The sequence below is a fragment of the Coregonus lavaretus genome, assembly GCF_964263955.1.
Source record: "Coregonus lavaretus genome assembly, chromosome: 12".
NCBI lineage: Eukaryota > Metazoa > Chordata > Actinopteri > Salmoniformes > Salmonidae > Coregonus > Coregonus lavaretus.
In genome coordinates this window covers 3,509,593-3,635,478 of record NC_139999.1, presented here as the reverse complement: position 1 = coordinate 3,635,478, position 125,886 = coordinate 3,509,593, and the positions used below count along the sequence as shown (strand labels likewise).

Here is a 125,886-nt window from a genome sequence, read left to right as displayed (position 1 = left end):
AGAGACAGACAGAGAGAGAGAGAGAGAGACAGAGAGACAGAGAGAGAGAGACAGAGAGAGAGAGAGAGAGAGACAGAGAGAGAGAGAGAGAGAGAGACAGAGAGAGAGAGAGAGACAGAGAGAGAGAGAGAGAGAGAGAGAGAGAGAGAGAGGCAGAGAGAGAGAGAGAGACAGAGAGACAGAGCTGGAGAGAGAGAGAGAGAGAGAGAGAGACAGAGAGAGAGACCATCCTTACCATTCGAGGATGTTGGATGGTAGGGGTTCAGCACAGATGTAAGGCACAGGGTCTTTCTTTATTCTGAGGTAGTCCTGTTTTAGTCTCTGGGTGGCTGTGGTCGGTGCTCTCTTATTCCCGTTGCTGTTCATCTGAGATTACAGACAGAGAGACAGACAGAAAGAGTTTGTTAGATAACATGCACCACACATATAGTTAATAACTACAGTATATCACCAATTATCTTTACAAAGATTAGACGGTGTTAATATGTTTTTCTTTACATTTTAGTCATGTAGCAGACGCTCTTATCCAGAGCGACTTACAGTTAGTGAGTGCACACATATTATTATTTTTTTCTTCTCATACTGGCCCCACTAGGTCAAGGACATACAAATACTAACTCACACCTTATCTTTGAGTGGGCGGCTTGGCAAGTTTCAAAGTTAATATTATGGATAATAAAATGTGTCAATATATAGCATGTGAAGAATTACGTCAGCTAAACAAAGGTAACTTCTCGAATGATGACGCACACACAGATCTAAGCGGTCACATAGTAAACAGCATGACTGATGGGAGTTAACAGGATTTCCTAGGTAGCTGAATTTCAGGTTACATTATATCAATCAGAGAGTTAATGCTCAGCGACAGCTGGTTATCCTGCTTACCAGGAAACAACGCAATTTAAGAGAAGTTAGCTACTTTGCTAGCTACCAAGGAAAGTAAACAAACCGGGGGGGGGGGTCTAGCTGTCTAATCCTGTAGCTAATGTTAGCTAGCTAGGTACACACATATCTCCATGGCTTGGTGGCTAACGTTAGCTCCGACGTGCTGTTCCAACACATAAACAGAACCAGCTAGCTAGCAAGCTTGCCAGGTTAGCTAGCTAATTTACGTGTTGGATAACCGTAAAACAACACTATTTACAGTGTCTATCAACGTACTGTAACGTTACTTGGCTCGCTGAAAAACCTTGATTATTCAGTTAGTAACGTTATACTTTGTGATACCTACATAGCCATATGTCAATGTACACAGGCTGCTTTCTACGTATCTAGCTAGCTAGCTAGGTAGCTGTCTGGATAAATTGACAGATCGGAAGAGACAACTAATGCTAACGTTAGACCATTGCATTGACAATGAATAGCTAGCATTAACTAGCTAGCTAGCCTCTTCTCAAAACAACGACAAAGGGAACATAAACTATTCGATTAGACATCTGTATAAACACCATAGAGAAAGCTTCCTCTTTAGAGAACCCGGTGAAGGTATTTCTTTGTGGAAATACCCGATGGTGAGCCGCGTTTATGTTCACAAATCCTAAATACGGGCTACGAAAACACCGACGTTTGGGGGGGGGCGCTTTGCTTCCGCTCTTCTTCTACTTCTATGGTATTTTGGCGGTTCGCAAACATACCTGAAAGGTGCATGCCGCCACCTACTGGGTGGGGTGAAAACCTGGGAACTTTAACGCAGAAAAACAAGGGAATTAGGGAAAGAAAAGAAAATAACACTCATATTGCACTTGTTCCTTGTTCCCTGTTCCTTGTTCCTTGCTACTTCGACCTCCTTTACCCTTACAGGCAATGTTCCCTCTAAACTGTGCACGGCAGTACACCTACTCCAGGACTGCCGCGCAAAAGAAATGCCAGGCTGCGCAGAGACGCAAGAGGTTGAGCTTCACTGAGTTCGACCCATTAGTTTCACTATATAGATCAATGTTTTTTTTCTGTGATCGAATCAACATTATATCAGAACCCTTTTCAATGCAACAAACCAAAACAAATCTAAACTGTACAAGATTGAGTCTGTGATGTTGTTGTAGGCAGAGCCATATTGGCTGGGGTAGCCCACAGCGGTCTTTCAATCGTCTGCTAGTGAATGTGCTTTTCAGATCAGAGCACAGAGCAGAGTGTGTACATCTGTTAATATTCTTCTCTAGTTAGTGAGTTATTAGCCCAGTTATAGATACAGTTGAAGTCGGAAGTTTACAGACAGCTTAGCCAAATACATTTAAACTCAGTGTTTCACAATTCCTGACATTTTAATCCTAGTAAAAATTCCCTGTCTTAGGTCAGTTAGGATCAAACACTTTATTTTAAGAATGTGAAATGTCAGAATAATAGTAGAGAGAATGATTTATTTCAGCTTTTATTTCTTTCATCACATTCCCAGTGGGTCAGAAGTTTACATACACTCAATTATTATTTGGTAGCATTGCCTTTCAATTGTTTAACTTGGGTCAAACGTTTCGGGTAGCCTTCCAGAAGCTTCCCACAATAAGTTGGGTGAATTTTGGCCCATTCCTCCTGACAGAGCTGGTGTAACTGAGTCAGGTTTGTAGGCCTACTTGCTCGCACACGCTTTTTCAGTTCTGCCCACACATTTTCTATAGGATTGAGGTCAGGGCTTTGTGATGGCCACTCCAATACCTTGACTGTTGTATTTGTCGCCGACGAAGATGGCGGCCTCGCGACTAGCTCTTAGGAAACTTTGCAGTATTTTGTTTTTTTATGTATAATTTTTTTACATTATTAGCTCAGAAAGTGTTTGGCATCATTACATACAGCCGGGAAAAACTATTGGATATCAGAGCGGCGGTAACTCACCAGCATTACGACCAGGAATACGACTTTCCCGAAGCAGATCCTTTGTTTGCTCTCCCCAGGGCAACTGAACTGATTCCAGCGGCTGACCCAAAACATCGCCGGCGGAGGAGAGGCACTCGGAGCGGCCTGCTGGTTCGACTTAGGAGGCACGCACACCACCCACCGCTTCCAAGTATACTACTCGCTAATGTTCAGTCTTTGGTTAACAAGATCAACGAACTCCGGGCAAGGATTTCTTTCCAGAGAGACATCAAGGCCTGTAACATATTCTGTTTCACGGAAACATGGCTCTCTTGGGATATTCTGTCGAAATCAGTCCAGCCAGATGGGTTCTCAGTTCATCGCGCAGACAGGAATAAATATCTCTCCGGGAAGAAGAAGGGCGGAGGTGTGTGTTTCATGATTAATGACTCATGGTGTAATTGAAGTAACATACAGGAACTCGAGTCCTTCTGTTCACCCGACCTAGAATATCTCACAATCAAAATGCCGACCATATTATCTCCCAAGATAATTTTATTCGGTTATAGTCACGGCCGTGTATATCCCCCCTCAAGCCGATACCACGACGGCCCTCAAAGAACTTCACCGGACCTTATGCAAACTGGAAACCACATATTCTGGGGCTGCATTTATTGTTGCCGGGGATTTTAACAAAGCAAATTTGAGGACTAGGCTGCCGAAGTTCTATCAACATATCGACTGTTGCACTCACGCTGCCAAAACCCTCGACCATTGCTATTCAAACTTCCGGGATGGTTATAAGGCCCTCCCCGCCCTCTTTTCGGCAAATCTGACCACGACTCCATTTTGCTTCTCCCTTCCTATAGGCAGACCCTCAAACAGGAAGTACCCGTGCTAAGGACTATTCAACACTGGTCTGACCAATCGGAATCCACGCTTCAAGATTGTTTTGATCAAACAGACTGGGATAAGTTCCGGGTAGCTTCCGAAAATAATTTAGACGTAAACACTGAAACAGTGACTGGGTTTATAAAGAAGTGTATAGGTGATGTTGTGCCCACTGTGACTATTAAAACCTACCCTAACCAGAAACCGTGGATAGATGGCAGCATTCGCGCAAATCTGAAAGCGGGAACCACCGCATTCAACCATGGCAAGGTGACTGGGAATATGGCAGAATACAAACAGTGTAGCTACTCACTCCGCAAGGCAATTAAACTGGCAAAACGTCAGTATAGAGACAAAGTGGAGTCGCAATTCAACGGCTCAGACACGAGACGTATGTGGCAGGGTCTACAGACAATCACGGACTACAAAAGGAAAACCAGCCATGTCGCCGACACCGTCGTCTCGCTTCCAGACAAGCTAAACACCTTCTTCGCCCGCTTTGAGGATAACACAGTGCCACCGACGAGGCCCATTACCAAGGACTGTGGCCTCTCCTTCTCTGTGGTTGACGTGATTAAGACATTTAAGCATGTTAACCCCCGCAAGGCTGCCGGCCCAGACGGCATCCCTAGCCGTGTCCTCAGAGCATGCGCAGACCAGCTGGCTGGTGTGTTTATGGACATATTCAATCTCTCCCTTTCCCAGTCTGCTGTTCCCACATGCTTCAAGATGGCCACCATTGTTCCTGTACCCAAGAAAGCAAAAGTAACTGAACTAAATGACTAATCGCCCTGTAGCACTCACCTCTGTCATCATGAAGTGCTTTGAGAGACTAGTCAAGGATCATATCACCTCTACCTTACCTGTCACCCTAGACCCACTTCAATTTGATTACCGCCCCAATAGATCCACAGACGATGCAATCGCCATCACAATGCACACTGCCCTATCCCATCTGGACAAGAGGAATACCTATGTAAGAATGCTGTTCATTGACTATAGCTCAGCATTCAACACCATAGTACCCTCCAAGCTCATCATTAAGCTCGAGGCTCTGGGTCTGAACCCCGCCCTCCAAGACACATACAGCACCTGATGTCACAGGAAGGCCAAAAAGATCATCAAGGACATCAACCACCCGAGCCACTGCCTGTTCACCCCGCTATTATCCAGAAGGCGAGGTCAGTACAGGTGCATCAAAGCTGGGACCGAGAGAATGAAAAACAGCTTCTATCTCAAGGCCATCAGACTGTTAAATAGCCACCACTAGCACATTAGAGGCTGCTGCTGCCTATTAAAATCACTGGCAACTTTAAGAAATGGAACACTAGTCACTTTAATAATGTTTACATATCTTGGACTACTCATCTCATATGTACAGTGGGGGGGGGAATTATTTAGTCAGCCACCAATTGTGCAAGTTCTCCCATTTAAAAAGACGAGAGAGGCCTGTAATTTTCATCATAGGTACACGTCAACTATGACAGACAAATGAAAAAAAAAAAAAAAAATCCAGAAAATCACATTGTAGGATTTTTCATGAATTTATTTGCAAATTATGGTGGAAAATAAGTATTTGGTCACCTACAAACAAGCAAGATTTCTGGCTCTCACAGACCTGTAACTTCTTCTTTAAGAGGCTCCTCTGTCCTCCACTCGTTACCTGTATTAATGGCACCTGTTTGAACTTGTTATCAGTATAAAAGACACCTGTCCACAACCTCAATCAGTCACACTCCAAACTCCACTATGGCCAAGACCAAAGAGCTGTCAAAGGACACCAGAAACAAAATTGTAGACCTGCACCAGGCTGGGAAGACTGAATCTGCAATAGGTAAGCAGCTTGGTTTGAAGAAATCAACTGTGGGAGCAATTATTAGGAAATGGAAGACATACAAGACCACTGATAATCTCCCTCGATCTGGGGCTCCACGCAAGATCTCACCCCGTGGGGTCAAAATGATCACACGGGGGGACCTAGTGAATGACATGCAGAGAGCTGGGACCAAAGTAACAAAGCCTACCATCAGTAACACACTACGCCGCCAGGGACTCAAATCCTGCAGTGCAAGACGTGTCCCCCTGCTTAAGCCAGTACATGTCCAGGCCCGTCTGAAGTTTGCTAGAGTGCATTTGGATGATCCAGAAGAGGATTGGGAGAATGTCATATGGTCAGATGAAACCAAAATAGAACTTTTTGGTAAAAACTCAACTCGTCGTGTTTGGAGGACAAAGAATGCTGAGTTGCATCCAAAGAACACCATACCTACTGTGAAGCATGGGGGTGGAAACATCATGCTTTGGGGCTGTTTTTCTGCAAAGGGACCAGGACGACTGATCCGTGTAAAGGAAAGAATGAATGGGGCCATGTATCGTGAGATTTTGAGTGAAAACCTCCTTCCATCAGCAAGGGCATTGTATATATTTTAGCTAAACAGGTGGCGCTCTGCCACACCTAACCTGAATGACGGATTGCCACTGTTCTGTGGTATTTTATATAAATAGTATTTCAAACCTCCAGGCTTGTATTAAGATGTCATCACAGATGTTGTTTCATGAAAATTATGTGAATCTGCAATGCATTCCCTTTTGTTTTAGTCTTACAGAGATATTCAGTTCTGGGAGCTTTCTCTACAAACAGGTCAGTGTTGTGTTGTGTTGCTTTAATTTCAAATGGTCCACATCTGGACCACGTAGGCTATCAAGCATATTAGAGGAATTCTAATCTAGGATCATGCTGTCCATGTTTTCTTATTCAGCACTCCTGATGTAATCCTAGTCACCAGCCACCTTGTTACTTGGGTGCTGTGCGCCACCTGGTGGAGAATGCCAGTAAATTATATCTATTGCTCCCGTGCTGCAGGTACGGAGGATGACATTGGCTCTGGTGGCAGTTGTCCAGGGGAAAGATGTCTGTCTCTGGGGTGAAGGAACTACTGTAGGCCCAGGACTCTCAGGCCTACCCAAAACAACCTCCCAGCAACCCCAGATAGACTCTTCCTCAACCAGGGTGGCGTACCACCGCTAAGTTAAGACTCATCCGCTCTGAGCTGTCTTCCTCTCTAGTTGGTCCTGCATACTGTGCTTCTGCTTGCTCGTTGCGGTCTAGGCCTGGTTCCCATAAAAGCTCCTTGTTACAACTGTTGATATTAAAAAGGGCTTTTATAATAAAAGCTCTCTTTTCTATTTGGCGTTTTCTGACATCTGTTGTTTTTGTCATCCATAGATTATACATTCAGGAAGACTCCCGCACAGAGTTAACTGAGTTTCCAATGGGAGACATAGTGGACGCACAGAGTTAACTGAGTTTCCACACGTGCGGACACAAATACACACACGCTCGCTCATACACACACACACACACACACACACACACGCTCGCTCATATACACACACACACATGCTCGCTCACACACACATACACTCGCTCATACACACACATTTAAATATGCATGATGATGAACACTAAGTATATATGAAACATGTATGTATAGTGTTTGAAAGCAGTTCTCCCCCGAGCTACACGGTGGCAGTTAATATTCTGTTGACATGACACAGTGAACCTGTAAAAAACACAGTGCAATAGTTTGGGGGATGGGTTTAGAGGTTATTAGTACAGGATTAGGTAGGAGGGTTACATTTTTCTTAATGTTTCTTTCTTTCTTCATTTAGTCTGTACGCTGTGATTGACTACACACTCCAATACAGTAGGTTGGCGGCATGCACCTTGTTTATTTGCAGACTGCCATAATACCATAGAAGAAGACAGTGCAGCCAGGTTGCTAGCTAACATTGGGCGCGTTCGAGCGGATCCCTATTGTCAAGTCAGTGACCATCGTTGTCCACGTCTGGTGACAGAGAGCGACTCTCCGTTTAGGCCGTTCTGTGTAAGAGGGGAATGAGACAACCTCAGAGTTACACACAAGGATACTTCATTGCCATACACACGCGCAACAGACATGGAATCGATGTGGGAAGGATGTGGTTTTCTGCACACAGTCCATCTCGCAAGTCCACTCAGATGAGTGAAGAGACACCGGCCTGCACAGTCAGATGAGTTGTCATGTTGTCCTGCCCCCTAACAACATGCCCCTTAGCAACCAATCTGGGCCCAGATTCGCACATGGTCAGAGAGAGTTTTGAAAAGCCGGTTTATGGTACCCCCTAGACTCTCAGGCTCTGGTCGTGGGGGATGGGGAATGGAGTGCAATGCTTGAAAGGGTTGTGAGATGCTGATAACAGTTATCAGTAACTGGGGATCGAACACACAACCTTCTGATCCAGAGTAATGGGATTACGCCCATTCACCATCCCCGTCCACAACGCCCTAGCACACTCACTAACTGTAAGTCGCTCTGGATAAGAGCGTCTACTAAATGACTAAAATGTTAAAATGTACTTGATGGTTATAGCTCTCACTGTTGCCCCCCTAGTGGCCGGTTGTGAAGGCATTTCCCAACGTCCTCAGGACATGAATAAACGCCCAATTTCGATGTCAATCTGGAAAGACCCGGCCGGTTGCAGGCCTCAGATTTTCACTTTATCACATATAGTCGTCGGGCAGTTGCGGATGGGTCATTAGCAATTGTGGGCGGGTGCGGGTGAAGAAACCGCTGACCCGCGCACCACTAGTACACACGTATGTTTTCAGTTTGCGAGTGTGTGTGTGTGAGTGTGAGTGTGTGATATGGAGGTTGGACATGAAGAACAACTTTTCTAAACAATGGCAACTTTTCTGCCATGATGCGCGGAGCCTTGCTGTTGGAAAAACCACATCAGGTTTCTATGGACACAGGTATATTCAACACGTCAGTGCATTTACATTTACGTCATTTAGCAGGCGCTCTTCTCCAGAGCGACTTACAACTTGGTGCATTCAACTTATAGGCAGGTTTCTATGGACCCAGGTATATTCAACAAAAGAAATGCCGCAAAAAATCATTGCGATGTGTAATGGAAACAGCATATATAGGATAAATGTTCTAAAGGTCAACAAAAACGTTATCCGTTCAACAGGGTTGGATTTTTATTTTTGTCAAACTTTCTTCATTTCGACAAATGATCGAAACTGTGTTTTTCAAATGAATGATTATTGCCGAATCATTTTGAAGGTCAGCAGGGCACGATGTCAACGCGTAACTATAAAGCTCCACTCCACATTTAATTCTATGACTACTACTGCTTGCAAAATCCCTTTTCAAACTATACAAATAATGTTTATTTGGAGGACAAGGATTATCCTGACTTTCAAGAATGCCTGAATTGCTTCACCTTGCTTTTCTGGTTGGCTGGATGCAAGTTGTACTATCCAATTTTTTCAGATCTACAGGACCTCGGTGATACGTTGGCACATGAGAATGATTAGAATATGGTAAATATTAGTCAATTATTGCATTCTATCCATGCTGGCTTTCGCAGGCTACCTGGGACATGTGTCAGGTGTCAGTGTGCAACAGTAAGACGGAGTACTGAGTAAATAACGAACTTTACTCGGAAAACAACAAAACTAATTTCCATGCAGGGAAATAAAACAGCGGTATATAACACCAAACATAGAACAATCACGCACAAAACCATGAGGGAAGCAGAGGGTTAAATAGGGAAATAATCATAACGTGATGGGAACCAGGTGTGTACAATCAAGACAAAACAAATGGAAAACAGAAACGTAGATCGGTGGCAGCCAGAAGGCCGGTGACGACGACCGCCGATAGCCGCCCGCACAAGGAGAGGCACCAACTTCGGCGGAAGTTGTGACAACATGAAACAGATAGGTGAGAGGGCATACAGACAAAAAAAAAATCACTGGACAAGTTAATGGAAACATAGATACTGTCTGATTTTTGGCTATCGCAGAAGCACCTCCCTGACTTAACTCCTCGACATTCGTCTACAGTCGGTTGCTTTCGCCTTACCACTCAAACGAGCCCCTTGACACACCAATTTAAAACGCTCATTTATGCCAGACGTAAAATTCAATGAAATTCAGCATCTGCTTTCCAGGCCTGTCTGCTCTCTGGTCAATTTATGGAACTGTCTGTCTAACAACACTTTGAAACAGTGGTGATATGTGAATACTTCCATACAGCCATTACACACTAGGTAGTGTAAAGCATAGCACAGACAATTTTCAACCAACCTTTACTTGGCGATACTTCCTCAATTCCCGGCTTGGAAGACAACACGTCTTCAAAACTTCCATGTCTAGTTGCAGCGGGTTTGTTAGAATTTTGAAAATGCTCCGTTATTATATAAAATAAATGTTTTGCTCCATGAAGTAATCAGAGAGAAAGAGGCGAAGCAAGAGGGTTTACTCCGCCCAAAGTCTGTCCACGAAAAATAAGACCACGAAGTGAAACATTTTTGTATGGAGGTCTACAGACGGATTGGCTGACAACGTCACAAAAAGTATGCACGCGCATTGATGTGGCCAGAAGGTGACATGTTGTGATTGTGAACGGTCAGATGGCTAGCAACAATGACAATAAGCTGCCATGTGGGGAATCTTAGGTGGCTCATTTCAGCTCATTGTATCTTGTTATTGATACCATGTATTGTTTTAAGTTTTTTTTTGACTGATGTCATGTCTATGCTAATATGGCAAAAAAAATTAGCTAGCTAGCTAACCAACAAATGTAACGATGTATTTGAGAGACAAGTGCTCATTGTGCTAGGATGGTCCCACCTGCTCTCGCTCCTCCCACCTGCCTTCTATCTATGAGGACATGTACACAGAATTGTCACCAGACGCAGCATCGCCAGGAGAAGTTCTGCCCCCATTCATTTTCAATGAGGGCATGCAGAGAAATGTGCGGGAAGGTGAGCGGCAAGAATCATTAGATCACTTGTTTTGGTACTGCCCATATGTAGCTTGTTTTGGTACTGCCCATACGTAGCTTGTTTTTGGTCGCAGGTTCAGGAATAGCTGAAAAATTGCAACTCTGCAAATAGCACTGCTGGGTGATTTGAAAAATCATAGTCAATCGATCAATAATATAATAATACTTTTAGCGAAGGTCTTTGATTTACAATCTGTAGAAACTATGAGAATAGAAAAGTTCAGAACTTTTGTGAAACATCACAGCACAGTGGGAAAATATATGGCAGCTAGAAATCAAAACTGGATGTTCTTCAGAGATAGATGGGAGGGGTTGAGGGTAGCTGAACGCTAGGACTAAAAACAAACTAATGTAAATTATACTGTCCGTGAAATGTATGTAGTATGTTGTGGGTTCGATTCCCACGGGGTCCAGTATGAAAAATGTATTCACTCACTAACTGTAAGTCGCTCTGGATAAGAGCATCTGCTAAATGACTAAAATGTAAAATGTAAAATGTATAAGCTGGAAGTGGAAGCCTAAGAATTGTTGTCCATTAGGTAGGGTTAGGGGAAAATAATAAAGGAAAATATATTTAAAATAACATTTATTTACAAACATATATTTACAAACATATATATATATATATATATACAGTGGGGGGAAAAAGTATTTAGTCAGCCACCAATTGTGCAAGTTCTCCCACTTAAAAAGATGAGAGAGGCCTGTAATTTTCATCATAGGTACACGTCAACTATGACAGACAAATTGAGAGAAAAAAAATCCAGAAAATCACATTGTAGGATTTTTTATGAATTTATTTGCAAATTATGGTGGAAAATAAGTATTTGGTCACCTACAAACAAGCAAGATTTCTGGCTCTCACAGACCTGTAACAACTTCTTTAAGAGGCTCCTCTGTCCTCCACTCGTTACCTGTATTAATGGCACTTGTTTGAACTTGTTATCAGTATAAAAGACACCTGTCCACAACCTCAAACAGTCACACTCCAAACTCCACTATGGCCAAGACCAAAGAGCTGTCAAAGGACACCAGAAACAAAATTGTAGACTTGCACCAGGCTGGGAAGACTGAATCTGCAATAGGTAAGCAACTTGGTTTGAAGAAATCAACTGTGGGAGCAATTATTAGGAAATGGAAGACATACAAGACCACTGATAATCTCCCTCGATCTGGGGCTCCACGCAAGATCTCACCCTGTGGGGTCAAAATGATCACAAGAACGGTGAGCAAAAATCCCAGAACCACACGGGGGGACCTAGTGAATGACCTGCAGAGAGCTGGGACCAAAGTAACAAAGCCTACCATCAGTAACACACTATGCCGCCAGGGACTCAAATCCTGCAGTGCCAGACGTGTCCCCCTGCTTAAGCCAGTACATGTCCAGGCCCGTCTGAAGTTTGCTAGAGTGCATTTGGATGATCCAGAAGAGGATTGGGAGAATGTCATATGGTCAGATGAAACCAAAATATAACTTCTTGGTAAAAACTCAACTCGTCGTGTTTGGAGGACAAAGAATGCTGAGTTGCATCCAAAGAACACCATACCTACTGTGAAGCATGGGGGTGGAAACATCATGCTTTGGGGCTGTTTTTCTGCAAAGGGACCAGGACGACTGATCCGTGTAAAGGAAAGAATGAATGGGGCCATGTATCGTGAGATTTTGAGTGAAAACCTCCTTCCATCAGCAAGGGCATTGAAGATAAAACGTGGCTGGGTCTTTCAGCATGACAATGATCCCAAACACACCGCCCGGGCAACGAAGGAGTGGCTTCGTAAGAAGCATTTCAAGGTCCTGGAGTGGCCTAGCCAGTCTCCAGATCTCAACCCCATAGAAAATCTTTGGAGGGAGTTGAAAGTCTGTGTTGCCCAGCGACAGCCCCAAAACATCACTGCTCTGGAGGAGATCTGCATGGAGGAATGGGCCAAAATACCAGCAACAGTGTGTGAAAACCTTGTGAAGACTTACAGAAAACGCTTGACCTGTGTCATTGCCAACAAAGGGTATATAACAAAGTATTGAGAAACTTTTGATATTGACCAAATACTTATTTTCCACCATAATTTGCAAATAAATTCATTAGAAATCCTACAATGTGATTTTTTGGAGAAAAAAAATCTCATTTTGTCTGTCATAGTTGACGTGTACCTATGATGAAAATTACAGGCCTCTCTCATCTTTTTACATTTACATTTACATTTTAGTCATTTAGCAGACGCTCTTATCCAGAGCGACTTACAGGCCCATCTAACCAGCCAGCCAGCCAGCAGGCCCATCTAACCAGCCAGCCAGCAGGCCCATCTAACCAGCCAGCCAGCCAGCAGGCCCATCTAACCAGCCAGCCAGCAGGCCCATCTAACCAGCCAGCCAGCCAGCAGGCCAATCTAACCAGCCAGCCAGCCAGCAGGCCAATCTAACCAGCCAGCCAGCCAGCAGGCCTATCTAATCAGCCAGCCGGCAGGCCCATTAAACCAGCCAGCCAGCCAGCAGGCCTATTAAACCAGCCCGCCAGCCAGCAGGTCTATCTAACCAGCCAGCCAGCTAGCAGGCCCATCTAACCAGCCAGCCAGCAGGCCTATCTAACCAGCCAGCAAGCCAGCAGGCCTATCTAACCAGCCAGCTAGCCAGCAGGCCTATCTAACCAGCCAGCCAGCCAGCAGGCCTATCTAACCAGCCAGCCAGCCAGCAGGCCTATCTAACCAGCCAGCCAGCCAGCCAGCAGGCCTATCTAACCAGCCAGCCAGCCGGCCTATCTAACCAGCCAGCCAGCCAGCAGGCCCATCTAACCAGCCAGCCAGCAGGCCAATCTAACCAGCCAGCCAGCAGGCCAATCTAACCAGCCAGCCAGCCAGCCAGCAGGCCAATCTAACGAGCCAGCCAGCCAGCCAGCAGGCCAATCTAACCAGCCAGCCAGTCAGCAGGCCAATCTAACCAGCCAGCCAGTCAGCAGGCCTATCTAACCAGCCAGCCAGCAGGCCCATCTAACCAGCCAGCCAGCAGGTCTATCTAACCAGCCAGCCAGCCGGCAGGCCCATTAAACCAACCAGCCAGCCAGCAGGCCTATCTAACTAGCCAGCCAGCCAGCAGGCCCATCTAACCAGCCAGCCAGCCAGCAGGTCTATCTAACCGGCCAGCCAGCCAGCCAGCAGGCCTATCTAACCAGCCAGCCGGCAGGCCCATTAAACCAACCAGCCAGCCAGCAGGTCTATCTAACCGGCCAGCCAGCCAGCCAGCAGGCCTATCTAACCAGCCAGCCGGCAGGCCCATTAAACCAACCAGCCAGCCAGCAGGCCCATCTAACCAGCCAGCCAGCCAGCAGGCCCATCTAACCAGCCAGCCAGCAGGCCTATCTAAACAACCAGCCAGCCAGACAGCAGGCCTATCTAACCAACCAGCCAGCCAGCCAGCAGGCCCATCTAACCAGCCAGCCAGCCAGCAGGCCTATCTAACCAGCCAGCCAGCAGGCCCATCTAACCAGCCAGCCAGCAGGCCCATCTAACCAGCCAGCCAGCAGGCCCATCTAACCAGCCAGCCAGCAGGCCCATCTAACCAGCCAGCCAGCAGGCCCATCTAACCAGCCAGCCAGCAGGCCCATCTAACCAGCCAGCCAGCAGGCCCATCTAACCAGCCAGCCAGCAGGCCCATCTAACCAGCCAGCCAGCAGGCCCATCTAGCCAGCCAGCCAGCAGGCCCATCTAACCAGCCAGCCAGCAGGCCCATCTAACCAGCCAGCCAGCAGGCCCATCTAACCAGCCAGCCAGCAGGCCCATCTAACCAGCCAGCCAGCAGGCCTATCTAACCAGCCAGCCAGCAGGCCCATCTAACCAGCCAGCCAGCAGGCCCATCTAACCAGCCAGCCAGCCAGCAGGCCCATCTAACCAGCCAGCCAGCCAGCAGGCCCATCTAACCAGCCAGCCAGCAGGCCTATATAAACAACCAGCCAGCCAGCCAGCAGGCCCATCTAACCAGCCAGCCAGCAGGCCCATCTAACCAGCCAGCCAGCAGGCCCATCTAGCCAGCCAGCCAGCAGGCCCATCTAACCAGCCAGCCAGCAGGCCCATCTAACCAGCCAGCCAGCAGGCCCATCTAACGAGCCAGCCAGCAGGCCCATCTAACCAGCCAGCCAGCAGGCCCATCTAACCAGCCAGCCAGCCAGCAGGCCCATCTAACCAGCCAGCCAGCCAGCAGGCCCATCTAACCAGCCAGCCAGCAGGCCCATCTAACCAGCCAGCCAGCAGGCCCATCTAACCAGCCAGCCAGCAGGCCCATCTAACCAGCCAGCCAGCAGGCCCATCTAACCAGCCAGCCAGCAGGCCCATCTAAACAACCAGCCAGCCAGCAGGCCCATCTAAACAACCAGCCAGCCAGCCAGCAGGCCCATCTAGCCAGCCAGCCAGCAGGCCCATCTAGCCAGCCAGAGAGTGATGAGGAGGTGGAGGCAAGAGCAGAGACGGAGAGTAAATAACGTCATTGTGTCAAAATCATTCTCAGCAAATAAACCAGGTAGAATGACGACGCTCCCCTCGCCCCATTATTTTCCCTTTTGACATGTTTTATTAGCCTACAAATGGCCATCTCCTTACTTACATGTACAGTACTGTACCTAGAATACAAGGGTTTGATTTGGACTAAACTATTATTTCAGATGTCAGAAAAATCTGGTAGAAAATCTGTCTGATGGTTAACCTCATATACATTATTTACTGGTATCATTTTCATTTGAGAACATATAGCTAGCTCATCAATATGCAAACGAGCATAATTTCAGGTGAACAAAACTAGTCCATAGCCGAGGTGGCCAACAGACTCCAACCTCGCTGCACTGATCCCTGATCTACTGGGGGAACAGACTTCAACCTCGATCCACTGATCCCTGATCTACTGGGGGAACAGACTTCAACCTCGATCCACTGATCCCTGATCTACTGGGGGAACAGACTTCAACCTCGATCCACTGATCCCTGATCTACTGGGGGAACAGACTTCAACCTCGATCCACTGATCCCTGATCTACTGGGGGAACAGACTTCAACCTCGATCCACTGATCCCTGATCTACAGGGGGAACAGACTTCAACCTCGATCCACTGATCCCTGATCTACTGGGGGAACAGACTTCAACCTCGATCCACTGATCCCTGATCTACTGGGGGAACAGACTTCAACCTCGATCCACTGATCCCTGATCTACTGGGGGAACAGACTTCAACCTCGATCCACTGATCCCTGATCTACTGGGGGAACAGACTCCAACCTCGATCCACTGATCCCTGATCTACTGGGGGAGCAGATTTCTATTCCAGCAATAATACACATTATAATCAACTCATTACGTTTGAATGAGGTGTGTTAATGCTGGGCTGGAACATAAACCTGCACACCCAGCATACCTCCAGGAGCAGGATTGGCCTGCTCCAGTTGTAATACATGTGTACATTGTGTGTGACTTTTAACTGTATTGTTGTATACAACATGTGCTAACATATGTCCACATACAACCCATGGCATACAAGGATGTGTCACGTTCGTTGTATAAAGGATCGGACCAAGGTGCAGCGTGGTATGCGTACATAGTCGTTTATTCTACTAAACACCGACAAAATAACAAATTCCAACAGAACGTGAAGTTCAAGAGGCCAAACATCAAACAAGCCAAACAACACAGAAAAAAGATCCCACAACTAAGGTAGGCAACATGGCTGCCTAAGTATGATCCCCAATCAGAGACGACGATCGACAGCTGCCTCTGATTGGGAACCACACCCGGCCAACATAGATATACAACATCTAGAATTCACACCCTGACCAAACCAACTAGAGAAAACAGGGTCAGGGCGTGACAGGATGTGCCAGCAGTCTCTTGGGTCGGACATTCACTGAGACCTCTTCATCTGCAGACAGGCTTTCACAGCTAGCCATATCTGAGGACAGGCAACACCACAAAGAATTATTACAATACAGCTATACAGTATGTAGTTGGCTAGCTAGCAACTCATTAGCCCAAACTCGACTAACTTGTCAGTATAATAGAACATCTTTGAAGTAATCCAACAATGTGTCAGCCAGAGGTCTTCACGGGTCCAACAGACCTGAAATTCCCAGATCCGACCCGGGACCGCCCGGGTCCTAAATTCTGACTTTTTGTCTCGGATCTGGGTCAGGTCTGAAATAATTGCCGTGGGTCTTGGGCATGTGCAATTCAAATGTATTTACCAACTGGACCCAATTGGACCCGTCCTCTGTTAATTAAATGTGTGAGGTGATGAGAACTGTGCGAGCGTATTATCTCTCAGCCAATTGCAAGTCAATAAAATGTCCAGCTGAAACTGGTTGAGATGAGTCAACTCACCTGCATCTGCTGCTGAGGAGAGAGAGAGAGAGAGAGTGAACAGAGCCTTGGCTACTGTTGATTGCAAAGATGGGGATATATAAAGGGTCAGTCAGTTCTATACCATATTAACAATGTGCAGGGATACTGGAGTGATGGAGGTAGATATGGATAGGGGTCAGGTGACTATATACAGGGTCAGTTCCAGTACCATATTAACAATGTGTAGGGATACTGGAGTGATGGAGGTAGATATGTATAGGGGTCAGGTGACTATATACAGGGTCAGTTCCAGTACCATATTAACAATGTGCAGGGATACTGGAGTGATGGAGGTAGATACAGTGGGGGAAAAAAGTATTTAGTCAGCCACCAATTGTGCAAGTTCTCCCACTTAAAAAGATGAGAGAGGCCTGTAATTTTCATCATAGGTACACGTCAACTATGACAGACAAATTGAGAAGAAAAAAAATCCAGAAAATCACATTGTAGGATTTTTAATGAATTTATTTGCAAATTATGGTGGAAAATAAGTATTTGGTCACCTACAAACAAGCAAGATTTCTGGCTCTCACAGACCTGTAACTTCTTCTTTAAGAGGCTCCTCTGTCCTCCACTCGTTACCTGTATTAATGGCACCTGTTTGAACTTGTTATCAGTATAAAAGATACCTGTCCACAACCTCAAACAGTCACACTCCAAACTCCACTATGGCCAAGACCAAAGAGCTGTCAAAGGACACCAGAAACAAAATTGTAGACCTGCACCAGGCTGGGAAGACTGAATCTGCAATAGGTAAGCAGCTTGGTTTGAATAAATCAACTGTGGGAGCAATTATTAGGAAATGGAAGACATACAAGACCACTGATAATCTCCCTCGATCTGGGGCTCCACGCAAGATCTCACCCCGTGGGGTCAAAATGATCACAAGAACGGTGAGCAAAAATCCCAGAACCACACGGGGGGACCTAGTGAATGACCTGCAGAGAGCTGGGACCAAAGTAACAAAGCCTACCATCAGTAACACACTACGCCGCCAGGGACTCAAATCCTGCAGTGCCAGACATGTCCCCCTGCTTAAGCCAGTACATGTCCATGTAAGGGATCGGGGGTTGGCTGGGTCTAGACAGAGTCTGACACTTCCCCGATCTACAGAGAGGGGGAGTCATCAGACTCGATCTGGTTCACCTGAGTTCTGAGCACACCTGTCAGTAATTAGTGTAGGATTTAAGGTGTGCTCAGAAGCTCAGTCGGTGCGAGGTATTGTTCCATTGTGACTTGCTAAGCGTTTTGTTCCGAGAGAGAGAGAGAGAGTTTGTTGTTTTTGATTACCCGTGTATCCGACCTGTGCCTTGTTGTTTGACTCCCCGTATTGCTTAATCCTCTGCTTGTCTACCCCAGTGATTACCGTTCTCTGATCCTGTGCCTGTGCCCTCGACCATGACTAAGCCCGCTCCCTTGGTACCTCTGCCTGTCTATGCCTGGCCCGGTTTTGACCACAGCCCGCCCGACCACGATTAAGCTATTCCCTTGTCTGTCCTCTAATAAAGCATCGCTATTCTGCGATTGGATCTTACCACTCTGTCCGAGTATTCATTACAGAATACCTCGCCTTTACCATGGATCCAGCGGAATTACAGAGGCGATGGGAGATACAGGAGAAACGGATGGATGAACTCCTGCAGCTACTCAACGCTGGTGCGGCTGAAGGCACCACCCCGAGCACGGTCAGTCCTCGTCCTGCACCTCCGATTTCTCTACCGACAAGGTACGACGGGGAACCTGGCAAATGTCAGGGGTTTCTACTCCAGACGTCCCTGTATATGTCGTATAATCGTACTATGTTTTCCGATGACCGTAGCAGGGTGGATTTCATGATTTCTCTGCTAACGGGAAGAGCACTGGATTGGGCTACTGCGCTTTGGGCAGCTGAGGTCCCCGAGTTGAATGCGGAAGTTCAGTTCAAGAGACTGTTCCAAGAGGTGTTCGACCACCCAGTATCTGGGCGTAGTGTGGGAGACCAACTATGCGAACTTCAGCAGGGCCGTCGCACAGTAGCCGACTACGCTTTGGAGTTCCGTACTATAGCAGCCGGTAGCGGATGGAGCGAGACTGCTTTGCTCACCGTTTTCCGAAGAGGGCTGCGCAAAGACGTACAGACTGAGTTGGCTTGTCGAGGAGATATCACTGCGCTACATGATTTTATCAAAATAGCCATCTCTATTGATAATCTGATAGTGCAACACAAGGTATCCACAGTCCGGGAGCCCTCGATCACTGGTCCTAAGGAATCTGAGGAGGAACCTATGCAACTGGGATGGTCACCTCTACAAGGTTCGGTGAGACAACAACGTCGGCAAGACGGACTATGCCTGTATTGTGGTCAGTCGGGTCATTTCGTTCGTCTATGTCCGGTACGACCAAACCGTACCCCAGGATATCGCCTCGGAACTGCCAAACCGGTGAGTGAGACTCAAGTTTTGAACATTACATCAAAACAAATGTATGTGCCAGTTACCTTATCTGTCGGAGAGAAAGTGCGCAGGTTGGAAGGACTTATTGATTCCGGAGCGGCTGCCAGCTTTCTGGATATGGGTCTCGCTGAGGAGTTGGGAGTTCAACTTATCCCAATTCAACCTCCCCTGCGAGTCAACGCGCTATACGGTGAGCCCATGGGCACTGGGTTCATTACGCACCGTACAGAGGTAATCAAATTACAAGTGGGCTCCATACACCATGAGAACATCATTTTTTTCGTCATCTCCGCTCCACGGGAGCCGCTAGTTCTCGGCCACCCCTGGCTCGTCACCCATGATCCGGTCATCTCCTGGAAATCTGGCGATATCACGGCTTGGAGTGAGGTATGTAGGGCAGAGTGCCTCAATTTACCGTGCAAAATGTCTACTGTGGAGGATGCGCAGGGTGCGGTGTCTACTGTTGTCCCTACAGAATACCAGGATTACGCGCAGGTGTTCTCCAAGGAGAGGGCCACCGTGTTACCACCTCATCGGGCCTGGGACTGCGGGATTGATCTGCTATCCGGGGCTACACCTCCTCGTGGAAGAATCTACCCGTTGTCACAGCCGGAACGAGAATCAATGAGCCAGTATATTGATGAGGCGCTACAGCAAGGGGCCATTCGCCCATCTACGTCTCCCGCCGCATCCAGTTTTTTCTTCGTGAAGAAAAAGGATGGCGGACTGCGTCCTTGTATAGACTATCGAGGGTTGAACGATATTACCATCAAAAATCGTTACCCCCTTCCTTTGATTCCAGCAGCCCTCGAACAGGTGGGAAAGGCCTCCATGTACAGTAAACTGGACCTCAGGAGTGCGTACAATCTGGTGCGTATTAGAGAGGGGGATGAATGGAAGACCGCCTTCATCACACATCGAGGACACTACGAATATTGTGTCATGCCCTATGGACTTACCAACGCGCCCTCAGTATTCCAGGCGTTCATGAATGACATTTTCAGGGACATGATTGATCGATTTGTTATAGTGTACATTGATGACATCCTAATATATTCTAACTCTCTGAGTGAACATGTGTCCCATGTACGACAGGTGCTGGATCGGCTCCTACAACATTCTCTGTTCGTGAAGGCAGAAAAGAGTGAATTCCATGTCACTACGATTTCCTTCCTTGGGGCCATACTCACTCCCGAAGGGGTTAAACTGGATGAATCCAAGGTGCAAGCGGTACAAGACTGGCCTCAACCCCAGACGGTGAAAGAGCTCCAGAGATTCTTAGGGTTTGCCAATTACTATAGACGGTTCGTGCGTAATTTCAGCACAACCGCAGCGCCCCTGTCGGCGATGACCAGCTACAAGGGTCGCGGTCTGAACTGGACGGAGGGGGCAGTGCGTGCGTTTGAGACGTTGAAACAACGCTTTACCACCGCTCCTATTCTATGTCAGCCGGACCCTACCTTACCGTTTATCGTGGAAGTGGACGCTTCGGAGGTTGGAGTTGGAGCCGTGTTATCCCAACGCCAAAGTGAGCCGCCTAAATCACGACCCTGTGCTTTCTTTTCAAGGAAGCTGAATTCTGCCGAGCAGAACTATGACGTGGGTAATCGGGAATTACTGGCGGTGAAGTTAGCACTGGAGGAGTGGAGACATTGGTTGGAGGGAGCAGAGCATCCCTTCCAAGTGCTCACGGACCACCGCAACCTGGAGTATCTTCACAGTGCCAAACGACTGAACTCCCGACAGGCAAGGTGGTCTTTATTCTTCAACCGTTTCCGATTCACTGTTTCTTATATCCCCGGGTCCAAGAATGGTAAGGCGGACGCGCTTTCCCGACGGTTCGAGCGCGCGGAAAGGCCCATGGAGCCAGAACCTATTCTCCCCATGAGTTGCCGTGCTGGTCCTGTGAGGTGGGCTATTGATGACACTATTCAGGAGAGCTTACAAGCGGAACCAGCCCCTCCAGAAACCCCGGTGTCTAAGGTGTTTGTGCCAGCCCCACTTCGACCTCAACTGATGGAATGGTGCCACACGTCGCTGGGATCTGGTCATCCCGGGATCACTCGAACTACACGACTCATCAGCCGCAAATACTGGTGGGATTCCCTCACAGATGACGTCAGAGACTATGTCTTATCCTGTCCCGTATGTGCTCAGTCCAAGGTACCTCGTGCACTACCGGAGGGTAAGCTGATGCCATTGCCAACTCCTCAACGACCCTGGTCGCACATTGCAATGGACTTTGTTACCGACCTACCAGAATCAGAGGGCCATACTGTAATTCTCGTGGTCATCGATCGTTTCTCCAAATTTAGTCCAAATTTGAGATTTTTGGTTCCAACCGCCGTGTCTTTGTGAGATGCGATGTGGGTGAACGGGATGATCTCCGCATGTGTAGATCCCACCGTAAAGCATGGAGGAGGAGGTGTTATGGTGTGGGGGTGCTTTGCTGGTGACACTGTCTGTGATTTATTTAGAATTCAAGGCACACTTAACCAGCATGGCTACCACAGCATTCTGCAGCGATTCGCCATCCCATCTGGTTTGGGCTTAGTGGGACTATAATTTGTTTTTCAACAGGACAATGGCCCAACACACCTCCAGGCTGTGTAAGGGCTATTTTACCAAGAAGGAGAGTGATGGAGTGCTGCATCAGATGACTTGGCCTCCACAATCCCCCGACCTCAAACCAATTGAGATGGTTTGGGATGAGTCGGATGGCAGAGTGAAGGAAAAGCAGCCAACAAGCGCTCAGCATATGTGGGAACTACTTCAAGACTGTTGGAAAAGCATTCCAGGTAAAGCTGGTTGAGAGAATGCCAAGAGTGTGCAAAGCTGTCATCAAGGCAAAGGGTGGCTATTTGAAGAATCTCAAATCTCAAATATTTTGATTTGTTTAACACTTTTTTGGTTACAACATGATTCCATATGTGTTTCGATGTCTTCACTATTATTCTTCAATGTAGAAAATAGTAAAAATAAAGAAAAACCCTTGAATGAGTAGGTGTGTCCTAACTTTTGACTGGTACTGTATATTTGAAGGAGCATTCCATGATCTGACATAATGATAGCCTACCTTTTGGGATTTACATTGGAGATATGCATTTTTTTCATGGTTCTTTCAAGTCGATTTGTAAGCATTTTTAACAAGCCTATCCGTGAACGGAGCCAAATGAGCCGGCACAACAAAAAGACTAGGAACTATTGTGAACCAATCATTTGGGTGTTTTTGTTTGACTCACACGAATGTGACCAAAGACATGACTGAAACAGAAAACAACTTTGCCTCGATTCACATATACACTGAACAAAAATATAAACGCAACATGTAAAGTGTTGGTCACATGGTTCATGAGCTGAAATAAAAGATCCCAGAAATGTTTCAAAAAGCTTATTTCTCTCAAATGTTGTGCACAAATTTGTTTACATCCCTGTTAGTGAACATTTCTCCTTTGCCAAGATAATCCATCCACCTGACAGGTGTGGCATATCAAGAAGCTGATTAAACAGCATGATCATTACACAGGTGCACCTTGTGCTGGGGACAATAAAAGGCCACTCTAAAATGTGCAGTTTTGTCACACAACACAATGCCACAGACATCTCAAGTTTTGAGGGAACGTGCAATTGGAATGCTGACTGCAGGAATGTCCATCAGAGCTGTTGCCAGGGAACCGGCCTCACAACCGCAGACCACATATTTCAATTGACTGATTTTCTTATATGAAGTGTAACTCAGTAATATTGTTGAAATTGTTGCATGTTGCGTTTATATTTTTGTTCAATATACATGAAAAAAAAAAAAATAATAATCCTTATCGTTCTTATCTCTCTGAGATATAGGACAGACACTTCAGAACAAATGTCCTTGAGATTTTTTTTGGGGGGGACCATCTGTTGTTCCATGTAGATGACTGCAGGAAATGTCCACCGGAGCTGTCGCCAGAGCACTGGTGTGGACAGGCATAAGCTACGGACAACGAACACAATTGCATTTTATCGATGGCAATTTGAATGCACAGAGATACCGTGACGAGATCCTGAGGCCCCATTGTCGTGCCATTCATCCGCCGCCATCACCTCATGTTTCAGCATGATAATGTACACGGCCCCATGTCGCAAGGATCTGTACACAATTCCTGGAAGCTGAAAATGTCCCAGTTCTTCCATGGCCTGCATACCCACGAGACATGTCACCCATTGAGCATGTTTGGGATGCTCTGCATCGACGTGTATGACAGCGTGTTCCAGTTCCCGCCAATATCCAGCAACAGATCTGTTTCCCAGTAATGTGAAAACCCTAGATTAGAGCCTAATGAATTTATTTTAATTGACTGATTTCCTGATATGAACTGTTACTCAGTAAAATCTATTAAATTGTTGAATGTTGCATTTATATTTTCAAGGTCAAGCAGCAGACATTGGGGACAACAAAGCTACAGACCGGCAGAGGGCGAAAACGACTCTCTACTGACCGGGATGACCGCCAACTCATTCGAATGTCACTCAACAATCATAGGATGACATCAAGTGACCTGCAAAAAGATTGGCAAACGGCAGCTGGGGTGAAGTGCACGGCGAGGACGGTTCGAAACAGGCTCCTAGAGGCAGGGCTGAAGTCGTGCAAAGCTAGAAAAAAGCCCTTCATCAATGAGAAGCAAAGAAGAGCCAGGCTGAGGTTTGCAAAAGACCATAAGGATTGGACCGTAGAGGACTGGAGTAAGGTCATCTTCTCTGATGAGTCCAATTTTCAGCTTTGCCCAACACCTGGTCGTCTAATGGTTAGACGGAGACCTGGAGAGGCCTACAAGCCACAGTGTCTCGCACCCACTGTGAAATTTGGTGGAGGATTGGTGATGATCTGTGGGTGCTTCAGCAAGGCTGGAATCGGGCAGATGTGTCTTTGTGAAGGACGCATGAATCAAGCCACGTACAAGGTTGCCCTGGAAGAAAACTTCCTTTTGCTCTGACATTGTTCCCCAACTCTGAGGATTGGTTTTTCCAGCAGGACAATGCGCCATGCCACACAGCCAGGTCAATCAAGGTGTGGATGGAGGACCACCAGATCAAGACCCTGTCATGGCCAGCCCAATCTCCAGACCTGAACCCCATTGAAAACTTCTGGAATGGGATCAAGAGGAAGATGGATGGTCACAAGCCATCAAACAAAGCCGAGCTGCTAGAATTTTTGCGCCAGGAGTGGCATAAAGTCCCCCAACATCAATGTGAAAGACTGGTGGAGAGCATGCCAAGACACATAAAAGCTGTGATTGAAAATCAGGGTTATTACACCAAATATTGATTTCTAAACTCTTCCTAAGTTAAAACATTACTATTGTGTTGTTTAAAAATGAACATGAACTTATTTTCTTTGCATTATTCGAGGTCTGACAACACTGCATCTTTTTTGTTATTTTGACCAGTTGTCATTTTCTGCAAATAAATGCTCTAAATGACAATATTTTTATTTGGAATTTGGGAGAAATGTTGTCGGTAGTTTATAGAATAAAACAAAAAATTTATTTTTTACGCAAACTTCATACCTATAAATAGTAAAACCAGAGAAACTGATCATTTTGCAGGGGTCTCTTACTTTTTTTCCAGAGCTGTATTTCAAAACATTAACATGTAGTGTGTGTGCATCTATCAGTTCCACATACATGTCAGTACATACACACAACGAGTAGGTCACATGGGGGAGAGGCGCTCTGCCGTGAGGTGTTGATTGATTTGTTTATTGAAACCATAATTCCGATCTGAGCCTTTTCTGTTGGAAAACGACATTAGCCTTACCACTCAAACTTCCAATAGTTTCACTTGTCAGACCAAGAAATAAAACGCATCAGGATGAAGTTGTCCCAGTTTACATGACGTCCCACTTTTTTCTGAATTCACCCTACCTGCAAAGGATGTGATGCAACGTAATGATCCTCATTTATGCCGAGATCATTTGGTGGAGCAGACCAATGAGAAGTCTCCACTTTCACCACCTGCTAGGAAGACAAGTTCTATCATTCCAAACATTCTCCAACGAACCTCCCCAGTTTGGTCGACCATTAACCAACTGGCGTCGGACACGAAACCATTTAGTTGGGTCGTTTCGCTTTCTGTGGATTGAAAGTCCCCCAGGATTGTTCTTCAGAGTTGTTATCGGCGGGAATATAATTCCAAAGTGGCGGCCGAAGGAAGGTGGTAAGTACGATGTAGCGACTAGGCTACTATCCTACTAGTTAGATGGTCAAACATTGTAGCAACCTTGAATGCATGCTTGTGTTGCGTGACAGTTGTTGGACTTGGATTACATTGTTTTACATCTGAAAGTAGATGGGGGGCAAACGTTTTCCGACGTTAAATGAATTGTGACTAATGATTTCATGATTGGGCGACTACACAGTAACAATATTTGTTTGTATAACTAAATAGAAGTTGAAGAAACTGCCAAAGTAAGTCTTACGCTTTATGTAGCCTACAAATTATTGCCACAAATGTATAAAATCTACCCTCCTGTGTTTATTAGTTACATGGTAATGACTCCATTCATATGATAGACGCGAACTGCCTTTAGCGCCTATTGATCTTCTTCCCGGGTAGTTCTCTAATCTAGGCGGAGTTGAATTTTGATAACTGGTAGCTGGGTTTGATAAGAAAAACATTTAGTCACAATCAGTCGATTCTTGTAAAAATGTCAATTCTGAAAACGTTTACCTGTAGTCCTCCACAGTGGCGACCCGTCATTAACGGCAGAGTCCCACCTGTTTTGAGTCCCACATTTTTAGCAAAATAATTTTTTGTTGTTGCCTGTTTTGCATGTTATTTTGGCATTAATTGATGTCACATATCAGTTTGCAAACAACGTAAAAATATAGAAAAACATATTTGAGTTAATAAAGCCGCATACAAACATAATCTATTTTTTGCTTTCTTAAAGCCACTCCAAAATGCAGGTGTTTAAGCCTGGCTCAGTGCTTTCTGTGGTGGAGGGGCAGCCAGGGGTTGGTAATGTTCTCTAGTTGCGCTGTGATTGGCTCAGTGTTCTGTCACTCATGGGGACACTAGTCACTGCCAAATCTAAGGGTAGACCTCGAAAATTCAAGACCCTTTGGTGCTGCCATAGATTTACATTAGAAGTGCCCATCCAAGAAGGCTCAAGGTCATTGGCCACAGATAAAATGACGTCAAGTCACGTTATATCTACAGTAGCTTTGATTGGACTGATCATGTCAACATCAAACTTAAAAAATCTTAGCTAGCAGTCATCATGAATCAAGTCGACAATCTACTGGCAAATCCTTTTTATTCCTTAAATATGAAGATAAATAATGAAAATAAATTATAGATAAAATGTATCGGTGCTCATCGGCCATTGTACATAAACATTACACAACAAGTTGGAAATCGCAAATTCAACAATGAGTGATTTGGAAGGAATCAGTGGCTAACTGCAAGCGTTGCAAAGCAGTAACTAGCCTGCTATTCAGTGGAGTGGGTGTGTGGTCCCATTTCTGGGTTTATGGTTCTCCTTTCCAAGCATATAATGATAAACATTCAACATTGGCCATGCTGTCAATCCAGCATGATTTCTGCCGCGCTCAAATCAACTGTTAACTCAGAACTGGGACATCTTACTTCAGTGAGTTCAAGACAACTGGGAAATCGGGAAAAAAACTAGCTCCAACTGGGGGATATAAAATATGTTTTGAACGGTCATCCAACTCAGAATTGTAAGTCGGGAACTCGGGCCTCTTTCTAGAGCTCCGACCTGAAGATCACTGACGTCATCATGATTCGACCTTGTTTTTTTCCCCGAGTTCCCAGTTGTCTTGAAAGCGCCATAAAGCCAGAGAATGCCAGACTTTGATGACAAAGTTTGATGACCAAATTTGCCCACGAAGGACTGCCGCGCCCCCTTCCTGTTCAAGTGAGCATAGCACAACAAGGTGAGTCCAAAAATGTCTTGTACGCTGCTGCATAAATGATGTAATATATCAGGGAGATATGTATACTGTAGCTAAGAAAGTAATACTAAGTGTATGTTGTGTAGTAAGCTGTTAGTAGCCCATGTGTCTCACCCTAATAATTTGGTATATTTTCCCCTCTTCATTTCGCGTACTGTTCTGACTTGGTGGTGCACATGTAGCCTATAGCCTGTTTTAGAGAAATGTAATCATCGAATATTGTAAGAGATTTCATTGTCTGCTTATATGCCCCCTTTATTTATCCTACGGTTCTGACTTGGTGTACAGGGAGAACACTGTAAGAACGGCCCATGTTCTGAATTCTGTCGCTGTACATTTCAAAAGTGCTGAACAAATAGTTACAGTGCATTCGGAAAGTATTCAGACCGCTTCACTTTTTCCACATTTTGTTACGTTACAGCCTTATTCTAAAATCGATTAAATATGGCAGAGTGGCCATGGTGTCGCAGGCTGAGATGTAGTCAATGAACAGCATTCTTACATAGGTATTCCTCTTGACCAGATGGGATAGGGCAGTGTGCAGTGCGATGGCGATTGCATCATCTGTGGCTCTATTGGGCCGGTATGCAAATTGAAGTGAGTCTAGGGTGTCAGGTAAGGTGGAGGTGATATGATCCTTAACTAACCTCTCAAAGCTCTTCATGGTGACAGAAGTGAGTGCAGTGGGGCGATAGTCATTCAACTGTCAACTGTGGGACCTTATATAGACAGGTGTGTGTGCCTTTCCAAATCATGTCCAATCAATTGAATTTACTACAGGTGGACTCCAATCAAGTTGTAGAAATATCTCAAGGATGATCAATTGAAACAGGATGCACCTGAGCTCAAGTTCGAGTCTCATAGCAAAGGGTCTAAATACTTATTTAAATAAGGTATTTAAAAAAATTTTATACATTTGCAAAAATGTCTAAAACCTGTTTTCGCTTTTTCATTATGGGGTATTGTTTGTAGGAGATGCCTGCCGTTTTACGCTGTAGACCACACTATTTACCAAGAGAGCTTTCTTCTATATTTTTCGTAGCTGTCTATTTAACACCACAACCAATGCTGGCATTAAGACCGCACTCAATGAGCTGTATAAGGCCATAAGCAAACAGGAAAATGCTCATCCAGAGGCAGCGCTCCTAGTGGCCGGGGACTTTAATGCAGGGAAACTTAAATATGTTTTACCTCATTTCTACCAGCATGTTAAATGTGCAACCAGAGGGAAAAAAACTCTAGACCACCTTTACTCCACACACAGAGACGCATACAAAGCTCTCCCTCACCCTCCATTTGGCAAATCTGACCATAATTATATCATCCTGATTCCTGCTTATAAGTAGAAACTAAAGCAGGAAGCACCAGTGACTCAGTTAATAAGGAAGTGGTCAGATGAAGCAGATGCTAAGCTATAGGACTGTTTTGCTAGCACAGACTGGAATATGTTCCGGGATTCTTCCGATGGCATTGAGGAGTACACCACATCAGTCACTGGGCTTCATCAATAAGTGCATCGATGATGTCGTCCCCACAGTGACCGTACGTACATACCCCAACCAGAAGCCATGGATTACAGGCAACATCCGCATTGAGCTAAAGGCTAGAGCTGCCGCTTTCAATGAGCGGGACTCTAACCCGGACGCTTATAAGAAATCCCGCTATGCCCTCCGACGAACCATCAAACAGGCAAAGAGTGTGTAAGACTTTTGTCAAAGACTCCAGCCACCCTAGTTATAGACTTATCTCTCTGCTATTGCACGGCAAGCGGTACCGGAGCGACAAGTCTAGGTCCAAAAGGCTTCTTAACAGCTTCTTCCCCCAAGCCATACGACTCCTGAACAGCTAATCATGGCTACCCGGACTATTTGCACTGTCCCCCCCCCCCCACCCTCTCTTTTACGCTGCTGCTATTCTGTTTATGATCTATGCATAGTCTCTTTAACTCTACCCACATCAGTCTTGGCTGATTTTCTTTTGATTTTCCCATGATGTCAAGCAAAGAGGCACTTAGTTTGAAGGTAGGCCTTGAAAAACATCCATAGGTACACCTCCAATTCACTCAAATGATGTCAATTAGCCCATCAGAAGCTTCTAAAGCCATGACATCATTTTCTGGAATTTCCAAGCTGTTTAAAGGCTCAGTCAACTTAGTGTATGTAAACTTCTGACCCACTGGAATCGTGATACAGTGAATTATAAGTGAAATAATCTGTCTGTAAACAATTGTTGGAAAAATTACTTGTGTCATGCACAAAGTAGATGTCCTAACCGACTTGCCAAAACTATAGTTTGTTAACAAGACATTTGTGGAGTGGTTGAAAAAACGAGTTTTAATGACTCCAACCTAAGTCTATGTAAACTTCCGACTTCAGCTGTATATAGATGTAGAGTTATAACCCAGTAGGCCGAAATTGTTACACATCAAACACTATTTGGTATTTTATTAGGATCCCCATTAGCTGTTGTGAAAGCAGCAGCTGCTCTTCCTGGGGTCCACACAAAACATGAAACATGACATAATACAGAACATTAATAGACAAGAACAGCTCAAGGACGCAGCCTACATATCAATACATACAGACAAAATATCTAGGTCAAATAGGGGAGAGGCGTTGTGCCGTGAGGTGTTGATTTATCTTTTTTTTTTTTTTTTTTAAATTACCAGGTTTGCTGTTCATTTGAGCAATATGAGATTGAGGAGAGTTTAATGCAATAATGGCTCTATAATACTGTTCGCTTTCTTGAATCTGTTCTGGATTTGGGGACTGTGAAAAGACCCCTGGTGGCATGTCTGGTGGGGTAAGTGTGTGTGTCAGAGCTGTGTGTAAGTTGACTATGCAAACCATTTTGAATTTTCAACACGTTAATGTTTCTTATAAAAATAAGTGATACAGTCTCTCTCCTCAACTCTTAGCCAAGAGAGACTGGCATGCATAGTATTTATATCAGCCCTCTGAATACAATGAAGAGCAAGATGTTCCGCTCTGTTCTATAATAATAATAATATAATATGCCATTTAGCAGACGCTTTTATCCAAAGCGACTTACAGTCATGTGTGCATACATTTTTATGTATGGGTGGTCCTGGGGATCGAACCCACTACCCTGGCGTTACAAGCGCCATGCTCTACCAATTGAGCTAACTAAGTATTTATTTGCAGCACTTGACCACATGACTGGACAATAATCAAGATAAGATAAAACTAGAGCCTGCAGGACTTGCTTTGTGGAGTGTGGTGTCAAAAAAGCAGAGCATCTCTTTATTAAGGACAGTCCTCTCCCCATCTTTAAAGCCATTGAATCTATATGTTTTGACCATGACAGTTTACAATCTAAGGTATCAAGGTAATTTAGTCTCCTCAACTTGTTCAACAGCCACACCATTCATTACCAGATTCAGCTGAGGTCTAGAATTTAGGGGATGATTTGTACCAAATACAATGCTTTTAGTTTTAGAGATGTTCAGGACCAGTTTATTACTGGCCACCCATTCCAAAACTGACAGCAACTATTTGTTAAGGGTTTCAGTGACTTCGTTAGCTGTGGTTGCTGATGTGTATATGGTTGAATCATCATTATACATGGACACACATGCTTTATTTATTGCCAGTGGCAGGTCATTGGTAAAAAAATAAAAGAGTAGAGGGCCTAGAGAGCTGCCCTGCGGTACACCACACCCTACATCAGGGTTCTTCAATCCTGGTCCTGGAGGGCCGAAACACTTCTGTTTTTTATTTCTACCTGGTAGTTAATTGCACTCACCTGGTGTCCCAGGTCTGAATTAGCCCCTGATTAGAAGGAGAGGATGAAAAACAGAGGTGTCTCGGCCCTCCAGGACCAGGATTGAAGAACCCTGCCCTACATGTTTGACATTAAAGAAGCTTCCATTAAAGAAAACCCTCTGATTTCTATTAGATAGTGCTAAATCCACGATATGGTAGAGGTTGAAAAGCCATAAAGAATATGTTTTCTCAACAACATGTTATGGTCAATAATATCAAAGGCTATACTGAAATCTAACAGTACAGCTCCCACAATCTTATTATTATCAATTTCTTTCAACCAATCATCAGTCATTTGTGTCAGTGCAATACATGTTGAGGGCCCTTCTCTATAAGTATGCTGACAGTCTGTCAATTTGTTGACCAAATACAATGCTATTTCTCTGTAAAACACAATTTCTTCCAACAGTTTGATACCTCCCCCATAAGCATTTCTGTCTCTTCTATAGATGTTATATTCTGGTATTGCTACTGCTGTATCATCAAATGAATTAACTACGTGAGTCTCAGAAATGGCTAATATATGAATGCTATCTGATGTTAGCAAGTTATTGATTTCATGAACCTTTATTTCTAAGGCTACATATATTAATATGGGCTATTTTCAGCCCTTTCCTGGGCAGCTTATCAGAGATAGACATAATATGGAAAAGAGCTAACAAAAGAAAGAGAACCCTCCCCCCATGTATTTAGTATCCATTAATCTGTGTGTGTGTGCGTGTGCGTGTGCGTGTGCGCGTGCGCGTGTGCGTTGCACGGTTAAATCTACGAATCCACTAGAATAAGCATGCAGCCAGTTTTAGTCCATAAAGACAGTCTGAATAAATCTGATCTTTCTTCTTCAGGTTGTTGTTGAGGATGGAGACGCCCTTGGATGTTCTGTCGAGAGCTGCGTCGTTAGTGCATGCGGATGATGAGAAACGTAAGTTTGGCTCTTTACAATATCAGGCAAGACCTGTTTTGGTTAGATAATAGCAACCGTTTGTGGGAAGTCCTTTTCATGTGTAGCTAGACAAACCAGATTACAATAAACTGCCATCAGGGTCGTGTACATTGAGGTCTACCCTGCCCTGACTCCCCAGCTCTGGCCCTGACTCCCTAGGTCTGGCCCTGACTCCCCGGCCCTAGCTCTGGCCCTGACTCCCTGGCCCTAGCTCTGGCCCTGACTCCCCAGCTCTGGCCCTGACTCCCCAGCTCTGGCCCTGACTCCCCAGCTCTGGCCCTGACTCCCCAGCTCTGGCCCTGACTCCCCAGCTCTGGCCCTGACTCCCCGGCTCTGGCCCTGACTCCCCGGCTCTAGCTCTGGCCCTGACTCCCCGGCTCTAGCTCTGGCCCTGACTCCCCGGCTCTAGCTCTGGCCCTGACTCCCCGGCTCTAGCTCTGGCCCTGACTCCCCGGCCCTAGCTCTGGCCCTGACTCCCCAGGTCTGGCCCTGACTCCCCAGGTCTGGCCCTGACTCCCCAGGTCTGGCCCTGACTCCCCAGGTCTGGCCCTGACTCCCCGGCTCTGGCCCTGACTCCCCGGCTCTGGCCCTGGCCCTGACTCCCCGGCCCTAGCTCTGGCCCTGACTCCCCGGCCCTAGCTCTGGCCCTGACTCCCCGGCCCTAGCTCTGGCCCTGACTCCCCGGCCCTAGCTCTGGCCCTGACTCCCCGGCCCTAGCTCTGGCCCTGACTCCCCGGCCCTAGCTCTGGCCCTGACTCCCCGGCCCTAGCTCTGGCCCTGACTCCCCGGCCCTAGCTCTGGCCCTGACTCCCCGGCCCTAGCTCTGGCCCTGACTCCCCGGCCCTAGCTCTGGCCCTGACTCCCCGGCCCTAGCTCTGGCCCTGACTCCCCGGCCCTAGCTCTGGCCCTGACTCCCCGGCCCTAGCTCTGGCCCTGACTCCCCGGCCCTAGCTCTGGCCCTGACTCCCCAGGTCTGGCCCTGACTCCCCAGGTCTGGCCCTGACTCCCCAGGTCTGGCCCTGACTCCCCAGCTCTAACTCTGGCCCTAGCTTGTAAAATAAATAAATGTGACTCTGGATGACAACATAATGATGTTTGTTTCCAACATTAGGGCTGTTTTCCTAAGGAAGTTAAATCCGCTTTGTGTTTTGTTTCCTTGCACAATAATAATGAATACCGCAATACTGGTGCCTCCTAGCCCTACCCTGGCCTTATCCCTACCCTTCCCCTACCCTGGCCTTATCCCTACCCTGGCCTTATCCCTACCCTTCCCCTACCCTGGCCTTATCCCTACCCTTCCCCTACCCTGGCCTTATCCCTACCCTGGCCTTATCCCTACCCTTCCCCTACCCTGGCCTTATCCCTACCCTGGCCTTATCCCTACCCTTCCCCTACCCTGGCCTTATCCCTACCCTGGCCTTATCCCTACCCTTCCCCTACCCTGGCCTTATCCCTACCCTTCCCCTACCCTGGCCTTATCCCTACCCTTCCCCTACCCTGGCCTTATCCCTACCCTTCCCCTACCCTGGCCTTATCCCTACCCTTCCCCTACCCTGGCCTTATCCCTACCCTTCCCCTACCCTGGCCTTATCCCTACCCTTCCCCTACCCTGGCCTTATCCCTACCCTTCCCCTACCCTGGCCTTATCCCTACCCTGGCCTTATCCCTACCCTTCCCCTACCCTGGCCTTATCCCTACCCTGGCCTTATCCCTACCCTTCCCCTACCCTGGCCTTATCCCTACCCTTCCCCTACCCTGGGTCCTAGATCAGCACTACTAACCTTGTCTTCAGTGGTAGTGTGTTTATCTGACAGCTCAGGCCTGGCATCATGTAGCTTGTATTCCATCCTGTGAGTGTCTGCCATGCTTCTCTCACTCTGACATAAAACTAATTATGTACAAAAAAATGTAAGGCCAAAACCTAAATGTGTTGGTTTTACTTTAACAATAAATATGCTTTTTATTTGATTCCATTGTCCTCCAAGAGTTGCTGAATCCCCCCTCTACTTCAGTTGGCTCCTCAGTTCGTACACCTTGTTTGGAGAGCGAGGTAGCGGCAGTGATCCCATCACTAATGTCCCCCTGCTCTCTACAATACCATGTTTCTCTCTGGGTCCATCACTATCATGTCCCCCTGCTCTCTACAATACAATGTTTCTCTCTAGGTCCATCACTAATGTCCCCCTGCTCTCTACAATACCATGTTTCTCTCTGGGTCCATCACTATCATGTCCCCCTGCTCTCTACAATACAATGTTTCTCTCTAGGTCCATCACTAATGTCCCCCTGCTCTCTACAATACCATGTTTCTCTCTGGGTCCATCACTATCATGTCCCCCTGCTCTCTACAATACCATGTTTCTCTCTGGGTCCGTCACTATCATGTCCCCCTGCTCTCTACAATACCATGTTTCTCTCTGGGTCCGTCACTAATGTCCCCCTGCTCTCTACAATACCATGTTTCTCTCTGGGTCCGTCACTAATGTCCCCCTGCTCTCTACAATACCATGTTTCTCTCTGGGTCCGTCACTAATGTCCCCCTGCTCTCTACAATACCATGTTTCTCTCTGGGTCCGTCACTATCATGTCCCCCTGCTCTCTACAATACCATGTTTCTCTCTGGGTCCATCACTATCATGTCCCCCTGCTCTCTACAATACCATGTTTCTCTCTGGGTCCATCACTATCATGTCCCCCTGCTCTCTACAATACCATGTTTCTCTCTGGGTCCGTCACTAATGTCCCCCTGCTCTCTACAATACCATGTTTCTCTCTGGGTCCGTCACTATCATGTCCCCCTGCTCTCTACAATACCATGTTTCTCTCTGGGTCCATCACTAATGTCCCCCTGCTCTCTACAATACCATGTTTCTCTCTGGGTCCGTCACTAATGTCCCCCTGCTCTCTACAATACCATGTTTCTCTCTGGGTCCGTCACTAATGTCCCCCTGCTCTCTACAATACCATGTTTCTCTCTGGGTCCATCACTAATGTCCCCCTGCTCTCTACAATACCATGTTTCTCTCTGGGTCCGTCACTAATGTCCCCCTGCTCTCTACAATACCATGTTTCTCTCTGGGTCCATCACTAATGTCCCCCTGCTCTCTACAATACCATGTTTCTCTCTGGGTCCATCACTAATGTCCCCCTGCTCTCTACAATACCATGTTTCTCTCTGGGTCCGTCACTAATGTCCCCCTGCTCTCTACAATACCATGTTTCTCTCTGGGTCCGTCACTATCATGTCCCCCTGCTCTCTACAATACCATGTTTCTCTCTGGGTCCGTCACTAATGTCCCCCTGCTCTCTACAATACCATGTTTCTCTCTGGGTCCATCACTAATGTCCCCCTGCTCTCTACAATACCATGTTTCTCTCTGGGTCCGTCACTAATGTCCCCCTGCTCTCTACAATACCATGTTTCTCTCTGGGTCCGTCACTAATATCCCCCTGCTCTCTACAATACCATGTTTCTCTCTGGGTCCGTCACTAATGTCCCCCTGCTCTCTACAATACCATGTTTCTCTCTGGGTCCGTCACTAATGTCCCCCTGCTCTCTACAATACCATGTTTCTCTCTGGGTCCATCACTAATGTCCCCCTGCTCTCTACAATACCATGTTTCTCTCTGGGTCCGTCACTATCATGTCCCCCTGCTCTCTACAATACCATGTTTCTCTCTGGGTCCGTCACTAATGTCCCCCTGCTCTCTACAATACCATGTTTCTCTCTGGGTCCGTCACTTATGTCCCCCTGCTCTCTACAATACCATGTTTCTCTCTGGGTCCATCACTATCATGTCCCCCTGCTCTCTACAATACCATGTTTCTCTCTGGGTCCATCACTAATGTCTCCCTGCTCTCTACAATACCATGTTTCTCTCTGGGTCCATCACTAATGTCCCCCTGCTCTCTACAATACCATGTTTCTCTCTGGGTCCATCACTAATGTCCCCCTGCTCTCTACAATACCATGTTTCTCTCTGGGTCCATCACTATCATGTCCCCCTGCTCTCTACAATACCATGTTTCTCTCTGGGTCCATCACTAATGTCCCCCTGCTCTCTACAATACCATGTTTCTCTCTGGGTCCATCACTAATGTCCCCCTGCTCTCTACAATACCATGTTTCTCTCTGGGTCCGTCACTAATGTCCCCCTGCTCTCTACAATACCATGTTTCTCTCTGGGTCCGTCACTAATGTCCCCCTGCTCTCTACAATGCCATGTTTCTCTCTGGGTCCATCACTAATGTCCCCCTGCTCTCTACAATACCATGTTTCTCTCTGGGTCCGTCACTAATGTCCCCCTGCTCTCTACAATACCATGTTTCTCTCTGGGTCCGTCACTATCATGTCCCCCTGCTCTCTACAATACCATGTTTCTCTCTGGGTCCATCACTAATGTCCCCCTGCTCTCTACAATACCATGTTTCTCTCTGGGTCCGTCACTAATGTCCCCCTGCTCTCTACAATACCATGTTTCTCTCTGGGTCCATCACTAATGTCCCCCTGCTCTCTACAATACCATGTTTCTCTCTGGGTCCGTCACTAATGTCCCCCTGCTCTCTACAATACCATGTTTCTCTCTGGGTCCATCACTAATGTCCCCCTGCTCTCTACAATACCATGTTTCTCTCTGGGTCCATCACTAATGTCCCCCTGCTCTCTACAATACCATGTTTCTCTCTGGGTCCGTCACTAATGTCCCCCTGCTCTCTACAATACCATGTTTCTCTCTGGGTCCGTCACTATCATGTCCCCCTGCTCTCTACAATACCATGTTTCTCTCTGGGTCCGTCACTAATGTCCCCCTGCTCTCTACAATACCATGTTTCTCTCTGGGTCCATCACTATCATGTCCCCCTGCTCTCTACAATACCATGTTTCTCTCTGGGTCCATCACTATCATGTCCCCCTGCTCTCTACAATACCATGTTTCTCTCTGGGTCCGTCACTAATGTCCCCCTGCTCTCTACAATACCATGTTTCTCTCTGGGTCCGTCACTAATGTCCCCCTGCTCTCTACAATACCATGTTTCTCTCTGGGTCCGTCACTAATGTCCCCCTGCTCTCTACAATGCCATGTTTCTCTCTGGGTCCATCACTAATGTCCCCCTGCTCTCTACAATACCATGTTTCTCTCTGGGTCCGTCACTAATGTCCCCCTGCTCTCTACAATACCATGTTTCTCTCTGGGTCCGTCACTATCATGTCCCCCTGCTCTCTACAATACCATGTTTCTCTCTGGGTCCATCACTAATGTCCCCCTGCTCTCTACAATACCATGTTTCTCTCTGGGTCCGTCACTAATGTCCCCCTGCTCTCTACAATACCATGTTTCTCTCTGGGTCCATCACTAATGTCCCCCTGCTCTCTACAATACCATGTTTCTCTCTGGGTCCGTCACTAATGTCCCCCTTCTCTCTACAATACCATGTTTCTCTCTGGGTCCGTCACTAATGTCCCCCTGCTCTCTACAATACCATGTTTCTCTCTGGGTCCGTCACTAATGTCCCCCTGCTCTCTACAATACCATGTTTCTCTCTGGGTCCGTCACTAATGTCCCCCTGCTTTCTACAATACCATGTTTCTCTCTGGGTCCGTCACTATCATGTCCCCCTGCTCTCTACAATACCATGTTTCTCTCTGGGTCCATCACTAATGTCCCCCTGCTCTCTACAATACCATGTTTCTCTCTGGGTCCGTCACTAATGTCCCCCTGCTCTCTACAATACCATGTTTCTCTCTGGGTCCGTCACTAATGTCCCCCTGCTCTCTACAATACCATGTTTCTCTCTGGGTCCATCACTATCATGTCCCCCTGCTCTCTACAATACCATGTTTCTCTCTGGGTCCGTCACTATCATGTCCCCCTGCTCTCTACAATACCATGTTTCTCTCTGGGTCCATCACTAATGTCCCCCTGCTCTCTACAATACCATGTTTCTCTCTGGGTCCATCACTAATGTCCCCCTGCTCTCTACAATACCATGTTTCTCTCTGGGTCCGTCACTAATGTCCCCCTGCTCTCTACAATACCATGTTTCTCTCTGGGTCCGTCACTAATGTCCCCCTGCTCTCTACAATACCATGTTTCTCTCTGGGTCCGTCACTAATGTCCCCCTGCTCTCTACAATACCATGTTTCTCTCTGGGTCCATCACTATCATGTCCCCCTGCTCTCTACAATACCATGTTTCTCTCTGGGTCCATCACTAATGTCCCCCTGCTCTCTACAATACCATGTTTCTCTCTGGGTCCGTCACTATCATGTCCCCCTGCTCTCTACAATACCATGTTTCTCTCTGGGTCCGTCACTAATGTCCCCCTGCTCTCTACAATACCATGTTTCTCTCTGGGTCCATCACTATCATGTCCCCCTGCTCTCTACAATACCATGTTTCTCTCTGGGTCCATCACTATCATGTCCCCCTGCTCTCTACAATACCATGTTTCTCTCTGGGTCCGTCACTAATGTCCCCCTGCTCTCTACAATACCATGTTTCTCTCTGGGTCCGTCACTAATGTCCCCCTGCTCTCTACAATACCATGTTTCTCTCTGGGTCCGTCACTAATGTCCCCCTGCTCTCTACAATGCCATGTTTCTCTCTGGGTCCGTCACTATCATGTCCCCCTGCTCTCTACAATACCATGTTTCTCTCTGGGTCCGTCACTAATGTCCCCCTGCTCTCTACAATACCATGTTTCTCTCTGGGTCCATCACTATCATGTCCCCCTGCACTCTACAATACAATGTTTCTCTCTAGGTCCATCACTAATGTCCCCCTGCTCTCTACAATACCATGTTTCTCTCTGGGTCCATCACTAATGTCCCCCTGCTCTCTACAATGCCATGTTTCTCTCTGGGTCCATCACTAATGTCCCCCTGCTCTCTACAATACCATGTTTCTCTCTGGGTCCATCACTAATGTCCCCCTGCTCTCTACAATACCATGTTTCTCTCTGGGTCCGTCACTAATGTCCCCCTGCTCTCTACAATGCCATGTTTCTCTCTGGGTCCATCACTATCATGTCCCCCTGCTCTCTACAATACCATGTTTCTCTCTGGGTCCGTCACTAATGTCCCCCTGCTCTCTACAATACCATGTTTCTCTCTGGGTCCGTCACTATCATGTCCCCCTGCTCTTTACAATACCATGTTTCTCTCTGGGTCCATCACTAATGTCCCCCTGCTCTCTACAATACCATGTTTCTCTCTGGGTCCATCACTAATGTCCCCCTGCTCTCTACAATACCATGTTTCTCTCTGGGTCCGTCACTAATGTCCCCCTGCTCTCTACAATGCCATGTTTCTCTCTGGGTCCGTCACTAATGTCCCCCTGCTCTCTACAATACCATGTTTCTCTCTGGGTCCGTCACTAATGTCCCCCTGCTCTCTACAATACCATGTTTCTCTCTGGGTCCGTCACTAATGTCCCCCTGCTCTCTACAATACCATGTTTCTCTCTGGGTCCGTCACTAATGTCCCCCTGCTCTCTACAATACCATGTTTCTCTCTGGGTCCGTCACGCTGGCCTTCTCATGTCCCCTGCTGGGTTTTAGTTTTTTCCCTTGGCTGATGTCACTTCCTGTCGATGTAGTGTGTGGCCTCTTTGTCCCAACACAATACAGATGACCTGTTTCCACAATAGACTCAGCCCCACGGCCTAACAACAGAGGCACTAGAAGATCCGCCCCCTTGTTTGCATTTATGACACTGTTGGAATGCTACAACATTCAGGAGAGGGAGGCTCCCAGGCTGAGTTACACTATACTACACTATACTACACTATACTACACTACAATATACTACACTATACTACACTATGCTACACTATACTACACCATGCTACACTATGCTACACTATACTACACTATACTACACTATACTACACTATACTACACTACAATATACTACACTATGCTACACTATACTGCACTATGCTACACTATACTACACTATGCTACACTATGATACACTATACTACACTATACTACACTATACTATACCATACTACACTATACTATACCATACTACACTATACTACACTATACTACACTATACTACACTATACTACACTATACTACACTATACTACACTATGCTACACTATGCTACACTATGCTACACTATACTACACTATACTATACCATACTACACTATACTACACTATACTACACTATACTACACTATACTACACTATGCTACACTATACTACACTATACTATACCATACTACACTATACTACACTATGATACACTATACTACACTGAACTTCTACACTACACTACACTACACTATACTACACTGAACTGCTACACTATACTACACTATACTACACTGAACTGCTACACTATACTACACTGCTACAGTACACTGATACGTTACACTATCTTATACTATACTACACAGCTATACTGCTTCACTATACTACACAGCTATACTGCTTCACTATACTACACAGCTATACTGCTTCACTATACTACACTGCTGTACTGCTTCACTATACTACACTGCTTCACTATACTACACAGCTGTACTGCTTCACTATACTACACAGCTGTACTGCTTCACTATACTACACAGCTGTACTGCTTCACTATACTACACAGCTATACTGCTTCACTATACTACACTGCTTCACTATACTACACTGCTTCACTATACTACACAGCTATACTGCTTCACTATACTACACTGCTGTACTGCTTCACTATACTACACTGCTTCACTATACTACACAGCTATACTGCTTCACTATACTACACTGCTGTACTGCTTCACTATACTACACTGCTATACTATGCTATACTGCGCTGCTACACTATACTGATCCGCTGTAGTCAGGCCTTCGGTGCTGTAGTGTTGTCAGAGACTGTTGTTGCCAGGCTTTTTGTCCTTTGTGTATGTTTTGTCACGGCTCCAGTTCTGTGACCTATAGTCTAAACAGTGTTGTCACACCTGGCTGTGTAAGATACTGAGGCATTTATCTCATCCTGGGTTTTTGTTTTTGGCTGTTAGATCCTCAACCTGTAGTGTTGTCAGACCCGGCTGAAGCGGGAGGTCTGCAGCCCTGTAGTGTTGTCAGACCCGGCTGAAGCGGGAGGTCTGTAGCCCTGTAGTGTTGTCAGACCCAGCTGAAGCGGGAGGTCTGTAGCCCTGTAGTGTTGTCAGACCCAGCTGAAGCGGGAGGTCTGTAGCCCTGTAGTGTTGTCAGACCCAGCTGAAGCGGGAGGTCTGTAGCCCTGTAGTGTTGTCAGACCCGGCTGAAGCGGGAGGTCTGTAGCCCTGTAGTGTTGTCAGACCTGGCTGAAGCGGGAGGTCTGCAGCCCTGTAGTGTTGTCAGACCTGGCTGAAGCGGGAGGTCTGTAGCCCTGTAGTGTTGTCAGACCCGGCTGAAGCGGGAGGTCTGTAGCCCTGTAGTGTTGTCAGACCTGGCTGAAGCGGGAGGTCTGTAGCCCTGTAGTGTTGTCAGACCTGGCTGAAGCGGGAGGTCTGTAGCCCTGTAGTGTTGTCAGACCCGGCTGAAGCGGGAGGTCTGTAGCCCTGTAGTGTTGTCAGACCCGGCTGAAGCGGGAGGTCTGTAGCCCTGTAGTGTTGTCAGACCCGGCTGAAGCGGGAGGTCTGCAGCCCTGTAGTGTTGTCAGACCCGGCTGAAGCGGGAGGTCTGCAGCCCTGTAGTGTTGTCAGACCCGGCTGAAGCGGGAGGTCTGTAGCCCTGTAGTGTTGTCAGACCTGGCTGAAGCGGGAGGTCTGTAGCCCTGTGGTGTTGTCAGACCCGGCTGAAGCGGGAGGTCTGTAGCCCTGTAGTGTTGTCAGACCAGGCTGAAGCGGGAGGTCTGTAGCCCTGTAGTGTTGTCAGACCAGGCTGAAGCGGGAGGTCTGTAGCCCTGTAGTGTTGTCAGACCTGGCTGAAGCGGGAGGTCTGTAGCCCTGTAGTGTTGTCAGACCCGGCTGAAGCGGGAGGTCTGCAGCCCTGTAGTGTTGTCAGACCCGGCTGAAGCGGGAGGTCTGTAGCCCTGTAGTGTTGTCAGACCTGGCTGAAGCGGGAGGTCTGTAGCCCTGTAGTGTTGTCAGACCTGGCTGAAGCGGGAGGTCTGCAGCCCTGTAGTGTTGTCAGACCTGGCTGAAGCGGGAGGTCTGTAGCCCTGTAGTGTTGTCAGACCCGGCTGAAGCGGGTTGCTCTTTGCAACCGCACAGCAAGCGATACTTGGTACTGGAACTCCCTGTATATAGACATGTCACTACCTCATACTTCCTGTATATAGACATGTCACTACCTCATACTTCCTGTATATAGACATGTCACTACCTCATACTTCCTGTATATAGACATGTCACTACCTCATACTTCCTGTATATAGACATGTCACTACCTCATACTTCCTGTATATAGACATGTCACTACCTCATACTTCCTGTATATAGACATGTCACTACCTCATACTTCCTGTATATAGACATGTCACTACCTCATACTTCCTGTATATAGACATGTCACTACCTCATACTTCCTGTATATAGACATGTCACTACCTCATACTTCCTGTATATATATAGACATGTCACTACCTCATACTTCCTGTATATAGACATGTCACTACCTCATACTCTCTGTATATAGACATGTCACTACCTCATACTTCCTGTATATAGACATGTCACTACCTCATACTTCCTGTATATAGACATGTCACTACCTCATACTTCCTGTATATAGACATGTCACTACCTCATACTTCCTGTATATAGACATGTCACTACCTCATACTCTCTGTATATAGACATGTCACTACCTCATACTTCCTGTATATAGACATGTCACTACCTCATGCTTATAGACATGTTACTACCTCATACTTCCTGTTTATAGACATGTCACTACCTCATACTTCCTGTATATAGACATGTCACTACCTCATACTCTCTGTATATAGACATGTCACTACATCATACTTCCTGTATATAGACATGTCACTACCTCATGCTTATAGACATGTTACTACCTCATACTTCCTGTATATAGACATGTCACTACCTCATACTTCCTGTATATAGACATGTCACTACCTCATACTTCCTGTATATAGACATGTCACTACCTCATACTCCCTGTATATAGACATGTTACTACCTCTTACTTCCTGTATATAGACATGTTACTAGCTCATACTACCTGTATATAGACATGTCACTACCTCATACTTCCTGTATATAGACATGTCACTACCTCATACTCTCTGTATATAGATATGTCACTACCTCATACTTCCTGTACATAGACATGTCACTACCTCATACTTCCTGTATATAGACATGTCACTACCTCATACTCTCTGTATATAGACATGTCACTACCTCATACTTCCTGTATATAGACATGTCACTACCTCATGCTTATAGACATGTTACTACCTCATACTTCCTGTATATAGACATGTCACTACCTCATACTTCCTGTATATAGACATGTCACTACCTCATACTCTCTGTATATAGACATGTCACTACCTCATACTTCCTGTATATAGACATGTCACTACCTCATGCTTATAGACATGTTACTACCTCATACTTCCTGTTTATAGACATGTCACTACCTCATACTTCCTGTATATAGACATGTCACTACCTCATACTCTCTGTATATAGACATGTCACTACCTCATACTTCCTGTATATAGACATGTCACTACCTCATGCTTATAGACATGTTACTACCTCATACTTCCTGTATATAGACATGTCACTACCTCATACTTCCTGTATATAGACATGTCACTACCTCATACTTCCTGTATATAGACATGTCACTACCTCATACTCCCTGTATATAGACATGTTACTACCTCTTACTTCCTGTATATAGACATGTTACTAGCTCATACTACCTGTATATAGACATGTCACTACCTCATACTTCCTGTATATAGACATGTCACTACCTCATACTCTCTGTATATAGATATGTCACTACCTCATACTTCCTGTATATAGACATGTCACTACCTCATACTTCCTGTATATAGACATGTCACTACCTCATACTCTCTGTATATAGATATGTCACTACCTCATACTTCCTGTATATAGACATGTCACTACCTCATGCTTATAGACATGTTACTACCTCATACTTCCTGTATGTAGACATGTCACTCATTATCCGTTGATCATTTTGTATTTATTCCTTGTGTCACTAATTCAGTTTTTTTATTAAATAGTTTATCTTAACTCTGCGTGGTTGGGAAGGTCCCGTAAGTCAGCATTTCACTGTTAGTCTACACCTGTTGTTTATGAAGCATGCAACAAATAAAATATGATTTTGATTTGTGTGTGTGCGCATGTGTTGTCGTGTGTCTGGTCGGGGGAGGGACTGACTGAGTAACAAACTCCGCTTGTATTTTGGTGAACCATACTTGAGTCTCCCACACAATCCAAACGATGCTGTTTTAGAATAATATATATTATATATATAAATATGCTCTGACTGAAATGCCAGTGGTTTTAACAAAAACGTGTTTATTTGATTTTAAACCAAGTGCTGTCCTTCCAAGAGTTGCTGTGTGTTGTTCATCTTTTTCCTGCTGTTGTTTCTCCGAGATGTAACTGGCACCCAGGTTCTTAGTCCCTCTATCCACCAGGTGTGACAGAGAGAGAGAGAGAGAGAGAGGGAGACGGGGCTAGCTACATCGCCCCACCCTGCAGTAGGAAATATCAGGTTGCCTTTCCACAACAATGCCTAGTCTGACACTGAAGTCTACAACCTCCTCTCCCCTCCCTCTCTCCCTCACAACTCTCCCCCCCCTCTCCCTCACAACTCTCCTCCCCCCTCCCACCTCCCCTAATTCAAACTAACACTAAAGACTTCAACCTCCCCCCCTCTCTCCCTCACAACTCTCCTCCCACCTCCCCTAATTCAAACTATCAACCACCCTCCTCCTCCCCCCTCTTAACTGTCCCTCACAACACCCCTCCTCTCCCACCTCCCCAAATCCAAACTAACACTGAAGACTTCAACCTCCCCCACACTGCTCTCTCTCCACTCCCTCTCCCCCCTCCCTCTCTCACCCCTTTTCTGTCCTCCCTCCCACCCCTCTTCCCGAACTAAGGAAAAGTCTGCTCATTGGTTATCTGAAGAGTCCATTGTGTCGTGTTCCACACGCTGTGCAGAATGTGGACCTCTCCAGCAGGCCAGCTGTAGAACAGGGTTCCCATTCAGACTGCTGGCTGCTTGGCCTATTGTCTTCTATGGCGGCTAGGGTTAGGAGATGACAACACACTGTCTGTGGGCCTGTAATTGGACTGGACCAGTCTCAGTCAGTTAGACAGACTAATCACTGTATGACAAGGAAGGCTGATTATATGGATTTGTCTGTCTGTAAGGGCAGAGAGAGAGAAACAAAAATTAGTAGCATACTTCAACATCAATAGTTTTTATGCGGATGCGAGATTGATATGATGATACTGTATATAAAATGGCACAGTGATTGTGAACTGTACTGTACAGTAATGTGATAATTGTAGTGTAGACACATTTCAGTTGAATGCATTCAGTTGTACAACTGACTAGGTATCCCCCTTTCCCAAACCGTGTATATTACTGTATTTCCGTTGTAGTGTAAACGGTGTAGGGTACTGTATGACCGTTGTAGCGTAAACTAAGTGCTTGGCCCTGCCTCCTCTGGTAGTGTAAACTAAGTGCTTGGCCCTGCCTCCTCTGGTAGTGTAAACTAAGTGCTTGGCCCTGCCTCCTCTGGTAGTGTAAACTAAGTGCTTGGCCCTGCCTCCTCTGGTAGTGTAAACTAAGTGCTTGGCCCTGCCTCCTCTGGTAGTGTAAACTAAGTGCTTGGCCCTGCCTCCTCTGGTAGTGTAAACTAAGTGCTTGGCCCTGCCTCCTCTGGTAGTGTAAACTAAGTGCTTGGCCCTGCCTCCTCTGGTAGTGTAAACTAAGTGCTTGGCCCTGCCTCCTCTGGTAGTGTAAACTAAGTGCTTGGCCCTGCCTCCTCTGGTAGTGTAAACTAAGTGCTTGGCCCTGCCTCCTCTGGTAGTGTAAACTAAGTGCTTGGCCCTGCCTCCTCTGGTAGTGTAAACTAAGTGCTTGGCCCTGCCTCCTCTGGTAGTGTAAACTAAGTGCTTGGCCCTGCCTCCTCTGGTAGTGTAAACTAAGTGCTTGGCCCTGCCTCCTCTGGTAGTGTAAACTAAGTGCTTGGCCCTGCCTCCTCTGGTAGTGTAAACTAAGTGCTTGGCCCTGCCTCCTCTGGTAGTGTAAACTAAGTGCTTGGCCCTGCCTCCTCTGGTAGTGTAAACTAAGTGCTTGGCCCTGCCTCCTCTGGTAGTGTAAACTAAGTGCTTGGCCCTGCCTCCTCTGGTAGTGTAAACTAAGTGCTTGGCCCTGCCTCCTCTGGTAGTGTAAACTAAGTGCTTGGCCCTGCCTCCTCTGGTAGTGTAAACTACACAGTGCTGTGTTCATGAAGCACTAATACAATCACAATGGCTGAGTCATGATGTGGACCTGTAGTGACATGCAGGCAGCACTGAATCTGGACTCATTATAATAAACTCACTACAGGGAGAGTTGGATTAAATGGCCCTTTTGTTCTGAGTTGAGTAACTACACTAGGGGTGATTTAACAGTTCTACAACATTCAGCTTGTGAATATCCACTATTAGTTTTGTTTTTATAAAGAAAAGCATGGGCCACAGACGTACACACGCACGTGCGCCCACACACACACACACACACACACAAACACAAACACATACGGTACATGAAAGCAGTTTTTACTAAATCCTTTCACTGCATAACTTGACATACTGTAGTATTACACACAACCACTATAGGACTGAAGGATCACTGAGAAGGATAGCTAATAGCTACAGATTCAGAAGGCGTGTTGGGAGGGGAGGCGTGTTGGGAGGGGAGGCGTGTTGGGAGGGGAGGCGTGTCGGGAAGGGAGGCGTGTCGGGAAGGGAGGCGTGTCAGCTACAGGGATGTAGCTCAGTTGGTAGAGCATGGCGTTTGCAACGCCAGGGTTGTGGGTTCGATTCCCACGGGGGTCCAGTATGAAAAATTAAAAAGATAATGTATGCACTCACTTAACTGTAAGTCGCTCTGGATAAGAGCGTCTGCTAAATGACTAAAATGTATATTTACATTTACATTTACGTCATTTAGCAGACGCTCTTATCCAGAGCGACTTACAGTTAGTGAATACCCCGTGGAAATCGAACCCACAACCCTGGCGTTGCAAACGCCATGCTCTATCAACTGAGCTACATCCCTGCCGGCCATTCCCTCCCCTACCCTGGATGACGCTGGGCCAATTGTGCGCCGCCCATGAGTCTCCCGGTCGCGGCCGGCTGCGACAGAGCCTGGATTCGAACCAGGATCTCTAGTGGCACAGCTAGCACTGCGATACAGTGCCTTAGACCACTGCGTCACTCAGGAGACCTCTGTCCCTCCGTGTCCATCTGTCCCTCCGTGTCCATCTGTCCCTCCGTGTCCCTCTCTCTCTGTCCCTCCGTGTCTCTCTCTGTCCCTCCTTGTCCCTCTCTCTCTGTCCCTCTGTGTCCCTCTCTCTGTCCCTCTGTGTCCCTCTCTCTCTGTCCCCCTGTGTCTCTCTCTGTGTCTCTCTCTCTGTCCCTCTGTGTCTCTCTCTCTCTGTCCCTCTGTGTCCCTCTCTCTCTGTCCCTCTGTGTCCCTCTCTCTCTGTCCCTCTCTCTCTGTCCCTCTGTGTCTCTCTCTCTCTGTCCCTCCTTGTCCCTCTCTCTCTGTCCCTCTGTGTCCCTCTCTCTCTGTCCCTCTGTGTCCCTCTCTCTCTGTCCCTCTGTGTCCCTCTCTCTCTGTCCCTCTGTGTCCCTCTCTCTCTGTCCCTCTGTGTCCCTCTCTCTCTGTCCCTCTCTCTCTGTCCCCCTGTGTCCCTCTCTCTCTGTCCCCCTGTGTCTCTCTCTCTGTCCCTCTGTGTCCCTCTCTCTCTGTCCCTCTCTCTCTGTCCCTCTGTGTCTCTCTCTCTCTGTCCCTCTGTGTCTCTCTCTCTCTGTCCCTCTGTCTCTCTCTCTCTGTCCCCCTGTGTCCCTCTCTCTCTGTCCCTCTGTGTCTCTCTCTCTGTCCCTCTCTCCCTGTCCCTCTGTGTCTCTCTCTCTGTCCCTCCTTGTCCCTCTCTCTCTGTCCCTCTCTCTCTGTCCCTCCGTGTCCCTCTCTCTCTGTCCCTCCGTGTCTCTCTCTGTCCCTCCTTGTCCCTCTCTCTCTGTCCCTCTGTGTCCCTCTCTCTCTGTCCCTCTGTGTCCCTCTCTCTCTGTCCCTCTGTGTCTCTCTCTGTCCCTCTGTGTCTCTCTCTCTCTGTCCCTCTCTCTCTGTCCCTCTCTGTCCCTCCTTGTCCCTCTCTCTCTGTCCCTCTGTGTCCCTCTCTCTCTGTCCCTCTGTGTCCCTCTCTCTCTGTCCCTCTGTGTCTCTCTATGTCCCTCTGTGTCTCTCTCTCTCTGTCCCTCTCTCTCTGTCCCTCTCTGTCCCTCCTTGTCCCTCTCTCTCTGTCCCTCCTTGTCCCTCTCTCTCTGTCCCTCCTTGTCCCTCTCTCTCTGTCCCTCTGTGTCCCTCTCTCTCTGTCCCTCTGTGTCCCTCTCTCTCTGTCCCTCTGTGTCCCTCTCTCTCTGTCCCTCTGTGTCCCTCTCTCTCTGTCCCTCTGTGTCCCTCTCTCTCTGTCCCTCTGTCCCTCCGTGTCCCCCTCTCTCTGTCCCTCTGTCCCTCCGTGTCCCTCTCTCTCTGTCCCTCCGTGTCCCCCTCTCTCTGTCCCTCCGTGTCCCTCTCTCTCTGTCCCTCCGTGTCCCCCTCTCTCTGTCCCTCTGTGTCCCTCTCTCTCTGTCCCTCTGTGTCTCTCTCTCTCTGTGTCCCTGTCCCTCTCTCTCTGTCCCTCTGTGTCTCTCTCTCTGTCCCTCTCTCTCTCTCCCTCCGTGTCTCTCTCTGTCCCTCCTTGTCTCTCTCTGTCCCTCCTTGTCCCTCTCTCTCTGTCCCTCTGTCCCTTTGTGTCTCTCTCCCTCTGTCCCTCCTTGTCTCTCTCTGTCCCTCTATGTCTCTCTCTCTCTGTCGCTCTCTCGCTGTGTCCCTCATTATCTGTCTCTCTCAATTCAATTCAAATTGCTTAATTGGCATGAAGTAACAATGTACATATTGCCAAAGCGTACTTTAGAGATTAAGTGATTCATTTACAATATTAAAATAAATAAAATAATACTCATGAAGATTGTCAACGGGACAATCAGTAACAACAATAACCAAGGGTCAAAATAACCATTGAACAATAACAATATAGAGGACATGTTCAGGTTGGTTGGTCTGTCAGACACTGTCCCTCATCTTATGGCAGGCAGCAATGTAGTGCTCTGCCAACCCACAGCTCTCTGTGTCCTCCCCCAACAGGACGGGTAGCCTATTCTCATCAGAGAGGTCTTTGAAACCTTGAAAAACTGTTTCAAATTTGGGGAAATTACACTCTAGTTGTTTTATATTTTTGACATTTTGTCAGGAAATGCAGCTCTGTCTCAGGTTCTGCTGTGGTGCAGTGGTGGCACAGCCTTTCCTCTACATGGAGCCAGGTTTTCCTGTGTCTACCCTTCTCAATGGCAAGGCTGGGCTCACTGAGCCTGTACTCTGTCAAGGTTTTTCTAAGGTTTGTTCAATAATCATGGTGTACTGTCGATTTAAGGCCAGATAGCACTGCATTTTGCTTGGTGTTTGTGTTCCCAATAGGTCATGTAGTTTTATTTTGACTGTGTTGTAATTTGGTTTATTCTGATTGATTGATTGTTCTGGTCCTGAGGCTTCAGTGTGTTAGTAGAACAGGTTTGTGAACTCAGCCCCAGGACCAGCTGGATGAGGGGACTCTTTTCTTTGCTCAGCTCTTGGCATTGCAGGGGTTGGTAATGATATGAGAGGGGGTCACTGTATTTTAGATGTTTCCAAAACGGAATTACTATTTTTTGAGTTTTTATTATTAGTGGATATTGGCCTAATTCTGCCCTGCATGCATTGTTTGTAGTTTTCCTCTGGACATGCAAGATAATCTTACAGAACTCTGCATGCAGGGCTGCATTGGGGTGTTTGTCCAATTGGGTGAAATCTTGTTTTGCAAGTGGACCCCACACATCGCTTCCATAAAGTGCAATTGGTTCAATGACACATTAATTTAGTTTTAGACACATTTTAATAGAATGCCCTGCATGTTTTCTCTCTCAGTTCATTCACTGCATCATAAAGGTGTCCAGTTGAGATTATTTTTAAACCTAAGTAATTGTAGTGTGTGCAGTGCTCTATATATTTTGTACCATTTGAGAACTTTGGTCTAATTCCCTGAGATCTGGATCTTCTCTGGAAAATCATTATTTGAGTATTTTTGGGGTTTACTGCCAGGGCCCAGGTCTGTCAGTACTGCTCTAGCAGGTCCAGGCTCTGCTGTAGGCCATGTGCTGTGGGTTTACTGCCAGGGCCCAGGTCTGACAGTACTGCTCTAGCAGGTCCAGGCTCTGCTGTAGGCCACGTGCTGTGGGTTTACTGCCAGGGCCCAGGTCTGTCAGTACTGCTCTAGCAGGTCCAGGCTCTGCTGTAGGCCACGTGCTGTGGGTTTACTGCCAGGGCCCAGGTCTGTCAGTACTACTCTAGCAGGTCCAGGCTCTGCTGTAGGCCACGTGCTGTGGGTTTACTGCCAGGGCCCAGGTCTGGCAGTACTGCTCTAGCAGGTCCAGGCTCTGCTGTAGGCCATGTGCTGTGGGTTTACTGCCAGGGCCCAGGTCTGTCAGTACTGCTCTAGCAGGTCCAGGCTCTGCTGTAGGCCATGTGCTGTGGGTTTACTGCCAGGGCCCAGGTCTGTCAGTACTGCTCTAGCAGGTCCAGGCTCTGCTGTAGGCCATGTGCTGTGGGTTTACTGCCAGGGCCCAGGTCTGTCAGTACTGCTCTAGCAGGTCCAGGCTCTGCTGTAGGCCATGTGCTGTGGGTGACAGCAGGCACAGGTCATCTGCCAAGAGCAGGCATTTAACCTCTGAATTGTGGAGACTAACACCAGGGGCTGAGGATTTTTCTAGAATAGTGGCCTATTTGTTGATGTAAATATTGAAGAGCGCGGGGCTCAGATTGCAACCCTGGCGACGGTCACGCCCCTGGTTAATGAATTCTGATATTTTCTTGCCAATTTTGATGCTGCACGCATTGTCACCAAACATACACCGACCAGGTGAATCCGGGTGAAAGCCATGATCCCTTATTGATGTCACCTGTTAAATCCACTTGAATCAGTGTAGAAGAATGGGAGGAGACAGGTTAAGGATTTTTAAGCCTTGAGACATAGATTGTGGATGTGTGCCATTCAAAGGGTGAATGGGAAAGACAATAGATTTAAGTGCCTTTGAACGGGGTATGGTAGTAGGTACCATACCCCTGAGGGCCTCTGTCTTCTCTCTCTCTCTCTCTCTCTCTCTCTCGCTCGCTCGCTCTCTTCAAAGGGGGTTTATTGGCATGGGAAACATATGTTAACATTGCCAAAGCAAGTGAAATTAACAGTTAACATCAAACAAACAAGTTTCTAAATAGAAAGATGTTTGAAATGTTAAATTCAAATGATATGTCAAATCTCTCGCTCGCTCCCAATTCAAGTGGGCTTTATTGACATGGGAAACATTTGTACATTGCCAAAACAAGTGAAATAAACAAAAATTAGAGAAAACAAAAACAGTAATCAATTAGAAATTAACAGTAAACATTGCACTCACAAATGTTTCAAAAAGATAAAGCATTTAAAATGATGTGTTATGCATTTACAGTGGTGTTTGTGTCTTTTCTCATGACAACAGCTCACACATCTTTCTGCTGTGATGGCACACTGCAGTATTTCACCTAACAGATACGGGACTGTGTAATCTGAGGGAAATATGTGTCTCTAATGTGGTCATACATTTGGCAGGAGGTTAGAAGGTGCAGCTCGGTTTCCACCTCATTTTGTGGGCAGTGTGCACATAGCCTGTCTTCTCTTGAGAGCCAGGTCTGCCTACGGCGGCCTTTCTCAATAGCAAGGCTATGCTCACTGAGTCTGTACATAGTCAAAGCTTTCCTTAAGTTTGGGTCAGTCATAGTGGTCAGGTGTTCTGCCACTGTGTACTCTCTGTTTAGGGCCAGATAGCATTCATTTTTGGGGGTTGATTCTTTCCAGTGTGTCAAATGGTTGTTTTTGTTTGTCTTGATTTGGTTGAGTTGAATTGTGTTGCTGTCCTGGGCTCTGTGGGTGTTTGGGAACAGCACCCAAAGACCAGCTGGCTGAGGGGACTCTTCTCCAGGATCATCTCTGCAGGTTATGGCTTTGTGGTGGAATGTTTGGGTATCGCCTCCTTTAAGTTGGTTGTAGAATTTAACAGCTCTTTTCTGAATTTTGATTTTTTTTAAATATATTTTTTGAAAGTAGAGACTCAGAGCTAGAAAATTGTATATCATACACTGAAGTTTGAAGAACAATGGGGAAGTAATTCTGCTTTGAAAGTTGATAAACTTGTAAACTCACTTTTGAGAAAATGGCCCGTGAATGTTTTGGGACACCTACTGGAGAGCTCTTCTTTGTCTACACCCATTCAGCATCGTTCACACCCTCTTAAGCCTTAGCCCCACCCATCTCTTTAAGGATTCACAGTGTAGTAAACAATCAAAGATTTCAAGACAAAGTGTTGAAAGTAGTAGCAAAAATAAACTTTATCTAGTCCTTGGCCTATATCCTAATCTGACTTTGGTACAGGTCATGTTGTTCTTCACATTACCGTCTCTGGTAAACACACACTATATCAAATCAAATCTAAGTTTATTTGTCACGTGCACAGGATACAGAAGGTGTACAGGGAAATGGTTACTTGCATAGTGGAGTCTTTTTTGTTTGTTTAGACATAGCTAGCTAGCTAAACAATGAACCATAATCCCAACTCTAATGTCGCATTCAAAACAACTGGGAACTCAGGAAAAAACTAGCTCAGACTGGGAAAAATCCATTTGAACTCGGGAACTCTGGGCTCTTTCTGGAACTCAGACCTGAAGATCACTGACGTCATGATTTGACCTCGTATTTTTCAGAGTTCGCAGCTGTTTTGAACGCGGCAATACTACCATGCATGAATCTGCAGGTAGCTAAAGCTAACCAACTAGCTTCAATGTTAGCTAGCTAGCTAACATTAGGCTATAACTAGCAATGAAAATGCATTTCTGATATACAAATAATATTACTACACAGATCATACACGTAACGTTAGCTAGCTAGCGAGCGAGCCAGTCAGCTAACATTCGCTAGCTAGCTCACAGTACGCTTTAACTTGCAATGAAAATGACTATCTGACAGAATTAGAAACGTGTAATATCTGAAAATGTAGCTGGACTCTTACCCGTATACATGGACGAACGCTTCTCCCTCTCTGTCACGGATGCCATGGTTGCCCTTAGTTTGAAGATGTAATCCAGAGACAGGTCCCCTGTAGCTCTGTTGGTAGAGCATGGCGCTTGCAACGCCAGGGTTGTGGGTTCGATTCCCACGGGGGGGCCAGTATGAAAATGTATGCACTCACTAACTGTAAGTCGCTCTGGATAAGAGCATCTGCTAAATGACTAAAATGTAAATACAATAGCCTTCTGTGTTCTCTTTTAGACTCTCTCTGCATTTGGTAATCATCTCTCTGCTTCCTCCGGGCATTCCACTGATTTCAGACCTCGGTCAACTTCTTCGGTGACAACCACACCGTATCTTCCCCACCACTGTCATCAGAAGACTACAATGTCTTGTTCAATTAAAATGTTTTTACCTAAATCAGGGATGTCCTCATTCTCTGATTTTAATTTTCAGAATCAGAGAGAGTCAGCATGTCACGATCGTCCTCCAGAAAGTAGTCTATCAAAACTTTTTCAGTTCTTTTTTGATATCTTTCAAAAAAAGCAGCGGTAGAAAGGAGTGTACTGAGCAGCTCATGTTATAGACAGAAGCGTGCTACATGGCAGACCAATCCGAACTCACCTCTAGGCATGTCCAGCCCAACCATTATCTCAGCCAATCATGGCTAGCGGGAAGGTTCCTGTATTTTTCCGTGGCTAAACCAACTAGGCTCATAGTTGTAACAATTGTATTCGTATTTACAGATGGCATACAAGTTTGTTATTAAGGCACGTGAAAGTTCACATGTTCCAGAAGGCATTTCTGTCAAAAAACGCAAAAAATAAAAGAAAATGCCTCTCCTGTGAAGTATGGGCGTGCGACATACGCTTAGCTTCCTGAAACGGGTCACCTATGGACAGGGGGGACCTGATCCTAGATAAGCACTCAAACTCTGAGACACTTTATGAATGCATCCATCAGTTAGGAACCCTTTCTCCTGTAACCTGAGTGGAACGGACCCTGTAATCCACTACATCTACACAAAGCAGCAGCATCAGACAGTGGAATGGACCCTGTAATCCACTACATCTACACAAAGCAGCAGCATCAGACCGTGGAATGGACCCTGTAATCCACTACATCTACACAAAGCAGCAGCATCAGACCGTGGAATGGACCCTGTAATCCACTGCATCTACTCATCAGACGCCCTACTGTAGTCATTATGTCCTCCAGTTATCATTTACCACCTCTTTTATCTGATATTCACTCCTCGGAGTTGATACTTTATTGAGCGAAAATGTACTTGCTATGACTTGTTATCTCACCTAGCTATCTAAAGATGAATGCACTAATTGTCGCTCTGGACAACGTGCTGACTACACCGGGCATTTGTCCCCATGTTGATTTTGTCCATCCACACCAGACTCGATCCTGACACGCAGGTTAATATATCAAAACCAACTATTCATTTGGGGACAGGTCAAAACACATATGAAACATTCGTGGACATTTAGCTAGCTTGCTGTTGCTAGCTAGTTTGTCCTGCGATATAAACATTGGGTTGTTATTTTACCTGAAATGTACAAGGTCCTTTTTAAAAAATTTTGCTGGATCCTTATAGAATTTTGACCCATTTTGAGTCACAGAAAATCGTGTTTTCTCTACTCTGACAATTAATCCACAGATAAAAGGGGAAACCTAGTTTGTTTCTAGGAATCTGTCCTCCTTCAGTTTTCTGTGGATTTGATATGGTGGTTGGCAACCAACTTTAAGGTGCATTACTGCAAACAACTGGTACATCTTTCAATCACCCATATGGTCATAAAAACCAAAGAGGAGATGGGAGAGGCGGGACTTGCAGCGCGTCAACTGGCTAAAACAGAACCAAGTTCTATTTTAGAGCCTGGCTAGGCAGATGATTGTTGACGCGAGAGCAGTTTGGTTGAAATTATTGAATAACATGTATGCGTACATTTATTTTGCAAAGCTCGCAGACGCAGCGCGGCCGGTGTGGTTCAGACGCAACGCGGCCGGTGTGGTTCAGACGCAACACGGCCGGTGTGGTTCAGATGCAACACGGCCGGTGTGGTTCAGATGCAACACGGCCGGTGTGGTTCAGATGCAACACGGCCGGTGTGGTTCAGATGCAACACGGCCGGTGTGGTTCAGATGCAACACGGCCGGTGTGGTTCAGACGCAACACGGCCGGTGTGGTTCAGACGCAACACGGCCGGTGTGGTTCAGATGCAACACGGCCGGTGTGGTTCAGATGCAACGCGGCCGGTGTGGTTCAGACGCAACACGGCCGGTGTGGTTCAGACGCAACACGGCCGGTGTGGTTCAGATGCAACGTGGCCGGTGTGGTTCAGATGCAACGTGGCCGGTGTGGTTCAGACGCAACGCGGCCGGTGTGGTTCAGATGCAACGCGGCCGGTGTGGTTCAGACGCAACGCGGCCGGTGTGGTTCAGATGCAACGCGGCCGGTGTGGTCAGCATGTAAGAATGTCTGCTAAGTTATTACACTGAACCAAAATATAAACGCAACGTGTTAAGTGTTGTTCCCAGGTTTCATGAGCTGAAATAAAGGATTCCAGAAATGTGCCATCAGCACAAAAAGCTTGTTTCTCTCAAATTTGGTGCACAAATTTGTTTAAATCCCTGTTCGTGAGCATTTCTCCTTTGCCAAGATAATCCATCCACCTGACAGGTGTGGCATATCAAGAAACTGATTAAACAGCATGATCATTACACAGGTGCACCTTGTGCTGGGGACAATAAAAGGCCACTCAATGTGCAGTATTGTCACAACACAATGCAACAGATGTCTCAAGTTTTGAGGGAGTGTGCAATTGGCATGGTGACTGCAAGAATGTCCACCAGAGTTGTTGCCAAATAATTGAATATACATTTATCTACCGTAAGCCACCTCCAATGTTGTTGTTTTAGAGACCACGTGTAACCACGCCAGCCCAAGACCTCCACATCCGTCTGAGACCAGCCACCCGGACAGCTGGTAAAACTGTGGGTTTGCACAACTGTAACATTCCTGCACAAACTGTCAGAAACCGTCTCAGGGAAGCTCATCTGCATGCTCGTCGTCCTCACCAGGGTCTTGACCTGACTGTTCGACGTCGTAACCGACTTCAGTGGGCAAATGCTCACCTTCGATGGCCACTGGCACACTGGAGAAGTGTGCTCTTCACGGATGAATCCCGGTTTCAACTGTACCGAGCAGTGTGGCGTGTTGTGGGTGAGCAGTTTGCTGATGTCAACGTTGTGAACAGAGTGCCCCATGGTGGTGGTGGGGTTATGGTATGGGCAGGCATAAGCTACGGACAACGAACACAATTGCATTTTATCGATGGCAATTTAAATGCACATAGATTCTGTGATAATATCCTGAGGCCCATTGTTGTGCCATTCATCCGCCGCCATCACCTCATGTTTCAGCATGATAATGCACGGCCCCATGTCACAAGGATCTGTACACAATTCCTGGAAGCTGAACATTTTCCAGTTCCCGCCAATATCCACCAACTTCGCACAGCCATTTGAAGAGGAGTGGGACAACATTCCACAGGCCACAATCAACAGCCTGATCAACTCTATGCGAAGGAGATGTGTCACGCTGCATGAGGCAAATGGTCGTCACACCAGATACTGATTGGTTTTCTGATCCACTTCCCTACGCCTACTGTAATCTGTTGTATTGTGAATTAGCCGAACTGTGACAAACGAGCACTGAATTAAATGTCTGCTTTTGTTGATGTTTGCAGTAAGGAGGAGCCTGTCAAGTCAGGAAGTAGTGATTCAGTACCACTAGAGGGGAGCACAGCATCACTGTACAAGATATTTGGTCAATGTTTTTTTTTCTCTCCTATCAAAACAAGAAATAATGTTGTATTTGGAGATTGAGTAGTGCATTTTCAGGGACAGTTCTATCATACAAAATACTACAGAATTATAGTAGCCAAACTGTCTTCAAGAAAACCATAGTTCCATAAGTCATGGTGAATATCCGTATGTTTGTAAGCAGGAACCGGGTTAAATACGTTCTGAATAGACCTCATTGTATGTTATTTTTGCCAAGACAGCACTATTTCCTGTCTCCCAAATGATGTTGTAACCCCTCCTTATTTTGGCTCTCATTCTTCCCACGCTCTCCCTCTCTCTCCCCCCCTCTCCGGCCCTGCCTGGCTCTGCATTTGGAAGGCTGATCTTTTGTGCAAAAAATCCCTGACATTTGAGGCGCTCCCAGGATTTAGCGAGCATGCCCAGTGGTCGCAGCCTACTCTGAGGAAGCGGGTGGACATTCGAGTCATACCGAGCTGCGTGTCAGTGCAGACGACTTTACAGCTGGCTGTAAGGTTAGGAGGAACTGGCGCTGCCCTTTTTGTCCGAACAAATACTTTTTTATATAATCTTTACAAGTATTTAAAAACTCACTGAGTTTTGTCGGGAACTATTTTTAAAAACGTTTTTTTTCTTCTTCCTTTTATTCGAGGAGTTTAATTTGCGAGTAGAAAAGTGTAGCTGAAGTCTGAGCATTTAGCCGCTCAAGCTGACTGTGGTCGCGTTATTTTTCCTTGCGACTCGGTTGGGAGCAAAAAAAAAAGCTGGTCTTTTTTACTAAACCGATAAATGCTTGTTACGAAAATGGATCTGTTGAACTATCAGTACATGGACAAAATGAACAACAACATCGGCATACTCTGCTACGAAGGTAAACTTTGTTTCTCCACGCTGTACATTTCTACGCTGTGTATTGTAACAACATTGTAACAAAAGACGCGGTCCATTATCAACATAACATATAACACCGCTGGTTACTTTGTAGCCTATAACAGGGATGGGCAACTTTTTGACGGGGTGGGGTGGGGGGGCCACAAAAAATCTTAACTCATCATGAGGGGACGCAGTGGCTCGCGGGTCTGTCTACCTACATCCATACCCACACACATACAGTCAGAGCCGGCCCTAGCCTTTTGGGGGCCCTAAGCGAAATGTAGTGTGTCCCCCCCCCCTTAAGCGGCCCCCCCCATTAAAGTGGAGAGAAATGTATGTTTTAGAGTACATGTCCTGCAATTCTACACATGTTGCCATGGGGTGGAGAGAAATGTTTGTGATTTTTAATATGGTATCTGAGTGAGAGTGACTAACAAAATCAATGCCCCCCGTCCCGTCCCGTCCCGTCCCCCCGGTCGGTAATTCGACCATGATTACTACACGTTTAGATAGCTGGCTAGACTAACTTACCAATCTAAAAATGATTAGCTGAAATGGGCTAATTGAGTGACTGACATAACAAGAGTTAAACTGCTGATGCACTACCAGGTTTAGTAATTGCACCTTGTGTATTCTACTATTCTAACACTCAACGGTACGTTCGGACCCCGACTGAGTTCCCCGCTGGCCACCAGTTGCCCTATCCCTGGCCTATAAAGTTGTCGCATCTGTTTTTAAAGCTGAAATGTCTTGCTGCGTAAGTTCTCCTAACCTACTACGTAAAAAGTAACTTCCAGTAAAACCTGTGGTAAATGTATCTACCTACGGTAAATGATTTAACTGTGGTAAATTGCTCATCCGTTTGTGTGTAAAATATCTCTACATCCTCTTGCTGACCAAGGTTGACACAAGGATGATAGAAGTTGCAAAATTAGTCCAACTTGATGTGATTTTTTTATTTTATTTGACCATTTTTAAAATACATCATGTTACACCAGGTAACAGAATCATTAGATAGACTATCTCTCCATCGGATACGTCACAGCTGAAATAATTATCCCCGTGCTTGTACTCTGATTGAATTCATGTGGCCCCGTGTAGCTCAGTTGGTAGAGCATGGCGTTTGCAACGCCGGGGTTGTGGGTTCGATTCCCACGGGGGGGGCCAGTATGAAAATGTATGCACTCACTTAACTGTAAGTCACTCTGGATAAGAGCGTCTGCTAAATGACTAAAAATGTAATTAACAGTAGTAGGTTGCTCCAGCCCTCTATTTTGACTATTGTTGGTTATCTGTAGTGATGGGGGGGATTTTTAAACATATTGCCATGTTATTTGGAACTATTTTATGTCACTACTTTTTGTTGATGTTGCTAGGTAACGGTACCTAGTCGGCGGTACCTGCGTCATCCTATAGCTTGTCCTCCATCTTCTTTTACCAACATGTTTTCAGCACTTTTTTTTGTTTCCTTGACGGCTCAAAACTCATTTTCTCATGCTGTCTAAGTCCGTAAAGTACAAACCCGCCTGTCACTCCCAGGCAGGCTATACCAAAAAGGCTCAAAGTATTTGAAATATTTCAAATAGTATTTGAACCCAGGTGTGTTGTAGAGGGTGACATAGTGTGGTGTGTTTACTGTAGGCGTGGTAGAGGTTTACGCGGGAGTGAATTATTGTCTTGTCCTGTCAATTTCTTTCCCCCGTAATGTCCTGATCCTGCAACAGTTCTATAACCCTGGAACTTTCCTGTCCTGTCCCGATAAAAGTCACTCCCATCCTGTGCTAATTCTTATGCGCAGAAATCATAAATAACTTCCTCAGTTAGCTGCTCGTCTGTCCCCCGCTGTGCCTGAGTAGCCAGAATCCCGCGGGACCCGCAAGACCTGTTCCCGTGTTGTAGGGGGGTGACCAGCCCCTAGTAGCTAGCCTTCCTGTCACTGTCTGTCAGAGGGGCAGACCGATATTCCGTCCATGCTTTCCTTCCTGGGCTCAACATTCTCTCTCTCTCTCTCTCTCTCTCTCTCTCTCTCTCTCTCTCTCTCTCTCTCAATTTTCAATTCAATTTGCTTTATTGGCAAGACGTAACAATGTACATATTGGATATTTACAATATTAACATAATTTAAATAATAATAATCAATATTGTCAAAATAACCATATAACAATATAGAGGACATGTGCAGGTCGGTTGGTCTGTCAGACACTGTCCCTCATCTTATGGCAGGCAGCAATGTAGAGCGCTGCCAACCCACAGCTCTCTGTGTCCTCCCCCAACAGGACGGGTAGCCTATCCTCATCAGAGAGGTCTTTGAAACCTTGAAAAACTGTTTCAAATTTGGGGAAATTACACTCTAGTTGCTTTATCATTTTGTCAGGAAATGCAGCTCTGTCTCAGGTTCTGCTGTGGTGCAGTGGTTGCACAGCCTTTCCTCTACAGGAAGCCAGGTTTTCCTGTGTCTACCCTTCTCAATGGCAAGGCTGTGCTCACTGAGCCTGTAATATGTCAAGGTTTTTCTAAGGTTTTGATCAGTAACCATGGTGTACTGTCGATTTAGGGCCAGATAGCATTGCATTTTGCTTGGTGTTTGTGTTCCCAATAGGTCATGTAGTTTTGTTTTGACTGTGTTGTAATTTGGTTTATTCTGATTGATTGGATGTTCTGGTCTCTCTCTCTCTGGTCTCTCTCTCTCTCTCTCTCTCTGGTCTCTCTCTTTCTCCCTCTCTCTTTCTCCCTCTCTCTCTGGTTTCTCACTCTCTCTGGTCTCTCGCTCTCTCTGGTCTCTCTCTCTCTCTCTCTCTCTGGTCTCTCTCTTTCTCCCTCTCTCTCTCTTTCTCCCTCTCTCTCTGGTCTCTCGCTCTCTCTGGTCTCTCTCTCTCTGGTCTCTCTCTCTCTGGTCTCTCTCTCTCTGGTCTCTCTCTCTGGTCTCTCTCTGGTCTCTCTCTGGTCTCTCTCTGGTCTCTCTCTGGTCTCTCTCTCTCTGGTCTCTCTCTCTCTCTCTCTCTCTCTGGTCTCTCTCTCTCTGGTCTCTCTCTCTCTGGTCTCTCTCTCTCTGGTCTCTCACTCTCTGGTCTCTCACTCTGGTCTCTCACTCTCTGGTCTCTCTCCCTCTGTGGCATGGAAATAAGTAGCAGAGGGACTGATATGTCCTTCCTCTGGCGCTGGCCCAGAACTGAACTTAATGGAACATAAAACATAGAATGTACTTGTGGAATGAATCCATTCTCTGAGATCCTGTAGTCTAGTTTGTCTGTGAACAGCGTGCTGACTGGGCTGACTGCCCTGGACAGGAGAATGTAAATAAAATAGCTCATCAGACAATCACACACTTTAAATCTCACAGCTTGTCCACTTCCTGGTTTGTGTGAAAGGTCCTGGTTGGTTGAATTTTGATACTACGCTGCCCATTCCACTGTTGGAATGTTGGAAATCCCCTTAGTAAGCAGCATGCTGGGGGGGGCATCAGATCCCCCAGAGTCCAGTAACCTCAACAGAGCCTGTTGAGTCCAGACAGTCAGTGTGTCAGTCAGGTTGAAATGGACCGACCAGCAACAGAGCCTATTGAGTCCAGACAGGTTGAAATGGACTGACCAGCAACAGAGCCTATTGAATCCAGACAGTCCGTGTCTACCATCAGCAACACGTAGGTCAGGGCCATTTCAATCCCAAATGGCACCCTGGTCCCATTGGGAATAGGGTGTCATTTGGGACACAGTTAGTAGCCTAATGTCCCTTTACTATGTAAAGCACTGAGCTACTGGAAAACATCTATAGACAACAAAAACATCTATAGACAACAAAAACATCTATAGAGAACAAAAACATCTAGACAACAAAAACATCTATAGAGAACAAAAACATCTAGACAACAAAAACATCTATAGAGGACAAAAACATCTATAGACAACAAAAACATCTATAGACAACAAAAACATATATAGACAACAAAAACATCTATAGAGGACAAAAACATCTAGAGGACAAAAACATCTATAGAGGACAAAAACATCTAGACAACAAAAACATCTATAGAGAACAAAAACATCTATAGAGGACAAAAACATCTATAGAGAACATTTGTAGAAAACATCTATATACAGTGGGGGAAAAAAGTATTTAGTCAGCCACCAATTGTGCAAGTTCTCCCACTTAAAAAGATGAGGCCTGTAATTTTCATCATAGGTACACGTCAACTATGACAGACAAATTGAGAAAAAATAATCCAGAAAATCACATTGTAGGATTTTTAATGAATTTATTTGCAAATTATGGTGGAAAATAAGTATTTGGTCACCTACAAACAAGCAAGATTTCTGGCTCTCACAGACCTGTAACTTCTTATTTAAGAGGCTCCTCTGTCCTACACTCGTTACCTGTATTAATGGCACCTGTTTGAACTTGTTATCAGTATAAAAGACACCTGTCCACAACCTCAAACAGTCACACTCCAAACTCCACTATGGCCAAGACCAAAGAGCTGTCAAAGGACACCAGAAACAAAATTGTAGACCTGCACCAGGCTGGGAAGACTGAATCTGCAATAGGTAAGCAGCTTGGTTTGAAGAAATCAACTGTGGGAGCAATTATTAGGAAATGGAAGATATACAAGACCACTGATAATCTCCCTCGATCTGAGGCTCCACGCAAGATCTCACCCCGTGGGGTCAAAATTATCCCAAGAACGGTGAGCAAAAATCCCAGAACCACACGGGGGGACCTAGTGAATGACCTGCAGAGAGCTGGGACCAAAGTAACAAAGCCTACCATCAGTAACGCACTACGCCGCCAGGGACTCAAATCCTGCAGTGCCAGACGTGTCCCCCTGCTTAAGCCAGTACATGTCCAGGCCCATCTGAAGTTTGCTAGAGTGCATTTGGATGATCCAGAAGAGGATTGGGAGAATGTCATATGGTCAGATGAAACCAAAATAGAACTTTTTGGTAAAAACTCAACTCGTTGTGTTTGGAGGACAAAGAATGCTGAGTTGCATCCAAAGAACACCATACCTACTGTGAAGCATGGGGGTGGAAACATCATGCTTTGGGGCTGTTTTTCTGCAAAGGGACCAGGACGACTGATCCGTGTAAAGGAAAGAATGAATGGGGCCATGTATCGTGAGATTTTGAGTGAAAACCTCCTTCCATCAGCAAGGGCATTGAAGATGAAACGTGGCTGGGTCTTTCAGCATGACAATGATCCCAAACACACCGCCCGGGCAACGAAGGAGTGGCTTCGTAAGAAGCATTTCAAGGTCCTGGAGTGGCCTAGCCAGTCTCCAGATCTCAACCCCATAGAAAATCTTTGGAGGGAGTTGAAAGTCCGTGTTGCCCAGCGACAGCCCCAAAACATCACTGCTCTAGAGGAGATCTGCATGGAGGAATGGGCCAAAATACCAGCAACAGTGTGTGAAAAACGTTTGACCTGTGTCATTGCCAACAAAGGGTATATAACAAAGTATTGAGAAACTTTTGTTATTGACCAAATACTTAATTTTCCACCATAATTTGCAAATACATTTTCTGGATTTATTTTTCTCATTTTGTCTGTCATAGTTGACGTGTACCTATGATGAAAATTACAGGCCTCTCTCATCTTTTTAAGTGGGAGAACTTGCACAATTGGTGGCTGACTAAATACTTTTTTTTCCCCCACTGTAAATCCTATCACTTATAGTAGCACTGCTCTGCTCCTCACCATTAGGATGGTTAACTCTGCCATTCTCTATGTTTCACATTGCTTTTATAGCTTTTACAGGATGTTTCTGTCATGTAGGTTGTAAAGCACTGTGGGCTACTGGAAAACGGCTATATAAATCCTGTCACTTATAGTAGCTCTGCTCTGCTCCTCACCAGTATAACTGTTGGCACAAACATGTTGGACTGCAGTGGATGTCAGTGACGTCTTCAGCGGTGTATTTTAGTTGTTTTTATATACTTTAATAGGATGTGTTTTTGCCATGTAGGTTATTGTCAATACTGTGACATACGGGTGGTGGTGCTTCAATTATTTCTTCAGATAGATTTATCTCTGGAGACTGTTCGTCTTACAGACTCTTGTTATTGTGATGTGAGAGAGAGGAAAAAGGTTTGGACTGTGTTTATTTCTAAATGTGTATTGAACAGACAAGAAACGGAAGGACAGGTTGCATTATACACTTGTAAATGAGTGGTTGCGATGATTGAGGCTGAATGTTCCAATCCCAAATGGTACCCTATTCCCCATGGGTCCTGGTCTAAAGTAATGCACTATGTAGGGAATAGGGTGCCATTATGGATGGAGACTGTGATTTACCTCTTGTTGCAGACAATCAAGTGACTAGATACATTTTTCACTACTTGTTGTCAATTGTCAGTTACTCATCTCTCACCATCTCTGACTGTTCTCTCTAGTCATTCTCACCATGGCGGCGCACAATTGGCCCAGCGTCGTCCAGGGTAGGGGAGGGAATGGCCGGCAGGGGATGTTGGTAGAGCATGGCGTTTGCAACGCCAGGGTTGTGGGTTCGATTCCCATGGGGGGGGGCCAGTATGGGGAAAAAAAATAAATATATATATATATATAATGTATGCACTCACTAACTGTAAGTCGCTCTGGATAAGAGCGTCTGCTAAATGACTAAAATGTAAATGTAATGATACAGTTAAGTCTCTTTCCCTCTCTTTCACCCTCTGTCCTGTCCCTTTCCTGCTCTCTGCTCTGTATTTCTCCTTCGAGGAGAGTATAAAGACTAGTTCCTGTCCTGTCCCTTTCCTGCTCTCTGCTCTGTATTTCTCCTTCGAGGAGAGTATAAAGACTAGTTCCTGTCCTGTCCCTTTTCTGCTCTGTATTTCTCCTTCGAGGAGAGTATAAAGACTAGTTCCTGTTTGTTCCACAGCAGAGGAAGGGAACACTTTCCTCTGCAATCATTGCAGTCAGAAATGACTTGTCCTTTTCAGCTGACTGATTTGTCTGCAACAGAAGTAGACTCACTCACTCCACTCTGATAAATCGGTAGAGATAATAGCTGGGCCAATCAATGGTTGAACTGCAGGTCATAACATATAGGTCTAGCTGAATGGTTGACTAGCATGGGTCTCCCGAGTGGCGCAGTGGTCTAAGGCGATGCAGTGCTAGCTGTGCCACTAGAGATCCTGGTTCGAATCCAGGCTCTGTCGTAGCCGGCCGCGACTGGGAGACCCATGGGGCGGCGCACAATTGGCTCAGCGTCGTCCAGGGTAGGGGAGGGAATGACCGGCAGGGATGTAGCTCAATTGGTAGAGCATGGCGTTTGCAATGCCAGGGTTGTGGGTTTGATTCCCATGGGGGGCCAGTATAAAAAAAATGATGTATGTACTCACTAACTGTAAGTCGCTCTGGATAAGAGCGTCTGCTAAATGACTAAAATGTAAAATGTAAAATGTAGCACACACACACACACACACTAGGTTTGGGCGACGTCAAGCTTTAGCCTATCGTGATTGTGTACCCATAACACATTGTGATATACCATGCTTTCGTCCCTGTTGAAATGGAAATCGACGGGCCGATTCATGAAGAAAGATAATACGACCGTGAAGAGTTCCTCCAGTCATATCCTGTGCTCATCCAATGGAGAGAGAGAAGGGAATATAGGTGATGTTTTTTTTAGATACAAAATAGATGCAGCATGCAGAAATCGCTCCGCCATTTCCTGGTTGCTTAAATCCTAATAGTTCGCCTAATTTCAGTTTATATGACAAAACAAGCAAGTGTAGTGTAGAGAATCATTGTACCATCTGAACCGCTGTGGAATATGTTTTCCATAACCTAAAATATTGTATTTTCAGCTGTTTGAAGCTGGTGGACAAAACTGAAAGTAAAAAAACTTAAGAACGGGAAGCATAGAAATAGTGCACATAGAACAGCTCTAATGCTTCTTAGACTTGCTTTCAATGGGAATAACAGATCTATAACTCACATTTCTATGTGAATGTTTTTAGGTTACAGCCTAATTCAACATATTGATTGAAATAAGGCCATAGCATGTAGGAATAGGCAAATCAATCTGAATGACACTTGTGTGCTGTCCTGCTGTGTGCTGTCCTGCTGTGTACTGTCCTGCTGTGTACTGTCCTGCTGTGTGCTGTCCTGCTGTGTGCTGTCCTGCTGTGTGCTGTCCTGCTGTGTACTGTCCTGCTGTGTGCTGTCCTGCTGTGTGCTGTCCTGCTGTGTACTGTCCTGCTGTGTACTGTCCTGCTGTGTACTGTCCTGCTGTCCTGCTGTGTGCTGTCCTGCTGTGTGCTGTCCTGCTGTGTACTGTCCTGCTGTGTGCTGTCCTGCTGTGTACTGTCCTGCTGTCCTGCTGTGTACTGTCCTGCTGTGTGCTGTCCTGCTGTGTGCTGTCCTGCTGTGTACTGTCCTGCTGTGTGCTGTCCTGCTGTGTACTGTCCTGCTGTGTACTGTCCTGCTGTCCTGCTGTGTGCTGTCCTGCTGTGTACTGTCCTGCTGTGTACTGTCCTGCTGTGTACTGTCCTACTGTCCTGCTGTGTACTGTCCTGCTGTGTACTGTCCTACTGTCCTGCTGTGTGCTGTCCTGCTGTGTACTGTCCTGCTGTGTACTGTCCTACTGTGTACTGTCCTGCTGTGTACTGTCCTGCTGTGTCCTGCTGTGTACTGTCCTGCTGTGTACTGTCCTGCTGTGTACTGTCCTGCTGTGTGCTGTCCTGCTGTGTGCTGTCCTGCTGTGTACTGTCCTGCTGTCCTGCTGTGTGCTGTCCTGCTGTGTACTGTCCTGCTGTGTACTGTCCTACTGTGTACTGTCCTGCTGTGTACTGTCCTGCTGTGTGCTGTCCTGCTGTGTGCTGTCCTGCTGTGTACTGTCCTGCTGTGTACTGTCCTGCTGTCCTGCTGTGTACTGTCCTGCTGTGTACTGTCCTGCTGTGTACTGTCCTGCTGTGTACTGTCCTTCTGTGTGCTGTCCTGCTGTGTGCTGTCCTGCTGTGTACTGTCCTACTGTGTGCTGTCCTGCTGTGTGCTGTCCTGCTGTGTGCTGTCCTGCTGTGTGCTGTCCTGCTGTGTACTGTCCTGCTGTGTCCTGCTGTGTGCTGTCCTGCTGTGTGCTGTCCTGCTGTGTGCTGTTCTGCTGTGTGCTGTCCTGCTGTGTACTGTCCTGCTGTGTGCTGTCCTGCTGTGTGCTGTCCTGCTGTGTGCTGTGTGCTGTCCTGCTGTGTGCTGTCCTGCTGTGTGCTGTCCTGCTGTGTGCTGTCCTGCTGTGTACTGTCCTGCTGTGTCCTGCTGTATACTGTCCTGCTGTGTACTGTCGTGTGCTGTCCTGCTGTGTGCTGTCCTGCTGTGTGCTGTCCTGCTGTGTGCTGTCCTGCTGTGTGCTGTCCTGCTGTGTCCTGTCCTGCTGTGTCCTGCTGTGTACTGTCCTGCTGTGTGCTGTCCTGCTGTGTACTGTCCTGCTGTGTCCTGTCCTGCTGTGTCCTGCTGTGTGCTGTCCTGCTGTGTACTGTCCTGCTGTGTCCTGTCCTGCTGTGTCCTGCTGTGTACTGTCCTGCTGTGTGCTGTCCTGCTGTGTGCTGTCCTGCTGTGTGCTGTCCTGCTGTGTGCTGTCCTGCTGTGTACTGTCCTGCTGTGTCCTGCTGTGTCCTGTCCTGCTGTATACTGTCCTGCTGTGTGCTGTCCTGCTGTGTACTGTCCTGCTGTGTTCTGTCCTGCTGTGTTCTGTCCTGCTGTGTGTTGTCCTGCTGTGTGCTGTCCTGCTGTGTCCTGCTGTGTGCTGTCCTGCTGTGTACTGTCCTGCTGTGTCCTGTTGTGTACTGTCCTGCTGTGTACTGTCCTGCTGTGTGCTGTCCTGCTGTGTACTGTCCTGCTGTCCTGCTGTGTACTGTCCTGCTGTGTACTGTCCTGCTGTGTCCTGCTGTGTGCTGTCCTGCTGTGTGCTGTCCTGCTGTGTCCTGCTGTGTGCTGTCCTGCTGTGTGCTGTCCTGCTGTGTACTGTTCTGCTGTGTGCTGTCCTGCTGTGTACTGTCCTGCTGTGTACTGTCCTGCTGTGTACTGTCCTGCTGTGTGCTGTCCTGCTGTGTGCTGTCCTGCTGTGTACTGTCCTGCTGTGTCCTGCTGTCCTGCTGTGTACTGTTCTGCTGTGTACTGTCCTGCTGTGTACTGTCCTGCTGTGTGCTGTCCTGCTGTGTGCTGTCCTGCTGTGTACTGTCCTGCTGTGTGCTGTCCTGCTGTGTGCTGTCCTGCTGTGTACTGTCCTGCTGTGTACTGTCCTGCTGTGTGCTGTCCTGCTGTGTACTGTCCTGCTGTGTGCTGTCCTGCTGTGTACTGTCCTGCTGTGTCCTGCTGTGTACTGTTCTGCTGTGTGCTGTCCTCCTGTCCTTTACTGCGTTACTCCAGTCAAGTTAAAATAGGTTAAACCGTTGTTTGTCACATCACGTTGTCGTCACCATGGTCGATAGACCATGCTATCATAATATCGCCACACACACACACACACAGGCAGTAAGAGACTGACTGGAGGGCTCCCCACGTTTGCCAAACTTGGTCCTGGGGTCCCCCACTGGGTGCACATTTTGGTTTTTGCCCTAGCACTACACAGCTGATTCAAATAATCAACTAATGATCAAGCTTTGATTTCAATCAGCTGTGTAGTGTTAGGACAAAAACCCACAACGGGGGTCTATAATGTCTCATCAGGCTTGGGTCCCAACGGGGGTCTATAATGTCTCATCAGGCTTGGGTCCCAACGGGGGTCTATAATGTCTCATCAGGCTTGGGTCCCAACGGGGGTCTATAATGTCTCATCAGGCTTGGGTCCCAACGGGGGTCTATAATGTCTCATCAGGCTTGGGTCCCAACGGGGGTCTATAATGTCTCATCAGGCTTGGGTCCGTAATAATAAAGCATCTCAGATGGCTGGTCCAGGATCAGGTCCCCCCCTGTCCATGTAGTCTTATTTGTTATTATCTACAAGACAAAACTGATCCTAAATCAGAATTCTTACAATACTTGGGCCCTGGCCTGGCCACTGTCAGCAGAATACCTGCATCTATCTCTGTCCCCTCCACCACGCAGATTGTCACGTGACCCAGTGATAGGATAGAAATACACAATCCATTTCAACGCAGGTGCTGCTGTCTCTCTCTCCCGGTCCCAGTCCGGACCACTACAGCAAGGCATGTCTCTCTCTCCCGGTCCCAGTCCGGACCACTGCAGCAAGGCATGTCTCTCTCTCCCGGTCCCAGTCCGGACCACTGCAGCAGGCATGTCTCTCTCTCCCGGTCCCAGTCCGGACCACTGCAGCAAGGCATGTCTCTCTCTCCCGGTCCCAGTCCGGACCACTGCAGCAAGGCATGTCTCTCTCTCCCGGTCCCAGTCCGGACCACTGCAGCAAGGCAGCGCAGTTATTTTTGGTATTCAGCTCTGAAGAAGACTGAGCTCATGTTCAGTCTATTCCAGCCTGAGTGTCTGTGACTGTGGACAGAGTAGAGAGCCTGGCTGTCTGTGACTGTGGACAGAGTAGAGAGCCTGGCTGTCTGTGACTGTGGACAGAGTAGAGAGCCTGGCTGTCTGTGACTGTGGACAGAGTAGAGAGCCTGGCTGTCTGTGACTGTGGACAGAGTAGAGAGCCTGGCTGTCTGTGACTGTGGACAGAGTAGAGAGCCTGGCTGTCTGTGACTGTGGACAGAGTAGAGAGCCTGGCTGTCTGTGACTGTGGACAGAGTAGAGAGCCTGGCTGTCTGTGACTGTGGACAGAGTAGAGAGCCTGGCTGTCTGTGACTGTGGACAGAGTAGAGAGCCTGGCTGTCTGTGACTGTGGACAGAGTAGAGAGCCTGGCTGTCTGTGACTGTGGACAGAGTAGAGAGCCTGGCTGTCTGTGACTGTGGACAGAGTAGAGAGCCTGGCTGTCTGTGACTGTGGACAGAGTAGAGAGCCTGGCTGTCTGTGACTGTGGACAGAGTACCTACACACAATACCCCATAATGTCAAAGTGGAATTATGTTTTAAGACATTTTTACAAATGAATAAAAAATGAAAAGCTGAAATGTCTTGAGTCAATAAGTATTCAACCCCTTTGTTATGGCAAGCCTAAATAAGTTCAGGACTAAAAAATCGTTAGCTGTTGCAAAAGCAGCAGCTACTATTCCTGGGGTCCACACAAAACATGAAACATGACATAATACAGAACATTAATAGACAAGAACAGCTCAAGGACAGAACTACATTAAACATTTTTTGTTTGTTTCAAAAGGCGCACGTAGCCTACGTATCAATACATACACACAAACTATCTAGGTCAGATAGGGGAGATGCGTTGGGCCGTGAGGTGTTGCTTTATCTGGGTTTTTGAAACAAGGTTTGCTGTTCACTTGAGCAAATGAGATGGAAGGGAGTTCCATGCAATAATGGCTCTATATAATACTGTATGCTTTCTTGAATTTGTTCTGGATTTGGGGACTGTGAAAAGACCCTTGGTTGCATGTCTGGTGGGGTGTGTGTGTGTCAGTGCTGTGTGTAAATTGACTATGCAAACAATTTGGGATTTTCAACACATTTTTAAGTTTCTTATAAAAATAAGTGATACAGTCTCTCCTCAACTCTTAACCAAGAGAGATTGGCATGCATTGTATTTATATCAGCCCTCTGATTACAATGAAGAGCAAGCTGTTCCGCTCTGTTCTGGGCCAGCTGCAGCTTAACTAGGTCTTTCCTTGCAGCACTTGACCACACGACTGGACAATAATCAAGATAAGACAAAACTAGAGCCTGCAGGACTTGCTTTGTGGAGTGTGGTGTCAAAAAAGCAGAGAATGTCTATTACGGACAGATCTCTCCCCATCTTTACAACCATTGAATCTATATGTTTTGACCATGACAGTTTACAATCTAAGGTAATGCCAAGTAATTTAGTCTCCTCAACTTGTTCAACAGCCACACCATTCATTACCAGATTCAGCTGAGGTCTAGAACTTAGGGAACGATTTGTACCAAATACAATGCTCTTAGTTTTATAGATGTTCAGGACCAGTTTATTACTGGCCACCCATGGTGAAGTTATTAATTACACTTTGGATGGTGTATCAATACACCCAGTCACAACAAAGATACAGGTGTTTTTCCTAACTCATTTGCCAGAGAGGAAGGTGTCATGACTTGCCCTCATGGGTTGTGGATCAAACATGCCGGCTAGGCAAAGGTTTGAACACCCCCTTTCCTGGGGGCCAGTTTTTTGACCGGTCTTAAAAACCGTGCGGACTTTCTCTTCCTTGCCATGAAGTATTGGGAGAAAGGACCCCTTTGTTAACAAAGGAAGTCTTCCCGCCAAGACTCCAACATCCAAAAGTGGATAATGAAATAATATTCCTACTTAAAAGAATGTGGGAAATGGTTGGTGGGGACTTAAAGAACAATTATGTCAAATTCGTTACTATGTTGTGATGTCATTAAAGACGGTGGAACAACATAACTGTATCTCTGGGGGGCTACACTTCCCAGTTATGAGGTTTGCATCTAATTTTTGTATAAAACGAATGATTAAGTATAATAATACTTTTGTGAAGATAACGATGTGATTTTTTTGCATTCTAGATGAGATGATTGTTTTCCATATTGATTTGTTCTCAGTCAGTGACCACGCCCAGATGAGCACAAACATGATGGAACGCCCCTTTTACCCAGAGGGCATACAAATCCTTGAGACGAAATTCACCTCAGACCAGGAAGCCCCACAGCTTAAAATGGTTGAAACTCTGCAAGACCAGCAGACGTGAAGCGTGAGCTAAACGTTACAAAATGGTTTAAAACTAAAGGAAGACCAAGCATACTACGGTATATGCCGGATGTTGCTTCAATCAATAACCTGTGTGTGTGTGTGTGTTTGTATTGTGTTATTAGTTAGTTAGTTAGTTAGTAAATAAATAATTAAGCCAATTTGTGTATTGCTGATTCATCAATAAGGTTAGGGTTCTTGCAGGTTGAAGGATTATGCGACGTTCAGAATGAGACTGATAAGAGGTAATCATTTAATAAGTGACTTATGCTATATATCGATATCTTCTAAGAGTTTAATTCGAAAGATGGTAACTCGTTAAAAAATGTATTCCGTGGTGCCCCAAATTCCTAATGAGTTAATTGTTACATGATTAATTTAATCGAGTGACAATTAAACATAGATAGGTAATTCGATAAATAAGTCATACATTAAATTTAGTCACGACAAAGGAAACTGCTAAGTGATTTCACCATGAGGCCAATGGTGACTTTAAAACAGTTTGAGTTTAATGGCTGTGATAGGAGGAAACTGAGGATGGCTCAACAACATTGTAGTTATTCCACAATACTAAGCTAAATGACAGAGTGAAAAGAAGAATGCCTGTACAGAATAACAAATATTCCAAAACTTGCATCCGGTTTGCAATAAGTCACTAAAATAAAACTGCGGAAAATGTGGCAAAGAAATTAACTTTGTCCTGAAAACAAAGTGTTATGTTTGGGGCAAATCCAACACATCACTTAGTAGCACTCTTCTTTCAAGCATGGTGGTGGTTGCATCATGTTTGGGGTATGCTTGTCATCGGCAAGGGAGTTTTTTGTAGGATAAAAATAAATGGAATAGAGCTAAGCAAAGGCAAAATCCTAGAGGAAAACCTTGTTCAGGCTGCTTTCCAACAGACACTGGGAGATGCATTCATCTTTCACCAGGACAATGAAAATAGTTTTCCAATGGAGCCCTCTTTGTCTGGAGAAATAAATGAACGGTTCCAGCGCTGTAGGAGCTGCATCTATTACGCTTTGTTTTGGGACAAACCGGATCACTCTGAGTTCCAATGTGGCAATTGTTCACTTGCCGAGGATTATAGGCTTGAGGTGTCTTCCTTGATCACGCAGGTCACCAGGTGGCTTCCTTGATCACGCAGGTCACCAGGTAGCTTCCTTGATCACGCAGGTCACCAGGTAGCTTCCTTGATCACGCAGGTCACCAGGTAGCTTCCTTGATCACGCAGGTCACCAGGTAGCTTCCTTGATCACGCAGGTCGCCAGCCTACGTAAGAAACTGGGGAAAACACAGAGTGGAATGTTTACATTTTCTACGCCGGTGGCTGGACGGCGTTCGCGATTGTTGGATGCATCTCCGCCTTGTCGTTCGTCGTTATCCGACTGGCCGGTGTTGCCCCGGAGCTCCCCCATCTGACAGCGGAGTCAAAGGAGCACAGCAAGAGGAGCAAGGCAATCCACGATGGTCGCATGTCACGAGCCGTGGAAGCCGAAGACAGCGGCCTGCCGCAAAGCAGCCCCAACGAGAGAGGATACAAACAACGAATAGTTTCACCGCCCTGGAGCCTGATCTTCCTGCACCTTCATCGCTGGGGGTGCCTGTGTCTGCAGCCGCAGTGCCTACTCCTACTCCTTCCCCATAAGATTTCGACGTCAACGTCGGCAACCTTTCCGTCCCTGCTCTGTATCGAGCGGGCTTCTCCATCTGTCGGAGGCCTGCAACATCCTGTGAAGCGTGGGAATGGGCGGATTTCCTCATCCTTTTCACCAGCCATGATTTTGGGAAGCTCCATGGTAAGAAATGTGACTGTTCCTGGTGCAAAAACAATGTCCTATCCCGGAGCTCGAGTAAATTACATTACTAAGCTGCTCCCGAATGTACTACGCCAGGACATTGACATAGATTATATTGTAGTCCATGTGGGTTTTAATTACATTATGAAGGGCAGCTCTGATCAGTTGAAACTGGATTTCAAATAGCTGATTGACTCTCTGCTAGACACTAATAAAAGACCCATCATATCTGGCCCTGTGCCCTCTCTGAATCATGGCATCATATCTGGCCCTGTGCCCTCTCTGAATCATGGCATCATATCTGGCCCTGTGCCCTCTCTGAATCATGGCATCATATCTGGCCCTGTGCCCTCTCTGAAACATGGCATTGAACGCTTTAGCAGGATTCTTTCTCATCACAACTGGCTATGTGATTATTGCAGCTCCAATGGGTGTAACATTTGTTGACAATTTCGATTTACGTTTTATAAGGAGGATGGGATCAACCCAAATCATTTGGGTTCCTGTATCCTTTCACAGCATTATAAGGCTGCGTTGAGACAATGATTTATCAATGACCCAAGCCCAGCTCAGTTAATCCCTACCATTGTGTTGGAAGACACAATGTAAGTAACCTAATTTAGGTCCCTCTAACTGCTCTGTATGCCTCTGCTGATCCTACAGCTATTGTATGCAGTAATCATGTGTCTAAGAACCAGATTTATGCTGTTAGCACTGAGGCGGTGTGCCCTAGTAGGAAGTCCACTGTGTGCAGCTCACCCTGCACTAACATAAATAACATGAGAATATCTACTTCTGCTAAGCTTCCCAGTAAAGCAATGAAAACAAGCAAGCATCCCAGAAAAGTACTCAAAATACCCCATGTTTACATATGTAGCTTAAGAAACAGGGTTCATGAAATTAATAACTTGCTAGTAACAGATGACATTGATACATATTCTGACTCTCAAACTCACTTAGATAATACCTTTGAGGATACAGTGGTAGCAATACAAGTTTATAACATTTACAGAAAAGACAGAAATGCCAATGGTGGAGGTGTTGCTGTTTATATTAAGAACCACATTCCTGTAAAGCTTAGAGAGGATCTCATGTTAATTACTGTTGAAGTAATATGGCTACAGGTTCATCCGCCTCACCTAATGCCCATTCTTGTGGGAAGCTGCTATAGACCACCAAGTGCTAACAGTTAGTATCTGGATAATATGTGTGAAATGCTTGATAATGTATGTGATATCAACAGAGAGGTATATTTTCTGGGTTATTTTAAATATTGACTGGCTTTCATCAAGTTGCCCACTCAAGAAAAAGCTTCAAACTGTAACCAGTGCCTGCAACCTGGTTCAGGTTATCAGTCAACCTACCAGGGTAGTTACAAACAGCACAGGAATGAAATCATCAACATGTATCGATCACATCTTTACTAATGCTGCAGAAATTTGCTTTAAAGCAATATCCAAATGCATCGGATGTAGTGATCACAATATAGTAGCCATATCTAGGAAAACCAAAGTTCCAAAGGCTGGGCCTAATATAGTGTATAAGAGGTCATACAATACATTTTTTTGTGATTCCTATGTTGTTGATGTAAAGAATATTTGTTGGTCCGTGGTGTGTAATGATGAGCAAACAGACGCTGCACTTGACAGATGTATTAAATTGCTTACTCCAGTTACTAATATGCATGCACCCATGAAGACAATGACTGTAAAAACGGTTAAATCCCCGTGGATTGATGAGGAATTGAAAAATTGTATGGCTGAGAGGGATGAGGCAAAAGGAAAGGCAAATAAGTCTGGCTGTACAACCGATTGGCAAACATACTGCAAATTGAGAAATCATGTGACTAAACTGAATAATAAGAAGAAACTACACTATGAAACAAAGACAAATGACAAAGAATTATAGTAAAAAGCTTTGGAGCAACTTAAATGAAATTTTTGGAAGAAAAAGGCAAACTGCTCCATTATTAATTGATTCATATGGCTCATTCATCACAAAAACCCACTGATATTGCCAACTACTTTAATTATTTTTTCATTGGCAAGATTAGCGAACTTAGGCATGACATGTCAGCAACGAACTCTGACACTACACATCCAAGTACATCTGACCAAATTCTGAAAGACAAGAATTGTAATTTTGAATTCCGTAAAGTGAGTGTAGAAGAGGTGACATTTTTGTTGTCTATCAACAATGACAAGCCACCGGGGTCTGACAACTTGGATGGAAAATTCCTGAGGATAATATCGGACGATGTTTCCACTCCTATTTGCCATATTTTCAATTTAAGCCTACTAAAATGTCTGTGCCCCCAGGCTTGGAGGGAAGCATCATTCCGCTACCTAAGAATACAAAAGCCCCTTTTACTGGCTCAAATAGCCGACCAATCAGCATGTTACCAACCCTTAGTACATTTTTGGAAAAAATTGTTTGACCATATAGAATGCTATTTTACAGTAAACAAATTGACAACAGACTTTCACCATGCTTATAGGGAAGGACATTCAACAAGCACAGCACTTACACAAAAAACGTATCTGTCTAACAGAACACAGAGGGTGTTCTTTAATGGAAGCCTCTCCAACATAATCCAGGTAGAATCAGGAATTCCCCAGGGCAGCTGTCTAGGCCCCTTACTTTTTCCAATGTACTAACGACATACCACTGGCTTTGAGTAAAGCCAGTGTGTCTATGTATGCGGATGACTCAACACTATACACGTCAGCTACTACAGCGACAGAAATGACTACAACACTTAACAAAGAGCTGCAGTTAGTTTCAGAGTGGGTGGCAAGGAATAAGTTAGTCCTAAATATTTGTAAAACTAAAATAATTGTATTTGGGTCAAATCATTCACTAAACCCTAAACCTCAACTAAATCTTATAATAAATAATGTGGAAATTGAGCAAGTTGAGGTGACTAAATTGCTTGGAGTAACCCTGGATTGTAAACTGTCAGTGTCAAAGCATATTGATACAACAGTAGCTAAGATGGGGAGAAGTCTGTCCATAATTAAGCGCTGCTCTACCATATTAACAGCACTATCAACAAGGCAGGTCCTACAGGCCCTAGTTTTGTCACACCTGGACTACTGTTCAGTTGTGTGGTCAGGTGCCACAAAAAGGGACTTAGGAAAATTGCAATTAGCTCAGAACAGGGCAGCACAGCTGGCCCTTGGATGTACAAAGAGAGCTAACATTAATAAAATGCATGTCAATCTCTCCTGGCTCAAAGTGGAGGAGAGATTGACTACATCACTACTTGTATTTATGAGAGGTATTGACATGTTGAATGCACTGAGCTGTCTGTTTGAACTTCTGTCGCACAGCTCGGACACCCATGCATACCCCACAAGACATGCCACAATACCCCACAAGAGGTCTCTTCGCAGTCCCCAAGTCCAGAACAGACTATGGGAGGCGCACAGTACTACATTGAGCCATGACTACATGAAACTCTATTCCACATCAAGTAACTGATGCAAGCAGTAAAATTAGATTTAAAAAACATAAAAATCCACCTTATGGAACAGCGGGGACTGTGAAGCAACACAAACATAGGCACAGACACATGCATACACACACATGATAACATACGCACTATACACATGGATTTTGTACTGTAGATATGTGGTAGTGGTGGAGTAGGGGCCTGAAGGCACACAGTTAGTTTGCTGTGAAATCTGTGAATGTATCGTAATGTTTTTAAAATGGTATAACTGCCTTAATGTTGCTGGACCCCAGGAAGAGTAGCTGCTGCCTTGGCAGGAACTAATGGGGATCCATAATAAACCCCAGGAAGAGTAGCTGCTGCCTTGGCAGGAACTAATGGGGATCCATAATAAACCCCATGAAGAGTAGCTGCTGCCTTGGTAGGAACTAATGGGGATCCATAATAATCCCCAGGAAGAGTAGCTGCTGCCTTGGCAGGAACTAAAGGGGATCCATAATAAACCCCAGGAAGAGTAGCTGCTGCCTTGGCAGGAACTAATGGGGATCCATAATAAACCCCAGGAAGAGTAGCTGCTGCCTTGGCAGGAACTAATGGGGATCCATAATAAACCCCAGGAAGAGTAGCTGCTGCCTTGGCAGGAACTAATGGGGATCCATAATAAACCCCAGGAAGAGTAGCTGCTGCCTTGGCAGGAACTAATGGGGATCCATAATAAACCCCAGGAAGAGTAGCTGCTGCCTTGGCAGGAACTAATGGGGATCCATAATAAACCCCAGGAAGAGTAGCTGCTGCCTTGGCAGGAACTAATGGGGATCCATAATAAACCCCAGGAAGAGTAGCTGCTGCCTTGGCAGGAACTAATGGGGATCCATAATAAACCCCAGGAAGAGTAGCTGCTGCCTTGGCAGGAACTAATGGGGATCCATAATAAACCCCAGGAAGAGTAGCTGCCGCCTTGGCAGGAACTAATGGGGATCCATAATAAACCCCAGGAAGAGTAGCTGCTGCCTTGGCAGGAACTAATGGGGATCCATAATAAACCCCAGGAAGAGTAGCTGCTGCCTTGGCAGGAACTAATGGGGATCCATAATAAACCCCAGGAAGAGTAGCTGCTGCCTTGGCAGGAACTAATGGGGATCCATAATCAACCCCAGGAAGAGTAGCTGCTGCCTTGGCAGGAACTAATGGGTCTACTGTTCTACTGTTCTACACCGCACAGTCTACTGTTCTACACCTCAGTCTACTGTTCTACTGTTCTACACCGCACGTTCTCTCTGTAGACAATTGAAAAATGTTACATTGAGTTGTATGCCACTATGCCTAGCTTGACAATGTGACTTTACTGTACACTGTTAAGGTGAACAGTTTGTTGTGTATTGTTTAGGCGAAAACTTGGCTCTGCATTGTTTTGGTGAAGAGCATTTTGAGAATATGATTGAAATCGGCTTCGAAATGTTTGTCATGCAGTGCCAAGGTAACACAGTGCTCAGTTCAGTAAGTCTTTCCAGAGTTGACTGAGTTTAACATTGGAGTAAAGTCTTGTAGAGGAAAGTCCCCATCTGGACATACTGCCAGCAGAGGAAAGTCCCCATCTGTACATACTGCCAGCGGTAGTTTTCCAGCCTCCTTTCCTCCTGTCCTCTCTCTCTGAACTCCGTGGTGTACTGTACTCTGGGAGCTACCTGCCGGAAAGGAAGGAACAGCATACAATATTTATTTTAACCTGTTTACATTTCAACCAGTTTTTCTTCTGACACGTCATGCCAGAACATTCACACATTCAGCAAAGTGTTGGATTTGACAATGTTTACAGGAAGTTCGGTAGTAAGAAGCTGTGTGGTTTATACTTTTAAACACGGTAATCCCAGGCTATTCACTAGTGATGGGGGGAAAAGATGTCCCAAATGGCACCCTATTCACTAGTGATGGGGGAAAAAGTTACATATCGCGATATTATTTTTGGACGATATTGATATTTGACTCGTCGTATTATAATAATTTTTTTGGTACTGTAGCTAGCGCTAGTCTGCTGTACCGGCGCCAAAACTCTGGTATTGTTCATCCTATAGCTTGTTCTCCATCTTCTATTGAAATGGTGAGCCAACATGTTTTCAGCACTTTTATTTCCCTGACTGATAAACTCATTTTTCTCAAGCTCTCTCCTCTCTCTGCAGCAGACAGACCTTTCTGTCCAATCAACATCGGCATCGGTCACTTGGTTCATATAAACCATATTTAATGAATCCTCGTGAAATAAATAATAATAATATGCCATTTGGCAGACGCTTTTATCCAAAGCAACTTACAGTCATGTGTGCATACATGTTTACATATGGGCGGTCCCGGGGATCGAACCCACTACCCTGGCATTTACAAGCGCCGTGCTCTACCAGCTGAGCTACAGTGAAGTTAGGTTGAGAAGAGCTTGGAGAGTTAATCGTAATTTGTAATTAAATCCACTTAAAATTGGACAAAAACACATTTACTTGAAGAACAGTGCAGATGCAAAGTTTGGTAACAGAATGACTGTTTGTGTTGTTGGTGCCATAGATTTTAAAGTCTCAGCATTATTCTGTTACCGGGGAATTACCGTTGTGCTTTTCTCAAGGGAGGCTTCTCTGTTTTTGTTTTGATGCAGGGGAGAATGTTGGAGATAGAACTGTCATTAGTGCAACTTCCTCCCGATTGGATAACCAGGCCTTCAATGTGTTTTAAGTTCTAAATGTTATCGTGTGTTACTCTCCGTCCAGGCGAGGCAGCGCTGCGAGGTGACCCCAGGATGCACCAGTCCATGTCCGTGTCATCGTCTGGTGTCACCAACCACAGCCACCGGACGGGCCCTCCTCCCATCAGCCCCAGCAAGAGGAAGCTCAGCCTCAGCACAGTACAGGACCAACAGGACAATGATGACCAAGACTGTGACAACCAACATGTGGCCAAGATGAGCCGGCTGTTTGCTGCACAGCTGTAAGTAGATTCTGATCATGGTGAACCGGCTGTTTGCTGCACAGCTGAAAGTATAGGGGTACACATGCACGACAACACTCGCGGGGATACTCACACTCACACAGAGAAAGTGACAGATGTTTGTTTTGGCTCCACATGCATTGTGACATCGTAATGGAATGTTGCCTTCTGTGCAGGAATGTCCACTTTTCCAAATGTAGCCTATATGACTTCCTGGGGAAGTGCTTTGCAGTAGCTATAGCTACTGCTGTGTTGAAGGGCTGTGTTGAAGGGCTGTGCAGGTAACCACAGTATCTACTGCTGTGTTGAAGGGCTGTGCAGGTAGACACAGTATCTACTGCTGTGTTGAAGGGCTGTGTTGAAGGGCTGTGCAGGTAACCACAGTATCTACTGCTGTGTTGAAGGGCTGTGCAGGTAACCACAGTATCTACTGCTGTGTTGAAGGGCTGTGTTGAAGGGCTGTGCAGGTAACCACAGTATCTACTGCTGTGTTGAAGGGCTGTGCAGGTAACCACAGTATCTACTGCTGTGTTGAAGGGATGTGCAGGTAACCACAGTATCTACTGCTGTGTTGAAGGGATGTGCAGGTAACCACAGTATCTACTGCTGTGTTGAAGGGCTGTGCAGGTAACCACAGTATCTACTGCTGTGTTGAAGGGCTGTGTTGAAGGGCTGTGCAGGTAACCACAGTATCTACTGCTGTGTTGAAGGGCTGTGCAGGTAACCACAGTATCTACTGCTGTGTTGAAGGGCTGTGTTGAAGGGCTGTGCAGGTAACCACAGTATCTACTGCTGTGTTGAAGGGCTGTGTTGAAGGGATGTGCAGGTAACCACAGTATCTACTGCTGTGTTGAAGGGATGTGCAGGTAACCACAGTATCTACTGCTGTGTTGAAGGGCTGTGTTGAAGGGCTGTGCAGGTAACCACAGTATCTACTGCTGTGTTGAAGGGCTGTGTTGAAGGGATGTGCAGGTAACCACAGTATCTACTGCTGTGTTGAAGGGCTGTGCAGGTAACCACAGTATCTACTGCTGTGTTGAAGGGCTGTGCAGGTAACCACAGTATCTACTGCTGTGTTGAAGGGCTGTGCAGGTAGACACAGTATCTACTGCTGTGTTGAAGGGCTGTGTTGAAGGGCTGTGCAGGTAACCACAGGGGCTGGGAATTCCCAGGGACCTCACGATTATCACGATACGTAGGTGCCGATACGATGTGTATTGCAATTCTCATGATTCTAAATGTATTACGATTCGATATTGCGATTTGACGTTCCAAACATATTGCTCAATACAGTGGGGAAAAAAAGTATTTAGTCAGCCACCAATTGTGCAAGTTCTCCCACTTAAAAAGATGAGAGAGGCCTGTAATTTTCATCATAGGTACACGTCAACTATGACAGACAAAATGAGGAAAAAAAAATCCAGAAAATCACATTGTAGGATTTTTAATGAATTTATTTGCAAATTATGGTGGAAAATAAGTATTTGGTCAATAACAAAAGTTTTGTCAATACTTTGTTATATACCCTTTGTTGGCAATGACACAGGTCAAACGTTTTCTGTAAGTCTTCACAAGGTTTTCACACACTGTTGCTGGTATTTTGGCCCATTCCTCCATGCAGATCTCCTCTAGAGCAGTGATGTTTTGGGGCTGTCGCTGGGCAACACGGACTTTCAACTCCCTCCAAAGATTTTCTATGGGGTTGAGATCTGGAGACTGGCTAGGCCACTCCAGGACCTTGAAATGCTTCTTACGAAGCCACTCCTTCATTGCCCGGGCGGTGTGTTTGGGATCATTGTCATGCTGAAAGACCCAGCCACGTTTCATCTTCAATGCCCTTGCTGATGGAAGGAGGTTTTCACTCAAAATCTCACGATACATGGCCCCATTCATTCTTTCCTTTACACGGATCAGTCGTCCTGGTCCCTTTGCAGAAAAACAGCCCCAAAGCATGATGTTTCCACCCCCATGCTTCACAGTAGGTATGGTGTTCTTTGGATGCAACTCAGCATTCTTTGTCCTCCAAACACGACGAGTTGAGTTTTTACCAAAAAGTTATATTTTGGTTTCATCTGACCATATGACATTCTCCCAATCCTCTTCTGGATCATCCAAATGCACTCTAGCAAACTTCAGACGGGCCTGGACATGTACTGGCTTAAGCAGGGGGACACGTCTGGCACTGCAGGATTTGAGTCCCTGGCGGCGTAGTGTGTTACTGATGGTAGGCTTTGTTACTTTGGTCCCAGCTCTCTGCAGGTCATTCACTAGGTCCCCCCGTGTGGTTCTGGTATTTTTGCTCACCGTTCTTGTGATAATTTTGACCCCACGGGGTGAGATCTTGCGTGGAGCCCCAGATCGAGGGAGATTATCAGTGGTCTTGTATGTCTTCCATTTCCTAATAATTGCTCCCACAGTTGATTTCTTCAAACCAAGCTGCTTACCTATTACAGATTCAGTCTTCCCAGCCTGGTGCAGGTCTACAATTTTGTTTCTGGTGTCCTTTGACAGCTCTTTGGTCTTGGCCATAGTGGAGTTTGGAGTGTGACTGTTTGAGGTTGTGGACAGGTGTCTTTTATACTGATAACAAGTTCAAACAGGTGCCATTAATACAGGTAACGAGTGGAGGACAGAGGAGCCTCTTAAAGAAGAAGTTACAGGTCTGTGAGAGCCATAAATCTTGCTTGTTTCTAGGTGACCAAATACTTATTTTCCACCATAATTTGCAAATAAATTCATTACAAATCCTACAATGTGATTTTCTGGATTTTTTTTCCTCATTTTGTCTGTCATAGTTGACGTGTACCTATGATGAAAATTACAGGCCTCCCTCATCTTTTTAAGTGGGAGAACTTGCACAATTGGTGGCTGACTAAATACTTTTTTCCCCCACTGTATATGTCTGCTGCAGAGGGACAGGAGGGAGCATGAGAAAATGAGTGTTGATCAGTCAGTGCTGAAAACACATTGGCTCACTATTTAAAAAGAAGATGGAGAACAAGTTATAGGACGGAAAATGCTGGCGTTTTGGCGCAGGTATAGCCGGCTAGCAAGAACATATAGATTTTTTTTAAATACTTGGAGTCAAAGTATCAATATCGTCCAAAAATATTCTCTGAATGTAACTGTATAAAGTTTCCCCCTCCTTCACTAGTAGCCACAGTAGCTAGCTAGCGCTCCTTCAGATGGGAAAGGGGAAAGGGGGATATCTAGTCAGTTGTACAACTGAACGCATTCAACTGAAATGTGTCTTCCGCATTTAACCCAACCCCTCTGAATCAGAGAGGTACGGGGGGCTGCCTTAATGGACGTCCACGTCATCGGCTCCCGGGGAACAGCAGATATTGGCTGAGCAGGTAGCCACAGTAGCTAGCTAGCGCCCCATGCTGCAGATGGAATCCTGGATGCCTGAGAGAGAATGTGCTGCTTGGGGGTTGGCGTTTCTCTACTGGGCTCTGCTGCTCTCTCTGAGGCTCAGGATTCCTCACATGCCTGTGATTGGAGCACATGGCTGGGCAGTGGAGGCTGGTCATGCCCTCCCTCCATGCTTGGTCCTGGGCTGTGTCTCAAATGGCACCATGTGCCCTATTTAGTGCGCTGTGGGCTCTTGTCAAAATGGTCAAAAGTAGTGCACTATAAATGGGATAGGCTGCTGCTGTGGAGGCCCCTAGCTCACATAACTCAAATTCCTCCCCTGCCTGCCTGCTTGCCCTCCCTCCCTTCCCCTCCCTCCTTTCCTCTCCCCTGCCTCTCCTCCCTCTCCTCCCCTCCCCCTTCCTCTCCTCCCTCTTCCGCCTCCCCTGCCTCTCCTCCCTCCCCTCCTTCCCTCCCCTCCCCTGCCTCCCCTCCCCTCCTTCCCATCTCCTCCCTCCCCCTCGTCTCCCTCTCCTCCCTCCCCTCCTTCCCATCTCCTCCCTCCCCCTCCCTCCCCTCCTTCCCCTCTCCTCCCTCCACCTCCCCTGCCTCCCCATTTTTTAAATATAGAGACCTATTCCGAACGGACCCGAGGACAACTACACTGACCAAAAATATAAACACAACATGTAAAGTGTTTGTCCCATATTTCAGCATGACAATGCCCCTGTGCACAAAGCGAGGTCCATACAGAAATGGTTTGTCAATCGGTGTGGAAGAACTTGACTGGCCTGCACAGAGCCCTGACCTCAACTCCATCGAACACCTTTGGGATGAATTGGAATGCCGACTGCGAGCCAGGCCTAATCGCCCAAGATTAGTGACCAACCTCACTAATGCTCTTGTGGCTGAATGGAAGCAAGTCCCTGCAGCAATGTTCCAACATCTAGTGGAAAGCCTTCCCAGAAGAGTGGAGGCTGTTATAGCAGCAAAGGGGGGACCAACTCCATATTAATGCCCATGATTTAGGAATGAGATGTTCGACAAGCAGGTGTCCACATACTTAGTTTTTAACTCTGCATTGTTGGTTAAGGGCTCATAAGGAAGCATTTCACGGAAAAGTCTACACCTGATGTATTCGGTGCATTTGATTGGACTCACAGAGGCGGAGTTATCATTATGCAGAAGAGGCAATCGCCTCAGGCCTCATCAAAGGGCCTCGTAAGCTGTGCGTTATAAAAAAAAAAATAATACTAGTAATCATTTTTTAAAATAATTTATCCGCTTGAGGCCCCCCCATGTGCCACTTGAGGCCCCCCCCCCAACCCGCTGTCATGGGCTGCTCAGCTCAGCACACCCCCCCCCCCCCCCAACCCGCTGTCATGGGCTGCTCAGCTCAGCACTCCCCCCCCCCCCCCCAACCCGCTGTCATGGGCTGCTCAGCTCAGCTCAGCACTCCCCCCCCCCCAACCCGCTGTCATGGGCTGCTCAGCTCAGCACTCCCCCCCCCCCCCCCCCCCAACCCGCTGTCATGGGCTGCTCAGCTCAGCACTCTCTTTCTGTCTTGCTTCGGCAGGTTGGTTCAGCAGGCTGGTTCAAGGAAGCTTCAAAGTTGCAAAGGAAATGGGGAGGGGAGGGGAGGGGAGGGGGGGGGGGGGGGTTGTCTGGCCCCCGCCCTGCTTAATGCTTAATGAGGCCACATTCTTAACAAAAAAGGCCTCCAAAAAAGTTCAGTGCCTTCAGAAAGTATTCACCCCCCCTTGAATTTTTCCATATTTTGTTACAAAGTAGGATTTAAATTAAATGTGTCATTGTATTGTCAACAACTTACACAAAATACTCTGTCAAAGTGGAAGAAAAATTCTAACGTGTAATAAAAAAATCATGAAAGATAAAACACTAATATATACCTTGATTAGAAAAGTATTCAACCCCCTGAGTCAATACATGTTAGAATCACCTTTTGCTGCAATTACAACTGTGAGTCTTTCTGGGTAAGTGTCTAAAAGCTTTCCACACCTGGATTGTGCAACATTTTTCTCATTACTCACTCTGGCCTCTGCCTGGGGCCTCCAACTTGCTAAGTCCGCCCCTGCACACACACACACACACACGAAAGACAGAAAAGCCCCCATGTAAAACAACAGTGGAGTATAATTTAATCAGCCCTGCTTGCCTGGCCATGTTGGCTCTGCTGTTCAGTTGGCAGACGCTAGCGGAGTTCCCAGAGGAGTTACAGCACGGTACGGTCGAGAGATCTAAACGCAAACTCTGGTACACTGCTGCGCGGCATAACTCCACACGGCTCAACCAAGACTGCTGAAGTCATTGGAACACATACAGATGGGGACAACCTAATGCGAGACGCAAAAGCTTAAGCAAACTACGCGAATTTGGCGCAACGGAGTACGTGAATGGGATTTTACGTCACAAAAAATTCCTTGCGTTACGTAGTCCCGCCGACCAGAGAACGACCGATATGGAGGATTTTGTTTAGCTTGGCAGCCTATTTTGCATTTACCTAAATATAATCTTAGCAAATGTTACAAAAATAAATCAAAAGGTATTTTGATAACTACCCCGATTCTAGGCTATTTTGAAATGGTAAAAACAGCCCCAAGCTCCGTGAGCAAAAATGGACAGTCTATTTTTAGCTGATATGGGACCGAATACATTCAAGCAGCATATCAAACTGGGATAATGTTGTAGGTTACACTGGCAAGTACACATATTTGCCAGGGCACGTTACAGTGAGGGGGAAAAAAGTATTTGATCCCCTGTTGATTTTGTACGTTTGCCCACTGACAAAGAAATGATCAGTCTATAATTTTAACGGTAGGTTTATTTGAACAATGAGAGACAGAATAACAACAACAAAAATCCAGAAAAACGCATGTCAAAAATGTTATAAATTGATTTGCATTTTAATGAGGGAAATAAGTATTTGACCCCTCTGCAAAACATGACTTAGTACTTGGTGGAAAAACCCTTGTTGGCAATCACAGAGGTCAGACGTTTCTTGTAGTTGGCCACCAGGTTTGCACACATCTCAGGAGGGATTTTGTCCCACTCCTCTTTGCAGATCTTCTCCAAGTCATTAAGGTTTCGAGGCTGACGTTTGGCAACTCAAACCTTCAGCTCCCTCCACATATTTTCTATGGGATTAAGGTCTGGAGACTGGCTAGGCCACTCCAGGACCTTAATGTGCTTCTTCTTGAGCCACTCCTTTGTTGCCTTGGCCGTCTGACTCTGACAGGATAAGTAGCTTCCAGCCCACAGCCGTCTTGACTCTGACAGGATAAGTAGCCTCCAGCCCACAGCCGTCTTGACTCTGACAGGATAAGTAGCTTCCAGCCCACAGCCGTCTTGACTCTGACAGGATAAGTAGCCTCCAGCCCACAGCCGTCTTGACTCTGACAGGATAAGTAGCTTCCAGCCCACAGCCGTCTTGACTCTGACAGGATAAGTAGCTTCCAGCCCACAGCCGTCTTGACTCTGACAGGATAAGTAGCTTCCAGCCCACAGCCGTCTTGACTCTGACAGGATAAGTAGCTTCCAGCCCACAGCCGTCTTGACTCTGACAGGATAAGTAGCCTCCAGCCCACAGCCGTCTTGACTCTGACAGGATAAGTAGCTTCCAGCCCACAGCCGTCTTGACTCTGACAGGATAAGTAGCTTCCAGCCCACAGCCGTCTTGACTCTGACAGGATAAGTAGCCTCCAGCCCACAGCCGTCTTGACTCTGACAGGATAGGTAGCTTCCAGCCCACAGCCGTCTTGACTCTGACAGGATAAGTAGCCTCCAGCCCACAGCCGTCTTGACTCTGACAGGATAAGTAGCTTCCAGCCCACAGCCGTCTTGACTCTGACAGGATAAGTAGCCTCCAGCCCACAGCCGTCTTGACTCTGACAGGATAAGTAGCTTCCAGCCCACAGCCGTCTTGATTCTGACAGGATAAGTAGCTTCCAGCCCACAGCCGTCTTGACTCTGACAGGATAATGGCTCTTTGTTTTGAGAAAGAGAAATTGGCCCCCGCCTGTCGTCTGACCTAGAACTACAGTCAAGAACAGTGCAGTTTTTTTTACAAGTCTCCATTTGCAGTGGATATAGAAGCAAAACTGACTAGGGAGGAAAATAATACCATCGTTTTTTGTGACAAAAGTAACTTGTTTTCCTTTGTCCCTCGCCCTACCCCTATCCCCCAGGTCTGTCATTCATAGTACTGACTAGCACAGGGAGCGTGAGAGATAATATCTAGGTGCACCCAAGCATGAAGTGTCAATAACACACACACACACACACACACACACACACACACACACACAGAGACAAAGACACACACGTATGGCCAAAGTCAGTCTGCAGGTGCCCAGCCCACCACAAGGAGTCGCTAGAGCGCGATGAGCCTAGTAAAGCTCCCCTCCCCCCCGGCCAAACCCTCCTCTAACCCGGACGACGCTGGGCCAGTTGTGCGTCGCCCTATGGGACTCCCGGTCACGGCTGGATGTGACACATCCTGGGATCGAACCCGGGTCTGTAGTGACGCCTCAAGCACTGCGACGCAGTGCCTTAGACCGCTGCGCCACTCGGGAGGCCTGTTAAAATACATTCTGACAAAGAACCACACGGAAAACAGTCTCCGTTGAAGAAGGCGCTGCAGTGTATAGCAAAAATCTTACTGAAAACAGACTTCTGGACATCAAAGAGATCACTAACCTCGATTTGGATGAAAATGTATACTTCAGCGAGTCGGCAGCTCTGGGCGTTCTGCTTACTCCGAACCAGGCCTTGATCCCCGGGACTCGAAAGAGGAAGCGACGGCAAACGATTGCAGGCGAGGCGGCATCCTAACGAGACTACGTTGGCGAGCAAATAAACCGCCTCTACCCTCCGTTCTGTTGGCGAACGTACAGTCACTAGAGAACAAACTAGACGAGCTCCGTTGCAGACTATCCTATCAATGGGACCTGATGAACTGTAATATTCTGTGTTTCTCAGAGTCGTGGCTGACCAAGGACATAGATAATATACATCTGGCTGGTTTTTCTATGCATCGTCAGGACTGGAGGGCAGCCTCAGGTAAGATGAGGGGGGAGGGTTGTGTCTCTTTGTTAACAATAGCTGGTGAACGATCTCTAATGTTAAGGACGTCTTAAGTTTTTGCTCGCCTGAGTTGGAATACCCCATGATAAGCTGGAGACCGCTATTTTCCAAGATAGTTTTTCTTCTATACTGAACAAAAATAAAAACGCAACATACAATAATTTCAACGATTCTACTGAGTTACAGTTCATATAAGGAAATCAGTCAATTGAAAGAAATTAATTAGGCCCTAATCTATAGAATTCACATGACTGGGCAGGGGCTCAGCCATGGGTGGGCCTGGGAGGGCATAGGCCCACCCACTGGGGAGCCAGGCCCAGCCAATCAAAATGAGTTTTTCCCCACAAAAGGGCTTTATTACAGACAGAAATACTCCTCAGCTGTTTCATCAGCTGTTCGGGTGGCTGGTCTCAGACGATCCCGCAGGTGAAGAAGACTGATGTGAAGGTCCTGGGCTGGCGTGGTTAACCGTAGTCTGCGTTTGTGAGGCCGGTTGGATGTACTGCCAAATTATCTAAAATGACGTTGGAGGCGGCTTATGGTAGAGAAATGTACATTCAATTCTCTGGCAACAGCTCTGGTGGACATTCCTGCAGTCAGCATGCCAATTGCACGCTCCCTCAAAACTTGAGACATCTGTGGCATTGTGTTGGGTGACAAAACTGCACATTTTTTTAGTGGCCTTTGATTGTCCCCAGCACAAGGTGCACCTGTGTAATGATCATGCTGTTTAATCCGCTTCTTGATATGCCACACCTGTCAGGTGGATGGATTATCTTGGCAAATGAGAAATGCTCACTAACAGGGATGTAAACAAATTTGTGCACACTTTTTGTGCATATGGAACATTTCTGGGATATTTTATTTCAGCTCATGAAACATGGAACCAACACTTTACATGTTGCGTTTTATATTTTAGTTCAGTGTGGTTAATGTGAAAAAATTGAAGTTACACAATGTTGGAGACTGAACTGAATACAAGAGTTACGCTAGCTAGGATACTATTTAGAGGCAGCAAGAGTTACGCTAGCTAGGATACTATTTAGAGGCAGCACAGACCTAGAATGAAAGAAAACCCTGGAACATTTTCTCACAATGTTTCACTGCTGTTTGGTTTGAGAAGAAACCCCACAACTCTTGACGGGCTGGCTTTTATATTTCTGCTCTAACTCCATGAGTTAGTGGAACCTGTGTGTGTGTGTGTGTGTGTGTGTGTGTGTGTGACCTTGCCCCAGTCTCTCTGAGAGATACAGGAAACATCTGGGAAGGATCAGGCTGGAGGAGGGAGACACAACCACAGGTACACACACACACACACACACACACACACACACACACACACACACACACACACACACACACACACACGGAGTAGAGGGAAGTGCAACCACAGGTTATGAACATGGCTATTCTACCACACATATATCTAGAGAGACCAAACATGGCTTCCCTCCAAGTCTGTTTATAGAGAGACCAAACATGGCTTCCCTCCAAGTCTGTTTATAGAGAGACCAAACATGGCTTCCCTCCAGTCTGTTTATAGAGAGACCAAACATGGCTTCCCTCCAAGTCTGTTTATAGAGAGACCAAACATGGCTTCCCTCCAAGTCTGTTTATAGAGAGACCAAACATGGCTTCACTCCAAGTCTGTTTATAGAGAGACCAAACATGGCTTCCCTCCAAGTCTGTTTATAGAGAGACCAAACATGGCTTCCCTCCAAGTCTGTTTATAGAGAGACCAAACATGGCTTCCCTCCAAGTCTGTTTATAGAGAGACCAAACATGGCTTCCCTCCAAGTCTGTTTATAGAGAGACCAAACATGGCTTCCCTCCAAGTCTGTTTATAGAGAGACCAAACATGGCTTCCCTCCAAGTCTGTTTATAGAGAGACCAAACATGGCTTCCCTCCAAGTCTGTTTATAGAGAGACCAAACATGGCTTCCCTCCAAGTCTGTTTATAGAGTGACCAAACATGGCTTCCCTCCAAGTCTGTTTATAGAGAGACCAAACATGGCTTCCCTCCAAGTCTGTTTATAGAGAGACCAAACATGGCTTCCCTCCAGTCTGTTTATAGAGAGACCAAACATGGCTTCCCTCCAAGTCTGTTTATAGAGAGACCAAACATGGCTTCCCTCCAAGTCTGTTTATAGAGAGACCAAACATGGCTTCCCTCCAAGTCTGTTTATAGAGAGACCAAACATGGCTTCCCTCCAAGTCTGTTTATAGAGAGACCAAACATGGCTTCCCTCCAAGTCTGTTTATAGAGAGACCAAACATGGCTTCCCTCCAAGTCTGTTTATAGAGAGACCAAACATGGCTTCCCTCCAAGTCTGTTTATAGAGAGACCAAACATGGCTTCCCTCCAAGTCTGTTTATAGAGAGACCAAACATGGCTTCCCTCCAAGTCTGTTTATAGAGAGACCAAACATGGCTTCCCTCCAAGTCTGTTTATAGAGAGACCAAACATGGCTTCCCTCCAAGTCTGTTTATAGAGAGACCAAACATGGCTTCCCTCCAAGTCTGTTTATAGAGAGACCAAACATGGCTTCCCTCCAAGTCTGTTTATAGAGAGACCAAACATGGCTTCCCTCCAAGTCTGTTTATAGAGAGACCAAACATGGCTTCCCTCCAAGTCTGTTTATAGAGAGACCAAACATGGCTTCCCTCCAAGTCTGTTTATAGAGAGACCAAACATGGCTTCCCTCCAAGTCTGTTTATAGAGAGACCAAACATGGCTTCCCTCCAAGTCTGTTTATAGAGAGACCAAACATGGCTTCCCTCCAAGTCTGTTTATAGAGAGACCAAACATGGCTTCCCTCCAAGTCTGTTTATAGAGAGACCAAACATGGCTTCCCTCCAAGTCTGTTTATAGAGAGACCAAACATGGCTTCCCTCCAAGTCTGTTTATAGAGAGACCAAACATGGCTTCCCTCCAAGTCTGTTTATAGAGAGACCAAACATGGCTTCCCTCCAAGTCTGTTTATAGAGAGACCAAACATGGCTTCCCTCCAAGTCTGTTTATAGAGAGACCAAACATGGCTTCCCTCCAAGTCTGTTTATAGAGAGGCCAAACATGGCTTCCCTCCAAGTCTGTTTATAGAGAGACCAAACATGGCTTCCCTCCAGTCTGTTTATAGAGAGACCAAACATGGCTTCCCTCCAAGTCTGTTTATAGAGAGACCAAACATGGCTTCCCTCCAAGTCTGTTTATAGAGAGACCAAACATGGCTTCCCTCCAAGTCTGTTTATAGAGAGACCAAACATGGCTTCCCTCCAAGTCTGTTTATAGAGAGACCAAACATGGCTTCCCTCCAAGTCTGTTTATAGAGAGACCAAACATGGCTTCCCTCCAAGTCTGTTTATAGAGAGACCAAACATGGCTTCCCTCCAAGTCTGTTTATAGAGAGACCAAACATGGCTTCCCTCCAAGTCTGTTTATAGAGAGACCAAACATGGCTTCCCTCCAAGTCTGTTTATAGAGAGACCAAACATGGCTTCCCTCCAAGTCTGTTTCTAGAGAGACCAAACATGGCTTCCCTCCAAGTCTGTTTCTAGAGAGACCAAACATGGCTTCCCTCCAGTCTGTTTATAGAGAGACCAAACATGGCTTCCCTCCAAGTCTGTTTATAGAGAGACCAAACATGGCTTCCCTCCAAGTCTGTTTATAGAGAGACCAAACATGGCTTCCCTCCAAGTCTGTTTATAGAGAGACCAAACATGGCTTCCCTCCAAGTCTGTTTATAGAGAGACCAAACATGGCTTCCCTCCAAGTCTGTTTATAGAGAGACCAAACATGGCTTCCCTCCAGTCTGTTTATAGAGAGACCAAACATGGCTTCCCTCCAAGTCTGTTTATAGAGAGACCAAACATGGCTTCCCTCCAAGTCTGTTTATAGAGAGACCAAACATGGCTTCCCTCCAAGTCTGTTTATAGAGAGACCAAACATGGCTTCCCTCCAAGTCTGTTTATAGAGAGACCAAACATGGCTTCCCTCCAAGTCTGTTTATAGAGAGACCAAACATGGCTTCCCTCCAAGTCTGTTTATAGAGAGACCAAACATGGCTTCCCTCCAGTCTGTTTATAGAGAGACCAAACATGGCTTCCCTCCAAGTCTGTTTATAGAGAGACCAAACATGGCTTCCCTCCAAGTCTGTTTATAGAGAGACCAAACATGGCTTCCCTCCAAGTCTGTTTATAGAGAGACCAAACATGGCTTCCCTCCAAGTCTGTTTATAGAGAGACCAAACATGGCTTCCCTCCAAGTCTGTTTATAGAGAGACCAAACATGGCTTCCCTCCAGTCTGTTTATAGAGAGACCAAACATGGCTTCCCTCCAAGTCTGTTTATAGAGAGACCAAACATGGCTTCCCTCCAAGTCTGTTTATAGAGAGACCAAACATGGCTTCCCTCCAAGTCTGTTTATAGAGAGACCAAACATGGCTTCCCTCCAAGTCTGTTTATAGAGAGACCAAACATGGCTTCCCTCCAAGTCTGTTTATAGAGAGACCAAACATGGCTTCCCTCCAAGTCTGTTTAAAAAGAGCTGTGTGTGTGTGTTGGGAAAGGCAGAAGACATTTCCATTCTAACCAATGGACAATGAAGTTGTATTGTATATAACTGATGCTGGTTCCACAACAACAAACCAAGTACTTTTTTCAGACACTGGCAACCACAAACACCAAACTGGCAGAGTACTTAAAGAAGTAAAATGATGTTCACCAGGATGACTCCTCTAGCATAGCTTGGTTCCCAGCAGTCCTTTTCATGTAAACACACTGATGGTTCTTTGAACGGTGGGTTTCTGACGACTAGAGGTTTGAATAACTTTATAGATTAGACTTTAATCTCAATGGGTTGAAGCTGATTGAGCTTCTGACATTGATTTTATTCTAAGGTAGTTATGCATTAAATCAAATCTAATGAAAGGCAGTTACACTACCTACCTATGATATGCCAAAATGAATGCCTACTAAATGTATTGCCATCTGTGAATCATTTAAGAATGACTATATCCTGGTCCGTAACCAAACTGATTCATTCAGAGACGCTGATTTATTCAAGTGAACTAGAGCACTACAGAGTCCTGTTTGCAATGAAAATATCATATTGAATTGAATCATTCTGAAGAGGTTTTATATTGAATCATTGTTGTAGTATTTTATTTCTTTCAACAGCCCAGCCACGAGAGCGTAACACTTCTAAAATTGATGTTTGACATTCAATCATCTGAGTGAACAAACGTGAATTCATAAAATCAAACACTTTGCTGTTTGAGGGGCTCCCGAGTGGCGCAGTGGTCTAAGGCACTGCATCGCAGTGCAAACTGTGCCACTAGAGATCCTGGTTCGAATCCAGGCTCTGTCGCAGCCGGCCGCGACCGGGTTTCCTCTGACCCTCCGGGTTTCCTCTGACCCTCTGGGTTTCCTCTGGGTTTCCTCTGACCCTCTGGGTTTCCTCTGACCCTCCGGGTTTCCTCTGACCCTCTGGGTTTCCTCTGACCCTCTGTGTTTCCTCTGACCCTCCGGGTTTCCTCTGACCCTCTGGGTTTCCTCTGGGTTTCCTCTGACCCTCTGGGTTTCCTCTGACCCTCTGGGTTTCCTCTGACCCTCCGGGTTTCCTCTGACTTTCTGGAAAGTAGCTTGTTTGGCGTGCAGAATAGTAATTCTGTCTAAGCATAGTTATATTAACATATGGGTTAGTATTCTGTCTCAGCATAGTTATATTAACATATGGGTTAGTATTCTGTCTCAGCATTGGTACATTAACATATGGGTTAGTATTCTGTCTCAGCATTGGTACATTAACATATGGGTTAGTATTCTGTCTCAGCATAGTTATATTAACATATGGGTTAGTATTCTGTCCCAGCATAGTTACATTAACATATGGGTTAGTAGTCTGTCTCAACATAGTTATATTAACATATGGGTTAGTATTCCGTCTCGGCACAGTAACATTAACATATGGGTTAGTATTCTGTCCCAGCATAGTTATATTAACATATGGGTTAGTATTCTGTCTCAGCATAGTTATATTAACATATGGGTTAGTATTCTGTCCCAGCATAGTTATATTAACATATGGGTTAGTATTCTGTCTCAGCACAGTTATATTAACATATGGGTTAGTATTCTGTCTCAGCATAGTTATATTAACATATGGGTTAGTATTCTGTCTCACATTGGTACGTTAACATATGGGTTAGTATTCTGTCTCAGCATAGTTATATTAACATATGGGTTAGTATTCTGTCTCACATTGGTACGTTAACATATGGGTTAGTATTCTGTCCCAGCATAGTTATATTAACATATGGGTTAGTATTCTGTCTCACATTGGTACGTTAACATATGGGTTAGTATTCTGTCCCAGCATAGTTATATTAACATATGGGTTAGTATTCTGTCTCAGCATAGTTATATTAACATATGGGTTAGTATTCTGTCCCAGCATAGTTATATTAACATATGGGTTAGTATTCTGTCTCAGCATAGTTATATTAACATATGGGTTAGTATTCTGTCCCAGCATAGTTATATTAACATATGGGTTAGTATTCTGTCCCAGCATAGTTATATTAACATATGGGTTAGTATTCTGTCTCAGCATAGTTATATTAACATATGGGTTAGTATTCTGTCTCACATTGGTACATTAACTTACAGTGGGGAAAAATTGTATTTAGTCAGCCACCAATTGTGCAAGTTCTCCCACTTAAAAAGATGAGAGGCCTGTACTTTTCATCATAGGTACACGTCAACTATGACAGACAAATATATATTTTTTTTTCCAGAAAATCACCTTGTAGGATTTGTAATGAGTTTATTTGCAAATTATGGTGGAAAATAAGTATTTGGTCACCTACAAACAAGCAAGATTTCTGGCTCTCACAGACCTGTAACTTCTTCTTTAAGAGGCTCCTCTGTCCTCCACTCGTTACCTGTATTAATGGCACCTGTTTGAACTTGTTATCAGTATAAAAGACACCTGTCCACAACCTCAAACAGTCACACTCCAAACTCCACTATGGCCAAGACCAAAGAGCTGTCAAAGGACACCAGAAACAAAATTGTAGACCTGCACCAGGCTGGGAAGACTGAATCTGCAATAGGTAAGCAGCTTGGTTTGAAGAAATCAACTGTGAGAGCAATTATTAGGAAATGGAAGACATACAAGACCACTGATAATCTCCCTCGATCTGGGGCTCCACGCAAGATCTCACCCCGTGGGGTCAAAATGATCACAAGAACGGTGAGCAAAAATCCCAGAACCACACGGGGGGACCTAGTGAATGACCTGCAGAGAGCTGGGACCAAAGTAACAAAGCCTACCATCAGTAACACACTACGCCACCAGGGACTCAATCCTGCAGTGCCAGACGTGTCCCCCTGCTTAAGCCAGTACATGTCCAGGCCCGTCTGAAGTTTGCTAGAGTGCATTTGGATGATCCAGAAGAGGATTGGGAGAATGTCATATGGTCAGATGAAACCAAAATATAACTTTTTGGTAAAAACTCAACTCGTTGTGTTTGGAGGACAAAGAATGCTGAGTTGCATCCAAAGAACACCATACCTACTGTGAAGCATGGGGGTGGAAACATCATGCTTTGGGGCTGTTTTTCTGCAAAGGGACCAGGACGACTGATCCGTGTAAAGGAAAGAATGAATGGGGCCATGTATCGTGAGATTTTGAGTGAAAACCTCCTTCCATCAGCAAGGGCATTGAAGATTAAACATGGCTGGGTCTTTCAGCATGACAATGATCCCAAACACACCGCCCGGGCAACAAAGGAGTGGCTTCGTAAGAAGCATTTCAAGGTCCTGGAGTGGCCTAGCCAGTCTCCAGATCTCAACCCCATAGAAAATCTTTGGAGGGAGTTGAAAGTCCGTGTTGCCCAACGACAGCCCCAAAACATCACTGCTCTAGAGGAGATCTGCATGGAGGAATGGGCCAAAATACCAGCAACAGTGTGTGAAAACCTTGTGAAGACTTACAGAAAACGTTTGACCTGTGTCATTGCCAACAAAGGGTATATAACAAAGTATTGAGAAACTTTTGTTATTGACCAAATACTTATTTTCCACCATAATTTGCAAATAAATTCATTAAAAATCCTACAATGTGATTTTCTGGATATTTTTTTCTCATTTTGTCTGTCATAGTTGACGTGTACCTATGATGAAAATTACAGGCCTCTCTCATCTTTTTCAGTGGGAGAACTTGCACAATTGGTGGCTGACTAAATACTTTTTTTCCCCACTGTATGACGTCAGCTGTATTAGTTTGTTCGTGCGTCATGTAAGCCAATTGTAAAACATACTATACTATAGTTTTGTTACTGTTTCTAGTGTAATATGCTTTGTTTTGCACGTTGTTAGAGTAATGAAAGGAGTTGGCTAGCTGCTATTCACATGGTCATTATCTATCTGGTTTGGTGTCATGTCAGATACATGGTGACTTGGCACCTGCTTTATATTTATGCAACTTGAAAATGTACAGCTACAGAATGTCAATGTGAATTGAATGCTACATTTATATTATTTTCTGTATTTTGCAGTTTCACAACATAAACGTTTTCAATATATTCGTTCAAGAAAAGTCACGCCTTGGAAGTTTTATTGAAGACTGTTGTTAGCCATATGTCTAGTTTTGCATGGGAACACAATTCCAGGGCAGAATAAGGAAAACAATTTATTTAATCGATTTTAGAGTAAGGCTGTAACGTAACAAAATGTGGAAAAAGTCAAGGGTTCTGAATACTTTCTGAAGGCACTGTAACACAACACCCTGTATATAACCCAACGTCTAGTAAATCAAATAAATATCTAGGCTACACAACGTGCTGCTTTATCTAGTGAACAGATCATGCAGTCAGGGATCTTTAACTAGTGAACAGATCATGCAATCAGGGATCTTTTAGCTAGTGAACAGATCATGCAATCAGGGATCTTTTAGCTAGTGAACAGATCATGCAGTCAGGGATCTTTTAGCTAGTGAACAGATCATGCAGTCAGGGATCTTTTAGCTAGTGAACAGATCATGCAATCAGGGATCTTTTAGCTAGTGAACAGATCATGCAGTCAGGGATCTTTAGCTAGTGAACAGATCATGCAATCAGGGATCTTTTAGCTAGTGAACAGATCATGCAGTCAGGGATCTTTTAGCTAGTGAACAGATCATGCAGTCAGGGATCTTTTAGCTAGTGAACAGATCATGCAATCAGGGATCTTTTAGCTAGTGAACAGATCATGCAGTCAGGGATCTTTAGCTAGTGAACAGATCATGCAATCAGGGATCTTTTAGCTAGTGAACAGATCATGCAGTCAGGGATCTTTAGCTAGTGAACAGATCATGCAGTCAGGGATCTTTTAGCTAGTGAACAGATCATGCAGTCAGGGATCTTTAGCTAGTGAACAGATCATGCAGTCAGGGATCTTTAGCTAGTGAACAGATCATGCAGTCAGGGATCTTTAGCTAGTGAACAGATCATGCAGTCAGGGATCTTTAGCTAGTGAACAGATCATGCAGTCAGGGATCTTTAGCTAGTGAACAGATCATGCAGTCAGGGATCTTTAGCTAGTGAACAGATCATGCAGTCAGTTATCGACTACAGTAACATCTCTGTCTGTCTGAAATTAAAAGACAGATTAAGAAAAATATGAGATGTTTTATTGCGGCTTGGACAAGGCTAACTGAGGTGCTGTTTCTAATTAAGCAATAAGGCCAGAGGAGGTGTGGTATATGGCCAATATACCACGGCTAAGGGCTGTTCTTAAGCTCGACGCAATTCGGAGTGCCTGGATACAGCCCTTAGCCGTGGTATATTGGCCATATACCACAAACCCCTGAGGTGTCTTATTGCTATTATAAACAACGTAATTAGAGCAGTAAAAATAAATGTTTTGTCATAACCGTGGTATTCCACGGCTTTCAGCCAATCAGCATTCAGGGTTCGAACCACCCAGTTTATCTAGTGAAAAGACTCCTACAACCTACCTAGTGGACCCTCTGTATTACCTACCTAGTGGACCCTCTGTATTCCCTTCCTAGTGGACCCTCTGTATTCCCTTCCTAGTGGACCCTCTGTATTCCCTTCCTAGTGGACCCTCTGTATTCCCTTCCTAGTGGACCCTCTGTATTCCCTTCCTAGTGGACCCTCTGTATTCCCTTCCTAGTGGACCCTCTGTATTCCCTTCCCAGTGGACCCTCTGTATTCCCTTCCCAGTGGACCCTCTGTATTCCCTTCCTAGTGGACCCTCTGTATTCCCTTCCTAGTGGACCCTCTGTATTCCCTTCCTAGTGGACCCTCTGTATTCCCTTCCTAGTGGACCCTCTGTATTCCCTTCCCAGTGGACCCTCTGTATTCCCTTCCTAGTGGACCCTCTGTATTCCCTTCCTAGTGGACCCTCTGTATTCCCTTCCTAGTGGACCCTCTGTATTACCTTCCTAGTGGACCCTCTGTATTCCCTACCTAGTGGACCCTCTGTATTCCCTTCCTAGTGGACCCTCTGTATTCCCTTCCCAGTGGACCCTCTGTATTCCCTTCCCAGACAGTCTTTCTTGTGGGAGGATGCTGGGTTGGCTTCATGCTTCTTCGCAATGATTAAAGTTGGGCTAACCCCCCTAGAACCTCCCTATATCCCCAGCACCAGCCCCCCCTGTCTCCACCCCAGCACCAGACCTCCCTGTCTCCACCCCAGCCCCCCGTCTCCACCCCATACCTCCCTGTCTCCACCCCAGCACCAGCCCCCCCTGTCTCCACCCCAGACCTCCCTGTCTCCACCCCAGCACCAGCCCCCCCTGTCTCCACCCCAGACCTCCCTGTCTCCACCCCAGACCTCCCTGTCTCCACCCCAGCCCCCTCCCTGTCTCCACCCCAGCCCCCTCCCTGTCTCCACCCCAGCCCCTCCCTGTCTCCACCCCAGCCCCTCCCTGTCTCCACCCCAGCCCCCCGTCTCCACCCCATACCTCCCTGTCTCCACCCCAGCACCAGCCCCCCCTGTCTCCACCCCAGCACCAGCCCCCCCTGTCTCCACCCCAGCCCCTCCCTGTCTCCACCCCAGCCCCTCCCTGTCTCCACCCCAGACCTCCCTATCTCCACCCCAGCACCAGCCCCCCCTGTCTCCACCCCAGCCCTCCCTGTCTCCACCCCAGCACCAGCCCTCCCTGTCTCCACCCCAGACCTCCCTGTCTCCACCCCAGCCCCTCCCTGTCTCCACCCCAGCACCAGCCCCCCCTGTCTCCACCCCAGCCCTCCCTGTCTCCACCCCAGACCTCCCTGTCTCCACCCCAGCCCCTCCCTGTCTCCACCCCAGCCCTCCCTGTCTCCACCCCAGCCCCTCCCTGTCTCCACCCCAGCCCCTCCCTGTCTCCACCCCAGCCCCTCCCTGTCTCCACCCCAGCCCCTCCCTGTCTCCGCCCCTCCCTGTCTCCACCCCAGCCCCTCCCTGTCTCCACCCCAGCACCAGCCCCCCCTGTCTCCACCCCAGCCCCTCCCTGTCTCCACCCCAGCCCTCCCTGTCTCCACCCCAGCCCCTCCCTGTCTCCACCCCAGACCTCCCTGTCTCCACCCCAGCACCAGCCCCCCCTGTCTCCACCCCAGACCTCCCTGCTCCTTGGCTTGTACTGAAACACTGGGAAACACATACAGTACATACAGGTAACAGGAGAACCTACAGGTAACAGGAGTACATACAGGTAACAGGAGTACATACAGGTAACAGGAGTACATACAGGTAACAGGAGAACATACAGGTAACAGGAGAACCTACAGGTAACAGGAGTACATACAGGTAACAGGAGTACCTACAGGTAACAGGAGTACATACAGGTAACAGGAGAACATACAGGTAACAGGAGTACATACAGGTAACAGGAGAACATACAGGTAACAGGAGTACATACAGGTAACAGGAGAACCTACAGGTAACAGGAGTACATACAGGTAACAGGAGTACATACAGGTAACAGGTGTACATACAGGTAACAGGAGTACATACAGGTAACAGGAGAACATACAGGTAACAGGAGTACATACAGGTAACAGGAGTACATACAGGTAACAGGAGTACATACAGGTAACAGGAGAACATACAGGTAACAGGAGTACATACAGGTAACAGGAGTACATACAGGTAACAGGAGTACATACAGGTAACAGGAGAACATACAGGTAACAGGAGAACCTACAGGTAACAGGAGTACATACAGGTAACAGGAGTACATACAGGTAACAGGAGAACATACAGGTAACAGGACAACCTACAGGTAACAGGAGTACATACAGGTAACAGGAGTACATACAGGTAACAGGAGTACATACAGGTAACAGGAGAACATACAGGTAACAACCCTGAGAACAGTGGAGCTTTTCCCCCTTGGTACAAAGTAATGAGCTTTTGAAAACAATGTGCCTTGTGTCTTTTCTGTCAATCGGTGTCATCTTGTTTCAGAAGTCAGGAACAACATGACCTAGTGGCTCTGAAGAGAACTGAGACACTTTTAAGATGAATGATTTGCTGTTCTATTAGTAATTTAGTATGTCTATGTTAAGAGTGTGTTCTTAGCCCTGAAGGCAACTGTGTGTGTGTGTGTGTTCAACATACGTGTGGGTTCTCTGTGTGTGTGTGTGTGTGTGTGTGTACAGAATGTTCTCATTAAGCCCCTGTTGCACTCTGAGCAGAGCTGTCTGTGCACCTCTCTCTCTCTCTCTCTCTCTCTCTCTCTTCTTCCCTCCATGCCCAGCCCTGTGCAGACAGTATTAATAGCTGTGCTGCTTGGTGCCCGTGGCTGTAGCTGTTTTGTTTGACATCATGGCCCTCCTCCTCTCCCCCCTCCTCTCCCTCTACCCCCCCTCCTCCTCCTTTTCCCTCTCCCTCTCCCCCCCACCCCCTCTCCCCCCTCCTCCCCCTCCTCTCCCCCCACCCCCCCCACCGCCTCCTCTCCTCTCCCTCTACCCCCCCCTCCTCCTCATTTTCCCTCTCCCTTCCCCCCCCACCTCCTCCTCTCCCTCTCCCTCCTCCCTCCCTCTCCCCCCCTCCCTCCTCCCTCCCTCTCCCCCCCTCTCCCCTCCCCCCTCCTCCCTCCCTCTCCTCCCCCTCCTCTCCCCCCACCCCCCCACCGCCTCCTCTCCCTCTACCCCCCCCCTCCTCCTCCTTTTCCCTCTCCCCCCCACCTCATTTTACATTTACATTTACATTTACATGTACACCTCCTCCTCTCCCTCCCTCCCTCCCTCCCTCCTCCCTCCCCCCCCACCGCCTCCTCTCCCCCCTCCTCTCCCTCTACCCCCCCTCCTCCTCCTTTTCCCTCTCCCTCTCCTCTACCCCCCCACCTCCTCCTCTCCCTCCTCCCTCCCTCTCCCCTCTCCCTCCTCCCTCCCTCTCCCCTCCTCCCTCTCCCCCCCTCCCTCCTCCCTCCCTCTCCCCCCCCTCCCTCCCTCCCTCCCTCCCTCCTCCTCTCCTCCTCTCTCCAGTCTTGGAATGAAGCACAAGACCAGTTTCTTTTGGACAATAAAGTCATCTTGTATCTTCTTCTCTCAGCAGAGGCAAGCCTTCCAACGCTGACTTCCATAGTACCAAGGACCCTCGGGACCGTAGCCGCAGCCCCATGGTTCTCCATGGCAACCACCACCTGTACGCCCCCCACCACCACACGCCCAGCCTAGCCATGGACCAGCCTCTCGCCCTGACCAAAAATAACATGGATGCCGCCCGCACCTTTGTCATCTCACCCACCGTCAGCCCTGTGGAACGCCAGCAGGTAAGACTGGAGATGCGGGCAGCACACAACCGAATGAACACACTCTTTTCAGGGCTAAGAATATGCAGGTAGCAGTTGTCTTCAAACCCCATGCTAAGTCCTGAACATGTTGTCTTTGTGTTTGATTAGAATCGTCCGTCAGTGATAACGTGTGCTCCAGCCAACAACCGTAACTGTAACCTGTCTCACAACGGCTGTTCCAACATCCTCCCTAGCAACTACAGCAGGAGACCAGCCAGCAGCTGTAAGTAACATAATACATATTATACCATACTACTACACATAAACAACTACCATAGACCAGCCAGCAGCTAACTATATCAGACCAATAGACCAGCCAGCAGCTAACTATATCAGACCAATAGACCAGCCAGCAACTAACTATATCAGACCAATAGACCAGCCAGCAACTAACTATATCAGACCAATAGACCAGCTAACTATATCAGACCAATAGACCAGCTAACTATATCAGACCAATAGACCAGCTAGCAGCTAACTATATCAGACCAATAGACCAGCCAGCAACTAACTATATCAGACCAATAGACCAGCCAGCAACTAACTATATCAGACCAATAGACCAGCCAGCAACTAACTATATCAGACCAATAGACCAGCTAACTATATCAGACCAATAGACCAGCCAGCAGCTAACTATATCAGACCAATAGACCAGCTAGCAGCTAACTATATCAGACCAATAGACCAGCCAGCAGCTAACTATATCAGACCAATAGACCAGCCAGCAGCTAACTATATCAGACCAATAGACCAGCTAACTATATCAGACCAATAGACCAGCTAGCAGCTAACTATATCAGACCAATAGACCAGCCAGCAACTAACTATATCAGACCAATAGACCAGCCAGCAGCTAACTATATCAGACCAATAGACCAGCTAGCAGCTAACTATATCAGACCAATAGACCAGCCAGCAGCTAACTATATCAGACCAATAGACCAGCCAGCAACTAACTATATCAGACCAATAGACCAGCCAGCAACTAACTATATCAGACCAATAGACCAGCCAGCAACTAACTATATCAGACCAATAGACCAGCCAGCAGCTAACTATATCAGACCAATAGACCAGCCAGCAACTAACTATATCAGACCAATAGACCAGCCAGCAGCTAACTATATCAGACCAATAGACCAGCCAGCAACTAACTATATCAGACCAATAGACCAGCTAACTATATCAGACCAATAGACCAGCTAGCAGCTAACTATATCAGACCAATAGACCAGCCAGCAGCTAACTATATCAGACCAATAGACCAGCCAGCAACTAACTATATCAGACCAATAGACCAGCTAACTATATCAGACCAATAGACCAGCTAGCAGCTAACTATATCAGACCAATAGACCAGCCAGCAACTAACTATATCAGACCAATAGACCAGCTAACTATATCAGACCAATAGACCAGCTAGCAGCTAACTATATCAGACCAATAGACCAGCCAGCAGCTAACTATATCAGACCAATAGACCAGCCAGCAACTAACTATATCAGACCAATAGACCAGCCAGCAACTAACTATATCAGACCAATAGACCAGCTAACTATATCAGACCAATAGACCAGCTAGCAGCTAACTATATCAGACCAATAGACCAGCCAGCAGCTAACTATATCAGACCAATAGACCAGCCAGCAACTAACTATATCAGACCAATAGACCAACTAACTATATCAGACCAATAGACCAGCCAGCAGCTAACTATATCAGACCAATAGACCAGCCAGCAGCTAACTATATCAGACCAATAGACCAGCCAGCAACTAACTATATCAGACCAATAGACCAGCTAACTATATCAGACCAATAGACCAGCTAACTATATCAGACCAATAGACCAGCCAGCAACTAACTATATCAGACCAATAGACCAGCTAACTATATCAGACCAATAGACCAGCTAGCAGCTAACTATATCAGACCAATAGACCAGCCAGCAGCTAACTATATCAGACCAATAGACCAGCTAACTATATCAGACCAATAGACCAGCCAGCAGCTAACTATATCAGACCAATAGACCAGCTAACTATATCAGACCAATAGACCAGCCAGCAGCTAACTATATCAGACCAATAGACCAGCCAGCAACTAACTATATCAGACCAATAGACCAGCCAGCAACTAACTATATCAGACCAATAGACCAGCCAGCAGCTAACTATATCAGACCAATAGACCAGCTAACTATATCAGACCAATAGACCAGCCAGCAACTAACTATATCAGACCAATAGACCAGCTAACTATATCAGACCAATAGACCAGCCAGCAACTAACTATATCAGACCAATAGACCAGCTAGCAGCTAACTATATCAGACCAATAGACCAGCCAGCAACTAACTATATCAGACCAATAGACCAGCCAGCAGCTAACTATATCAGACCAATAGACCAGCCAGCAACTAACTATATCAGACCAATAGACCAGCCAGCAACTAACTATATCAGACCAATAGACCAGCTAACTATATCAGACCAATAGACCAGCCAGCAACTAACTATATCAGGCCAATAGACCAGCCAGCAGCTAACTATATCAGACCAATAGACCAGCTAACTATATCAGACCAATAGACCAGCTAGCAGCTAACTATATCAGACCAATAGACCAGCTAGCAGCTAACTATATCAGACCAATAGACCAGCCAGCAACTAACTATATCAGACCAATAGACCAGCCAGCAGCTAACTATATCAGACCAATAGACCAGCCAGCAACTAACTATATCAGACCAATAGACCAGCCAGCAGCTAACTATATCAGACCAATAGACCAGCCAGCAACTAACTATATCAGACCAATAGACCAGCCAGCAACTAACTATATCAGACCAATAGACCAGCCAGCAACTAACTATATAAGACCAATAGACCAGCTAGCAGCTAACTATATCAGACCAATAGACCAGCTAGCAGCTAACTATATCAGACCAATAGACCAGCCAGCAACTAACTATATCAGACCAATAGACCAGCTAGCAGCTAACTATATCAGACCAATAGACCAGCCAGCAACTAACTATATCAGACCAATAGACCAGCCAGCAGCTAACTATATCAGACCAATAGACCAGCCAGCAACTAACTATATCAGACCAATAGACCAGCTAACTATATCAGACCAATAGACCAGCCAGCAACTAACTATATCAGACCAATAGACCAGCCAGCAGCTAACTATATCAGACCAATAGACCAGCTAGCAGCTAACTATATCAGACCAATAGACCAGCTAGCAGCTAACTATATCAGACCAATAGACCAGCCAGCAACTAACTATATCAGACCAATAGACCAGCCAGCAGCTAACTATATCAGACCAATAGACCAGCCAGCAACTAACTATATCAGACCAATAGACCAGCTAGCAGCTAACTATATCAGACCAATAGACCAGCTAACTATATCAGACCAATAGACCAGCTAACTATATCAGACCAATAGACCAGCCAGCAACTAACTATATCAGACCAATAGACCAGCTAACTATATCAGACCAATAGACCAGCCAGCAACTAACTATATCAGACCAATAGACCAGCCAGCAACTAACTATATCAGACCAATAGACCAGCTAGCAGCTAACTATATCAGACCAATAGACCAGCTAACTATATCAGACCAATAGACCAGCCAGCAACTAACTATATCAGACCAATAGACCAGCCAGCAGCTAACTATATCAGACCAATAGACCAGCCAGCAGCTAACTATATCAGACCAATAGACCAGCTAACTATATCAGACCAATAGACCAGCCAGCAACTAACTATATCAGACCAATAGACCAGCCAGCAGCTAACTATATCAGACCAATAGACCAGCCAGCAGCTAACTATATCAGACCAATAGACCAGCCAGCAACTAACTATATCAGACCAATAGACCAGCCAGCAACTAACTATATCAGACCAATAGACCAGCCAGCAGCTAACTATATCAGACCAATAGACCAGCCAGCAACTAACTATATCAGACCAATAGACCAGCTAACTATATCAGACCAATAGACCAGCCAGCAACTAACTATATCAGACCAATAGACCAGCCAGCAACTAACTATATCAGACCAATAGACCAGCTAACTATATCAGACCAATAGACCAGCCAGCAGCTAACTATATCAGACCAATAGACCAGCCAGCAACTAACTATATCAGACCAATAGACCAGCCAGCAGCTAACTATATCAGACCAATAGACCAGCTAACTATATCAGACCAATAGACCAGCTAGCAGCTAACTATATCAGACCAATAGACCAGCCAGCAGCTAACTATATCAGACCAATAGACCAGCTAACTATATCAGACCAATAGACCAGCTAACTATATCAGACCAATAGACCAGCCAGCAACTAACTATATCAGACCAATAGACCAGCTAGCAGCTAACTATATCAGACCAATAGACCAGCCAGCAGCTAACTATATCAGACCAATAGACCAGCCAGCAACTAACTATATCAGACCAATAGACCAGCTAACTATATCAGACCAATAGACCAGCCAGCAACTAACTATATCAGACCAATAGACCAGCCAGCAGCTAACTATATCAGACCAATAGACCAGCTAACTATATCAGACCAATAGACCAGCCAGCAACTAACTATATCAGACCAATAGACCAGCCAGCAACTAACTATATCAGACCAATAGACCAGCCAGCAACTAACTATATCAGACCAATAGACCAGCCAGCAACTAACTATATCAGACCAATAGACCAGCCAGCAACTAACTATATCAGACCAATAGACCAGCTAACTATATCAGACCAATAGACCAGCTAGCAGCTAACTATATCAGACCAATAGACCAGCCAGCAGCTAACTATATCAGACCAATAGACCAGCTAGCAGCTAACTATATCAGACCAATAGACCAGCCAGCAACTAACTATATCAGACCAATAGACCAGCCAGCAACTAACTATATCAGACCAATAGACCAGCTAACTATATCAGACCAATAGACCAGCCAGCAACTAACTATATCAGACCAATAGACCAGCTAACTATATCAGACCAATAGACCAGCCAGCAGCTAACTATATCAGACCAATAGACCAGCTAACTATATCAGACCAATAGACCAGCCAGCAACTAACTATATCAGACCAATAGACCAGCCAGCAGCTAACTATATCAGACCAATAGACCAGCCAGCAACTAACTATATCAGACCAATAGACCAGCCAGCAACTAACTATATCAGACCAATAGACCAGCCAGCAACTAACTATATCAGACCAATAGACCAGCTAGCAGCTAACTATATCAGACCAATAGACCAGCTAGCAGCTAACTATATCAGACCAATAGACCAGCCAGCAACTAACTATATCAGACCAATAGACCAGCCAGCAACTAACTATATCAGACCAATAGACCAGCTAACTATATCAGACCAATAGACCAGCTAGCAGCTAACTATATCAGACCAATAGACCAGCCAGCAGCTAACTATATCAGACCAATAGACCAGCTAACTATATCAGACCAATAGACCAGCCAGCAACTAACTATATCAGACCAATAGACCAGCTAACTATATCAGACCAATAGACCAGCTAGCAGCTAACTATATCAGACCAATAGACCAGCCAGCAGCTAACTATATCAGACCAATAGACCAGCTAACTATATCAGACCAATAGACCAGCCAGCAACTAACTATATCAGACCAATAGACCAGCTAGCAGCTAACTATATCAGACCAATAGACCAGCTAGCAACTAACTATATCAGACCAATAGACCAGCTAACTATATCAGACCAATAGACCAGCCAGCAACTAACTATATCAGACCAATAGACCAGCTAGCAACTAACTATATCAGACCAATAGACCAGCTAACTATATCAGACCAATAGACCAGCCAGCAGCTAACTATATCAGACCAATAGACCAGCTAGCAGCTAACTATATCAGACCAATAGACCAGCTAACTATATCAGACCAATAGACCAGCCAGCAGCTAACTATATCAGACCAATAGACCAGCTAACTATATCAGACCAATAGACCAACCAGCAGCTAACTATATCAGACCAATAGACCAGCCAGCAACTAACTATATCATACCAATAGACCAGCCAGCAACTAACTATATCAGACCAATAGACCAGCCAGCAACTAACTATATCAGACCAATAGACCAGCCAGCAGCTAACTATATCAGACCAATAGACCAGCCAGCAACTAACTATATCAGACCAATAGACCAGCCAGCAACTAACTATATCAGACCAATAGACCAGCCAGCAACTAACTATATCAGACCAATAGACCAGCCAGCAACTAACTATATCAGACCAATAGACCAGCTAACTATATCAGACCAATAGACCAGCCAGCAACTAACTATATCAGACCAATAGACCAGCCAGCAACTAACTATATCAGACCAATAGACCAGCTAACTATATCAGACCAATAGACCAGCTAACTATATCAGACCAATAGACCAGCCAGCAACTAACTATATCAGACCAATAGACCAGCCAGCAACTAACTATATCAGACCAATAGACCAGCCAGCAACTAACTATATCAGACCAATAGACCAGCTAACTATATCAGACCAATAGACCAGCTAGCAACTAACTATATCAGACCAATAGACCAGCTAACTATATCAGACCAATAGACCAGCCAGCAGCTAACTATATCAGACCAATAGACCAGCTAACTATATCAGACCAATAGACCAGCTAACTATATCAGACCAATAGACCAGCTAACTATATCAGACCAATAGACCAGCTAGCAGCTAACTATATCAGACCAATAGACCAGCTAGCAGCTAACTATATCAGACCAATAGACCAGCCAGCAGCTAACTATATCAGACCAATAGACCAGCCAGCAACTAACTATATCAGACCAATAGACCAGCCAGCAACTAACTATATCAGACCAATAGACCAGCTAGCAGCTAACTATATCAGACCAATAGACCAGCCAGCAACTAACTATATCAGACCAATAGACCAGCTAACTATATCAGACCAATAGACCAGCCAGCAACTAACTATATCAGACCAATAGACCAGCTAACTATATCAGACCAATAGACCAGCCAGCAACTAACTATATCAGACCAATAGACCAGCCAGCAGCTAACTATATCAGACCAATAGACCAGCCAGCAGCTAACTATATCAGAACAATAGACCAGCTAACTATATCAGACCAATAGACCAGCTAACTATATCAGACCAATAGACCAGCTAACTATATCAGACCAATAGACCAGCTAACTATATCAGACCAATAGACCAGCTAACTATATCAGACCAATAGACCAGCCAGCAGCTAACTATATCAGACCAATAGACCAGCTAACTATATCAGACCAATAGACCAGCCAGCAGCTAACTATATCAGACCAATAGACCAGCCAGCAACTAACTATATCAGACCAATAGACCAGCCAGCAACTAACTATATCAGACCAATAGACCAGCCAGCAACTAACTATATCAGACCAATAGACCAGCCAGCAACTAACTATATCAGACCAATAGACCAGCCAGCAACTAACTATATCAGACCAATAGACCAGCTAGCAGCTAACTATATCAGACCAATAGACCAGCCAGCAGCTAACTATATCAGACCAATAGACCAGCCAGCAACTAACTATATCAGACCAATAGACCAGCCAGCAGCTAACTATATCAGACCAATAGACCAGCTAACTATATCAGACCAATAGACCAGCCAGCAACTAACTATATCAGACCAATAGACCAGCCAGCAGCTAACTATATCAGACCAATAGACCAGCCAGCAACTAACTATATCAGACCAATAGACCAGCCAGCAGCTAACTATATCAGACCAATAGACCAGCCAGCAACTAACTATATCAGACCAATAGACCAGCTAACTATATCAGACCAATAGACCAGCTAGCAGCTAACTATATCAGACCAATAGACCAGCCAGCAGCTAACTATATCAGACCAATAGACCAGCCAGCAACTAACTATATCAGACCAATAGACCAGCTAACTATATCAGACCAATAGACCAGCTAGCAGCTAACTATATCAGACCAATAGACCAGCCAGCAACTAACTATATCAGACCAATAGACCAGCCAGCAACTAACTATATCAGACCAATAGACCAGCTAACTATATCAGACCAATAGACCAGCTAACTATATCAGACCAATAGACCAGCCAGCAACTAACTATATCAGACCAATAGACCAGCCAGCAACTAACTATATCAGACCAATAGACCAGCCAGCAGCTAACTATATCAGACCAATAGACCAGCCAGCAGCTAACTATATCAGACCAATAGACCAGCTAGCAGCTAACTATATCAGACCAATAGACCAGCTAACTATATCAGACCAATAGACCAGCCAGCAGCTAACTATATCAGACCAATAGACCAGCTAACTATATCAGACCAATAGACCAGCTAACTATATCAGACAAATAGACCAGCCAGCAACTAACTATATCAGACCAATAGACCAGCCAGCAACTAACTATATCAGACCAATAGACCAGCTAACTATATCAGACCAATAGACCAGCCAGCAACTAACTATATCAGACCAATAGACCAGCCAGCAGCTAACTATATCAGACCAATAGACCAGCTAGCAGCTAACTATATCAGACCAATAGACCAGCCAGCAGCTAACTATATCAGACCAATAGACCAGCTAGCAGCTAACTATATCAGACCAATAGACCAGCTAACTATATCAGACCAATAGACCAGCCAGCAACTAACTATATCAGACCAATAGACCAGCTAACTATATCAGACCAATAGACCAGCCAGCAACTAACTATATCAGACCAATAGACCAGCCAGCAACTAACTATATCAGACCAATAGACCAGCTAACTATATCAGACCAATAGACCAGCTAGCAGCTAACTATATCAGACCAATAGACCAGCCAGCAACTAACTATATCAGACCAATAGACCAGCTAACTATATCAGACCAATAGACCAGCTAGCAGCTAACTATATCAGACCAATAGACCAGCCAGCAGCTAACTATATCAGACCAATAGACCAGCCAGCAGCTAACTATATCAGACCAATAGACCAGCTAGCAGCTAACTATATCAGACCAATAGACCAGCTAGCAGCTAACTATATCAGACCAATAGACCAGCTAGCAGCTAACTATATCAGACCAATAGACCAGCCAGCAACTAACTATATCAGACCAATAGACCAGCCAGCAGCTAACTATATCAGACCAATAGACCAGCTAACTATATCAGACCAATAGACCAGCTAGCAGCTAACTATATCAGACCAATAGACCAGCTAACTATATCAGACCAATAGACCAGCTAGCAGCTAACTATATCAGACCAATAGACCAGCCAGCAACTAACTATATCAGACCAATAGACCAGCTAGCAGCTAACTATATCAGACCAATAGACCAGCCAGCAGCTAACTATATCAGACCAATAGACCAGCCAGCAACTAACTATATCAGACCAATAGACCAGCTAACTATATCAGACCAATAGACCAGCTAGCAGCTAACTATATCAGACCAATAGACCAGCCAGCAGCTAACTATATCAGACCAATAGACCAGCTAACTATATCAGACCAATAGACCAGCCAGCAACTAACTATATCAGACCAATAGACCAGCCAGCAACTAACTATATCAGACCAATAGACCAGCTAACTATATCAGACCAATAGACCAGCCAGCAACTAACTATATCAGACCAATAGACCAGCTAACTATATCAGACCAATAGACCAGCTAACTATATCAGACCAATAGACCAGCCAGCAACTAACTATATCAGACCAATAGACCAGCTAACTATATCAGACCAATAGACCAGCTAGCAGCTAACTATATCAGACCAATAGACCAGCCAGCAGCTAACTATATCAGACCAATAGACCAGCCAGCAACTAACTATATCAGACCAATAGACCAGCTAACTATATCAGACCAATAGACCAGCTAACTATATCAGACCAATAGACCAGCCAGCAACTAACTATATCAGACCAATAGACCAGCCAGCAGCTAACTATATCAGACCAATAGACCAGCTAGCAGCTAACTATATCAGACCAATAGACCAGCTAGCAACTAACTATATCAGACCAATAGACCAGCCAGCAGCTAACTATATCAGACCAATAGACCAGCCAGCAACTAACTATATCAGACCAATAGACCAGCCAGCAACTAACTATATCAGACCAATAGACCAGCCAGCAACTAACTATATCAGACCAATAGACCAGCCAGCAACTAACTATATCAGACCAATAGACCAGCTAACTATATCAGACCAATAGACCAGCTAGCAACTAACTATATCAGACCAATAGACCAGCCAGCAGCTAACTATATCAGACCAATAGACCAGCTAACTATATCAGACCAATAGACCAGCCAGCAACTAACTATATCAGACCAATAGACCAGCCAGCAGCTAACTATATCAGACCAATAGACCAGCTAACTATATCAGACCAATAGACCAGCCAGCAACTAACTATATCAGACCAATAGACCAGCCAGCAACTAACTATATCAGACCAATAGACCAGCCAGCAACTAACTATATCAGACCAATAGACCAGCTAACTATATCAGACCAATAGACCAGCCAGCAGCTAACTATATCAGACCAATAGACCAGCTAACTATATCAGACCAATAGACCAGCCAGCAACTAACTATATCAGACCAATAGACCAGCCAGCACCTAACTATATCAGACCAATAGACCAGCCAGCAGCTAACTATATCAGACCAATAGACCAGCTAACTATATCAGACCAATAGACCAGCCAGCAACTAACTATATCAGACCAATAGACCAGCCAGCAACTAACTATATCAGACCAATAGACCAGCCAGCAACTAACTATATCAGACCAATAGACCAGCCAGCAGCTAACTATATCAGACCAATAGACCAGCTAACTATATCAGACCAATAGACCAGCCAGCAACTAACTATATCAGACCAATAGACCAGCCAGCAGCTAACTATATCAGACCAATAGACCAGCTAACTATATCAGACCAATAGACCAGCTAACTATATCAGACCAATAGACCAGCTAGCAGCTAACTATATCAGACCAATAGACCAGCTAACTATATCAGACCAATAGACCAGCCAGCAGCTAACTATATCAGACCAATAGACCAGCTAACTATATCAGACCAATAGACCAGCCAGCAACTAACTATATCAGACCAATAGACCAGCCAGCAGCTAACTATATCAGACCAATAGACCAGCTAACTATATCAGACCAATAGACCAGCCAGCAACTAACTATATCAGACCAATAGACCAGCCAGCAGCTAACTATATCAGACCAATAGACCAGCTAACTATATCAGACCAATAGACCAGCCAGCAGCTAACTATATCAGACCAATAGACCAGCCAGCAACTAACTATATCAGACCAATAGACCAGCTAACTATATCAGACCAATAGACCAGCCAGCAACTAACTATATCAGACCAATAGACCAGCTAGCAACTAACTATATCAGACCAATAGACCAGCCAGCAACTAACTATATCAGACCAATAGACCAGCTAACTATATCAGACCAATAGACCAGCCAGCAACTAACTATATCAGACAGCCTTATTAGGGAACAGTTGTTGTAAGTAATCAGATGTGGCCCACATAGGGGACTAGTCAGAAGGACACTATAGGGGTTAGCATGTGGTTTGGGATTAGCCCAGGGTGAAGTTTAAGGTTAAAATGAGTGTACTACATAGGAATGGGGTCTAGTGATGGTCTAGTGATGGGGTCTAGTGATGGGGTCTAGTGATGGGGTCTAGTGATGGTCTAGTGATGGGGTCTAGTGATGGGGTCTAGTGATGGGGTATAGTGATGGGGTCTAGTGATGGGATCTAGTGATGGGGTCTAGTGATGGGGTCTAGTGATGGGGTCTAGTGATGGGTCTAGTGATGGGGTCTAGTGATGGGGTCTAGTGATGGGGTCTAGTGATGGTCTAGTGATGGTCTAGTGATGGGGTCTAGTGATGGGGTCTAGTGATGGTCTAGTGATGGTCTAGTGATGGGGTCTAGTGATGGGGTCTAGTGATGGGGTCTAGTGATGGGGTCTAGTGATGGGGTCTAGTGATGGGGTATAGTGATGGGGTATAGTGATGGGATATAGTGATTGTCTAGTGATGGGGTCTAGTGATGGGGTCTAGTGATGGGGTCTAGTGATGGGGTCTAGTGATGGGGTCTAGTGATGGTCTAGTGATGGTCTAGTGATGGGGTCTAGTTATGGTCTAGTGATGGGGTCTAGTTATGGTCTAGTGATGGTCTAGTTATGGGGTCTAGTTATGGTCTAGTGATGGGGTATAGTGATGGTCTAGTGATGGGGTATAGTGATGGGGTCTAGTGATGGGGTCTAGTGATGGTCTAGTGATGGGGTCTAGTGATGGTCTAGTGATGGTCTAGTGATGGTCTAGTGATGGGGTATAGTGGTGGTCTAGTGATGGGGTCTAGTGATGGTCTAGTGATGGGGTCTAGTGATGGGGTCTAGTGATGGTCTAGTGATGGGGTCTAGTTATGGTCTAGTGATGGGGTATAGTGATGGTGTCTAGTACAGTGCTATGTCACTGGAACTAAGCTATACCTCCACTGGGAGTTTAGTTCTACCAGTTCCTCCAGACTGGACTGTTATGGAACACAGCTTTATCTCTGACAGCAACCAGCCATTATGGAACACAGCTTTATCTCTGACAGCAACCAGCCATTATGTAACACAGCTTTATCTCTGACAGCAACCAGCCATTATGGAACACAGCTTTATCTCTGACAGCAACCAGCCATTATGGAACACAGCTTTATCTCTGACAGCAACCAGCCATTATGGATCACAGCTTTATCTCTGACAGCAACCAGCCATTATGGAACACAGCTTTATCTCTGACAGCAACCAGCCATTATGGAACACAGCTTTATCTCTGACAGCAACCAGCCATTATGGAACACAGCTTTATCTCTGACAGCAACCAGCCATTATGGAACACAGCTTTATCTCTGACAGCAACCAGCCATTATGTAACACAGCTTTATCTCTGACAGCAACCAGCCATTATGGAACACAGCTTTATCTCTGACAGCAACCAGCCATTATGGAACACAGCTTTATCTCTGACAGCAACCAGCCATTATGGAACACAGCTTTATCTCTGACAGCAACCAGCCATTATGGAACACAGCTTTATCTCTGACAGCAACCAGCCATTATGGAACACAGCTTTATCTCTGACAGCAACCAGCCATTATGGAACACAGCTTTATCTCTGACAGCAACCAGCCATTATGGAACACAGCTTTATCTCTGACAGCAACCAGCCATTATGGAACACAGCTTTATCTCTGACAGCAACCAGCCATTATGGAACACAGCTTTATCTCTGACACCAACCAGCCATTATGGAACACAGCTTTATCTCTGACAGCAACCAGCCATTATGGAACACAGCTTTATCTCTGACAGCAACCAGCCATTATGGAACACAGCTTTATCTCTGACAGCAACCAGCCATTATGGAACACAGCTTTATCTCTGACAGCAACCAGCCATTATGGAACACAGCTTTATCTCTGACAGCAACCAGCCATTATGGAACACAGCTTTATCTCTGACAGCAACCAGCCATTATGGAACACAGCTTTATCTCTGACAGCAACCAGCCATTATGGAACACAGCTTTATCTCTGACAGCAACCAGCCATTATGGAACACAGCTTTATCTCTGACAGCAACCAGCCATTATGGAACACAGCTTTATCTCTGACAGCAACCAGCCATTATGGAACACAGCTTTATCTCTGACAGCAACCAGCCATTATGGAACACAGCTTTATCTCTGACAGCAACCAGCCATTATGTAACACAGCTTTATCTCTGACAGCAACCAGCCATTATGGAACACAGCTTTATCTCTGACAGCAACCAGCCATTATGGAACACAGCTTTATCTCTGACAGCAACCAGCCATTATGGAACACAGCTTTATCTCTGACAGCAACCAGCCATTATGGAACACAGCTTTATCTCTGACAGCAACCAGCCATTATGGAACACAGCTTTATCTCTGACAGCAACCAGCCATTATGGAACACAGCTTTATCTCTGACAGCAACCAGCCATTATGGAACACAGCTTTATCTCTGACAGCAACCAGCCATTATGGAACACAGCTTTATCTCTGACAGCAACCAGCCATTATGTAACACAGCTTTATCTCTGACAGCAACCAGCCATTATGGAACACAGCTTTATCTCTGACAGCAACCAGCCATTATGTAACACAGCTTTATCTCTGACAGCAACCAGCCATTATGGAACACAGCTTTATCTCTGACAGCAACCAGCCATTATGGAACACAGCTTTATCTCTGACAGCAACCAGCCATTATGGAACACAGCTTTATCTCTGACAGCAACCAGCCATTATGGAACACAGCTTTATCTCTGACAGCAACCAGCCATTATGGAACACAGCTTTATCTCTGACAGCAACCAGCCATTATGGAACACAGCTTTATCTCTGACAGCAACCAGCCATTATGGAACACAGCTTTATCTCTGACAGCAACCAGCCATTATGGAACACAGCTTTATCTCTGACAGCAACCAGCCATTATGGAACACAGCTTTATCTCTGACAGCAACCAGCCATTATGGAACACAGCTTTATCTCTGACAGCAACCAGCCATTATGGAACACAGCTTTATCTCTGACAGCAACCAGCCATTATGGAACACAGCTTTATCTCTGACAGCAACCAGCCATTATGGATCACAGCTTTATCTCTGACAGCAACCAGCCATTATGAAACACAGCTTTATGTCTGACAGCAACCAGCCGTTTTTTTGAGTCGGCATGCTGCAATGTAACCAATAGAAATGTCCCAAAAGTGCAAACCCCGCCCACCTGGCGCTCCAAGGCCGGCTAAAGAAAAGGCTCAAAGTATTTAAAAGATTTCAAATATTATTGGAACCCAGGACTGGTAGCTACAGAACCATCCGGAAAACGGTGTGTCTCTCTCTCTGTGTGTGTGTGTGTGTGTGTGTGTGTGTGTTACATTAATTTATAGATCTGTCTGTCTAGATGTCATGGAGTTATAGATCTGTCTGTCTAGATGTCATGGAGTTCTAGATCTGTCTGTCTAGATGTCATGGAGTTATAGATCTGTCTGTCTAGATGTCATGGAGTTATAGATCTGTCTGTCTAGATGTCATGGAGTTATAGATCTGTCTGTCTAGATGTCATGGAGTTATAGATCTGTCTGTCTAGATGTCATGGAGTTATAGATCTGTCTGTCTAGATGTCATGGAGTTATAGATCTGTCTGTCTAGATGTCATGGAGTTATAGATCTGTCTGTCTAGATGTCATGGAGTTATAGATCTGTCTGTCTAGATGTCATGGAGTTATAGATCTGTCTGTCTAGATGTCATGGAGTTATAGATCTGTCTGTCTAGATGTCATGGAGTTATAGATCTGTCTGTCTAGATGTCATGGAGTTATAGATCTGTCTGTCTAGATGTCATGGAGTTCTAGATCTGTCTGTCTAGATGTCATGGAGTTATAGATCTGTCTGTCTAGATGTCATGGAGTTATAGATCTGTCTGTCTAGATGTCATGGAGTTATAGATCTGTCTGTCTAGATGTCATGGAGTTATAGATCTGTCTGTCTAGATGTCATGGAGTTATAGATCTGTCTGTCTAGATGTCATGGAGTTATAGATCTGTCTGTCTAGATGTCATGGAGTTCTAGATCTGTCTGTCTAGATGTCATGGAGTTATAGATCTGTCTGTCTAGATGTCATGGAGTTATAGATCTGTCTGTCTAGATGTCATGGAGTTATAGATCTGTCTGTCTAGATGTCATGGAGTTATAGATCTGTCTGTCTAGATGTCATGGAGTTATAGATCTGTCTGTCTAGATGTCATGGAGTTATAGATCTGTCTGTCTAGATGTCATGGAGTTCTAGATCTGTCTGTCTAGATGTCATGGAGTTATAGATCTGTCTGTCTAGATGTCATGGAGTTATAGATCTGTCTGTCTAGATGTCATGGAGTTATAGATCTGTCTGTCTAGATGTCATGGAGTTATAGATCTGTCTGTCTAGATGTAATGGATTTATAGCCCTGTCCTTTCGTCTCTCTTCCAGCCAACACGGCGTGTGTGGACCCGGTGATCGAGGAGCATTTCCGTCGCAGCCTGGGGAGGAACTACAAGCAGCCGGAACCCGTCACTAACTCTGTGTCCATCACCGGCTCTGTGGACGACCACTTCACCAAGGCCTTAGGAGAGACCTGGCTGCAGATCAAAGCCAAAGGAAGCTCCTCCTCCTCCCCTGACTCCTCCCCCAACAGTCACATGGTCAACCACAGCCACTCCCCATCCGTTGTGTCCTGAAGGGAGGGGCTTAGACTAAACTAGTCAGCGCCAGCTAAAACCCCACCCCCGCCCCTCCTGCCCTGTCCATTGCTCACTGTAACACACCACAGGGCTGGTTGAACTGCCCTCCTGGAGAGATACTGGGTAGGCAGGGTCTATTTATTTTTGCTCCAGCCCTGTTGTAACTAACACCTGACTCAGCTAATCAATGTCCTGATGACCAGCTGATGTTGTAGAATTCACGAGGCACCAAACTTGTTTTAATTTTTTTGTTGCAAAATGTTTTAGTTATAGTGTGCACTAATGAATACTACCCAGGTGTGTTTTAGAGCAGGGCTGGAGGAAAACCCTGCGTGTCCAATGGCTCTCCAGCCAGGAAGAGGGTTGGCCTTGGTCCCACTGCATGATTTAACTCTGCTGAGAGCAGTGCTAGCAGCTAGCGATATGACCGTGTACGTAACCATGGAGTAGGCAGGCCTTTTCATTTGTCTGTATTTTGTTTTGAATTTACTTTTATTTTGAAGTAGGTATACATACTTCTTTCTGTTTGCATCATTGGATGCCCGAGATTTTGAAAAGAAAAGCTAAGTGAGGAAGGGTTTGTTTCTGTACTATGAGATGTATGGATCTATATGGATTCAATATGGAGACGCATCCTATCCAACCACATGCCTTCGCTACCAAAGAGAACTCTGATGCAAATATGTCGCCCCTTTTTAAAAGAAAGAAAAAAACATTTTATTTCACCCATCCATTTCTTCCCTTCTTTCTATCTCTCTGCACTGTAAAGTATAGTTTGCTCCCTCCCCTCTCCCCTCTCCTCACCTCTCCAATCCCCTCTCCTCTCCCCTTTTCTCTCCCCTCTCCCCTCACCTCTCCAATCCCCTCTCCTCTCTCTCCCCTCTCCCCCCTCCCCTCACCAATCCCCTCCCCTCTCCCCCCTCCCCTCACCAATCTCCTCTCCTCTCCTCTCCTCTCCTCTCCTCTCCTCTCCTCTCCTCTCCTCTCCTCTCCTCTCCTCTCCTCTCCTCTCCTCTCCTCTCCTCTCCTCTCCTTCCTGTATGTCAGTATGTGTATACTTGGAGAGAGAAGGCAGACCCTGATTTGCACTAATGTTGAGGGATCTGAGGTTGCGTGTCAACCTCGCGATGGATACACGTGACACATGCATTTACAAAACGATATAACAATGCTTTCGTACGTTTTAGAGGGCAAACTGATGACAACTGCTGACATTGACAGTTCCTGTGACATTGCGTTGCCATCTCCCTGCAGCACTGTGGTGTGATAGGTAGATTAAACCTCCTCTGGTGTGATTGGTCAAATAAAAGTAGTGCTTACAGAATAAGATGCATGTTTGTTTTTAAATAGCTGGTATCTATTCATGTTTATTAGTCATTTCAATCTTAATACAATATACATTTTATTTTTATTTTTATTCAGTAATGATAACAACAGTTGTAAATACATTTACTGCTGGTACAGTCAGACTCCATATTATTATGGTATCAGAGGAGAGCCTCCGGACAGGTCTTCTTTACTATTCTATATGATCAATTGGATTATAATCTAGAACAATAATATGATGTTTCCATAACGTTAATGTAATGTTTCTATAGCGTTATTAATAATCCCTGGATGCTACAGCGTTTTGTTTCGCATGACTGCAAAATGACCAACAACCGGCCAGAGCGATCGTCCCCAGAGTCGACGTGAAAAAAAAAAACAGTTTCTGTCGAGATGTTTTTTTTTTATTTTGTGTTTTTTTGACGTTGTTGTTTCTTGTTTCTACTTCTCTGATGAACAACTGTATTGCGTAGTGGTACCTTATGAGCGCAACACGTTGAAAAGACGTCTTTCAACCAATGTTTTGCTCACTGGGTAGGTAGGCTGCTGCAGCTTTGTGAAACTGACTTGTTTTAATAACTCCTTCATTACCTGGCAGCATACATTCCTTCCGATAGGGAACGTAGTACAGCTGTTGCATTCTTCTTTATCAGTATCAGTAGAGCTACGAACTTAGTAACGGAAGGGTGGTGATTAGGATTAGCATAAATTCCATGGAAACTTTCAGAAGATATCTAGATTTTTCCGGAAATCCTGGTTGGAAGATTGTAGAAAATCCGGGAATCCTCCAACCAACCAGAATGACTAGAAAACCTGAGAAAAGTAACCGGAAAGGTGCAACTCTAAGTGGGTGATTCTGATAATTATAAGGTGACGGAACACGTTAAAGCGCTAGGGTTTATGACGCACTCTCCATCTTAACGCTTTTAAAGCCCTGTGTATATATATATATATATATATACGGCTCCTATACATTCCGTCATCCCGACACAAATCCATAGTCAATGTAACGATGTTCATATCCGAGGCCAGGCGTCATAAATGGAACCCTGCTCCCAATGTAAAGCTTGACGCTTTTCTCGAGTTTTGTCTGGCCAAACGTCGTGCACGGTAGAAGGAATAGGGCTCCATTTGGAACGGCCTATAGCATATTCTCTCATAGCCAGGATGCAGCTGCCAGTCAGTTGATGATATTATTAATATTATTATTATTATTATTATTATTATTATTATTATTGACTTTAATCTGAGTTCAGATTTAAAAAACAAAAAACCTACAACAAAAACTAATGTGTAGTTCTTCACAGATGACTGGTTGATATTTTTTTTTGCTTTGTGCTTTACTGTAAATGTTATTTCTTGACACATTATTATGAGAACTAAAACGTTAATATTGTCATGAAATTAATTGTCATTAATAATGTATGAACAGAGAGGGAAGGGGCGTAGTGTCCCGAGGTCATTTTATTATAAAAACACACGTCACTACCGTAACTCTAGGTAGACGTAGGGTGGCACATTTCCGGTAACCTGGGAAGTTATAGAAAGTTACCAGAATTTTGCAACCCTAATTTGGAGGCTCTCCCTCGTTCTGCTTTGGCAACACAATTCGCTGTAGGAACATCACTTCAAAAGAAAACTTGTTAAATATAGGTAACTATAAGACCATCATTACGCTGTGCGTAACGATTGTACAGAGAAAATAAAATTGTAGGTATTTTCTGAGGATCAATTTGTTAATGACATGTAGCTATTTAATTTTCCCTTTTTTTTTTTTTTTTTTTTGTGTACAAAAAAAAAGTTGATCTTTTTTTTTTTTGGGGATTTCTTCTTTTAAAAGGTTAAAGTGCAGGGACACAGTAATCATATGAAAACACTGCGTTGATGATAGTCACCTGTGTATTATGACAGTTATAATGCTGAATCAAGGCTACTCAGCAGACACTCTACAAAGGCATTGGACTTAGGATATGTCCCAAATGACACCCTATTCCCAATATAGTACTATACAGAGGTCAAAACTAGTGCACTAAATAGGGAATGGTGTCATTTGGGACATTAACAAAAAGTGCTTTTTATTCAACCATTTTGAGACAATGGAACAAAAGATCTTTGTCATCCATCTTGTTTGTGATAGGCAAATCTAGATCCAACCAGTACTGTATTAGCTATGTTATTTTAATGGTAAATCCCAGGAAGACTGGCTGTGTGCTTCCAGATCAACACCTGTGTCTGAAATGGCACCCTTTTCTCCAAGATAGTGCACTATATAGGGAATTGGGTGCCGTTTCGGATGCAACCGTCAAATTCCTTCACTTGGAAGCTGCCGTCAACATTGTAATACATAGTAGTACTATGTAGTAGTGTAGTAGTACTATGTAGTAGTATTATAGTAGTACGTGTTGTACAACATAGGACTATGTTATTGTACTCTTCAAACTGTAAATCTGTATTAAACCTTCATTTTGTTCCTCTTATATAAAAAAGGTTTTTGTACTTAAGTAGCCTCAATGAACAATAAAGTGCTCTTAAACGGCAAGTCTGTCTGGTCACTCATGTTATAACTGTTATTATCAATAGTTTATTACTCTTATTTCTACATTATTAGTATGTTATGAGTTATTATATACAGTGAGGGAAAAAAGTATTTGATCCCCTGCTGATTTTGTACGTTTGCCCACTGACAAAGACATGATCAGTCTATAATTTTAATGGTAGGTTTATTTGAACAGTGAGAGACAGAATAACAACAAAAAAATCCAGAAAAACGCATGTAAAAAATGTTATAAATTGATTTGCATTTTAATGAGGGGAAATAAGTGTTTGACCCCTCTGCAAAACATGACTTAGTACTTGGTGGCAAAACCCTTGTTGGCAATCACAGAGGTCAGACGTTTCTTATAGTTGGCCACAAGGTTTGCACACATCTCAGGAGAGATTTTGTCCCACTCCTCTTTGCAGATCTTCTCCAAGTCATTAAGGTTTCGAGGCTGACGTTTGGCAACTCGAACCTTCAGCTCCCTCCACAGATTTTCTATGGGATTAAGGTCTGGAGACTGGCTAGGCCACTCCAGGACCTTAATGTGCTTCTTCTTGAGCCATTCCTTTGTTGCCTTGGCCATGTGTTTTGGGTCATTGTCATGCTGGAATACCCATCCACGACCCATTTTCAATGCCCTGGCTGAGGGAAGGAGGTTCTCACCCAAGATTTGACGGTACATGGCCCCGTCCATCGTCCCTTTGATGCGGTGAAGTTGTCCTGTCCCCTTAACAGAAAAACACCCCCAAAGCATAATGTTTCCACCTCCATGTTTGACGGTGGGGATGGTGTTCTTGGGGTCATAGGCAGCATTCCTCCTCCAAACACGGCGAGTTGAGTTGATGCCAAAGAGCTCGATTTAGGTCTCATCTGACCACAACACTTTCACCCAGTTCTCCTCTAAATCATTCAGATGTTCATTGGCAAACTTCAGACGGCCCTGTATATGTGCTTTCTTGAGCAGGGGGACCTTGCGGGCGCTGCAGGATTTCAGTCCTTCACGGCGTAGTGTGTTACCAATTGTTTTCTTGGTGACTATGGTCCCAGCTGCCTTGAGATCATTGACAAGATCCTCCCGTGTAGTTCTGGGCTGATTCCTCACCGTTCTCATGATCATTGCAACTCCACAATGTGAGATCTTGCATGGAGCCCCAGGCCGAGGGAGATTGACTGTTCTTTTGGGTTTCTTCCATTTGCGAATAATCGCACCAACTGTTGTCACCTTCTCGCCAAGCTGCTTGGCGATGGTCTTGTATCCCATTCCAGCCTTGTGTAGGTCTACAATCTTGTCCCTGACATCCTTGGAGAGCTCTTTGGTCTTGGCCATGGTGGAGAGTTTGGAATCTGATTGATTGATTGCTTCTGTGGACAGGTGTCTTTTATACAGGTAACAAACTGAGATTAGGAGCACTCCCTTTAAGAGTGTGCTCCTAATCTCAGCTCGTTACCTGTATAAAAGACACCTGGGAGCCAGAAACCTTTCTGATTGAGAGGGGGTCAAATACTTATTTCCCTCATTAAAATGCAAATCAATTTATAACATTTTTGACATGCATTTTTCTGGATTTTTTTGTTGTTATTCTGTCTCTCACTGTTCAAATAAACCTACCATTAAAATTAGACTGATCATTTCTTTGTCAGTGGGCAAACGTACAAAATCAGCAGGGGATCAAATACTTTTTCCCCTCACTGTGTGTGTGTGTATATATATATATTTTTATTTATTTATTTATTGGTAGTTGATATACATCTAGCCACAGTAGATTAAATAAAACACACAACATCCATACAGGAAACCTTTAATTTATTGATTTACATGTCATCCAATTTAAGTCAGATATAGCTAAAAAAGATGTTACAAAAAGTATCTGATAAACATGACTAAATATGAAAATGTACTGAGTATGTAGTATGGTGGTGAGTTCACACATACACATATATATATATATACAGTTGAAGTCGGGAAGTTTACATACACCTTAGCCAAATACATTTAAACTCAGTTTTTCACAATTCCTGACATTTAATCCCAGTAAAAACGTGTTTGGAGGAAAAAGGCGATGGCTTGCAAGCCGAAGAACACATTTACATTAACATTTTAGTCATTTAGCAGACGCTCTTATCCAGAGCGACTTACAGTTAGTGAATGCATACATGTTTTTTTGTTTTATGTATTTTTTTCATACTGGCCCCCCGTGGGAAAAGAACCCACATCCCTGCCGGCCAAACCCTCCCCTACCTTGGACGACGCTGGACCAATTGTGCGCCGCCCATGGGTCTCCCGGTCGCGGCCGGCTGCGACAGAGCCTGGACTCGAACCAGGATCTCTAGTGGCACAGCTAGCACTGCGATGCAGTGCCTTAGACCACTGCGCCACTCGGGAAACAAATCCCAACCGTGAAGCACGGGGGTGGCATCATCATGCTGTGGGGGTGCTTTGCTGCAGGAGGGACTGGTGCACTTCACAAAATAGATGGCATCATGAGGAAGGAAAATTATGTGGATATATTGAAGCAACATCTCAAGACATCAGTCAGGAAGTTAAAGCTTGGTCGCAAATGGTCTTCCAAATGGACACTGACACCAAGCATACTTCCAAAGTTGTGGCAAAATGGCTTAAGGACAACAAAGTCAAGGTATTGGAGTGGCCATCACAAAGCCCTGACCTCAATCCTATAGAAAATGTGTGGGCAGAACTGAAAAAGCATGTGTGAGCAAGGAGGCCTACAAACCTGACTCAGTTACACCAGCTCTGTCAGGAGGAATGGGCCAAAATTCACCCAATTTATTGTGGGAAGCTTGTTGAAGGCTACCCGAAACGTTCGACCCAAGTTAAACAATTGAAAGGCAATGCTAACAAATACTAATTGAGTGTATGTAAACTTCTGACCCACTGGGAATGTGATGAAAGAAATAAAAGCTGAAATAAATAATTCTCTCAACTATTATTCTGACATTTCACATTCTTAAAATAAAGTGGTGATACTAACTGACCTAAAACAGGGAATTTTTACTTGGATTATATGTCATGAATTGTGAAAAAACTGAGTTTAAATGTATTTGGCTAAGGTGTATGTAAACTTCAGACTTCAACTGTATATATATATATATATATATATATATATATATATACACATACATACACACACACACACACACACAGTATCCAGCTTATTAAGCACACCCATCTAGTACCGGGTCGGGAACCACTTTGCCTCTAGAAC

General features: G+C 45.6%; 2 protein-coding genes across 2 annotated transcripts in view; one reads left to right on the top strand and one right to left on the bottom strand.

Annotated features, from left to right (window-relative positions):
- Positions 1 to 1,584, bottom strand: part of LOC311138290 (ubiquitin-conjugating enzyme E2 J2-like) — an 11,569-nt gene extending 9,985 nt beyond the window's left edge. Inside the window, exons 1-2 of the mRNA XM_084172971.1 lie at positions 1,449 to 1,584; positions 236 to 366 (exon numbers count right to left, since the gene is read on the bottom strand). Coding sequence (XP_084029097.1) covers positions 236 to 366; positions 1,449 to 1,451 — 134 coding nt within the window. The 5' untranslated portion in view covers positions 1,452 to 1,584. The remainder of the gene's footprint in view (positions 1 to 235; positions 367 to 1,448) is intronic.
- Positions 1,585 to 57,949: 56,365 nt separating this feature from the next.
- On the top strand, positions 57,950 to 120,196 carry LOC311138064 (transcription cofactor vestigial-like protein 4). The gene is made up of 5 exons (XM_084172716.1): positions 57,950 to 58,109; positions 79,851 to 80,067; positions 102,067 to 102,286; positions 102,416 to 102,530; positions 118,547 to 120,196. The coding sequence occupies exons 1-5, from the start codon at positions 58,028 to 58,030 to the stop codon at positions 118,792 to 118,794; spliced, it is 882 nt and encodes a 293-aa protein (XP_084028842.1). The 5' UTR covers positions 57,950 to 58,027; the 3' UTR covers positions 118,795 to 120,196.
- The last annotated feature ends 5,690 nt before the right edge of the window (positions 120,197 to 125,886 follow it).

Bases quoted from the DNA above. Each gene is read 5' to 3' on its own strand.
- LOC311138064 (XM_084172716.1), top strand. From the start codon at position 58,028: ATGCTTGTTACGAAAATGGATCTGTTGAACTATCAGTACATGGACAAA. The intron at 80,068-102,066 runs GTAAGTAGATTC...TTCTTCTCTCAG, and splicing joins CGGCTGTTTGCTGCACAGCT to CAGAGGCAAGCCTTCCAACG. The intron at 102,287-102,415 runs GTAAGACTGGAG...GTGTTTGATTAG, and splicing joins GCCCTGTGGAACGCCAGCAG to AATCGTCCGTCAGTGATAAC.